The sequence below is a fragment of the Labrus bergylta genome, chromosome 1 (genome assembly GCF_963930695.1).
Source record: "Labrus bergylta chromosome 1, fLabBer1.1, whole genome shotgun sequence".
NCBI classification, from domain to species: domain Eukaryota; kingdom Metazoa; phylum Chordata; class Actinopteri; order Labriformes; family Labridae; genus Labrus; species Labrus bergylta.
In genome coordinates this window covers 7077003-7221181 of record NC_089195.1, presented here as the reverse complement: position 1 = coordinate 7221181, position 144179 = coordinate 7077003, and the positions used below count along the sequence as shown (strand labels likewise).

At 38.8% G+C, this 144179-nt stretch overlaps 3 protein-coding genes and 1 long non-coding RNA gene across 4 annotated transcripts; 3 read left to right on the top strand and 1 right to left on the bottom strand.

Annotated features, from left to right (window-relative positions):
• Positions 1 to 2013: 2013 nt before the first annotated feature.
• Positions 2014 to 20922, top strand: hoga1 (4-hydroxy-2-oxoglutarate aldolase 1). The gene is made up of 7 exons (XM_020652928.3): positions 2014 to 2621; positions 3658 to 3786; positions 5133 to 5260; positions 6142 to 6276; positions 14383 to 14479; positions 18741 to 18874; positions 20116 to 20922. Exons 1-7 carry the CDS (start codon positions 2402 to 2404, stop codon positions 20263 to 20265), a joined length of 993 nt encoding a protein of 330 aa, XP_020508584.2. The 5' UTR covers positions 2014 to 2401; the 3' UTR covers positions 20266 to 20922.
• A 4842-nt stretch (positions 20923 to 25764) lies between these two features.
• LOC136178564 (uncharacterized) lies at positions 25765 to 31305 on the top strand. The gene is made up of 3 exons (XR_010665944.1): positions 25765 to 26449; positions 27093 to 27148; positions 28994 to 31305. It is a non-coding gene; the product is annotated as an uncharacterized lncRNA (long non-coding RNA).
• A 1230-nt stretch (positions 31306 to 32535) lies between these two features.
• On the bottom strand, positions 32536 to 56354 carry LOC109998182 (MORN repeat-containing protein 4). The gene is made up of 5 exons (XM_020652943.3): positions 56222 to 56354; positions 53692 to 53763; positions 45126 to 45240; positions 41806 to 41915; positions 32536 to 39886 (listed from the first exon to the last, which is right to left on the bottom strand). Exons 2-5 carry the CDS (start codon positions 53756 to 53758, stop codon positions 39738 to 39740), a joined length of 441 nt encoding a protein of 146 aa, XP_020508599.1. The 5' UTR covers positions 53759 to 53763; positions 56222 to 56354; the 3' UTR covers positions 32536 to 39737.
• A 3122-nt stretch (positions 56355 to 59476) lies between these two features.
• lcor (ligand dependent nuclear receptor corepressor) lies at positions 59477 to 143781 on the top strand. The gene is made up of 7 exons (XM_065952530.1): positions 59477 to 59708; positions 98710 to 98775; positions 106792 to 106871; positions 109690 to 109822; positions 115183 to 115647; positions 120262 to 120346; positions 129172 to 143781. The coding sequence occupies exons 1-7, from the start codon at positions 59612 to 59614 to the stop codon at positions 130307 to 130309; spliced, it is 2064 nt and encodes a 687-aa protein (XP_065808602.1). The 5' UTR covers positions 59477 to 59611; the 3' UTR covers positions 130310 to 143781.
• The last annotated feature ends 398 nt before the right edge of the window (positions 143782 to 144179 follow it).

Genomic DNA, 144179 nt, shown 5'->3' with positions numbered 1-144179 from the left:
ATTCAACTGTTTTTATTACATTAACACCAATAAAACACCTTGAATTGATTTGATATGGGGTAAGAAAAGGAACAAAAAAAAAAAAGCTTGCTGGCTCACATCCTGGTACTTTTTACATTCAGCATTTTACATCCAGTATTGGGACTTTTTTGTCTTGGCAAACTAAAAGTATGGAAGTCTGAGTATTGAAACACAGCCATGCTGTTCAACCTGGAGACTGGAACTAAACGGTTTTCAGGTTGAACATTCCTCTGTACAAATTCCCAAATCATCCCCAGCTGCTGACCCATCTGTCTCTCATTACATCATCACTCCTCCTGTGTAGAACTGGCTCACCACACCGTTTCCTCTGCCAGTTTATCAACAAGAGCACTCTTGTAGCCATTTTTTTTTTTGCCTGATATCTTCTACCTGTTTTTTTTTTTTTTTTTTTTTGCATGATTGGAATAAGATTACCATTTTTTTGTCAATGAATGCAAGGGAATTTAAAGGTGTCTTTTTTGTCTCCACAGACTATACACTATAATTATACACACTCAACACATGCATTTCATCAGAGGGGTTAGAGCAGATGTTTGTCTGAACTCCATGAATTATATTTATTTATTTATAACATTTGAGTGAAACTTTTTCATCAGGTTGTGTTGCATTGTTTATCTGTTGTGTTTTTGTGTCCACTGCTGCAAATCAAATTTCCCTTCCAGGGACAATAAAGATCTGAACTGAACTGAACTGATCGCATGCACCGTCAGCAGTTATGGGGTTCAATGCTTTGCTCATGTGCACTGGGCCAGAGATGATGAGCTCTATAGAAGTGATGCCAGCCATCCTACTGTGAAGGAACTCTTTAACTATCAGCTTGTTTTGAACCTGTTTTATTTTAACTTGAACTTTTCATTGTGCTGTATTTTATTCTTCTATTTTTCAGCCTTGTTGTCTTCATTTGGGTGCTTAACCCTTTTACATCATAACACACCAATGATGAGCAGTTTACATTCCATTCATTTTGAAGGTGTTGGATGAAGATAAAACGTCCCCGTACCAAACTCCATTATTTACACATCTGATTTTGTGCATGAGGGAAATGTGTTAAAATTTCCACAAAAATGGTCACAAAGCTAGAACTACCCATATCAGTGTTTCACGCTGCATAAGGATTTTCCTGAACAATGAAGACAAGGTTTAATAAAAAAATAATATATATTTTTAAATAATTACAACTTACAATTTATCATATTGTCATCTGTTTTACTTGATTTTACTGTACTGCCTTTTCTCCACATGGTGGCAGTATTGTTTAGGTTATCAGACGCTGGGGATAAACGTCAAATTCAAAATCTGTAACACTCCAAAAAATAATGTCTGGTTTGCATTACTCAAAACAAAACCATGTCACTTTGAATCATTGGTTACACTCCTGATGTGTTAAATTACAATATGATGTTAATGTATGCTCTCTCCTATAACAAATGTGGTCATTGGCCTTTTTCTTCATAATTATCTTATTTTACGTAGGGATTCTAGTATTTGTTTTTCAACAGTTTAAGTCTATTTTCATATTTTTCTTTGTTAAAAATCTTATTATAATAGTTGATGGAGAGACTATGTTCAAATCAGGAGATTGACGTGATAGTGACCTCTTAGGAGCCAAAAAAAAAACACAAAAGAAAAAACATTTGTCTGCTTATCCGAAATCAAAGTTACTCAGATATGTATCCCATATTCAGATATCGTTTTCACAAACTAAGATAAGAGTTTTGTTTTTTTTACCATTTTAAAGGGAACATTGCCTGTACAGTATTATAATTTCCTTTAGTAGAGCTCTAACAAGTCGATATTTCATTCTCAGATTTTTTGTTCTGTTTGAATCATTTTTGGTCTTTTAGCATGAAAGACAACAAACACTTTATCTTGGGTTTCAGCAGAGGTCTTTAGGAGTAAAGACCCACTGAACCTCCTGTCCTCCCTGGGACAAGCTTGTGGGTGATGATCCCTTACTGCTGCTGGGCGGAGCTTCTGATGCCTTCAACGTAGGCAAACAAAATCAACATCGCCTGGTTTTACAAGAAATGTACCGTTTTAAGTTTCCTGACAGTAGAACTAGTGAGTATTGTTTTAAATAACATTCACAGTCATGCAGGTCAATGAGGAGATATGACGAAATGAACCTGTCCGAGTTGAAACACGCTGAACACACGCTACGGATTATAAAGCTGGCCTCTGAACGAGTCACTAAAGTGAACACTTTTGGACACTTTCAAAGTTGCTCGTGTTTCCTAAAATCCGGTGAACATTTACAGGAGAAGGTTAGTGATTAACAGTCGTCCTGTGCTGCAAACAGCTGCACAGAGTCCCAGCTTTAGAGACAGCGAGCACCTCGTCGGTCACTGTCCGCTTCACAATGCTCTGCGTGCGGACATGGAGAGCTCTGAGCCCCCGGTGCAGGAGCGGAGCTCACCTGACTGCAGCATGGAAACAAACCCAGAACTTCTCATCTGCTGCCAGGCTGGACCTGAGCGGGATATACCCGCCCATTGGCACCCCGTTTACCGACAAAGAGGACGTGGACTACCAGAAACTGGAGGAAAACCTGCAGAAATATGCCAAGATACCATTCAAAGGTAAGACATGTTTCACACTTTTAAGTTAAAAAAAAAAAGCAGTGGAGTTTAGGTGTTCCGCAGTCTAAAGTTCTTGGGTCATTTAAAGGGATAAAGATGATCCACGTTAGGGAAAGTAGAGCTAAATAACATGGTTTATTAAAGCAGAGAGGGAGTAAATATGTGTCACTCTGATAGGCTATAAAACTGGAAAACTCTCAAGAAGTTAAATTTAACACGTGAAAAAAGTGGGTAGGCAATTCAGGAACACGTCTAAACTCATATTCTTGCTTAACCTGCTTTTTGTCAGTCAATGATCAGTCTGCAGTACCTGCTCAGTTAGAGACCTAACTCAGAGAGGACAAAGTTCAACACACGGGGGGAAAAAAGGAAAATCCCCTTGTTTTGCAGGTGTTTATCGCCATCTAGTGGTTTCCCATTGCTATTACACCGGATTTTTAAAGTCACTTCATAAAAGACTGTTGACTGCCTACTTGTGATAATAAAAGTTAACATGTTGGCCCTAATCCTTGTGAATAGTTATTATGGCTTACTGGCTGTAATCAGGTGTATAGTGTGAATTTTATTCACACAGTTTGTATTACCTACAGGTACAACTTTGTGCTTCCTCCTTTTTTTTTTTCCTTTTTTTTTTACATTTGCATTCGCTTTACTAATATTCAGGTTGGGTCAATCTTGTTGAGCAGAGGGCAGTAGATTTGAATTTAATTTTTTTATTTCAACAACATGTCCGGTGTGGATTTCTGTGTTGGATTCTGGTGTTGAAGGGGGCAGGATTATTTTGCCAGTCTGTGAATTCATACAGAACATATTGATATCTTCTGAGAAAGAAAAGTTAAAGGAAATGTGGCTTCCCATTGTCACGACAAGCAAAGTGTACGATGATCCACAAAAGCCTGTCTGGACTCTTTTCAGAGGTAGTACTGTCTAAAATGTGCGGCCATCAGGCAGACAAGCACGAGGATATTAACTTGACCTTCTTTAAAGATAAAAGGGGGATTTAAAGGCAAACAAAATACTGTGTGTTGTGTTGCAGGTCTGGTGGTCCAGGGCTCTAACGGAGAGTACCCGTACCTGACAGAAGAAGAGCGGGTGGAGGTAGTGAGGGCTGTCAGGCGATCGCTGCCTGCAGGAAAACTACTGATGGCCGGATCAGGATGTGAATGTAAGTCTCCAGTACACTTTTAGTATTTACATTAAAAAGACCATCAAGTTCAAAGGTCACCTCTCAAAGTCTGGCTCATTTTTCAGTTATTTTTTTCCTTTATTTTATTTTTGATTAAAAAAGACAGATACAATGGATAACAAGAGATTAAAAAAAAAAATGAAACCCAAATAATAAAATAAAAAATACAATATTAAAGACATTAAATTATAGATATTTCATGCCTTTAATAGTTTTTCCCTTTCACAAATGAAAAACTGAACTTGAGAAATGGTAAAATGAAAAAAGCACTTTAAGGATAATGCTGGCAAATTCTTTTGGTTTTTACTATTTCGATGTAAAAAGGGAAACAATCTAGTCCAGACTTTGAAGGAAACCCAGGTTTTACTCTTTATCCTCTCAGGGCTTCGGTGTTATAAAAAATAAACTAAACGAGAACTCACTGATCTTGCAGATTGAATTTTGTAGGTTGAGAAGACTAATTCTCGTAGCAGTTGATTCAGATAATGATTAATAAATTGTCTTCCAGTTTTACAAGAAAGCTTTGGTTTACTTTCTCTTTTCTAACATTTGCATTTTAAAGACTCACTAATTGTTGAGTTTGGCGGACAATTCAGACTCCTGCAGCTGCTTGAAAACACAAAGTGATTCTTCATGCTTTTCTAATCAAGACTTCAGTGACCTTGATTGTAATCTCATCATGATGTCGTTGTGATGTCATTAGTTTTAAGGCCTTATAATTGAAGTCAAATGGAGTCTGTAACAGGCTGTACTGGACATAATGAACAAAGAGAGAGATGTGCATTAACTCGCTCTATAGCTTCTTCCGCTTTTCAGTGATGATAGAAAAACATCCTGCGCCGCTAACTAACAATAATTGCACAAATATTTGCTCAATATATATTAAAGGATCATGAGCATTTTTGCTCGACCTTTATCCCTGAAATAATTCTAATAGAGAAACTCAATTACATTCCTGTCTTCAACGTTTCCATCTCTTCCTATTCTTTACTACATGTTCACCGTGTATAATAGAAGCCAAGGTTGTTGTATTTAGCTTCTTGAGTCGCTGGAAGCAGACATATATATAGTCGATAGGGTATACATGGAGGCCTTGGACATGAGAGCACATGCATTATGTGTACATACAGGAGCTTTAGTATACTATAGAAACACATTGAAGAGAGTGAACAAATAAAAACATATGAATCCTCTTGCAGCACTGAGTTCCTCTGAGATTTATGCCTTTGGATGTTTATCTCACTGAGGGTGAGGAAGAAGCTGCAGAAAAACGTGTGTGTGTTTTCTTACTACAGTTGTTTCTTTCCATATTTCTCCACATTAAGCAACAAGAGACACGGTCAAGCTCACAGAGAAGATGGCTGCAGCCGGGGCGGACGCTGCCCTGGTGGTGACACCCTGTTTCTACAAAGGCAAGATGGACAGCCGTGCTCTGGTCCAGCACTTTACCAAGGTCAGCTGACAGTCAGACACACACACACACACACACACACACACACAGTCTCTAACATGTCTTGGCTTGAATATATCCTTTAACTTACCAACAGCTGCAAGAGGATCTGCAATGGCTGCACTGTAGTCTCTGTGACGGTATACAAACTTTACATACAGTATACAGACTCAAACTTTTATTGAGTCCAAGCTAACCTTTTAAGCATTATAGTCAAACAGATATATATTTAATAAAAGAACCAATCAGGGCAGGGATAGTAACTTCTTTGTTCTGCATGGTAAAATTGCTTTAGTCAATGGAGTTTGGGGGCTTTTAGGATAGTAATTTGTAGTTAGTTGTAGTTATAAAAAAGGATCTTACCTAAAAAGTCTGTTTTTATAGGGATCCTTACCAAAATGCTGTATATTTAGAATAACAATCTGAACATCAAAGAATTAGATTGCAGCTGCTGGCTGAGGCAATCCTCAAACTGTTTGTACCTCTTAGTGCTTTAAAATGTTATGTGAAAATGGGACAGAATTAAATTTGACCTTTTAAACCATAAGCCAATAAAGATTTGCCAAAATGTTGTCACTGTTCTTGATAATAAACTCCTTCATCTCGTCTAATCCAATGCAGCAAAAACAGAGTTCTCTCCAATAGATTGATGAGTTTTTAGTCAAAGTCTGAAGGCTTTTGAAAAATGAAGTCAATCACTACCAGTAAAACTTTTGCAAGACTTGAGAATGAAATGAAAGTTATTGAATTCAGTATTAAAAAAAGACTAGCAGAGATATGAGAGTGTCTAAGGATATATCACATATATATCCTTAGACACGTTGATTATATATATATCTCTATATGTGTCTAAGGATATATTCCTGTGTTTTTATTCTCTGCAGGTGGCCGACTGCAGCTCGGTGCCGGTGGTTCTGTACAGTGTGCCGGCTAACACGGGCCTGGAGCTGCCGCTTGACGCTGTGGTTCAGCTGTCTCAGCATCCAAACATTGTCGGCCTGAAAGACAGCGGAGGAGACGTAAGAAATCCTTCCACAATCTCTTTCAACATAACCTGCAGCTTTCAGCGTGCTGCATGGAAACAGAACGTTATATCTGAGTTTGTGATAATCGACGCTAAGATGAGGCAGGATAGAGACTGACTGCAAATATCCAGATCAAGTATCAGGGCGATTGATTTCCCTGTAAATTGAAGCTTATTTAATATAAACCTGACAAAGCTAAATTGCATCTCATGAGATCAGAAATTGCTGACGGATCGTTTAGCTTAAGCACCCAAATTAGCTGGATTTTAGAAAAAAAATGTCTTGGGTTGAAATAATCAAGCCAGTTCCATCGCTCACAGTGTTTCCCCTAGGTTTACAGCGTTGGGGGGGTGAGGACAAGCCAACATGCCGACACGCCGACACAAACACTCGAAGGAATCTTGGTGTTCATGTGTTACTTTTAATGACAGATGTCCTTTTCTATCGGAAAGGTATCTTTAAATGACTTCTTTCCCTGATTTCCAACTCTATCCTCTATCCTGTCTCTACAATAAAGGCACAAAAAGCCCAAAAATAAATCTTTTAAAAACCTACCAATATAATGGTAGGGGAAACACTGGCTCAAAAGTACATTTATTTATAAATTACCAACCTGCAGCTTTGATAACTTTACATTTGATAGAGATGTTGACGTTGGCTTAATCCCTGGTTTGAAGTCCTGAGCACAGTTTAAAAATAATCGGATCTGGTTGAGGATATCTCATTTAATCAAATCTTGATATTTGGAAGTCAAGTGTGAGGATCTTTCAGTTTGTGAGAACTTTGGTGCTGCCTGAAGACAAAGTAGGTAGAATGACATCACAACTTCTGGGTTATCTGGATTTGGTCATCTTTAAAAGTCAGTGTATCTGGTTGATCCTATCCAGTTAATCTGAAAATCAGGAACAGAAGTTAACTGGATTACCAGATCTTGGATAGAAAAAAAAAAAGATTTCCAAATCCTCACCCAGATTGAATCCTTCATACTACCCTGCCCTGGGATTCTTGACCCGTCTGTTTCCCCCAAATCAATTACCTCTAGACAGCACGATGCAATGTTTTATGGAGTTTTGTTAGAAGTGGGCGGAGCTATATATGGGCAGGGTCTATGAATATAATGTAAAGGAATACTGTAGTGTTTCATAGATACACATTCTAGTTTTTTTTTTCAAGCTCATTATGAAAATGTAACTTTATTACATTCTTCCTGTAGAAATAAAGGTATTAATAATGAAGCCATGTAAATGTAATGTTAGATTGCTCTGTCTCTCATACAGGAGTATAGATAATAAATATCCATCAAATACAACTGTTTAATATTTATTTAGGCATTACACGATCCCCCTCTACCCCAAACTGACCATGTTGCTCATAACTACTTCGGCCACTAGAGGTCGCAGCCTACCTATAGGGAAATATGGATCATAACAAGCTGTTGCAAAGACAACCTAAGTGGTTGAACTGAAAATGATGTTAATGTTTGTACTGTGCAAGCTGTCTGCTGTTTGTGGCTCGATGTTTTTCTTCCACACACAGATTTGAGTTAGTCTCTCCATGTTTTCCAAAATGTGAAATCTAAGGAAATGACAGTCACAACATTTATTCAACTAATTATGTGTAAGAACGTTTAATTTGATAACTAAGGGACACACTAGTCAGTCTGTAATATGTCCAAGAACGTTTTACCCCCAAAGTCCAGTTTGTTTGACTAGTGTGAGTGGTCCGTACCGTCTTCTTCAGTCTCTTAAGAATACATCTATTACCAGCAAATACTTCATGCAGGACCAGTGAGGGAAAGGTGGAGACAGAGACTATTTAGCAAGGCTCATTGTGCATGGATGGAAATAAAAATGTTGTTTTCACATATATTCAAATAACACTAAAAGCCATGCAAGATTTTCTTTTTAAGGATGTAGTTGAAAAGAAAATCTGTGTAAGCATAATGTAATGCTGCACAGTAGCAGAAACAGCACTGCGTTCACGAGTTGATTTGTGCAGCACATATTCTGAAAACTTGCTGCAAAGTAAATGAGGAGGCTAGAACTAAAAAAGTGTGTGTTGAGTGCATGTGTGTGTGTGTGTTTGGTTTTCTCCCGCAGGGGTGAAGACAGGCAGAGTTGTTGAAAAAAAAAATAAAAGGAACATCTCTTGACAAACTCTTAAAACCTTCGCGTCTGTGTGGGAAGTGTCTGCAAGAAGTTGCAAATGGATTTCTGATTTGGGAAATAACATGTTTGTCCACTCGCCGGGAGATGAGAGCGTGGGAGGAGTTCAAGCACGGAGCGGCCCGGCTCAAATGTAGGCGTGAAAAGGCCAAACACAGAAAACAAAGGGTGAAGGGTCAATTTGAGGGAGGCAGACAAGTTGCACAAAGATTATTCAGAAGATGAGTGGAAAACACATCAGCCACATCCTGCTATTTTAGAAATGTCTCCCATTTGAAGCATTGATGGTCTTAGCTGGAATTGAGTCTTGTTTTAAAACTGAAAGGAGATGTGAAAAGGGTTTTCAGGAACTGGAGGACATGTTAGCAGAAAATCAAAAGGTGTTTTTTGGTTGTCCATGTTGAAAGGTTTCTTCATAGTTATTTTCTTTTTTTAAAAACTTTTAACAAACAGTTTTACTGTGGATACGGCAGCAAACAACTCAGACCAGACCACAAAGTGTTTATGCCACCAGAATGTAAATTTCATCAGAGTCTACTGTCCTGTTGATTCATAGCCTGCTGGCATTTTTTCTACATCTGAACCTTTTATTAGTTTTGAACTATACAAAGGTTTCTGAGTTTGTTAACAGTCCAAAGAAGAACTGTGTGTTTGCAAGAATATCTAGCTTGTCTAAGCTTGGCATCTACCCAGGATATCCAAATGGATGAAAACAACACAAACAAAGCTGAGAGCTTAAAGTCACTCAGCTAAACAAACAGCTATAACGCACTCTTCTGTCAGTCAAATCAGCCCCTTATAATGCCTCATTTTGTAAAACTCTTAACGCTTTAATTTATTCAAAACAGCTGATTCAAAAAAACTAGTCCATAGAAGTTGACATTTGAATATTGGACCTAAGGGGGGATCCTTGTCTTTTGCAGTCAGCCTGAAGTGGACACTCGGGGAAATGCAGTTTTTGCACTTCTGTGTTGGCTTTATTTTTAAGTGCCAGAGTTTGGTGCTTTGGCAAAATGAGTGAGAGACTGCAGAGATTTCATTAATATGTCAATGATCCACTTTCATGTCTTTCAAACAATCCAACTGTCAAGTATGAAATCCGAACTGAATGAACTGAATGACCTGAATATCCAGATTTGGATGTGTCTATGTTTCTTTTCTGTCTAAACGTTCTTAAATCAACCAGTACAAATACAATATTATAATCACTTTTTATTTCTTTAAATCGTTAAATCAACATGATATTGTGATGCTGATGAAAGTTTGAATCGTGAGACATTAGTCCACCAAACGTCTTTCCAGCACTTAATCTGATCTCCTTCAAAGATGAAAGTCATAGAGAAATAGATTCAATCGAATGATTTCAGGAATCATTCAAATGTCTTTTCATCTCACCTAATCTTCTTAAATCAGAATCCTCATGCCACACACTCAACTTGGCTGTTTTTACTTTTTGTGCCTTGAGCCTCTGACGCGTCCTTCCCTCCTCGTCACAGTGATTTAATTCAGACTGTATGTTCAATCCAAACAATTAAGGCCTCTTAAGTGAAATAATTAAAACACCCACTACCCAGAGAGCCAGGAACATTTATAGTTACGTCTCAACAGCTAACGCTTGATAGATAGTCACACACTTAACTGTGACATGACGAGACTCAAAGTAACGCTGCCATTTTTTTCCTCAGCTGTCAATAAAACTTAGCCCTGATTAGCAAAAAAAGATTAATGAAGTTTAAGCCTCCATTTTCCCAGCATGCTCTGTCAGACTAATTACCATTCTGTCAACTTTTGAACTGACAGTTTTAATATTAAGTGTATGGAGAAACAGATGCTCTGCATTTTTAATTGAATTAGAACAGAAGAGCCTGTACGACATAAAATATTTGAAATAATCGCTCAGTTGCATATTAAGTTATCATTTTCACACGAGGTAAGTGATAACATAATTCAGTGTCACCCAAATCCACAGCAGCCTTCTGACTGTTTAATGAATAATCTAATGTGTATAATGGTAAGCATCTCAAAAGTACTATAAATTCATTTCACTCAAAATGTTGTCATTTCGGTTTCTGTAAACTCTCCTGATATAGAGTTTGAGTTTACTCGAGCTTTGATATTTTTTATTTAATTAATTAAGAGATTAAAGGAAAGGTCTCTAGAAAGTTGTATGTTTTACACCCAATGTTATTATCATCCACAGGCCATTGTCAAACATGGATAGTTATCATCTCTGCAGACTTTCATGTGGGACTTACTCAGAGTTCATTGCAAACTTGATGACGTGAAGAAAGTGATCGTCCCGCCCCCCATATTTGCACTATGTTCAGATATTCTTGGGGTAATCGTGTTGTCTTTATGGGAAAGGAAGAGAAACAGGAAATGTTGGGAGTGCTCAGACGCGCTTCATAAAACAAATATAAATATAGACGTAATGGCGGCTGATCTTTAGTTACGGTGCTTTTGTGGAAACACAATCTGAAAGGACCATGACCATGAACTACATTGGCAGGTAGATGTTGCTGTGCCATGCCTTCACAATCTTGATTTTTTTATCTAAATGGCTAACTGAGTGATTTTTGATGAAGTTTTCTAATGTTAACAAGGGCATTTTGTCACTCAGATTTTAAAGTCATGTCTTTGAAGTTTATTGATAACAATCCACCCTGATCCTATATTTAGCATTTTAAACCCCTCTATAGCCCCGTTTCCACTTAGTGGTCAGGTTTGGTTCAGTATAGTTTGGTACAGAATACCATATACGTTTGATCTTGCTTGCGTTAGTCAAGCGTACCCTTACACATCACTAAATCACAGTGGCGTGACATAGTGTGGACAGCCAATAAAATGAAGAATGAGATGAAGAATATGACACAGTAAACAAAAATAAATGATGCCCTTATTACCGCTGTCGCACGGTAAGTAAAGATTCTTTTTCACCAATCAGCGGACTTCAGTGTGTCTCGCTCTAACCTTTAGGGTCAGATCAGTATGCTTGGCACCCCAACAGAAGGGTACAAAAAAAGTAGGACAGTACGGATCAGTCATTTTGGTGCCATTCTCAACTTTTGACTGTGGAAACGCCAATTATTTCAGCCTTGCTCAGAACAGGCTGTTTCTACGTCTTTAAATGTAAATGAGCTGTGTTTGACCACGCCCCTTTCTGTAAGGGTCTGTGGCTTGGGCTTTCTCGCACCATGCCCTTTTTGTTTACAGTTGAAAGGAGGTATTAGAGGGCAGAACAAACACCTATCTGTAGGAGTGTCACCCACCTTGGGAAGGGGTTACTTCCCTTTGTGATGTCATGATGGGAAAATCTCTTAACCGACTGTTTGAGCACACATTTTCTGAAAAGTGGAGCAAACATTAAAGGTTTTTATGTGTTATGTGGACGGACTAGGGACACATAATAGAGTTAGAAAAACATGTTTAAGTGTATTTTGCACACTATATGACCTTTAATGGATGCTAAATGAGAATCAACCTGTATACCATATATTTATTCTAAAGGTGTTTTTTAATCATTTCACACCTCTCTAATAAATAGAAGTTGTTGAAGAAAACACGATTTTGTATTAATTTGTAAAGAAGTATGATCTCTGGTTCGCTATATATTTGATGCGTATATATCATTTCACTCCCACACAGTGCGTTTCTTTATCCATTGCCTGTTTTGCTGTTCTGCACCAACTTTAGCCTACTTCTAAAGGCAACAACTTGTTTAGTAATAGAGATGCAGTTCTGATCTGATAATAATGGAGATGCAGTTTTGATCTGAAATGATGACTTTGGTCAGTGCTTCTGCTTTCTTCTTATCCTTCAGGATGATAATGGACATGGGTGCACATGCATGTCATGGTCTGAATGTGTGAAAGGAACCTGATCGAGTGTTTCAGGTCTTCTTTCGGCGACAGTTAAGACAGTGACACTGAAGCAAAAGAACAGAGTTATATAAGCTTCATGTAGGGTTCATCATTTCTTTTAACAGTCATAAAAATGTTAACAAGAATAAACCGTGTTAACATTTATCAAGTAAGCATACTATCTCATAAAGTGTTGAGTGGTCGTTGAATTGGGTAAGAATGATAAGTTCCTACCGATATCCAGCACACACCAAATTGTATTGAATTTGCAAATGTATGCATGTGTCCTGATGACTGTTTTTTGGGCCAATTCTGACAGGTTAGACTGACAGGAAACTTTCAGATGGAAACAATCAGGTAAACCGTGTCCCTGTTGTGATGGTTGCTGGGGGAGAATGTCTCATATTTAACTGACATGTTTTACCGACGAATGAATGTATTTTGTTATTTTGCTACTGCATCAGAGCTCCGTGAAGTCCAAGACAAATTTCCCACTGGGACAATCAAGTTAATCTTACTCTTAATCAACTGAAGAGACCAGAGAAAGTGTAGGCTGTTTCATGACATCAGGTGGAGTAGGCTGAGGAGAGCCTAAGCCATCTGCCACTCTTGGTTGCTTTACGTTTTGAAATATTATAAACTGTAAAATTCCACTTAGTAGTGATTTTAAAAGATTTCAGAATGCATCCCATGAAGTCTGGAAACCTTAACACTGATTGGCTTTTGTGACATAGAATCAAGCAGATTTTGTTCGTAGAGTTGAATTTTTTAAATCTAGAATGGATTGTTAGCTGCACCTGCATGCAGATATACTGTATGTTTATAGAGTTTAATAAATACATGTCAGATTACTGCAGATTGGTGTCAGGATGTCATTATGGCGGATTAAGTTCTGTCTGCTCTTGCTCTCCATACAGACTGTTTTCCATACATACAGTAAAGCCTGCTGATACATGATTGGTCAATAATACTCCAACTACAAACATACTGCAAACAGAAACTAGAGCACTTGTTATAGTGAGAACCCAGACCCCTGCCATGTTGTAGGTTTTCACGTAGAACCTGAAAATACAGATTCATTTTAAACTATAATGCTTTTCATTACCTAATATTTTTCCTTCTGAAGTGAGATATGGCATGGTGTTACCCTGAAGCAACAAAAAGATACCATCCTGTTGGTTGTCAGGACGCTATTTTTAGACTCTACTTTTAGTGGAAGGTTGGGTTTCCACGCTCTCATGCTGAACACTCAAGGCTAATGACAATAATGAGACTTTAAAAAAAGAAAGTAATGAGTGTTTTTCTGTCACGGGGGCAGACAGTACTCTCACTGCGATGTTATTTTCCCACTGGGGAGATTCATCAAAATAGCCAGCCAGAGCTTTCAGAAGACCAGCAGGAGCTCCTGTAACCTGATTGAGTGACTGATCAATTACAGTCCTGCGTGTTTGAAATGACTGATATGAGGAAACTGATTGACACTTGGGCGGTTAAAAATAGACCTTCCCTGGCAGCAGTGATGGAGACAGAAGCCGGAGGCTGCAGGTTCTTTTTTTCCCTGTGGAGTTTTCAGCTTCATGTGCTGAGCAGCTGCAGAGTCGTCTCACGTTCTTCTTTGTACATTTCAGGTTTATTTGGATTTGGCGTTTCTTATCTGGATTGACAAAAGAGATTTAAAAGAGGCAAAACAAAATAGAGAGATTATCAATTATTCATGAGCCTTCCCCATCCTCTGTTTGAAGCTTATTCCCTTTTATTTCTCACATGGGACTTGTCTTTTTCTCTCTCTCTCTCTCTCTCTCTCTGTCTTCTTTCTTCTGTTTGGGATCTTGAACAACCCATCCCCCACCCTCTCCCAAAAAGCATGTGAAGAGTCCATGCTCGTCTCAATCTGAGCGATTTGTTTACCTTGTGAGATGTTGGCTTTGTCGTCTTATTTCTCCTGTGAAAGCCTCTCCTGGGATAAAATAAACGACAGCAGTTATTAATCCTGACAGCAGGGAGGAGTGACGAATATGAAACATTTCTATTTTTTTTTTTACCTACCTCTCTCTCTCTCTCTCTCTGTTCCTCAGATCACACGGATTGGCCTGATTGTTCACAAAACCAAAACGCAGGATTTCCAGGTGCTGGCGGGCTCAGCAGGGTTTCTCATGGCCGCTTATTCTGTTGGTAAGAAGCCATTAAAACACCCAAGGCTGTAATCTTCTGTTTCCTTTTCTCCTTTAAAATAGTTGAGTTTTTGGGGGGGTTTTGGTATTTATGTAATTTATGGTCCTTATTGCATAATTACAAGTGTTAAAAAAAATATCCACATAACTCATGCATTCATTTTTTTGTTTGTTTTGATAACTAGTCAAAAGCTCTCAGAAGCCCCCATCCATTCCTTTGATGTAACCATCGACTGTATATAAAGATGGACAGCTTGTCCTCATTCTCCTTGTTGTATAAATGTGGTCACTGACAATTTGCACACTTTCTAACCAAAGCACACATTTAATTTGCTGATAAAACGGCAAAGATCAATCAGGTCAGTACAGGCTATAGCAGACGGTCATGGAACTTTCCTTGACTGCTGTGTTAGTCTATGTTACGTTTCTTCCCAGCGTTCCTCCTCTACTCTGATAATCTAAAGCACACAGCACCTCATTTGTCAACAAAGCTGTCAATCACCGTGATGTCAAACTCCATTGTATGTCATCCATCTTTTTATACATTCTGTGATTTACACAAAATAGAAAGAGTTCAAATGATCCCGTCAAGTTTGGGAACTAGTACTACTACTACTACGAGTTGTTGGACAAAAATGAAGTATCTCTTAATACCTGATGCTACTTGTGTAACAGCTTTTTTTTTTTAGCAATAACACACTGGAAGTTATGCAGTTATGCTAAATATTAGCACGCTGTGATAATCTCTGGGACTCAGCCTGCTTCTGTCCGAGTCACAGCAATGCTGATATTCAGTACAACATCAATCCCAATTGTCTTAACTTCAGCACAGAGGCTGAAAAATGTACACAAGAGGACATTTCTTGTCCAATGTGAATTGCATGGCCATTTGTATTTCACATTTTTCTGACCTTTTTTTACCTTTTTTGTTCTTTTCTTTTCTGTTTAAAAAGCTTTTCCTCTGATTTAAAAAAAAAAAAAAAGTTTAGACTGTTCTGTCTTTTATTTTGATCTGCTCAAGGTTCAGTAGAGTTTCCTCCTTCCTGCAGGGATACATGTGATCTTACATGTTAAAGCTGCGGTAAAAGAAACTCAGCAGTCTTTTCAGCAGCGTTATGAAAATTATGGCTGATGGCCACGTACAGTGTACAACAAGCCTGGATTAGATAACACATTCATGGATCACTTTCAATATGATGCTATGAAACCTAATGAGTCACACACACACACACACACACACACACACACACACACTGACACAACTCTCTGATCTCTGCTCCTGACATGTTCTCATCTCCATAACTGAAATAGGGGATTAATTGGCTGTGTGTGTGTGTGCGTGTGTGTGTGCGTGCAAGGTAAAGCTGACTGATTGATATGATAATGAGTTCATGCTGGGAGTCTGTGTTCAAGTAGCAATACAGACTGCAGCAGAACGAAGTCATTCGCCCTCGTACTTCCATATTGCATCCGTAACGTCAGAATACTCGTGTCCCAGTGTCAATTCACATCGCTACAAATCACTGTGGCACGCCGAGAGGAGCTCGAGAAGCATGGCGTGTGAGCACATAGCGGGGGCTCCACATACACACATACTCAGGCATGCACACACACACATAGTGCTGTTCTGCCTCGCCAGCTCTGATGTTGCATATTGCCAGCTCGTTCCTTTACACCTCTGGCAGCACCTCCAATGGCCGATCAGCAGTGGAACAACTTTGCCCCCCATTCTGTAACCGTGTGTTACATGCTGCTCCAGGTCTAATAGTCTTATGCCTTCAAATGGCAGTCCGTAACGACCAAATGTCCAAAGTCTTGTTCCCAACAGCTCACTACATTGATGCTGTAATCAAATTTTCACAATTGTTGGCAGGAGTTTACTAGTTATAACTTAGCAGAAGCCAACGCTTTAGAGCGATCATTTAACATTGTATTTTGTAACTCACCATCTAGCAACAAACCGACATGAAATATTCAGATTCTGCTTCCTCCTCTGATTCTTGCTCAGACAACTCAAACAAATGGATGTAGGTTGCGGCACATTGTTGCATTCAACATAGTTGTCAGGGTTCATGGCAGACATCTATCAAATCCTCATTGGCACACATAGACTTAAAAAAAAAAAAAAAAAGATGGACGACATGGCAGCTCCCCAAAAGTTAGCCAAAACATTTGGCGCTCCCTGATATACACAATATCAAAACCCATCGTGTATAGTCTACTAGGAACAGTTGTAAATACGCTGTCAATTCTTTGTCCACAATATCCCGCAGTAACACACATTAATGTGTTGAGTCTCCGTTTAACACTTCACATCACATTCACTCAGGCTGACTTTAGCACTACAATTTTCTTGTGAAATAGTTTGAATTAAGAGGTGTTACATTTGCTGTAGGGGATAAACTGTCAAAATATGTACTATAATGAGCTACTGTATGTCAGTTTGTAAAAAATTGAGTGGTGGAGTCTCCGTGGGATTTTTTCATCCCACAGAGATTGGCTTAAAAAAGGTTCAAAATACTGCTCTAATAAGTAAAATGAGATGATTTTGTATAGTTTTTTTTATAGACATAAAAGCTTAGAAAGATTCATAACTTTAAAATCGTTTGTCCATTTTCGAAAATGTCAAGGCAAAGTTCCTGTAGCTTTAAAGATGTCATTGATAATAAAAACTGTGTTGTTCGAGATATATTCCTCTCGCTTCTGGATCTTAATTCAACCTTAGTTCCTGCCCATTTCTGGACATTTTAAATCATATGCTGTCTCTGCTTCTGAGCGGGCACTCCCAGAGCAGTGAGGAGGTGGAGCCACTTACCTGTCAATCAGCAGTGTTTGGTAAGCTGCTGTCAGCTGTGTGATGTGAGCGACGGTGGCCACAGAAGCATAAATCAGACAGAAAAAATTCCTCCCATCAGCCGCCGCCGGCTCGTCTATCAACACTATCAACAACTCCAAGGCCGCGAACGGAGGCTGCCACTCTCTTCCTCTCCTCCACCAACAGACACCAGACAATGAGGTGTCACACTGAGAGGCCATGATATCTTGTTGCCTGGGAAAATGTATGTGTACCCAGCTCTAAATAAAAAAGAGACATCATGAGAAGCGCTGCTGCCTGCTGAACTGTCAGCAGAGGAAAATAGCAAAATGGAAGGCGGGACTCTAAAAAGGATGACAGTAAATCATTTAGTTCTGCATTTTGACAGCTGAAATGTAAAGCCAGAGCAGTGATGGATGGATTTATGTAATAGAAATATATGTCCAGCTTACCATCAGGAAGAGAATGCACATTAGTCCTTTCTGTTATTTTTTATCCTCGCTTATTTGAACATTGAATCTGTCAGTGTGGAAGCTGGAGGATGAAATGCTCAGACCTCAAACTGGAGTGATCTTGTACTTTCCTGTCCTGCATTTTAATGTATTAGCACACTGTGCATGATTGGTAATAATATTCTAATCGAAACACTCTCAGTGCTGAGTTGAGTGATTGCACACAGTGAACTGCTCTTATGAGACTCTGCAGGCCACCTCTTTACACTTATCAAAGGTATGAATTACAGAGCCAACTGCAAAGAGCTGGACCATGAGTAATTTTTAGTTAATTGTCAAGCTAAATGGTACGATTATAAGGAACCAGGCAAACAGGAGAGGTGTCATATTCATGAATCGTTCATGGTCCTGTGTTTTGACAAACCTCTAAAAAGTTAAGGCAAGAAGAGGGAGAAAAAAAACCCATCTGTTGCAGTGTTACTTTTGGATTTAGGCCTTTTTTTTCCTAATCATTATTTTTTTTTTTTTTACACTCAAAATGTTACTTTTCTTTTTCTTTGTGGTCACGTTAAAGAAAATGTTACAGATTTGATTGGTTTTCATGAAATTCATTGACTAGATGGATACAGCTGTCACTATGGCCAAAGTACAAGAAATGATCAGTGACTACAGTAATAATGACCCCCTCCTTATTAACAAAAATGTATTATTCCAACAAGATTTTGCACTTCATTAACATTATTACTGCCATTTGATTGTAAGTATGTTATTTAGCATTCTAAAATGTGTAGACAGAGATGTCAGTGTTGTTTGCTCTTTTTCTTCTTTAAATAGAAAGTATAGTCAAAGGAGAGGGGTTGATGTTTTAGGAAGTCAAGAACACATTTCATTCTGTAACAGCATCTTATTGTTTCAGGAAAGCACAGAAAAAGAAAAGAAAAGAGAAAGAAAATGAGTGAACTGATCCTTTAACAGTCCTTGTGATCTGTGTGTAGGTGCGGTTGGTGGAGTGTGTGCGCTGGCTAATGTGCTCGGTCGGGAGCTGTGTGAGTTGGAGCGTCTGTGTGTGTCCGGTTGTTGGGAGGAAGCCAGAGCCCTGCAGCAACGCCTCATCGAGCCCAACGCCGGCGTGAGTACCATCTGCTGCGCACTGGACACTTTTATCCACCGCCCAACTCAAACTCATCTGAGACAAACTCACACTCATAGTGACAGACTGGATAAATAATATCAAGTGGTAGCTATGGCCAAAGACACACGAGACAAACCATAATAGTTTTGGGCTAAAAAATGATGTGTACACCATTTGTAAATACCAACCTGGTAAAATGAAATACAACTCCTGACTTAAAACCATTCAGTTTGATTTAAATATTATATTACATTTTATCTATGTCTAATAGGTAAGTAGTAACTACAAAATGAAGTGACAAAATTCAGATTCAACCTCTGAGATCAAATTATACAGGCAACAATGAAGTGCTATAAAACTACAATACCCTGAGTGTCCACTTGAGGCTGGCATCCAAAGTGAGTCAATCCCCATTATGTCCCATATTTAAAGCCCAACTTTACGGCAAAAATAAACACATTTACAGCCTTTACAGAAAACATGTATTTGTTGTGCATAGCTCATTATTTAACTCATTCTTTATTCGTGACAACTGTTCTGCGGGGGGGGGGGTTTACTCTCCATTTAGCCAGTTAATTAAATAGACTGCTGCCACTCACCTGCTCCACCCTCTGGTCCAATAATGACCACATCTGGCTTTAAAAAAATTAACAAGATGGCAATACAATGCCCGACTCTAGGCCCAACAACTGAGGTAACTGTATACAGTCTACAGACAAGCTGTAATACAGTTCAAATTAAATACAGCAACATTAAATAGACAAATTGTTCTAGCTTTTACACAACAGAATCTGAGGTTTAAGAGACAGAAACAAGCAGTCAGAACTGCTTACATGGATATAAAGAGTGTTCATTTTTCAAATTGGAGCTCTGAGTTAACTTCTACCAAGTGAGCAGAGCGCCGGCACTTAGCAACACACCGAGGTTAGAATGTCAGAGCGCTGCCTCTTCTCAGAGCTGCTCGGAGCCTGAGAAAGATGTGTGAGGAGACAGCATTGAACAATTAGCTTCAGGCTACAAATGTGTCTGCTCAGGTGTGTTAAATGTCACTACCCTGACCACTTCCACACTCTAGGCGTACACCTCCACATACTGCAGCATGGAAACACAAGCTCACTGGTATAATGAAGCAAGACACCAACGAGACACAGCAGCCAACTAACAAAACTAATAGATTTGAATGATTTTAAGGATGTTTAGGGGTACATGGAGACTGATTGGGGTCTTTGTGTTTGAAGGTAACAAGGAAGTTGGGAGTCCCTGCCCTCAAGCAGGCGATGGAGTGGTTTGGTTTCCATGGCGGTGCCTGTCGTTCACCTCTGCAGCCGCTCACAGAGGCCGAGACTCAGCAGCTGAGGCGGGACTTTTCCTCAAACGGCTGGCTTTGAGGGGACCCTGAAAGAGTGTGTGAATGTGTGTGTTTGTCTGTGTGTGAGTGTGTTTGGCTTCACCTTATCTGGAAGCTTTTACCTATAGACTAAATCTTATCAGTGATGTGGCAAATAAAAAGAGGACACACTGCAAAAATGAACACGTAAAAAAATATCCAAAAAAAACAAAGTTATTTTTAAAATGTATTTTAGACAAACATGTAAATTCAACGCAAACTTACAACATGTATTGTAATGTAAAAGAGCATTGCAAAGCAGACCTACACATACCATAAAACTTTTCAGTCACAAAAATCTTGAATCAAAACTTTAATACAAATCATGACATTTTCAAAGTTAGTTTTGTTTGAATGATTTTAATTTAGATCCTAAGTTAACATAACAAATGTTAACATTTACAGAGTGATTGATGGGTCAGTCAGTCACAGCAGGTCAGTAAGTTCACTCTGCTGAAGGTCAAAAGAAGTTTGTCTGGTGAGATGTGATTGTTTGGATGGAATTGTTGTAGCAAAGACGTTAGCTAAGCAGCATAGTTCATATAACACATTTAAAGTGTTTGACTGAAATTCTTCCACACTTACAATGCTACATTGTTTTTTTGAACACTTTTTATTTACTGTCTACTTCATTCTAAAATAAATCACTGTCATACCATTGTTTGATTTTCTGTTCAACCCTAGGAGTGCAGTTGTAAAATTGAGTTCACCTACAAAGTTAGAAGAGCACATTTTCTGTTTAAGCACTTGTTTTTCACAATAAAATTAGTTTTTATTGTGAAGTTAATTTTAATTTTAGTTTTTTGTCTTTCATAAAATCTTATGCATACAGATGCTGTTTTGGTTGAGATGTTGTCAGAGTTACATGAAGACATAGGAAGGAAATCTCATTTGCTGTTATTATTTTAATGGAGCTAATGATTGAAATCTTACTTGGCTTATGCTACATCCTTCTGGCAGCTTTCATAAAAAAAACAAAGCCAGGTAATATTTCCCCTTTACAAACACTTAGGAAAACAACTGATCTTTACAAAAAGTACCACAACACACCAGATACCACTGAAGGAGTGATGTTTAACATGGCACTGCCTGGTTGATCCTGTCAGTAGCACAGAAAATAATATATTAATAGAGTAATACACTATGCATTATTATTATTATTACACTTGCTCTTAAGTGTCAGGGAGTCTATTTTTGAATAAAATGCATCATCAGCAGACTTACATAAAGTTCAATAACTATTTAATAAATGATGTGTGGAGTGTACACAACAATTTAGGGAAAGCGTTGTGTACACATAAACTAAGATAAGTGATCGATAATGGAACATTATCTGCGCAGTCTACTCTTTGAAGAAACACAAATCATTACATCTTAGCTGAGCAGATAGAAACTGGTTCACTTAAATGTTTGCATTACATTTCCCGTGTGAATTTGTAGCTTTTTTCGGATCACAAGCGACACAAAAAATGTATTTATTTCTCGATTACTTTACATTTCCTGGAGATGATTTCTCAGACAGAAACTAACTACTGTTTTTTGTTGCAGCTGGGGAGGGCTTGTTGAAAGGTCAAAAATAGATAGATAGATGGATAGTAAGACAGACATGCTAGAATTCCAACTTGTGTTTGGATATTTCAGTGGGAGAAGCTTCACCTTCTGAAACATACATAAACTGAAACCTACATGTTTATGGGAAATTAGATTCACTATTAATTTGTTTTGCCAGTTCAGCAGGTAAATTGTTTTTGGAGCCTGGATTAGAGTCACAAGTAATGTTTTGAACATATCTACACTTGCCTTCAACTAGAGCACAAATCGAGGAAGATCACCACCCACTTTGTATTTATTGTTTGACGACTTCCTCAGCAAAACCTAAATCTTTCCTTTAAAACATGTTTTTTTTTTGTCAACAGGAGAGGTTGGAGGTTTATTGAGTCTACATTTAAACACAGACCTGATCGATGTCTCCTCTGCTAGATTTCAGATCAGACACAGTTCAGCAGGAGGCTGAGCTGCAGGTCACATTCACAGTGTGCAGCAGAATAAACTGCAGGAGCACTCAGATGTGAAAAAAAGTTAAAAGCTGTCATTATAGCTATAATTAAAGCAAAAAGTGGCAGGTAGCCATGGCAATAAGAGCCTTCAGTTTGTTTTTATAGCACTTGCTATGCTTTCATTCAACAATGACTCCAATTTGCTTCAATCTCCTTTTTAAACGAGAGATTTTCAAAAATAAACCCTAGATAAAGAAAGGATGCTCTGTTTTACTGTGTTCTTAATGTTTGACTGGGACAATGTTCAGGAGAATCCTCAAGGACAGATGTCATAATATAGCCTTTATGTTGAAAATACCACTTTGTTCAGTCACAGTTTCAGAATTCTAGCCCTTTATGAACCGAGATTCAAACCTTTTCAAATGATAAACGTTTACAGGCTCGTTCACTTTGGCAGACATTTTGACTTGTCAGATATATTTGCTATATTTAGCCCAGTTAGCGCACAGGATTCTTAACTTGTATCTTCTATATTACTGGGAACGATTTGGTGTTTTCCTATCAATGTTTCATTTTGACAGAGATCTGAATATAAGTTTTACCAAGCAATCATTTTTTTTGGATATGACCAACCTGAGAGCAGTCACCTGAAGCATGAGATCTTCAAGATTCTCTTGTTCAGTGTTAGTGAACTTTGCACCCTGATGAATAGTGATGATGACCCCCATTAACATTAAGATGATCTCATGCTTCAGGTGACTGCTGTCATTGGATCTTTCCCAAAACTTCACCTGATGGCAATAAGTCCCCAAAAAGCCTGTAACAAAGATAATTAATCAAATCAAACATCACGGGCTACGTGAGAATATTGTGTGACAATAGAATATATTGTTTTGGGGGGGGAGAACTGTTGTTTTTATGTTTCAAAAATGCATTCAATATCAACATGTCAACACTAGGCTGGGTAAATCGAAAAAAATTCTCAACTAGACAAACTGACGCAGAGTACTACAACTTCTATCTAGTGAACATGCAAACTATTTGAACTCTGCAACTTTCTTTCTGTTTTCATGGCTGCATGTGTCATTGTGACAGAGCGAGGCTGGCCATAAGTAAGTAAAGTTTATTTATAAAGCACTTTTCCCAGACAAAGGTCACAAAGTGCTTTACATCAACAAAAAACAACATACCTAATAAAAACATGAACAAAAGAAAACTTAACGGACGGCATTATAAAAGCCTGATATAACCAGGAACAATAATTTGCACAGTAAAACTGATCAGTGGGTAGACTGGGTGGACCTTGTTGTAGGCCTGTCTAAACATCAACGTTTTCAACTGTTTTTTTAAAGACTCAACAGAGTCAGAAAGACGAAGTGAGATGGGCAGGGAATTCCAGAGGACCGGTGCCATGGACTCAAACGCACGATAACTTCACAGTCTTCTGTTGACTTTTCTGTGGTCGCTGTTCAGTAACAAATATTGTGTGTCTCTATGATGTTACTCTGTGGACACATCACAAGGGGCTGCACACTGAGCTGCTGCTCGCTCTTTAGTTGTTTAGACAATCTCTTTAGGTTTGGATTCCCTCAGAGTTAATGCTTCGTGAGGCTTTTTACCTTGCTCCAAAACAAATGTACAGTATAGTTATTAAGACCAGTTGACCAGTTCAAATTGGTCTCTTCTTCCCTTTTGCAAGGCTTTGTTGGTTTTGAGCAAAGCTGTGATGTTCTGAACATTTGAATCTTTGAAGATGTTCCAATCACGCGATATTAATTCAAACCTTTTGGTTATATTAATTATTAATTCAAACCTTTTGGACCTTAATTGAAAAAAACAAAGAAAATGAACGAAGTCTGTGCAACAGTGAAAACACCTTCAAACCTTTTAGCTACGTTGAATCAGATGTTCAAGGACTTCTCACACTATGAGCTGGATTCCTTTCAGTCGTTCATTTGTGAAGTCACTCTCAAAGGGCGACCGTGCTGCTTTGAATTTTTTCGCAAAGAGACCAAATCAAAAGGAAAACGTATTGGATATTTTTTATTTAAAAAAAAAATGTCCTTTTCCTTTCCTCTATTTTTTATTTTTTTATTTGTTAATTATAATTGACATTTTTGCTTTCTCACTGTGAAAACTCTTAGACCTCAATGCCTCCTGAAGGTCAATCACAATAATTCTTTAAAGTGAAGATACCATTGCTGGTCATTACTCAAAACTTGAATTCCTTAAATAAAAGAAAAAAAAAGTTAATTTGTTTTCTTCTTCTTTGTCTGAGCTGCAGTTTCATCAAGAAGCCACATGGCGGCGACACGCCCCACCGAGCACTTCTTGCTGTGTGTCAAGGGCATCCCTTTGATCTCAATTAGAGGATCTTGCACCCAAAGGGGGGTTGGGGGTGATGCCAGCACTCTTAGAGGGCACACACACACACACACACACACACACACACACACAGAGGAGGGGGAGAGAGAGTGGGAGGGGGCCATGTTTGTATCTAGCTCCTGCTCCTGGGGCGAACGAGTGGCGAGTCAGCAAAAGCTGCCCTCAGCGCTGCAGTGTCACAGAGAGGAGGGTGACGATGACATGAGGAGGACATCCAGTGAGCACACACACACACACACACACACACACTTCCTCTTCTTGCTCCCTCTGCACCTCATCATCCCTCTACACCTGACAGATCCTCGTCCATCTCCTCCTTCCCTCCATCTCTCTCTCTCTCTCTATATTCTTCTCTCTCCCTTTCTTCTCGTCTCTCTCTCCCCTCTTTCTTTCATTCTCTTTGTACTCTCTCTCCCTCCTTCCTCTCGTGTCATCATCTTTCTATACAGTATCCCTGCCTCTCTCCGTCTTCCTTCCTCTCTCTCTTTCTCCTCCTCCTTCCTCCTTTTTTCTCTCTCTCGTTCCTTCCTCTCTCCCCCTCTCTCAGTCTTTCTCTCTCTTTTTCACCCCTCCCCCGTCTTCTTTGTCTCTCCTCTCTCTGTCTTCCACTCTTTCTTTCTCCTCATTGTCTTTCCCCTCTCTCTTTCTCCCCTCGCCTTTGCCTCCCCTCTCTCTCCCTTTCTCTCTCACACTTTTAGTCGCTCCCTCCTTCCTCTTCCCCCCCTCTCTCTCTCACTTCCTCTTTCTCAACTCCCCTCTCTCCATGGGTTTTCTTTCTCTCTTCCTCTTTAATTTCTAATTATCTATCTCTCTTTCTCTATCACTCTTCTCTTTCCTCTCCATATTTTATTTTGTATACCTTCATCTCTTTCTCCTCTCTTTGTCTCTCTCTCCTCTTTTTCTCTCTCTTTTCTTTACTTGTCTCGTTCCTTTCTCTCCCCCTCATTCCTCACTCTTCCTCTCTCCCTCCAGGCGATGTGGTGACCTCTCTGTTTAGTGTACCATGTAATGCCCGGTCCCTCTCTCCCTCTCTTGTTTTCTCTCCCACTCTGCTCCCCAGTTTAAAAACCCAGCTTTCCCAGATTCCTCCCCCTCCCTCCCTCCCTCCCTGCCTACCTCTTTTTGACTCCTTTTCCTTTTCCTCCTCCTTCACCTCTCATCTCTCCTCTCCTTTGATTAGCTGCTGCCTGCCTCACACCACTCTCCTTCCACCCTTCTCTCTCTCACATCCTGAGACTACATCCAAATCAGTCAGATAAATATGAAAATGTCTCCTTTAACACCTCCAACATCATGTTTCCAGTAAACTTTTTGGTCCCTCCAAGCCACTCCACAAATGTAAAAAATAAAGAAGATCACGTTACATTAAGCACACTTAATGTGACAGTTGAACATTAAACAAGAAGAAGCTCTTTTTCCGGCTTTACAGTATAATCTTCTCCATGGTTGAATATTTTTCAGACAACTAACACTCTAAAATACATCACTTGGAAGTTGTGAGTTTGCTGTTAAAATAGTACCTGTGATCACAGGAAGATGAGGAGAATCTTTTTCTTACATGCATATTTTCACATGCAGTCACATCATCTACGCTGAGGGGAGGAATCCCAAAAGCTGTTATCATGTTGTACTGCTGTGTTTCAGGTTTGCAAGTCGGTGGTTTAAATGTAGAAAATCATACAGGTCTTAATCATTTCACCCCTTTGATCGACTTGATTGACCTGATTGTTGATCAATAGATTGTGGACCATCCAGAGGGAAATAAGGAGAGATTGCATGATTAGGATTTCCAATTTTTCCAAGGTATGACCTTCCTATTATGATTTTGGCCTATTCCCATTTTTTTTGTTTCTTTAAATAACTATAATGGGCAGTAAAAACAAGCATAATTTTCTTCAATGAAAATTCAGTTTTTTCTGCGTTATAAAGTACTGACTGTTAATTTACTGTCTTTTTTTCCTTCTAAAATCTTCAAGTCTGAACCATCATCTCTCAGTCTGACTCAAACAAATCTCAAAATATATAGAGCTGCAAGGAACTGTACATATCTTTCCAAAGAAATACAAGTGAAATACAAAATAATTGTTGTATTTCAATTGCATCAAGGTTTTACTTTCCCTTGAAAAAAACAACACACCAACTTCTTTTAATCACTTTTAAATATTTAAATAACTTGTAACTTGTAATCTTCAAACAAAGAAAAGCACACTGTAGTAGAGAGGTAGTGTAACTGTTACGCTCTGTTCATATTCTATGCCTACACACAATGGTGCGTGTCAACTTTGACCCGGGTCAGAAGTTCCCTATAACAACTGTCTATACCACATTTTGAACTGCACATCTATTTTACATTAATAAAAGATGATGAGTCCTATATTGAATGTCTCAGAGAGCAGAGAGAGTGTAGTTTTTAGGTTTTACACCACCAAATATTATCTGTGTGCAGGTCAAACAACTGAGGATCAGACTGAAGAGTGGAGATGGATGGAACTGATGAAAAAGGTAAAATGGCAACAAAAACAATATATTTTAGGAAACATATTTGATGGACTTCGTGAAGAATTTCTGGGCCCAATAACTGTAGAGATCATCATGAATGAGATTTCAGTCTTGATATAGTCTTGGAGCCGACGGGCTGTTTAATCATAGAGCTGCAGGGAGTGACCAAGTAAGCGACAACCTGATTAACAGCTAGTTAAACTGGGTGTTGTAGATCTAAAATTAAGCCTAACTGAGCAGCTGCTTGACCTACTTCTCCAACAGAAAGGAGACATACCTCAGCAGCGAAATATAAATCAGCACTGATTGTTCAAACGACCTGTATTTTAATGTATCTGACACTAATGAATAATAACTCTCCTCCTTTAAGAGCTAAGGAAGAAGTAGTGAAACATTATAACACGGCAGAGTTGGTCTGTGAGGGGGCTCAGAGAAGTTGTAGGTTACTTTTAATGGAAGATATCCATGAGTCCATGAAATGTACACAGATTCTTCTCAAACTGCACCTCCAGCATGTCAGGAACCGACTTCCCTCGGTACACTCCCTCTGCTAGATTCATCACCACAGAGATAAACACTTCTGCAAGGAGAAACACTGAAAGCGCTCCAAAACTTTGCAGACACATAGTGTTTGTAGTGACTGAAAGGTGAATAGAGGATTGTGTGCAGTCCAAATGAATGCTGTATTAGCAGCTGAATGGCTTGTGTTTGGTCTGTTACTGACAGCCAGGTAGGTTTGATAATCTGTTGATCTGTCTCCCTGGTTTAGACTGATACATCTCAACAACTGTTGGATTTATTACCAGAGATTCATGGTGCCCCAAAGAACAAACCTTATGACTGTAGTGATCTCCAGATTTATCACCCAAGACTACTTTAACATGTCCAAAGTTTGGTTTGTCCAGTACCAATACCTGAGGAACTATTTCAATCAGACCTGACGTTTGACCCGCCCCTTTCTTTGATATTTTGATGTTCAAAGAGTGCACAGTTGAACTAGAAGAACGAAAAGGTGGGAGGTTCATGCAAATGACAAAGAACTACACAAGCTGTTAGTTGTTTGTGGAGAAGTGTGTTAGAGAGTAAAGACACCTGTCTTTATTTTGTAGTTTCATACTCAAAGACATTTACTTTTTCATCAATATTAATTAAATTACCGGTAAACTTTTTCTTGAGTGATTTCTAGGACTAAACTAAATACAAGAAATATGCAGCCATTACTTGATTATGCTAAAAATATAGTAAACTAATTTAATCAAACACTGCAACAAAAAAACAAGTTAGATCAATACTTTGCGAGGCCAAGTGTTTGCCTGTCCATGACCTAAGGCTCTGGACTCAATGTTGAGCTTGTAAGATTAAATTGAAGTCCTGTTCCTGCTAATTATCAACATATTAGCATTTTACAGTGTTTAGCCCCATAAGGCCTCACAGAGCTGCTTTTAGTCTTGTTGAATCTGTTATTGGACAAACATGCCTCATTTATGAGAGTATTCAGATCTGATGGAAAAAGTTTGAGTTGCTCCATTTCTAGCAGTAAATGTGTTCAAATCCTGGTGTTAACAGTTGAAATACATGTAAAGTTCCTGCAATGGTTTATGGAAAATGTGAAAATGAGACAAAGGAGGAAAGGCTTGTTTTTAGAGCTGCAGTAATGTTAAACAAATGTTACAACAAGGATCCACTGCAGAAGATAGAGAGAGGCCTGTGTCTATACCTCCAGTTGTCTCAACTCATTAGAATTCAAACACGCTGGACTTTTCAATTTGAAGGAACAGCTCTCACCTCCTCTTGACCACACACCTTCTTTTGTGCTGACACCAACTTTCTCTCTAACTTTCACTGCAGCATGCTGCTGAACGCTGGAGCTCAACCACCTTTGAGCTGCAGAACAAAAAGTCAGATTGAACATGACTCACAGAGCTGCAGCAGGAATCCGCTGAACTCTGCAGATGGATGAAATGATTCTGAGCATCAAAGTGTTGATTCCTCCCTTGATGGGACTCAAAATGTTGAATATGTAGATCATGTCTTCACATCCCTTGGTACCCTCACCTCCCTCCCCCTCTTCCCTCCCCCACCTCGGGTCTGTTGGATGAGCTCGAGTGTTAGTCCTCTTCTCCAACATTTACACATGCGGCTCCATTCCTCTCGCCCTCCTTCAATCTGCTCTTTTTTTTTTTCTTCTTTTGTGCCTGAAGCAGCTGCAGGGAGAAGGCGGTGGCGTGCTGAAACGTTAAAATAAAACCATAAAATTAATGTGTCCTGGTCTTAAAATCAAGATGTGCTTTGATGACTTCCCTGAGGGGAAACTGAAATATAGACTCAAATTGATGCAAGTAAAAGGAATGTGGGGATTACTCTGACTGTCCTGACATTTTAAGGATTACCTTTTTTATATCATCATATTTTTCAAAACCAATTTAGTCAAAACCCATGTACAGTTATTCTTCAATTTGACATAAATATCCCTGGGATTATTTGATTCTTATTTGCTATTAATGTGCTGAATGAATGTGTCCAAAGTCTGTGTTATACCTTCAAGCTTTCATGTACAAAGCAATGCTCGCACATATGTTGTGGGATAATTGTATAAAAACTCCTTACTATGCCTTATATCATAGGATGACGCTATCACACAACACTATCCTGAAACACAATCTGAGAAACACGATAAAAACTCTATGTTGTTCAAAAAAAGTGAACAGTTACAGTTAAAACATTTGACTTGATAAAACCCTATTTTAGCCTTTGTGGGTGTTCTTTAGGACACACAATATGATTATTTCCCTCCCAATTGAAAATTATATTCAATAAAATATTTTTTATTAGTATATATAAGTTTCTATCAATCCATTTATTTTGTTGACCTTTTTGTTTAAGCTCCTGTGTGGAGCTCTTATTCAGTGTCTATTTTGGCACCCTCTGGGGATTCTTCCTGTACACGTGTTAGTCGTGTTATTTAACAGAAAACTCATCTTGTTTTCGTTTAACAGTCAATTGTATCACTCATCAATAATCTTTGCCATGATAAACGTAAACAAAGGCTTTTTCTGCAGCACGCTGTTAATAACTCGTCTGACAGATTAAAAATGCATTCATAGAAATGATCAATCTCTCTGCTTACAGTCTACTTCATAACAGCAAAAGAAAACCACACAAAGGAGCTTCAAACTTCTCTTTACATTTACTTAACAGCAATCAATAAATCAAAAGCTCTGACAGAAAATGGATCTGTGGGTGAAAGGTCTTCCAATAATTTCATCCAAAAGATCATTTAATTTAAATGTTTGGATGGTGAATCTTTTTGTCTGTTCACAACTTTATCTGCATGCATTTCACTTGCACCCATTGTGCATGAACGCAAGCCCCGTTTCCACCAAGCGGTCCCATTCAGTTTGGTTCGGTTCGTTTCCACCGTCAGAAGTTGGGAATGGCACCAAGATAAGCGATCTGTACCATCCTACTTTTTTGGTAACCTTTTGTTGGGGTGCCAAGGGTACCGATCCAACCCTAAAGAGTCCCTTGTTATCTGTGTCCCTGTTCTTATAGAACATTTAGTTTCATTAATAGCGGGCTACACTGTGTTACGGCTGCTATGATGTCACACTATTACACAGCTGACGTGGCTATATCCATCTGGTTTACACACTGCTTACCAAATAAGGGTACAGTTGGCTGTGGAAGTGCAAGCAAGATCAGGGTTTTCTGCACCAAACAGTACCAAACTGTACTGAACCAAACCTGACTGCTTGGTGGAAACGGGCAAATATTAACTTCAGAGAGAGAACGGTAGGTTTGATAGTTCGCGATGACAAAGATGCTTTGCATTGCTCTCCATATCCCTCTGCCTTGGATTTATCCTGCATACCTTCAAAAGAGCGTATACACATGCTGTTTTTATTTTTCTTCTTAATTTGTCTTTTACCCCACAGTTAAAAGGATTTACAATTTATTGACAAAATACTTTTTTGGGGAGGTTATGACAATTGTAGGCTTCATTCAAATTGTTTTATCACGTAAAAAGAGCGGGGACTTTGCAAATTGGTAAACATCAGCTTTAAGCACTGTATATATGGACCATTTTGGTGAACTAGTATGGGGCTGTGTATATAAAAACAATGGACTTGTGCAATGTTAATTACATATAGGACTGTATCTTTTGTGTGTGTATGATGGGGGGGGGGGGGGGGGGGGGGGGGGGTCATTGATAAATAAACCATCATCAGATAATGAAACTACCAGACTTATTCTTCCCTTTAAGGGAAGAGGCCCTGAAATGTGTCTGAAATATGATTCTTCTTTTTTTTTTAAGAAGTCAGGATGTGTCTGATGTCTCCCATTAACACACCCCCTCCTGTAATCCTCCTAGTGTAAGAGTATAAGTGCTGCTGAAATTTTTATTTAGAAGATTAAAACACATATTATAAACCTCCCCCAACCTACTCATGCATGCATGTTTAGACTCAAAAGCTCGCACCAGCAAACTCCCAAATGTGTGGTTGTGAGGGGAGGGAACCCAGAGCAATTAAAGACATATAAAATGCATGCTGGATGCTGCTTTTTTTTGACGGCTTTTAAATGACAGTTATTCGTTTTGTTGTTGCATGTGCATCGACAGTGTGCGTCCCTGCAGTGCCAGGCCCCTCTTATCAGTATGCTGTGTGCACTTCCTTTCTAAACATGGCCGAAGCTTTTGGGAGCCGTGAAGCTTCACTGATAAGATAACAGACAAAGCCGGCTCTCTTTAAGGAGGGCATGAAATAGAAAAATGGGAGATCCCTCCCTGCGGAATAAGATGGGAATAATAGCGGGAGGACAGCACTGAGCAATCTTGTGTTTGGAGGATGGATTTTAATTAAACAAAACAGAGACAGATATGAAACAAAAGAAAATATGCAAAAACATGCTGCAAAAAGCTGCCACTTCTGGTGAGTTAGGTGAAGATGATCTGCAAAGCATATTTAAATACTTCACCATGGAAACAGGCTCCATGATTAGGGGCAAATAGGCAAAACTGCTGCAGCACTTGAGATTGAGATGATACAAATTAAGGCAACTCTGGACTGTTTCCAAGGAGACGAAATAGGCGGAGGGGTTAAAGTCCAACCTAAACACACCTTAAAGCTATTTCAGTGACAGCAGAGCGGAGAGTAGATGGGGGGAGGGGAGGACGAGGAGGAAGGAGGGGTGTTTCTGACAGCCGAGCTCCACAAATAATCGCTAGACCTGCCAAGATGTGTGATCAGAGTTCAAAATCCCTCTATATATATGTGTGTGTGTGTGTGTACGCCTTTCATTGTTCTGTGGTTTCAGTGTTTCATGTCTCCCAGCGGCCTCTCACACCTCAGCTCGGCAAAAAAAACAACACATACACAAAAGAAGAGAAGGTTTGTAGTTCAGTTCATGCATTTTTTTCTTTATTGTTTCTCCTCTGAGGATTCATTTCCATTTAAAACCCCAACACAGCTTCTTTTTTTTTTTTTACTTTGTGACATCATCATCTTGCAACAAAATTCCTCAGAAACGACAAAAGTGACATTATGGCTGTGACAACGAGGTACATACCTCAGGTTTAAGTTTTCAGATGTTTCTTTTTGGGTGTTCAAAGGTGCCAGAACATGTGAAAACGACTACACGTGTGTGTCAGAGGGTTTGTTCAAATGATCCCACGCTATCTTTATTTTATTTACCAGCGAAAAAAAAACATTCAGATGAGTTACATTTTTACCTCGTCTGCATGTTTAAGTGTCGGAGAAAAATAACGTATTTTCTCTCTTAACCAAAATGTAAATTGTTCCTGACTAAACTCAAAATTTTCAAAACTGACAATGAGGCAATTTGTGTCAACCATAAACTGTAAAAAAAAAAAAAAAAAGATGGACGACACAAAAGTTCCCCGATAGTGACTCCAAAAAGTGTATGTAAGCGCATGTTATTGGGGGATATTTTCACTTATTGTCAACAGGAATGACGTCCATCTTTTTGTACAGTCAGTGGTTTCAACATTGACTTCAATAGGAGCTCTAAAATTCTGCCCACATGTTGGTCGTGTATGACTCCTGAGAAAGCTCCACCGGCTGAGCACTGAGTTAAGTTTGAGAGCTTTGAAAAGTCAAATGAACCGTTTGTATGAGATTGTCTTCATCATACTGGGAACTTAGTTTCACAATTGAAGGTGCTTCATTTAAATGAATCGTAGATACATTTCAGTTTGTATAAAAAAAGATGAATGTAGATGTTGTCATCTAAATGGAGCTATAACAAAGTACTTAAACGTTGACAATGTTATGTTTATTAAAGCTAATTTCATTTGAAGAAATATTTATAAAGTAATCGCTTTTGGCATTGGCTCCAGAAAACATATCATCAGTGGCCTTGGTTCAAAAATGATTAGAGTCTATTCATCAGCAGCTGAACTAGAAAAAACTCCTAGACATGTCCCGCATTAAAAACCACATAGGTCATGTTCTAAACACGACATTTCCTTTTACCTTAAAGATTTACCATTAACATGTTTCATGTTGGAGGATGAATCAAAACTACTGCTCAGTTTAGAAAAAGGTTGTGGTATGGGTTACTGAAAGTGAGCTGGTTATGTTCACTAAAATCATCAAAATTATTTATATTACGCAACTTTAACAGTAACAATGTTCTGATTTGCCAAGGACTCGAACCCCATTCCCCTGGCTTAAGGTCTAGTGTTGACTGGCAACACATCAGTGCAGGACATCCCTGAAAAACGGAACTCATACCCACTGGGTCCTAAAATAAAGGATGAAACAATACTGTCTTCATTTCTATTTTCAAGTCTTCTTTGATACATCATTTGTTCATTTTGTAAACGGTGGCCACAATTAAGAAATAAAGCCTGTTTTTGCTAGCCATAATTAGCTTCCCAATTCACACAACATTCATCGACAATTACAGATGCCCCTTGTTAAAAAAATCTGGTGCTTGAGTAGCTGATTCATTTGCATTTGCTCCCTGTAGCTCCACCCACTTTGACCAAATATGGTCATTTCTGGCTAAAAAGAACCTAGATGGTGACAACCGGACTACAAATGAAAGGCCTTAAAGTTGTAGTACATACACCAATGGCTCATGTCAAAGTGGCTAAGCCTACTTATTATGTACAGTCCAATAAAGATTACATTTATACAACAGGTCTCATCGTCTGAGAGATACTCACTGAATGGAATGAATTAATACTCTTTGTTTACAATTAGCAGAGCCATCGTGTTTCTGTTTTTGAAGAAACCGTGACAAGTAGATAATGAGGGACATGAACCTTTTCCTTTTATTGTCCTTCTGTTGTTGAAAATCTAGTTATTACCTGAATAAGTATAATGCCTTTTAAAGCTTGAATATAATTGTTGTTAAATCATTTTCCAGACATTTGAAATGATTTGTTCTGCCTAAAAAGTGAAAGCAGAAGCTGAGGCCTGCAGTGAGTGAAGGCAGCGTGTCGGTCGAGTCGTTAGTCATCAGGCTATAATCTCAGCAGACATAACTGGTCAGCTAATGTCATCCACCCACACTCTGCCTGTCCAATTTTTCTTCATTACGCAGAGAAAATACAAACAGCTTTTAAAAAAAACAGTGACACTTAAGAAAAAGTTGGTAAAACAGTCAGAAAGTATTTAAAGTATTCAAAGCACAGTAGAAGATTTTTAGTTCAGGCACTTGGCAAACTTCCTCTGTCATTTAGGACTGATTTTTTTTTCTTCTGTTTCAAGTCCTTTCCTTTAATTCTCATCAAAGTGGTGATTATGCTAATGTGTTTCTATATGTGCCGTACAGTGTGTGTGTGTGTGTGTGTGTGTGTGTGTGTGTGTGTGTGTGTGTGTGTGTGTGTGTGTGTGTGTGTGTGTGTGAGAGAGTTAGAGGTGAACACTGTGGAACAAATAAAAATGACATTGATTACATCTCCAGTCTTCAAATGTGTGTGTGTGTGTGTGTGTGTGTGTGTGTGTGTGTGTGTGTGTGTGTGTGTGTTACATTTTTCTGAACACAGACTTTGCCTCTTAATAAATACACAGAGAAAACAAACATTTACATTCAACTTAAACAAACAAACAATCCTTTTGTAAAACAAACACTATATAAACAGTCATAAAGCCTTAAAGAAGCTGAAAATATCAAAGACCACTTCAGAATGTACAAGTCTGAGTAAAACAACACAAACAAAACAAAGTTTTCTCTCATTGTTTGAAATCAATCCCAAAACAGAATATTCAGTTTCATTTGAAATCTATAACCACTTTTATTTTCCTCAACTTCATCTTTCTGTGTTTTTTTAAATCTTTATATTGGATGATCCGCACACGATCATTAGTCTTTGAAATATATATCGACAGGGGCAATTAGACATTTTATTGTAAGACTTTGTTTTATCATTTTGTTCCTCAGTCAGTTAGAGAGATTGATCCAAATTTAAAATAAAACAGGCTTTCGGTCTTGCTTTGCACAAACCCTGGAAACAGGGGGAAACTATAATAGCTTGGCATCAAAATGTATTTAACTGTAGGTATTTTCCCCATGATGAGAACATTTCTAAAATACCTGACAGTTTCATTAAAGGAACAGTACAGCTTTAATGAAAAACAAGTATTCTGGTTTTTTGTCATGGGTGTGGTTTCAAGATCTATGTGCCTTTCATCTGCACAGGAGAGGAGTGGATGACTTTCACATCACGTGAGCGGTGGGTCAGCCTTGTGTAACTTTTTTCTGCTCACCTGTGTGTTTCTCTCCTCTCTTGAGTTGTGATTACCTCCAATAACGTTTAGCACTGATAGAAAGGCAAAAACTGTCATTTTACTCAAAGTCTTTGCCTTGCTGCCTGGCATCTTTAGCGTCTCAGACATCAAGTCCAGCCTCTTGAGAGACCCCCCCCCCCCCCCCCTTGAGAGTTTTACTTTTTAGCGTGAAACAATTCTTGAGTCAATCCAATAATCTGTGATGGTGACATTGTCATCATTCATGGATATTTAAAGTTATAAACCTTCTTTAAATATACAGAGTAGGTTCTGTTTGTAACGTTTTTAAGCGTTTTTGTTGTATGAACGCTCTAACAGCTAAGAAAATCTAAGGATTTTTTTTATTTCTATTTTACACATTTTGAACCATAAATAAATATACCTTTAAAAGAACAGTGTATATGAATTGACAGATTGCACAGAGACATTTTATTGAGGAGTTTTTGTTTTTTTTGTAGTCAGAGTGAGTTTTTAATTGAGTCCCTGAGGTGGAGGGACGTTTCTTTATTCTGTTTTAGGGTGGATTTCAACTACAAACTCGTTTGTCATGAATGGAGACCCTTCACAGTGAAATATTAAATCAGCCATAACAACTACAGACAATGTTTAACACATGACATCTGCTGGAAACCTGTTGTGTTAATATCAAACGGCAACATTTCAAGTTGAGATTTTTAAGGTGCATTTTTTTTTTAAAGGGTTTTGTGATCCCTAAGTGTTGTTTTTAGTGGTAAGGAACATGGGATCATAAGGACATATGTACAACACATAAAAAACAATCACAAAATACAAGGTCACAAGGTTTTTGCATGATAACATGGCGTCCAAAACTGACAGATCATTTCAGATTCCACTTCAGCTAAAGGCAACAGTCAGCACCATTAAACAGTGTCTCTGCTCCGATCCCAGAGCCAATTAAGAGGTGTGAGATTCCTCCGTCAGTCCCACTGTTCTTCACGTCGCTCGCTGTCAAATCGGTCAGTGGGGAACACAACAGGCCCCCGAACCACATCCTAAATGAATCGCACTCTGAGATAATCACATAACCGGCAATTAACTCCCATTTAATACCCCACCTACCTACCCACCCTCTTACGGTACAACTACACATGCACATGTGACACATCTACACACCGATCTCATTACACAGACAGATGCTGATTCCCAGCAGGCACAACGCACTATGAATTATGTGTTAGTTATCACAATTTAAGCTTAACAGTGATGCTTACACTCTTTTTTTTTTCCTTTTTCTTTCGAGGGGAGGGGAACTTTGGTGAGTTACACGCAAACACTGAACGCACACAGTGACATCATTTTCAGGGACGTGAAAAGGAGAGAAAGGAAACCAAAACGGTGAAGAAAAGATTTTCAGTTCAAAAAGATACAAAAGACAATGTGAAGTTATCTTTAGCTTTGTTTGGTTAAGCGTGTTATGGATACCTGATAAAAAATTCTCTTCGGACTCTTCTTGCTTTTTAAGATATTTGAATAAATCACTTGAATATGAGGTCCTTTGCATGCATTTATGGAATGAAACCCTTTCAGTTCAGACCTCTCTCTTCTATTAGATGATGCTTTCTGTGCAGAGAGAGCCACCAGATTCTCCTCTTCTCTGACTCTGAAACCTGAAGTACAGAATATCTTGCTTTCAGGCTGAAAATGGAACATTATCAAATTGCACCTCCAAAACAGAAATTGCACTCATTAATGCAGCCTGTAACACTGCAGACGTTGCACTCCCCTCCACCCTTCCCTTCTGATGTCTAGCCACTGATTCTGGATCAGCTCCAGCCTGTTGGCACTGTGTGTTTGGCACTGAGGGAAGATTTGTCCACTGATCTGAGATCAGATTGGCTGTAACGGCACTGAGTGAAAAAAAAAAAAAAAAAAAAAAAAAAGATACCGCTCACATTTACGTTAGCCAAGATCGACACCCTTCTGACAGTCTGCTGGCTCATAGTAAACCGTAGATTTTTAAATACCAGAGCACCAATGAGGGTTCAGAAGTCAGAACTAATGCACCCTTCAACAGGAAGGCAGGAAGTACAGTTAGCACTGATTTGGTCATTTGAGTGATTCAAAATAAAAAACTCTGATTTTAAAGTTTAAATTTGGCAAAATGTGTTTAAAAGGAGACTTAAATAACATTTAATTTTAAAGCTGTTTAACACTTTTCAATGAAGTCATGGAAATGATGACTTAGTTTCCCATTAAATACAGGGAAACATGGAGATAAAGTTCTGTTACTTTACTTAAAGTCTTAATGTCTATAAGCAAGCAATAAGTAAGCATTACACCTTGTCACTTCAATAGTTCCATCATTAAATTATTACAAACATTTGTGTTTTATTGAAGGCTTTTGGTTTATAAAGTTTTGTACTCATTTTGTCAAAGAGTAGATGACTGTTGCTGTAAAGACTCAGTCAGTCAAGGTTAAGACATTTGTCTAGCACACAGCCCAGAATCTGTATTCATAACTTTGCCTGAAAATGCTTCTACACCCTAAATTCAGATCAGGAATGTTGGCACTAATTGGAATTCATTAATTGAAGGTGAAATCATTCAGTGTGCATCACTAAATTAATTAGTTCTAGATGACATACTTTTTTTTCTGGGAAATGGCCTTGGAAATGACTAATACCATTTTTAAAGATATCATTTCACTTTAACTGGAGGGTTCAAACATCCTAATGACACATCAGGTAGTTTATATCAGCCTTCACTTTCGAACAGTCCGACCGTTTATATGATATCTTAGAACAAATTCAGAGTAACCAATCAAAAAACGTTCCCACTCAACTTTAGCCCTAAATCATAAATCAGTCTCATATCACGGCCTCCCTGTTACATCTTTAACGACTGTTCACGGCAGCATCTGTTTCCATCATGTTTGATTTAAAGTCGGTTTTATTCCTTTCTTACAGTTAGTTAAGGTAACACAGTCTGATAAAAAATACCCGGTTAAAGCACACATTAGTCAGAAACAGTCAGAATTATAACTCAAGATAGATATTTATCACTGGAACCTGAATGATGGCACATTACTACTGTCCATGGGTATAAATACAAATAAAGAGAAAATCCATCAATGCCCTCTGCAGGTTTTCTCATTTGCTGGTTTTAGCTTCAGGTTGTTAACGTTAATAAGGCTTTCTTTAAAAAGTTCTTCCTATTAAGGCTACAATAGATAATTATAGATCCACTTTAATTCTTTGAGTTTAGCTCATTTATTCTTTAAATTACTTGCAGATGTTGGACACTGCACCTAAGTTGAAAGATTGAATAATTGACCAAGGAAACCTGAAATCTTCCAGCTTTCAAGACTCAGCTTTCATAAACCTTAAAATGTTTTGGCCCAAATAAGCAAAGTTTAATCCTTGATGTCTGGACGTTTCTTGTCATAAAGAATAAACAAATCAGTGCTTACTGGAAACACCTAGATGTACTTTTAAATAGAGCTATATAACTGAGCCTGACACAGATTTAGCACCGTCGTTAGAACTGAACACTTAAACTGGGGTTGGCTTGGCTGATCCTGAATCAGTGGCTTTCTCATCAGATGCAAAAATAGAGTGTTACATAGAGTAGATGTGGCCTGCTAGACCCCTTTGATTGGTACTCCAAAGAATACTGCAAGTTAAAGGTCAGAAAAATGAAATAAGACAGAAAACATCTGCCTGGAAATGTACAAATACAGCAAACGTTTAAAAGGAGGTTTGGTGATATGCAGTCACAGAAACTGGATGCAAGAAAGCCAAGAAAAACCTGAAGAAGTCTGATGGGAGGAGGATGGTTCTGGTGGTGGGGCACTGTGGGTAATGTAGTCCTGTTCACATGGCCAGAGCCCGGGCCTTGGCGGCTGCTGCCTGTGCCCTCTGCAAGGCTCCCTGGCTGTTCTCTCTCCTCATCAGCTGGTTGGTCTCAAACAGGCCCTCATGGCTGACGCCGCCGGGGCCTCCGTCAGAAAACGTCAGCACTCCTGGACCAGACAGACTCATTTGAACTTTTTATCCAAGCGAACAGGAGCTGAATGCACTTTTTGAACATGTTAAGAAATGCTGGAGACACAAATGTGGACCTTTGTGTCTTTAAGGTTTGGGCACAGAAAGATTCCCACATATAACCCCACATGAAGTGGATTATTGTCCCTAAAACACATCATGTCTTAATGTTGCCTTTCAACCAAAGTACATAGAATTCTTGACTTTTCAGGGAACTATTAAGTTTCTTCTGCCTGTTGTAAAAAGCTTGAGGTCTAGACCATATCATTGGTCCATCTGATGTATGCTTTCTTGTGATGATCCATTGATACTTGTGATGCTGCAGTTTAAAAAAAAAGTTGTTGCGACAAAATGCTGCAAGTCTTGAACAATCAGAAATGTTCAGTGCGGCAAACCTTAACTCCAAAGTTCCTGTACTTTTGGAGAGACTATTCCCAGTACAAGGACGCTTCAGGGGGACCTTGCTTCCTTAAGTGAAAACACATTGAGTTCCCCCAGTAGATCTGAGTTCCTGGCAAACTTACATGCGGGATAGAAAGGATTTTACTGGTAGCTGTTTCTTTTATTACCTTCGACAGAATGAGGCTAGCTATTCCCCCCTGTTTCTTAGCTTTATGCTAAGCTAAGCTCACTAGCTGCTGTCAACAGCTAAATATTTACTGTACAGAAATAATCATCTAACTCTCACTAAGGAAGCAAATGTATATTTCCACAAAAAAAATAGCAGACTGTGTCTTTAAATTTAGGAAAAGAAAATGCTTTGGTATGAATAAGTCTCAAAACACACAAAACACCTGAAGTATGATTGAACACGTTTGTTCAGTGACCTTAATGAAATCTGAATCCAAGACAGAATCCGGAACTAACTACGCAGTAAACCATACGCTTGTCAAATCAGATAAACAATGGCATCCAGCCCATTCAACAATAAAAAAAGGTTTCTGATTGCGAAGAGCATAGTTTTGTATAAATCTCATTCTGTTTGAATCATTCATGAAAATACTGAGAGTAACTATAAGGAGTCAAGTGAGCAGTAGGTTTTTATTTCTTATCATAGCTTATATTTAACAATATATATCTTTGAGCTGCATATGAAATCATAGTTTCTAACACTTAAAGGAAGGTTTTATAAATCGGACTGCTTTTTGTCTGCTCTGGTCAAACCGCACAACACATGAAACTTTCGTTTGATTAATTCCCTGGATTAAAATATATCTTACTCGAAACTAAGTCTCACAATAATGTTTGTGTTTGAGCCCCTTAATCTATTGTCCTTTCCTTGAGTTCTTGTTCCCTTTAAACACTGGGTTAGAGTTCACTGTTACCTAAACTTTGGTTGATGTTTAACTAAAGACAGGAAACAAAACTTATAGGAACGGCATTCTCTTTTAAAAACACCTCTCCGCTCTGATTTCAGGGAGTTGAATCTCGGTGAAACTGAACGGATCTTTACGTCCCACCTCTATTTTTACAGGCACAAAAATTAGCCTGCTGTCACAGTGACACATTGTTCTGCAGTCTTCAAATAAAAAGGTGTTGATTACCTCCAGAGACTCACGGTGCTGACACACAGGGGACTTCAGAAGAGACAATTATCACTTCTTCACTGTTTAATATAATGAAAAAGTGTTTAAAATGTTTGGAATCACAGCAAAGAGCAGAGGGAGGTAAACCCAGAGAAATGTGAGACAGAAGTCTCAAAGCAAGTGTATTTATAGAGCTCATTTCAGCAACAAGGTTATTCAAAGTGCTTCATCTCAGAACTTAAACATGAACTGTTCCCTTCTGGGGGAAAGACACAAATTTAAGGTATATATATTTAAAAAAATAAGCTGCCAAATGTTTAAAGATTGAGGTTCTCAATGCTAAGGAGAAAGAGTTCATTATGAAGTCTTACCGTATCCATCAACACAGCCGCCTTTAAACTCGCCCTCAAACCTCATCCCATCATAGCGAGTGAAGACGCCAGAACCTTGAAATTTGCCCTGCACAAATTCCCCTTCATACCTGCAAAAAGATCCACATAAAAACAAAAAAAACCTTTTACAAGTAGAAAAATAACTCCCACAATGCTACAGTTTTGATGCATTTAGAATTGAAATACAGTTGCAGGTATGTGAACCCTTTGGAATTTCTTATTTTCTGATTAAATTGGTCATAAAATGTGTTCTGATCTTCATCTAAGTCTCAACAATAGACAAACACAGTCTGCTTAAACTAATACCACACAAAGAATTATATGTTTTAATGTTTTTATTGAACACAACATGTAAACATTCACAGTGCAGGGTGGAAAAAGTATGTGAACCCCTAGGCTAATGACTTCTCCAAGAGCTAATTGGAGTCAGGAGTCAGACAACCTGCAGTCCAATCAATGAGACGAGATTGGAGGTGTTGGTTAAAGCTGCCCTGCCCTATAAAAAACACACTCCAGTTTTGAGTTTGCTACTCTCAAGAAGCATTGCCTGATGTGAACCATGCCTCGCACAAAAGAGCTCTCAGAAGACCTACGATTAAGAATTGTTGACTTGCATAAAGCTGGAAAGGGTTACAAAAGAATCTCTAAAAGCCTCGATGTTCATCAGTCCACGGTAAGACAAATTGTCTATAAATGGAGAAAGTTAAGCCCTGTTGTTACTCTCCCTAGAAGTGGCCGTCCTGTAAAGATGACTGCAAGAGTACAGCGCAGAATGCTCAATGAGTGTCAGCTAAAGACTTACACAAATCTCTGGCACATGCTAACATCTCTGTTGATGAATCTACGATACATAAAACACTAAACAAGAATGGAGTTCATGGTGAGGACACCACGGAGAAAGTCACTGCTGTGCAAGAAAAACATTGCTGCACGGTTGATGTTTGCAGAAGAGGACCTGGATGTTCCACAGCACTACTGGCAAAACATCCTGTGGACAGATGAAACCAAAGGTGAGTTCTTTGGAAGGAACACACAACACCATGTGTGGAGAAAAAAAGGCACAGCACACCAACATCAAAACCTCATCTGACTGTGAAGTATGGTGGAGGGGGCATCGTGGTTTGGGGCTGCTTTGCTGCATCAGGGACAGATCGCTATTATCGACGGAAAAATGAATTCTCAAGTTTATCAAGACATTTTGCAGGAAAACTTAAAGCCATCTGTCCACCAATTGAAGCTCAACAGAAGATGGGTGATGCAACAGGACAACGACCCAAAGCCCAGAAGTAAATCAACAACAGAATGGCTTCAACAGAAGAAAATACGCCTTCTGGAGTGGCCCAGTCAGAGTCCTGACCTCAACCCGATAGAGATGCTGTGGCATGACCTCAAGAGAGCGATTCGCACCAGACATCCCAAGAATATTGCTGAACTGAAAAAGTTTTGTGAAGAGGAATGGTCCAAAATTCCTCCTGACCATTGTGCAGGTCTGATCTGCAACTACAGGAAACATTTGGTTGCGGTTATTGCTGCCAAAGGAGGGTCAACCAGTTATTAAATCCAAGGGTTCACATACTTTTTCCACCCTGCACTGTGAATGTTTACATGTTGTGTTCAACAAAAACATGAAAACATATAATTGTTTGTGTGGTATTAGTTTAAGCAGACTGCGTTTGTCTATTGTTGAGACTTAGATGAAGATCAGAACACATTTTATGACCAATTTAATCAGAAAATTAGAAAATTCCAAAGGGTTCACATACTTTCTCCTGCAACTGTATATAAAGAACGTTGAGCAGAGAAGGTTGAAGGACACCTTTCAAAAGCACGAGAAATGCTTTTATATTTTCAGTAAATTAAGTGTTAATAAGAATTATTTTACATAAACTATTTTGAATTTCTTCAAAAAGCAACGAGCCATAGAAAGGCAGCACTAAATACAGAATTGAGCAAAGAAAGTTTGAACTTCTGTTGGGTAAATGTCTGAAAGATAAAAAACATGGGGGGTGTTGCTCATCTACTGATCTTCAGATTTCATGTACCTGTACAGCCCATCAAGTCTTTCTTTTGGCTACATCTTGTATAGTTTATGCAGGTCACCTCTTATAATAAAAATATTATAATAAGACGTTTCTAAAGTTAAAGCGACCAAATTTGAATTGGGGATTCACTCTTTTCTGTTTCTAAGGGTCAGAGAGTCACATCCTTTAATGAAATTCTTCCATGATCAATACTTTTTTATACTCCAGAAGGAAGGACATTCATGTAAAACTTTTTAAATGTTTGGCTGATTAACTAACTGAGAAGTTAGTTAGATTTTTTTTTTAAGCACACACTATCTGCAGATCTGTGGTTTGTTAAAATGATTCTGTGGGCTTCAGGGCGACGGAGTGAATTTTGTGCTTCAGTCTGCTTAGTTTCTGTTTTATCTGCACTGGTTCCAGTATGTTTTCAGTACTAGGGACTGTAATGTGTGCTTTATCTTATGCAATTATTATTATTTTTACAGCACATTTAAAAACAAAAGTTTACTTAACTCATGTACACATCCCACTAACAGGTGTCACTGATTCTGCGACCATAATCATCTCCGGCAAGTTTCAAAAGTCGAGCAAAAGCACATTCAGCTTTAGATTCAAGACTTGACTTTGGAACGCTAAAAAAAGGAACACCTGAGGACTTGAGGGTGCCGGCTGGCTAAGTGATGAGTCTGTAGCTTTATGCCAGACCCATGCAAGCTCTAAAAGTGATCAGTAAAATCTTAAAATCTATTCTAAAACTAACAGGAAGCCAATACAGGGAGGCTTAAATGGGGGGCGATGTCATCTGTTAACACCAGTAAAAAGCCTAGCAGCTGCATTTTAAACTAGCTGGAGGCGGGAGAGTGATTTGTTGGTAATTCTGGAAAAGAGGGAGTTGCAATAATCCAGTCTGGAGAAAATGAAGGCATGGATGATTTTTCTAGGTCCCACTGAGAAAGCATTATTTAAATTTTGAAGATAATGCATGTTTGATAGAAACATAACTGTGCAACTTTTTTTATGTGTGGTTCCAATTTAGGTCACCAATTATTGTGGCTTAATCATTTGGCCAAGTGGCAGCATTTTATAGAGAATAAAATCGGACCTAAAACTGAACCTTGCGGTACTCCATGCCATATTGTTACCATATTGTCATTATATTGACAGTAACCCATCAGTGGTATTAAACTTCTGTAACTTAAGGTAAAACTCTTGAAAAAAATTTTTAAAAGTGATTTGATTTTAATACAAAGATCAAATGCAGGAAATCCAACAGACCTGGAGCTGTCGGGGAAGACAAGCACCCCACACCCATTGAAGAGTCCATTCTCAAACTGTCCCGTGTAACACATTCCGTCGCTGAAGGTCAGCTGACCCAGGCCGTGACGCAGACCTGCAGCAACATCACACAGAAAGCAAGTTTATGAAAAAAATCAGGGGACAATCCTTACATAAAAAAACAACAATTATGATAAACCAGAAGTGTTAAAGCTCAAACGCCACTCTTGATTTCGGTCCTATAATGTGCACTCTAAGAAAAAATATGAAAGGTGTTGTGCATGCAGATGTTAATGTGTAGTATTCATTTTAAAAAACTTCATCACCAATTGTGCTGCAAATGTCGTTGCAATGGATCTTTTTTTGATCTTTGTATCCTCATACACTAAACCATTGGTTCTCAACTGGTCTAGCTTCAGGACCCACCACCAACTCCTTCATGAAAAATCGCAACCCGAATTCAGATATCTTTCAAGGGCTTCATAGACTTTTTGACACCATATTTTTTCCAGGCACACATTAGCGACCCACTGAAAATGGCTCTGGGATCCACTTTTGGGTCCCGACCCACCAGTTGAGAAACACTGCACTAAACAACATAGCACATGATCTGAGACCACAGTGTTGTCATAAAAGCAATTGTGCATTTTAAAGTATAATTCTGAGGAAATCAAAAAATAATTGATTCGAGAAAAGTATCATAGTGCATGACCCGTGTTTGTCCACGCATCCACAGCCTCAGACCACCTTTTCATTGTTTTTGGTTTGGATTTTATAAAAGCCAAACCTACAGTTAGTTTTTTTATTTCTTTTTGTGAGTTTATTTGTTGTGTAAAACAAATAAACTTAACTAAACCATCCCAGCAAACTTCATCAGCTTCTTTCTAAAGGTTTTTCTGTGGAAATATACTTCAAATGGAATACATTTTGTTAAGATTAATGCAAAGAGAAACAGAAGGCAGGTAAGTTAGTGTCCATACTTTCATACTTATTTCATATTTCTTAACAACATCCATGAGACTTAGTTGGAAAGCCTTCAAATCTTTGAATTGTCCTGCTAAATATAAAAATAGTATAATAATATAAAATCAGTTGTGTGGTAAAATTCACAACTTTCGGCCTTTAACTATATTCTGTATTTTAGTCATCTGTGGTAAATTCATATACTCTCTATTTCATATATAATAACTTTGTTTACTATGTTAATCCACATGCTTTCTGTTAAAGCTGTAATGAAGTTATATTTTACAAAGACAAGCTTTTCCTATGAGCTACTTAAAACAGACTCCAGCACAGAGGCGAAGAATACAGGACACCAAATACAAAAATGAGTCTATTTGTCCTTCCAAGATCCTCCAGCTTGCTAATAAGTGGATACTATAGAAGCAATATAAACCTGAGATATAATACTCATTCTATATAGTGACTACTTCAACAGCAGATGCACATACTTATGTGTGACCTACTCAAACAAAAACAAACCCTTTTACAGGAAACCAGCACAATCGGCTTGCAATGCTCAGAAATCGTGCCTGTATGGATTCTGTCCTTGGAAAAACAACAGATCTGGAGGTTAAGTTTTATTTTTCATGTATTCAACTGGGTCCAATGTGTTTATTTCATCAATGGAATTTTTTAATAAGCAAATTGGTAAGGGGAATACGAGATAGAGAGATTTACTTGAATCTGAAAAAAGTTTGATCCTCCTATAATCAGAGTCTAGACTTCCAGTGAAATGGTTCTCAACAGTAAACGTGACGCTTATCTGTAAAGTGAGTGTAGCGTTCATGACCGAGGCCAGCCATCACTCAAAACTACAGTGCCATGGGTGATCGAAGACAAATTATGATCATCCGAGACAAAGTGGCTCAAAGTACATGAAGTTAACAAACAACTGATGGAGATTTATGAGGCCAATTTAAGATAATGTAATAATCAATACAGCAGAGTCATTAAACAACTGCCAAGTAAGAAATATGTTGTTACAGAGTACAATGTCTGAACAACAAAACCATCTTAAAAAAACTAACAGTTACTGTGGTCCTCAAAGATGAGAGATATCTTTATTGTCACTGTACAAGTACAACGAAATATTGTTGGAGCAAGCCTGTAGATGCCTGAAGTGGGAGAGCTCCGAGCCGCAGCGTCTGTGTGTGCCGCCATCTTGCCCAATACAGCTCCAAAGGAGGCAAAAGGAATGAGAACCAAATCACCTTTGGAATGCATTTCTGGATTTCAGTCCAACAAACAGCTACACTCAGTCAGGCACTCATGGGGTGGGGGGGTTAAGTTTTGTTGTGGTCACCCATGTGAAAGTGAGACATCTACTGGACATCTGCATATATCTTTAGACATGTTTTATATTTAAGATTTGATATTCTGTTGGGTGTGTGTGTGTGTGTGTGTGTGTGTGTGTGTGTGTGTGTGTGTGTGTGTGTGTGTGTGTGTGTGTGTGTGTGTGTGTGTGTGTGTGTGTGTGTGTGTGTGTGTGTGTGACCAAACACTCTTATTACTAATTCTTCCTGCCCATCGTCTGCTATGATTGTTAACTTAAAAGTTGCATATCACCTCGTGAGACTTTGCAAGATTTCCAGTTTTGAGAGTCCAGATTCTGTGTGAATAGAAACTTTCAGTGTTTGGTGTGCTTTTCATGTCATATTGTTACTCTCCACACATTATAGACACTTAACTGTTCAATATTTGTATTTATGCGTGGGGTCTCTCACTTTTGCAACATGCTAGGTTTAAAAATGTATATTTTAATCTGGGCCAGGCTAAAGGTATTCCAGAGATATCAGATTAACAAGGATTAATTGAACAGCATCAACCAATCATCTAGGAGAAAGCATCCAGAAATGGCATACAGTGTTAGTTACAGCAACTTATTGTGGCTTTTGACTTCCACTTCCCTATTTGACAAACCAGGAGTGATGAAGTGGAGTGGTTAATTTTGGCTCATTCGCCCCCGTTGCACAGTTAGTTACACTTCCCCCCTACTGCATGTGTAAACACAACCTCCAAATCATCCTTTAATTTTTCTAACTGACATTACAGCTTGATGTACAAGGTTAGAGTAAATTTGCATAAATAATTCACACATTAAAATATCCAGGCCCAGAAAAAACAGGTTTTATTTCACCATGAATCCTAAATCAAATATTTCCTTACAGTTTTGGGAGAAGTGTGTAAGTAATTTAGGGAAATGAAGAGGTTAATAGCATCATTATTTTAATTAAGAATTCTCAATTAGCAAATCACAGATGGTGCTAAATTTCCTTTTTCATATTCAAAATGTTCCCACAGAGGTGAGACCTAATTTTCCCTTAAATTTAGCAACATTTTCAGAATTAGCAGCATGGCAACAGAAGGCGACAGGGAGGGGAAGCGAAGAGAAGAGAGCATTCCTCCCTTCATGCCAGGCTTTATTACCAGGCCCAGAGGGAATTAGGAGAATAACTGGATGTGAGGCACAGTTGGACAGGGGCTCGAGAAGGTCCTAGGTTCCTTGAAGCAGCTGTAGGCGAGGAATAGGATTTACCGTGAGCTCGCCAAGTAGCATGGATACTGATGGAGGGGAGAGGAGTGAGGAAGCAGAGGATTGGGATTTACAGGAGGGGGAGGAAGAGGGTGAAGCGAGGGTGAGCCCAACGAGTGTTGTCCCTTTGCTCCCAGCTAATGGCAAAGTAAATTAGGCAACCCATCTGTCAGGGCTGCTTAAAGTGCTGCTCTCTGCCTAATCTCAGCAGGGTTTTCACGGGAGATTTGGAGATGAGATTTGGCCCAACAAAATCTGGTTCTCTACATTCCATTTTCAAAGTCTTTTCCTCCCTCCCAAACATCCTGCATCCATATGGGCAGATGTGTAGAAGTGTTTGTGTGTGCACGAGTTTGACTCAATTAAGTCTATATGGCTATGAAAAAAAAGGGCCAACAGGGACTTAAATCCAAACTCTTTAGCCCGTGGGGAGCCCTTTAAAGAGGATGAGAGCCCCTGAGGCGAGAATTTCACGGACGAGCTGCTGAGTGTCAAAGAGGCCGTGGGCATCTGGACGCAATGCCAAAAATGACATCTTCAATCAAACATTAGAGGAGTATTGAAGTAGGAATGGTGTTATTAAAAATAATTTAATTAAGAGGCAGTTTAGATAGACTGGATGTAATTATAAACTGACATTAGTACTATCACTAAGAAGTCCTCCAGTAATTAGAACAATTAAAAATGAACTGGATATAACTATCAGTATAATTACTATAGAAAAAAAATAGACCGCCTGCAGGAGTTTGATTGCACATTTTGGTAACTAAAAACAAATTTCCCAGGTATCCATATCATTTTCTTTTTACTGATTGTGATTTCTGAATTTTTTTAAAGTCTGACCTTCCAATATCAATTTTGGCTTATTTCCATTTCTTTACTGAAATAACTTATTGATGGTAAAAAGAAAAACATTTTGTTTTTGTTTTCTTTTACGTTAATAATAAAATGTTGACTGCTAAGTAACTGTTTATTTATTGTTTTTAATCTTCAAAACTGCACCTGGATCCATGAGAATCTCTAATTCTCAATCAGACAAATCTCCCTAGAAATGCCAAACCCTTATTTCCTGTATTTGTGTACGGTGTTTGTGGCTGCAAATAGTTTTGATCCAGTTTAATATCTGTTAATACTCAATATCATTAATCTATCATATTTATAGTCTCACAGCAGGACAAACCTTTAATCCCAGGCTTACACACTGAGGTTTTATCATTTCAGTGTTCCATCAAAACCACAGACTGTTACAGGAATATTAATTAACAAAATCTTAACATACTGTACTGCCCCAGCCCTGAGTAGTGAAATAGAGATGGTGGGAGCGCATACATATATATATACGGACAGTACAGATGCACTTTGGGCAGGGAGTTACTTTCAGCAATTAGGGGTGAATGGTTGGAAACGATCTGTGTTCGTCCTCCAGTTTGTCAATGCTTTTTCTCCTGTGCTGATGGAAACCTCACATCCTCACTGCTGACAACTTAGCTTGAGTGTGTGTGGCTGGTGGGTTAATGATTGTGTCGCTGTGCATTGTGGCATGAAAGTTGTGGCTCATGTGTCTTAATCGAAACAGAAACAGCTATATTTGTGTGGACCGGCAGGTCACCGATCACAGCCAACAGGCTGAAAATTGGACGATTCCCTTCATCAGCCGGTCAGTCAGTGCATTTAGCGTCGAAGTTTAAAATTCTGGTATTGTGACAACCCTAGAATAAACAGCCAGATATACAGCACAGATGTGGCAAAGTAAAAAAATCTGCCAGATGTCTATAAAATATACACTCTCAAAACACTGAGTAGACTAAATGTGATTACAGAGAATACACACTCAGAATAAATACTGTTACAAGAATACACTATGAGGTAGCACAGTATCAATAGAATACACCATATACTATACACATTACTTTAAAGTGGAGGTACCTACATTAAGACAAACAGTTTACTTGTCAGAGAAGGGACAGATTGTCTGCTGCAGTAAGGGTCAGTGGACTCCTCTCTGTCCCTTCAGATCTGATCCCTCCAGTCTCTAATCTGTCACTCAACTCCTTTGCAACGCCTCTCTCTAAACTCGTGTCGGGTCATGGTCTCCGGCTTATTATGGTTCAGCTGAATTTGTCCTGCTTTCATGGCAATCAATAGCGGTAATGCATAGATGTTAAACGACTGCATGGGCAGAGTACAGTTGTAAATGGCCTCTGCTGTTACAGTTGATGTACCCGCCCGACTTCCTGTAACCTGATAGCCCCCGGTGCCTGTCTTCAACCTAGCGCTCCTCTGAATTATTCATGTGACACCATAGACCTCTGCCCAACACACATCTACATGTTTGTGTGCAAACAGTGGCCTGACACACATGGACACAGAGGCGCAACGCACGACACGCATCAGTCTGTGTTCATGACTACATCTCCTTTCACACACACACACACTGAAACACAAGTATTGATTCTTTAAATCATCTTGTGTTAAAAATGTAACAGAATATGTAATCACACATCATATGAAAATATTTCTGTCATAGAGAAGGGAGTTAAAGAGCTGGAAAATAAATTCCCAGGTGTGCTTCGGCTCTGTTTACACATGGAGTTCTAAAAGGTGGGGAGTGCAACTTAATTAAAAAGAGATTAACGTCAGGTAAAACAAGCTATTTACAAGTAAATGTGGAAAGAGGGAGCCATCTTAAAGGCATTAACATCGAGATATTGTCCAACACATACTTCCCATGAGGGAAACTATCTTGTTTTCAGATTACAAGACATAAGAATTTGTAGGTAAACAGACTAGATGACTGGAAAAGCAACACTTGGATTTTAACCAACTCCCGAGTTAGCTTATTGCTAATGATTAAGAGCTACATGTAAGGGCAACTATGTAACCTGAAATTGATTCGGAGATCTCTCTTTATTTCTAAACTGTTCATTAAACCTAAGAGCAAAAGTCCTTTAAATGCTGATAGACACAAAAAGGTAATGTACACAATGAGGGACTTACTTCCATCTGCCCATTATTGTTGCTTTATTGAATCTATTTTTCTGACTTTTATTGTTTTTGTCATAAATGCCATGACTTCTGTCTCTATGTGGAGCACATAAAGTTTATGTTGCATTTTGTGTCATATACAAATTCATTTTTCTGTTGATAACATCATACGATAACGAGCTCTAGTGCTCTAAAACCTGAACATAACAGAGTTCACCATAGCTAAACCAGTTTTTCACTTCATATGCAGAGACCATATGTTTCTCCCTGCAGACTCACGCTGCTTTAGCGCCATACTTTTGTTCTTTGTTTAACCTTGCCCTAAAAGTCGTCAGTGTGTCTTTGTCAAACTGAAAATACTGGTTTAGGTAGTGTGATATCCTGTCCCAGCGGGCACTTAAGCACCAGATGGTCTGTGTGTGCATGTATGTACATTTTTCTGTAGTGGCTGACTTCACTGACACATTCTTCTGTCTATTAGCTACAATCTGTTCAAGTGCAGGTTCATTTTCAAGACAACTCGTGCTGTGACTCAAAGAGCAAATACTTTTCTTCACAGCATCCGTCCGTCAGGAAAACCCTCTGGTCATTCCTTAAAATCTGCTATAGCTTTCTTTTAACACAATTTATATTTAACAACATTTCTGTGATCCTTTTTGTCAGCTGGGTTTGGTCGCATAGGGCTCCTGAGTGATCTATAAGGCTGAAAGCCCACAATTAAATAGGAATAGTATTTCATAGAAACCTCTGACATTTATATTCAGAACTCATGAAACAGCTTCCTTGCTGTTATCCTGTCTACTTAACCCGTTTCTAAAGCAAATCTTGACTAAAATCGATCTAAAATAATTGGCATATCATAATGTGTTGACAACATTTCATGCCAAACCTTAAAGCTTTAAAAAAGCTTCAGGATAGAAGCTAGATCATTTTGGATTCATATGCCACTCGTGTGAATTTTATAACCTGAAGGTGTGCTTTGGGTTTGTCTTTTTAAAAAACTGAAGTTGGGTTTGCATTCAGAGGAAACACACCAAAACAAACAGTGTGGAGCCTTGAGGTCTAACAAACATGCTGGATGCATTGCCTCCCTCATTAAACATTTACAAATCAAAGTTCTCTTTAAAGTTCAAAACATGCATTGTACCCTGAGGCAAAAGATCTATCCAACCAGAATGTGTCATTCATTTTCACACTACTTGTCAGCACTAAGGTGAACACGTTTGATTTCTACATAGTCAAAGAAAGGTAAATGTGTATCCATGTTACACCGTAAGCCAGAGAGACCAAAGTGCTGATGCATGACACTGATTGGTCAGATTTCTCAAGACAGAGAAGGAGGTTGAGGGTTTGGGACTTTTTCTACAAATTAAGTCGTAGAATTCAAGAAAATTGATGTGTGTCACTCGTTTCAGGCTACTGACAGTACAGTCAGCAGTGAATACAAGGAGCTTTAATATTGTACTATTCAAAAGGGTCCACTGTTAGGACTCTGGGACAACTAACGTTTGAGCATTTATTCTAACTATTGATACTGACTAAAATGTGTTAAAATATTCAGAAAACATACACCAGGGTCTCCAGGTTTGAATTGAACCAATCAGAAACCCTGTAAAATATCCGACCGTACTTAACAACATCATAGATATGAAACTTTATCCCCAATCATGAAAATATAAACGTATAGAAGAACTGACAATCAGCAAGTTCTCAACATGGCCTACAGGGTCAAAAACAACATTTAGTTGTATAAATATTTGGACTGGTGTCTGTAAATGCAAATAGTATCTTCACATACTTCTGTGTATTTCTTACAGGGCTGCCCCTGGCCAAAGAGGGGCGGCTGGGGCCTTGAGCAGAATTTCTCTCTCCATTACCTTGGTAATATTTGTCATATAGACATCAGCCCAATTGGTAGGAAAACAATCTTGCAAAAACATGAATTTCATGCTCTAACATAACCTAACATTTAAAGAGACGCTTCATTTGTGTATGAATGCAGACAGTGATGGAGGATGGACAGGTGAGTGAGCAGGTCAGTCTTACCTTCTTTCCATTCACCATGGTACTCCTCACCGTTGGAGTAGCTGAAGGAACCTCGTGTCAGGGTCATGGGTCCTGATGGCACAAACAACAACACGCAGAAATAAAGACCTAAACACACAAGGTTTCACCTTTTGACATGCCATGGATTATTTGCGACTTCTTGAATACATCTTTGAGCGCAAAGTTTATGCAGCAGCGAGCCACAGAATACCCTCTTTGGTATGACAGACAACAGCATTTTTTCCCTGCAATACATCCCAGGAAAAGCAAGACACTGCACGACCTAAAAGTGTGTGTGGATAACCCAACTTTGAAATGTGCTGACAGTTTTCCATTGTGACATTAAATGTTCTGTATTATGCCTCATTGGTTGATTAACAAACCAGCATGAGTTCATCCTGGGTGCTGGTTTTGGTTTTATCAGACTATAGCTGATCAGCTCTCCTTTTTTTTTCTGTCTACTTTGGGAAAGGTTAGCCTCCACCTGCACTCTTCTCTGCTTGATTTTCTTCTGAATCAGAAGAAAATAATATGCTAATGCACAATCTGCACAGCTGACAGTGCAACATTTAGTGCTGATTATAACGTTTTGTATGCTAAATACTAATAAAAAATGTAGCTGAACTAGTACGGTAGCTTTGCTAGGTATAGATCTGCTGCTTAAAACACTGTATAGTAAACACCAGATAGGTCATAAGTAGCCAAAAGCCCTATTCAGAGTGTCATTTCCAGGTGCAATATTTACATCCCTGTGATGTATTGCCTACAATGTGTACGTCCCAAAGGCGTAATCGGGGGGTGACAAAGTGACCCCCCTCTTCTGTACTGTCTTTGGAGGTAGTAACAGAGGTGTTACAGGGGCAAGACAGGATCAGCTGAGCCAGCAAGGGAGCGCAGCGCTGTGTGTGTGTGTGCATGTCTGAATTTGTGTAGATGTGGAGCTCCTGAAGTATGTGCTTCCGCCACGCAATGTAAATATAAAGACTGAGACACCAATATGACGCCATTTCAGAATCAATGTGCAAGAGTCTGGGAGAGTTTATACACATACAGAGAGACCTGTTGGATATATGCCAACAAGAAACCAACAATAGGCATTTTCCTGACAGCTGTTGAAGGCTCCCTTCTCTTTTTTAGTTGTGAATAAGAACAGGAAACAATCGGCTATCTGTCAGCTAAAGATATCTCATCACACAAAACAGACCAAGTTGCATGCAATTAGACCAAGACATGGTTAAACACCTTCTTTCACGCAATGTCACTATCACAACAAACACACAGTTCCAACCACTACATCACCCATCATGACCTGTTTGTTTATTTTATGTGCCATTATATTGCCAACAGTTTTTAGGGTTTTGTATTGAAATGAATGCAAATGAAAAAAAGTACATCGTCTGATGTGCAAGTTTAGGCTACTTTAAAGCTCATCTGGGGTCCAGCTGATTTGACCAAGAATAAAATGCGTTTGTGTAGTCTTTCTACGATCTTAATATGCTATCAGTGCATCACATAGCAAGTTAACAGGGGACTAGAAATGCTTGTGATAACTTAAAGTTGTATGCTTTTGCTATTAGCTTTATTTTCGGTAACTCTAAACGTGTGCCCTAATGAGGTGGTTGATCTGTGGTAGGCTGGTGACGAAGGAAAGGGTGTTTTATTAGAATAGAATAGAATAGAATAGAATAGATGTTTATTGCCATTTGCACAGGTACAGGACAGTACAGGTACATTGGAATTCTTGTGCGTTTCTCCCTGAGTCAGCTTCTACAAAAAAAAGTTTAAATTATATATAAAATAAAATAACATTATAAGGAAAAGTACAACAAAAGTAAAAGTAAAAATAAATAAGTTGTAGTAACAGCTAAGTGATTTAAAATAAACTGTACAGAAGTTATACACTGTATTAAAGCAAAGATATAATACAAAAAAATAACAAAGGGGAACACTGTACAATGAAATGAAAATATAAATATGTTTTCTTGTCTCTAACTTTCTACATCTCTTATTGCACACATATTTCTCACATGATATAATTGCACTGTTTTTTTGTTTTTAAGGTTAACATTGCACACTTGTATTGCACTGAGAGGTGGTCAGCTGTCCATTTAGTCTATTACTTTAGTTTAGGCCTTTTATTTATTGTAATGATCCATCTGTGCTCGTTGTCACGACCTGATACTGTACAAATCATTTTGGACTCTAGCAGGATATCCTTCTTTGTCAGACGCCTGTGGTCCCAGAGGGATGTGCTCTTCTCCTTCATCTGTCAGACTGCCACCGACAGCAGCATCAAAGAAACATTTAGTCACTAAAGGAGACATCTACGGCCCGTGAATTAGTCTGAATAATTGCTGAAAATGCCATCAGGCTCTGTCAGATTAGAGGAGGAGTGTGTATCCCTCCATCTAATGTTGCCACAGTAACGGCGCTCAAATCTCTTCCATCCTGCCGGCATGAAGCTGTCAGCCTCCCACAACACGTACACATAGCCTACACACAGGCCCGCAGGAATAAAATAAACGTTTACCTTGTTTATTAAAGAGCAACTCAGTCCTTTGTCTCTACATCACTGAACATAGCGGCAGGTGGAGGATTTCTTGCTCCTCTCAGCGACTATTTCGCCTTTTCCGTAGCTTGCTAGTTCCTTGGCAGGAGCTAACTCAGCGCAAGCACAAGGAGCCGTCATCTGATTGGCTGGCTTACATCCGCTTCGTCTTAACGCGAGCTCTTATTGGCTGCTGCTGCCCCAGCTGTCCCGCCCTCCGTGGGAGACATCTTTGTCGAGGGCAACGGGTTCAACGACTTAATTAGCTGGAGTGCTCCACCGTCAAAGCTTTTTGCCCTTTCCTGTTTTATGTGCTGCATACTGTCTCTGCAGGATTGTAAAAACGACAGCGAGGTTCCTGTTAATGATACGGTGTCGTTTCACGTTTCAATTTGGTGATTAGACACGCGTTTTGGCGAGTTTTATGGAACTTGATTTATAGCGCTAAAACAGCTGCACTGAGGTTTTGACAGTTTGTTAAATAACTTATGGATTCAAAGCCTGTAGAAGAATTCGTCCTGTAAAGCAAGGTGACCCAATTGATGCAATACTCTGTCGCCCTAATTTAGTTTTTACATGTAAACTAGGAAATGGATTGAGCAGTAGTCTGTTCAGGTGACTTAAGGGAAATTGCAAGAATTTTTGCGTTTCCATCTTTGGTGAGCTTTCTCATCATGAATTTTTTAAGTAGCAACATTTCTATGAAGTTGTTTTCTATCCATTTTAGGAGAAGGGAAGTTTTACCCTTACCCTTACCCTTTTTCTGTTATTTAATAACAGAATAAAGGGATGATCTTTTCCCCACATTTCTCTGACACAGGCCTGCACACAAAGTAGCCTAACATTAATGGTTTGTATCTAACATCATGTAAAATAGGGTTATTCTGGGAATTAGTAGCCAATAGTTACAATGTTACGTCTATTTCAGTCAAATCAAGCACACATACATTTTATTGTTAAATCAAAGCATTGTTCAATTTGACTGCTTAAAAGCCAAAATGGTACTAAATGAATGGCTGTTGGGAGCCGAAAGTCAGCCCTTATTATTATTGCCGTGCTTAGACAAATGACCCGGATCACTCAAAAGAGCTCAAAGTCCCATCACTACTTGGCATGGCACAAAGTTGAGGTTGGGCTAGGTTACTCCATTAGTGTTAAATGGACAAGCAGAATTTTACCAGGCATTTCTTGGTAGCTTGCAACTTTAGGCAAACATAATCGTCCATGTACATTTTTGTCTTTGGTTCTGCACACATATTGGGAACAACTGATTTGGAGCATATTGAGAATACACAAAGGTTTTCTATTGCAAGGCTGATCATTTTCTATCAAAAGTTGAAGAAATGATGACTAATGCATTGTTTTTTTTTTCATCTGTATCACCTGATATTGTCCCTGTTGATGGACATCGGCCCATCGGAAAATAATGTGGCATGAACCGATGTCAGTAGCCATTGTTCATCTGTTGTGTCATATCAAATCAATGCTGGCACCATAACTACTGATTCAGAGAGACATTTTTTTATTGGGTAGAGGAATCCCCTGTTGGACAAAATTCAGATCTGATTTCATGGTCAGATATGAGAGATAATGATGGCATTGTAGGATTCTTACACCAAAATAAAAAATGAAAAAACATTAAATTACTAAATATTATTATTATTAGATATTAGTATTTTAAACATCAGTATTAGTATCGTCACTGATTTTCACAATCAACCATATTATTCGACCCTGTAGGCTTGCCCCGGCCATAAATTCACATTAGTGAGGTCATGACATTTTCACTTTATCACAGCAATAGGGCTCAAAAAAGGTTTTTGTTTTCATTCATAAGGCGAGAAAAAAATACCTTTTAGTTCTGCTCTTCCATTCAACCTCATGCCCCGATCACCCTGAATTTACCCTGCTTTAAAATGAAGAAATGGACATTAATTAATTAAACTGATTAATCCATGTCTATCAATATCAGTAGTTTACACCGTAAGCTCCTTAATCAAGATTTCAAACATGCAATATTCATTTCAGAACACTGAAGATCTCATCACTGTTGTGTTTTTTACCAAACATGCAATGCAATTATATGTCAAAGATACAGTCTTGGCTCAGGGTTTTATCTGCTGATTCCATATATAAAGAGTCAAAATTATGTTAAATGTGTTCTTTACCAACCCTGGGAACAAATTCCTCTCATATTTCCTTTTTTTTTTATCTTCAATAACAGCTATTTTAGGATGATCATGTGTTCCTTCCTGGCAACTGCTCATATAATGCTTGGTTTCATTGAATTGTTGGGAAAGCACTTTTACAAACAGAGTACAATCCCCTATCTAAACCACATTTTGGAAGTCACATCTTGGAAACAGGCCATAAAAAAGATAATGTAGCTTTGGATATTATCTCCAGTGTCAGTGTTTCCATTACACACTATCTATTGGAACCCCTCTTATAGAAGTGATCATCTGTAATTATTAGTTTATGAGTTGTTTTGTTCAACAAAGTAATAACTAATGGCTATTTAAAATCAAATGAGATTACTTTCAACTAAATTAACACTAATGAATGATGGGGGGGGGGGGGGGGGGGGTCCTGAAGAATTTTGGGGAAAATTATCTTGTAGCCTATATGGCACTCAAGATGGTTGACTGAAACAGCCAAATAGTTAATCTTGGATTTCTTTGTTTAGGAACAGTCAGTAAGGAAAGGTAGGACCTCGCCTATCCATTAAACAGAACCTGGATTAACTATTTAATTGACCAAAGAAGAATATTAAGTCATAGCCTAACTGTATTGACTGTTTCAATTGTAAACATTGTAAGCACATGAGCATCTTTACACTGAAGGCTTTTTAAATTGTTAAATAAAGTGAGCCTATACTTTTTGTATAATTTTTGATAACATGGCCCCTGTGTTTGCATAGCCCCTCTAGCCTACAGTTATACTGCTGCACTGAAACATATATCCGCTAATTGAAACAATGCAGCTTCTTTATGCACATTTTAAATCCGCTGCATACCAGCGCCCTTTGACACACTTAGCTTTGAGCCATGGCAAATTTGGATCACAGGCGCCATGTGCTGTACCCCATACAACATTAAACAGACAAACATCCCGTTAAACCTCCAATGACAGCACATCCTCGAGCAGAGATGCTGGGAGGGGATGAAGGAGGAGGGGGGAGGAGGAGGAGGAGGAGGAGGAGGGGGCGCTTTTGGTGGGTGGGACGAATGAGCGCTATAGAAAGGGGGATGCTGCAGCCCCGTCCCCTTCATATCTCACTCCACCCAGCCCTAGAATAAAAAAGCACCGGTGACGTGCGCGCAGGGAAGCATCCAGCAGTATGTGCGCGCCCACGGGAGGGGCCGATAGAAAATGGCGAGTCTGTGCAAAAGGCAGCAATGCACGATAGAGAGGCGCGGCTTTCGGCAGGAACTTGACTCTTGGAGGCACAAACTCATTCACTGTGTAGGTAAGCTCTCTTGGCATTGTGTGTGTACGCGTGTGAGTCGTGGTCCGGAGCGGCCGGAGCGTGCCGGTCCCTGTGTTTGTGTATGTTTTTGTTTTTTTATCTGTAGGACCAGAGACCTGCGACTGTAATGTCCACTGAAACCTATAGGCTCTCATGAAGCTGTCATTTTTTTTTGCACCGCGCTGCTGTTGCCTGGCGCTGCTTGCCTCCCACCGGACGCAGCCAAAAAGATTCAGCTCTCAAGTTTCTGAACTCCAGCACTGCTTTATCGCCGGGTGCTTTACCTGCCAAAGAGTCTGTATGTGCTGTGTTACTGCTGAGTTTAGTTTTATTCAAAGTATGTGTGCTTTCGAGGACTTTTTTTTTATATACATTATTCCATGGCTGTTTATTTATTGTAAGCAGGGAGTGTCACGTGTGTAGACGGAGCTGCGCCTCAGCCAATCACATCCCCCTCTATAGGCAGGCCCGTGCCCGCTTGCGCGTAACCTGGGTTGAGTTTTTGGTCGAGGGGGGGAGGGCGGTGCGCGCACTCAGTCTCCAAACATGCCTCCCCCCGCCTCCTCTTCCTTTACTTCCCTGGAAATCGGCTTTTGAGAGCGCGCATTGCTGCATTGGGGGAAATGTCAGTGGAAATAATTTTGTATTTTAGGGGGTGGGGGGGGAGGTGTACAGACGAGGAGGGGTCGACAGGGAGAAAAGCCTGTAAACCGGGTTTGGTATAGGCCTACTTGTTGACATGGTCGCTGCTATGGATTTGGAAAAGTCTGCGGGTGGACATTTGTCCGGTGTAGTTTTGCATAAAGACATATTTGTTAGGCCATGTGATGAGATTATTATTACAGTACGTGATCTCTGTGTCACTGCACAATCAAAAGCAGCGCATGTCAGTCTTTGTCCTCCTTGTAAAAGACCACTTTGTTACCTCTCATCGCTTTCCACATTAGTTCATGTCGGCTTTTTATTTTGGATTTTCTTATCTATACATCTAACCCACCATTCAACCACACCCCCCTCCTCCCAATCCTCCATTTCTGGTGTATTTCATTAGCTCACTTTAATCCGGTTACACTGACCTATCCCGATGTTATAGCAAAGATTATCATCCACTCTTCGCCTCTCATCTCCTAACCTCTACGGGTCTCCTCGACTTTCTGCCCGGCTCCTAATCTGGCTTTTATCGGCTGTGTAAAGCGGAGCATCTCAGCGGCAGCAGCAGCAGCAGCAATGGTGGAGCTGGTGGAGATGTTCGGGGCTGTTTTTGGACGCACTTGTTTGTCCAGATGTTGAGCACTGACCTGTCACCTACTTACCCATCCGAGCGTTTTATAATAACTCACATGGCCTGATTCCAGCGCAGGCAAGCGGGGCTTTTTAGAAAGCAAACCTCCTAATGAGGGGATGTAGTGTTGAATTAAAAGGCTGGTAATCTCTGACCTCTGGATGGTGTGATCAGCATTGAGCCATAAGGAATCACAAGCAGAAAATGTAAACAAAAGGCGTCTCCTCCATAATGCACTTCTATTATTGTCGTTTTTTTTTTTTTTTGAGATTATTGCACAGAATGTGTTAACCTATTTTCTAGCTCCATCTATTGAATTCAGCCGGCTTTTTAAAAAAAATGCTTTTAGAGTCTAATTAGTGCTGTTTTAAGGATTTACTGGGTCACTGGGTTGGAGTTAAAAGCAGTCGAGGAGTCCTCATTAGACTCATTTTGGATGGTTGTAGTTTCACCATAATGAAAGCTGAAATAAACACATTAAGGCATAAGTTTAAAATTCTGATATCTGTGACTATAAGTCTCCACGTTATTTCTGTAGTGATACTAAAGTCTATGGAGAAACCATAAGAATATAATCACACTGTAAGCTCACTATGTGCACCTTGAATCCATGCAGTAATACCACAATGATACCACAGGGGATACACAAAGCAGAATAATGAACTCACAGTGGGGTATTCCAGATTTCTTTAGCACTCTGTTTGAGCTGCTGCTGCTGTGTGTGTGTGTGTGTGTGTGTGTGTGTGTTATGGTGTGTGTGTGTGTGTGTGTGTGTGTGTGTGTGTGTGTGTGTGTGTGTGTGTGTGTGTGTGTGTGTGTGTTATGGTGTGTGTGTGTGTGTGTGTGTGTGTGTGTGTGCGACATTTTTCTTTACTTCTGCCTTTCACTCTTCATTGGTTTGCAGTGCGTGATGAGTTTAATGACCAAGCGCAGTAGAAGTTATCAGCACTCAGATTGAAGTCTGACATGTTTATCTGTTTGACGGCTGATCAGATTATGAGACTGTGAGAAACTGGAACATTGAAGGAAGTTGTTTTTATTCTTATTGGCTTAGGGGTTTGTCTCTGAGTTTGTTACCTTTATAAGTTTAAGAGTGTACAGTTTTGCATTTAGTTTTTAGGTCTAATTAAATAAATCTAATCTATTTTATTAGGGCTCTAACTTTCACCAAATCATTATAATCTATGCATCATAATCAAGCAAAGATGTCAAAGAGTTGCTGGTTCCATCTTTCTAAAGTCAGAAGTTGTAGCTTTCTTATTTTGTAAAGGAAAATTATTTTCAAATATTGGACAAAAGAAGCAATTTAAACATCTTGTTGGGCTCAGGGACATGTGATGAGCTTTTATTCACAAGTTCATCACATTTTCTAGACCAAACAATAAGTTGATAAAATGTATAAAAATCAAATAATTAACTGATAATAAAAGATGTGGTCTAACAGTTATGTTAGAGCAGCAACTGTTGCAATGGGCCTTGACAAATTTGTGTAAGGTAGAGCTACAGGCGACAGTTTTTCCATAGCTCAGTTGATCATTCCAAAATGTTATAAAATAATGAAAAACAGTCTAAAACCCAAGTATGTTAAATTAACTTTAAATATCTGATAAAAAAGCAGCACATGCTTACGAAACGGAGAGTTAAACTATTAACAATGGTTTACATTTAAGCTTGAGAATTGATTTACAGATTAATTAAAAATAGATGAATTCATTGATTGTGAGTTTCAGCTGTAGATTTAAGAAAACAAATGTTTGGTCCTTTGGAAAAAAGGAGGAAGACTGAAAATTACTTACGAGAAGTGAGAAACATTAAATTTTGTCTGAGCTTCAGTCCAAAACCCTAACATGTTGATTTTACTTTTTATAACAAAACATAATCAGCAAATCCTTTTAACGACGAGACCCTAACTGTTTATTTCACCTGGAAAATAAATAGGATTCAAGAGTTAAAAAAAACTAAAAATATAGTGAATATTTCGGTTTGCCTAAAATGAACCTAAAGAAAACAAAAAGGTAGGCTTATTATTTAATTGACTTGTTATTTCAATGAACAAATGAAGCTCCAAAAGATCTGCTGGCATGACATATTCGTTTTCCCTTTGTTGTGACTTGTTAGTCACACTTGAACTTACGAGCCTGTCTCGTTATGGAGCACATTTTGATAATTTGGTGTAAGAAGGTCAGGTGACACAGGTAGACATTTCACACTCTCTCTCAGCTCTCGGTGATGTGAGAGGATGCACCTTGTCGCCTCGTCCTCTTGCCCGCTGCTGTTCTGATAATAAAGTCGTCTATATGCCACAGAAAAGGTTAACATTATTAGTTAGTAGCAATTATATCCCAAATGCTGATTTCTTTGGCACATTTTCTGGGTAAGAAGTGCAGACAATTTGATTGCTGAAAGGTTGCAGCAGAGAGAGAGAGAGAGAGAGAGAGAGAGAGAGAGAGATAGAGAGAGAGAGAGAGAGAGAGAGAGAGAGACAGAGGTGTAAATCTGGGGGCAGATTTCTCTTTGTTTCAGTTAATTCATGAATAAAGTGTTTTTTTAAATTAAATACAGCTCTCTCTCTCTCTCTCTCTCTCTCTCTCTATCAGCAGTCTGGTGACTTATTTTGACTGCAGGCTAACATTTTAGTTCCTTGCAGTACTGACATATTTTGGGGGATGCCCTTTCACACATGTACCTCACAACAGGAGATTGTTCATGTTTGCTGGGGCGGTCCAGACCTTTTTTTTTTTTGACTGGTGTGGCCGACCTGGGTCAATTACTTATGCAGGGGTGGCATGAAGGAGAACAATTGACTGTATAAAAGATGGACCACGTGTGAGCTCCCCAAAAGTGAAGCCAAAACATTTGGAGTTCCCCCCTTCTGACTGGCTGAAGTATATGTCATGAGCTCCATTTCATGTGAACTGCTGGGACATGGGTCCAACTATGGAATTAAAATATGATACACTTGATTGTCCCCTTAGGGATATTTGTGTTGGTCTCCAAGTGCTGCACACATTAAGCTGCCTCCACAGTAGAAAAATAACCAAATGAAAGTAAACGACAATCTGCATGTAACAACGAAGCACATGCCAATGAAAAACACAATCATATTACGTACCGAACCCAGAAACATCAACATTTTATGCCAACGTTGTTTCTGTCAATAACTAATTGTTATTTTATACTATAAGAAAGGGCCGCAAAATCACGATTGACAGCTCAGCACTAAATGATTCACCCTCAGATCACTAGAGCTCTGTTAGTTTACAAGTCCCTTTTTATTTGCAGTGCTCGACACTTTTTAGCCACATGTGTTTTCCACATTTCTTTTTATAAATCAATGAATAAGATGGAGATGTGTGTTGCTGGTTTTGCAGGAGGTTTTGACATTTGACAGCACGGCCAGACTCTCTAGAAAATGCCAATATCTCCCAATTAAATCGGCCACGTGCATGATCATCCTTTTGTGGTCAGTGCGTCATTAAGTGAACAGATTTCCCTCTTTCTCTCCATCTATCTCTCTATATCTGTACTCCCTCGATTACACGGTGCACTCAGAGTCAAATCCCTGTCTTATCAAGTCCACAAAATCCCTCCAGCACGCCTCCTCCCCTCAGAGCGGACGTCTTTTATTTCAGTAATGGACAGATGGACGCCCCCAGAGATCTGCCGGCTACTTTCTCATCCTGTTAATTCTTTTCATGGCTTTTTTTTTTTGAAAGGGAAACAAAACATGGCACATTTATCGGGGAGAGTGGCAGCCATCCCACCCATCGACTGGACCCTCTGCCAACACTGTAAATCTCTGCGTACCCTTCTCATCACACACACGCACACACACACTCACTGCTTGGCTTTAGTGTGTGTGTGTGGATCTATCTCAAGGGCTCATCCATGCCAACAAGGAGCCCCGTGGGAGGAGGGCTGCTCTCTTTAGGGTGGGGTGGGGGGTTGGGGGTTTGAGTGCAATCTGTGGAAAAGCAAAATACACCACTGGCACTGAACGAATGCCGACAGAAGGTGTGTGTGCGTGTTAACGTGTGTGTGTGTGTGAACCTCATTTATCCAGGAAATCGTCCACTGAGCTCTGTGCTCTTTTGCAGCAACGTTTTTTACACATTTATCAGAACGTGTGTCATCAGTCTGCTTCTTATAGCCCAAATTTTGAGTCCGTTTTTTCCTACATGGCCTGTGGAAAAAAAGGAAAATCTTTCACAGAATGATCCATTTAGTGTGACGGAATCAACATGGAAAAAATAAATGAAGTTAGGAGTTTTGTTGTTGTTTGTTTTCCGTGTCAGGCAGCAGGATTTGTTGCTCTTAAAGGACTCTATATATATATTCTGAAAGCTGAATTCAACTCAATTTTCTTCTCCTCCTTTTGTTTTCTTCAGCAGGCAAACTGCAAATTAAATAAGCAGATGATGAATAGAAAATTAGTTTCAGCAATTAAATACACAGTCGCATTCTTCTCAGTTTCAAAATTCTATATTTTTGTAATTTTGATATTTTCAATTCAATGTGTTTTGCCCATCATTAACATTCTGTTTCTATTTACATTATGTTTCCCAAATCCTTTTTGGAAACAGGGTTGTAGTGTTAAGTAGTATAAGTGTTGATCCATATGCTCAGGGTTTAAAAAATAACAAAGAGCCAACACCTTGTTATTCCCTCTTTGAACCAGAGACCAAAGTCCTCCATTTCCTTCATCGAAACTTTGTACACAGCGTTCCTGCCCCAACCCAAAATTTATGTAACCTTTCCTGTGTGTGTGTGTGTGTGTGTGTGTGTGTGTGTGTGTGTGTGTGTGTGTGTGTGTGTGTGTGTGTGTGTGTGTGTGTGTGTGTGTGTGTGTGTGTGTGTGTGTGTGTGTGTGTGTGTGTGTGTGTGTGTTTCTTTTGTTATGTGAGCTACCTGACCTCCCTGGTACATATCTGACGCCATGTGGGCTCATGCACTGGAGGAGCTTGTGTTTGGAGTACACACACACACACACACACACACACACACACAAAGTTGTCGTGGCTTTAGAACAGCAGGAATGTTTACTCTGACCCGCCTTCTCTGAATTCTCTCTGAATTCCTCTGTGTTCCTTAATAATGGAAGCTTTTGTGTTGAAGGTCAGATTTGAGACATTTGATTTTTAAAAGTATTTGATCAATAACATTAAGGTGTGTATGTGTGTAAGAGTGGGTTTTTGTGTTTGTAGGACTAGCTTAAGACATTTTTGGAATGTTCTTTCTTTTTTTCTCTTCACTTCTTCAAAGAGCTGTGTGAAGGTCAACTCGAAAAGGGAGTCTCTTAATATTTGAAGAAGGGAAGGAAAGTGTCTGTGTCTTTCCTTGAATTCCGTTAATATTATTAAAGTAAAAGTGTGTGTCATCCAGTCCGTCATTAACAATTCATTTATACTAAGTGGCACCTCAGGACTCCTGAACAAGAGGATTCAGCTAATGAGATAATAATGGCGCTGAACAGTCGGTTAAGCAGAGTTAAGCTGTCATGGTGCACAGTTAAAGGGACAGTCCGCAGGAAACTACCTGATCACTCTCAATTAGCAGAGAAAGGATAAATGTCTTGTTCCCGGCTTCTACAGAATGAAAACTAACTCCTCTGCTGCAGCAGGAAGTGAAGTATAAAATCTGTGTGTGTGTGGGTTTAACCTTTGCCGGTTTGTTTAATAAAAAGACTCACCACCCACTGGGCATTGCAGCGTTGCGAGGCCACTGCTGCTGCTTTGGCCCACAGGTGCACCCTGGGAAATGTAGTAGCTTAAAGAAAGAGAGAGCCAGATGGGGGGGAACAATAGAGAGTGAGGGGAGGGGGGGGGGGATGTATGTTGCTTTTACACGACCAGCCCTGTGAGGACACACGGCGGACAAGTTTTGCACAACAAATGACTTGTAAACAATGAGCGATTATTTGCAATTCAAAGATTGAATGGCTGGTCATAATTGTTTGGACAAGAGAGTGCAGATAAACACAGGTAAACCACCTGCTGCTGCTTCAAAACATCAACTCTGTAATACAATAAAAAATCACAGCACTTATTCTCCATATTTGCTGAAGACATTTATTAGTAGTGAAATTGAGGAAAAAAGTTTATAGAAGTAATTGAAACTCTGTTAACACAAATGCAGCCATACTTATACTTAAACACATAAATCAATACTATTGCTAATGGAATAAATAAAAATACCAGGCCAAAACTGAACCAAACCAATATCTTTTTTTTCTAAACATGTTTTTCTTTTTCTAAAAAGTAATACAACTTTAGTTGTTTTTACTTTTTTTTTGATGCCATAAAATCTATCTCCTCTGTGCTTCCAGTAAAAAGTTTCATACCAGTAAGTTGTCTAGATCTGCTGTCAGAAAATCAGAATGGATCTTTGGTAATGTTTTGTTAACAACGCCCCGAAGTCATCACCCCTCGATGAACAGTAATGGCGTGCTCTGTCATAACATAACAATGAATTGATTAAACAGTATGAAAAGTCTCTGGAGTAACTTTAACTGGTCGGAGGAGAACAAAAAAGGAGGACTTCAAAAATGTGAAGATCTGGACTTTGTAACTTAAGAAACCAATAACTAACCACAAATGAAAAACTGCATTTTGAGAGGAGAGGTCCTTTGTTTGAAGATCATATTGGGTCTTTTAATTATTAGTTTAGGCTGTAAATTGTACTTTTATTAGTCTCAGTGAAACAATACCGATAGGGATAATTATTAACAACAGAGGTAATGGGAGATCATTTTCTGAAATCACATGGTAAGCCTTTAAAGTTTAAGACATCTCAATATATTATGAAAAGTAAAAGAATAATGTCTTAAAGCTATCAGGAGTGTTTACACAAATCTGTAGTAAAGGGATCTTTTGGTTCAGTCTGTTCGCTACAATTGTGTTTCACTTAATGAGTTAAACGCTTCATGTTTAATGAGCATTTTAAAAATGGCAATAAAAAAAGACCTTGGTATAGATATGAAATGTCACTTTTTTCTTTCTTTCTTTTTTCTTCTTGTCCCACCTGGATAAACATGCCAAAATTCACATTCACAATGTGAAAAAGGACACACTTATTTGAGAGTGGGAGTGGGTGGAAAAATGCAGGAATTAACATTTTCATTTGTAGATTTTCAAAAAAATGTGTGCAAGGTTTTCTGAAATGCTTCGTTTTCTTTTTCTCTTTTCACTCAATATCTTAGCAAGTATAGACGTTGTGAGCTTCACGCTGCAAACCATCATCTTCGCTATGTCAGAATGAGCTCAATTTCAGAGCTGTCTCCATTGCGGCCACATTCAACAACACAACAACCATAGCCGGTGTCATGGCGATGTCAGCGTGGTGCAGGCACACAGGCGTCTTTGTGTGAAGGGCAGAACAGAGGAGGTTCTCCTGTGATGTTTTCTGAAGCTCCGGGCGTGTTGGGGTCTGACTCACAGCGCTCGAGGAAGACTGACCTCGCTGTCGTTCTTCCACATATAAAAACAGTCAAGAAGCTCCTCATACAGGCTGACTTAGGGGAATAGATTCTGCTTTCTACAAGTACAAAGTAGACAAACCTGATACAAGATAGCTGCTCAGATTAAGATCGGAACATCAGTTGGACATTTGGTCTGAGAAGTGAGTGACTCCATGAGATTTGATTTTAATGGATGGTAAGGGACAATTACAGGTTTACAGAAAAAACTGACATTTTTCCCAAAGTGCTACCACCAGTACCGAAATGTGCCTCTGATCACAGTTCATCAATTGAAAGCCACATACTGTAGAGAGCTAAATAACAGATTTATATTACGTTTGTAGTAGATTTCATGATCCACAAAGGATAAATCCGTATGTTTTTGTAGACTTCCCCTAATTCTCCTCTAATGCTTCCATATAAAGCTTTACCAATACTGGATTTATGAGAGAATAATAATGATATTTCAGAGAGGTTGTGTATTTTATGGCTTCATGCTAAATTCTCAAACAATCTGAATAAGGATATTTTTTCCTTTTTTTAAGTTAAACAAAATAAATAATTTTAAATTTGAATAACTAACGTCACAGGCTATATGACCACGTCATTTTCTACATTTTATTTCTTGTTAAAGCTCACTATGTAAAAAAAAAAAACAGATTCAGTGTTATTGAAGAAGTCTTTGATTCAGCCACACCACACCAGGAAAACAAAATCGAATGAGCAAAATGAGAACTCATTTACTGGTTTCGTAAGTTTTAACACTTATCAAACCATTTCAATCTGGTTCTACACTGTTACAAACTCAAAAGACACTCTTAGTCCCGATAAGATTCTTGAAAGGGATGATCATTTTTTTCCATCCTGATCTTTATTTCCCCTGTCAAAACCTTATATGTCACAAGGTTGTCATTTGGTTTGGTCTGTGCTGAACAAACACCACATGCTCTACAGTATTCCATAATAATAATGTTTACCTCATATTTTACATGATATAAAAACAATCTCAGCCAAACCTTTAAGTATTTTGTTAGTTTGGTGTGAAGACTGTTGTGTACTTAACTTTTTTTAATGATAGTTATTGCTATTAATAAGTGAAAAAGGCTCACATCAAGCAGTGCTGCATTTGAATTTAAAGCTGACAGTTGGGTTAACAGGGTCGCACATTAATGTCCGCTTGGGGGCAAAAAGCCTCTTAAAAATTCATAACACGACATCATTAAAACAAATGGACAAAAAAAGTCTGTTGTTTTTTCACCTTGTACTTATTGAAGCTGTGTTGTTGACACACTGCAGGGCCGCGTTTATCTCCTTTGGTACACAGAGCAGGCAGCTGGTAATGAGGGTTTGATTATTTCTTCGGTGATTTGTGTAAAAATAAAAAACAGTTGCAGTCGGGGCTTTTGTTGAAATGTTCTATACATTTATTGAGGAGATTCAGAGGTCAGCGTGGCAGATTTTCTCTCAGATAAGAGCAGTTTCTTCAGCACTGCCTCCAGCCCAGCCTGGCTCCCACCATACGAGCCATTTCTGTTTCTTTGTCTCCAAACCTTCAGCCTGTCATTCACCCAGTTTTTTTCTCGCTTTTTCTGCAGACTGCCCGCTGCTTTGACAGTTGCTCTAACGTGTAGGTGTGAACAGTCAAATGCATTTCTTGTCCTGTTTGTGAGTCACTTGTTGTATTACCTTTATTTTATATATATCTTTATTAACTGTTAAAAAAAGATGCTGGAAAATCAAATTGGGTTTGGTGAAGTTGTGGAGAACTTTTGGAGGAAAACTAAGCTTTGATTCTCTTGACCATCACCTTCTTTTGCATTCTCATAAGTCTTATGAGACTGTTGTTGTTGGCCTGCACGCTGCAGCAGTGTACATCAGAGAGTGACTGTTCTATTCACCATGTTTATGGAGCTGCCATTTTCCTCCGCCCTAACGCTAGTTTTATGGCTTCACTGTGTTGTTTAAGTTGTATAAAGCGTTATCTTTCAAGTTGCTGATCGATCTAGAAGCGGTGAAAGGAAATGTTGTCAGTGTTAATACAGCTAACAATATAGACAGTAGAATGGAAATATAACAGCTTTTGAGCTTTCAACCTTGAGCATAACGTCAAAGGAGAACATCTGATGTTCTAATGGTTAATGCAGCCAGAAGCAAAAAAAATTGAGGATTTCTTTTTTTTTTTTTTTGCAGCTCAAGCCGCAAGGGCTGATTTATTGCGCTTATTAATCAGCAGTATTGAACCACAAACCTGGCAACCCCTGCTGATAATTTATGGTCACATATCCCAGTTGGACTGTAAAATTATTTAATGCACCCTAATGCTCACAGACCCCATGCATCTGGCTTTAACATAGCCTTAAATGGACACACACACACACACACACACACACACACACACACACACACACACACACACACACACACACACTACTGTACATGCAGAATGGAGCTGGGCAGGATAAGTAGAGATGACAGGGCCAGCTGTGCTATGTGAGGGGCCAGGCTGGCTGGCAGAGCTGGGGGCTCTCAGCTCTTCTTTGTGTGTGACCATGTCACCCTCAGTTAGGTGTCAAGCCCACCAGGTTGCTACACACTAACACACACAAATACAAACACACACACACTGAAATAAAAGTGAAGGTCAAGCAACAAACGCTGTTCTGCTGCTGCCGTCACTCCCGTCACCAGGAGAAAATGTCACTTGTATTTTTATCTCCTCCATCCCTCCTCTTCATAGTCCTCTCTTCCCTTCTTCTCTTCCTTCTTATTCGTTATAATTCTCCTTTCCCCTGTCCTCTCCTTTCTTCTCTTTTTACTTCACTTTTAAAAAATGAAATTCGTAATCTACTCATCCATTTTCCTTTGTTTCTTTTTGTTAATCCTCTCATCATGTTCTCCTTTCTTCTTCAGTGACTTTCCCCGTTTGCTTTTATCTACTCTCCTTTTCTTCCTCACATTCTTTACTTTCTCTTCATAAGGTTGTTATTAATCGTACTAGTCTCTTTTGTAAATTTTATAAAAATTATATCTTTCAGTGTCACTGCAGGTCCTTCATCGTCTAATGTATGGAGAATAAGAATTCATCAGCTCTCGTCCCTTTCCCATGTCCCTGAAGGATCTCTCGAAACGTTTCCATTTCTTTCCTGCCAAGAGGCACTTATATTCAGAAACTTATTATTGGTCCATTTTCTAACACCACCCCTTCAAATAAGTGTGTGCATGTGTCGAACACACACATACAGAGAGTGCAAATAGCTGGGGACATTTTTGTCTCAGACTTAATTGAGGCGTAGGCAGGTTGTTATATTTCTCTGCATATTTTCTTTTGTGTTCATTTTTATGCTTTACATACTTTCCTTCTACTAAGTAATATTATTTCTTCTAACATGCACGTACAGAATTCATGCCACTGAGGTAGGATGATGTAAAGGTCCGGATCTCTGTTATAAATGTGCATATAAGCTTTGGATGGATTGTGCTGATTACATGTGCACACAGTTTAGCCGCACAATATATACAAAAGGTATATATATGTACAAAAGTGACGTTTCTGTGGGCTCAATATTCTAATTGGGATATAAAATATGATGCATGTGGTGCAAGCTTGTAAAATAATTGCTAATTTAGTGCTAAAAGAGGTTTAATGATTTTAGAGCTTGAAGCATGCAAAAGAAATGAGAGTCCCCCCCCCAATGTGACACTAGTTTGCAGCCTTTTGGTATGCTTTGCTCAAAAAGCTGCATGAAACACTTTTCTCTCTGCTTCATTAACATGGAAGCTCATACAGTTTGGAGATTTCAGCCGCCTGTGTTGCAGTTTTGACAATGAAACAATGAAAGCTCTGTGCCGCACGCTGAGGAGCTGAGAGCCGTAGTAATGAATGTAAGGGTCAAAACCAGAAGGACAAATTCCTTTGAAACATCACCTAAGAAAGAAAAGGAAGGGCTGGAGGGGCATCAGTGCTGGGCAGTGAAGTGGGCCGGTTATATTCGGGTGGAGGTAAATGTCAGTGAGGGATGACCGACCTCGAGAGAAAATCCAAAAACTGTATGGATGTAGCGATCTCTTTGTTAGAAACTATGCTTGGTTATTAAAATCTTTACGTCGGTTGGGATAGGAACCTGAGGGAAGAAATCAACTACGACTCCCAAGAAGCATTGCGGTGAGAAAACTCTTACTGAGCTTCAAATTCAGTAGATGTGCAGCTGAATGCAGAACCCTTAAGGTCGACCATTGTAGAATTTGTTAGATAAATTTAGCAATTTTCCGCTAGAACTCAGATTCACGCGGTTAGCTTTAAATGTCTCTATTGCAGCATTTGAGGATGGTGCTATGGATGCTGGTCTTCAAACATAAATGAACAGAATAGAAATGAAGTTTCAGACACAACGTTGTCTGTTGTATTGTTACATTTTGCAGGAGAATCCTTTAATTTTAGTGTGGGATGAAGTACAGAAAAACCTTAAAGGGACATTTTATAGTGGAAATAAACAGATCACATGGCTGAAATCACGAGGATTCTTTAAGATTTGTACACGTTTCTTTAAGAAATGTACAGTAGTGCAGTTGGTCGTGTTTAAAAAAAATCGACTTGAATTTCCATTAAGGAGAAGATGTTAAAAAAGTTTGTTTTTGTGTCAATTAAAGTTCTCTAAAGAAGAATCGGAATGGGTAGGTTAGATCTTGAATGTTCAGAAATCGAAATTGCAATCAAAGCATATCTTGAGTGGGCTCTCTTAGTGTGGGATGAAGTGAAGAAACTTCTTAAAGGGACTTAACAAGAAGCAGCAAAGCTGATAGATAGGACACATGTAGGGTATTCCACCAAGAGATACTGTCACTGATGAATGTCAAGAGTTGTCATGTGGATCCTGGCTTACTGATAGAACACAGATTCAGTATGTTACATTCAAAGTCTGAAGGAAGGAAAAGTCTTGTTAACAGCCTACTAGCTAGTAATGCTAACCCAGCTGATGTTACATCCTCAATCACTGGAGTTTAAAAAACAACAACTTGCATGCACGGGCAGCCGAGGTCAAAGGTTGCTTCATGTTTCTGCCTCATCGTTTACTTTTATGATGGGATATAGTCTGAACTAAAATCTAATTGTAGTCTTGTAAATAGTGGCCTTGCAAGATACTGAGTCTTTGCAAAATCTTGTAATTTACGACTCATGGGCCTTTAGATACCAGAGAGTCAGACTTTAGTCTTTTAAGGGTCGTCTAGAAAGTCTTTCAGGGCATAAGGACAATAAAAAAAAGAAGCATGTCCAGGCATTTGTGGCCATATTGTGCATTGTTGAGAAGAAAAAATGGTGTTTTGACGTGTAAAGAAAAACTATTGCCGGTTTAGATTAGAACTGTGTGAATGATGTGAACGGTTTCTTCTCCCTCTAACTTGTAGTTATTTGGTCTCCTTACTTAAAAAGCGGCAGTAAAGTCATTCTCTCTGGCTTATTATCACTGCAGGCTTGTACGATTTGAGACTTTATCTATCAGTGATGCAGTTGAAGCACTACAATAAGATCACTGTGGTGCACATGAAGGAGCTGAATCCTGTACAAATGAGATGGAAGAGATCAGATCCACAAGGACAAACTCATGTGAATCAAATCAAAAAGAACATGTAAAAAAAAGAAGTATTACATTACAAGGGGTCGTAAACAGCCAGAACATTTTTTCTCTTTAAAAAAAAAGTGGAATGGATATATAAGCCACAGCCGCAGAAAACACTGCTCTACCACATATCTGATGGAGGTTAAATCACTTCAGGACAAATCAAACATAGCCTTTTTCAAAAGATTAATCACAGTTTTGAAGTATTTACTGAAATATACATTACAAGAAGGATTCAGGAGTAGCGTGTGCTATAACAGGAAATCTTTGAGACAGTTTTCAGGGTATATTTTTGGCTTCTGCAGAAAGAAAATGGTTTCTAAGATACACAGTGGAGTGTTGGGTGTCTTTATCTGAGTCACATTGTCGTGCAGTGTGTGCGTTTTGGATGTTTGGTTAATAAGTCTTGAACATTTTGTGAACTAAGGTGTGTTTGGGCCTATCAGCAGCTCTTTGGACCGTCCACCTTTGGACTGCTGAGACAAATTAGGCAGGAATGCAGTTTAGGGAACAGTTCAAGGATAGACACGGTTGTAAACCACTTCCTCTGTGTGTGTGTGTGTGTGTGTGTGTGTGTGTGTGTGTGTGTGTGTGTGTGTGTGCGCACAAAGAGTTAACCAAGAGCATATTCCTCCATATCAGTGATAATATCATCTAATATTAATGTGAGGAGGCTCTGCTGCCTCTTTGTCAATATTGAACTCTCTGCTCTCTCTCTCTCTCTCTCTCTCTCTCTCTCTCTCTCTCTCTCTCTCTCTCTCTCTCTCTCTCTCGCTCTCTCTCTCTCACCTTTGATTGGCAAAAAGGTGAATATTTATTACCAGTGTAAGGCTCTCTTGGGTACAGTGCTATCTAAGTATGGTCGTATATCAATGACAAAAGATTTAAGAGAGCACAAAACAAATGTAAAGATTTATGTGCCTGTTAGTCAACAGATAAAGACTCAAAGGATCACAATCAGATATAAAAGCACTGCACACCAGTTTCAGGACTGGCTGTTTGTTGCAATGTGAGCTACAGCTGTAGCAATTATTCAATTAAAGGATTGATATTTCCAAAATGAATTATTAACACCTCAAAATGTCAGTATTTGCAGACCTAAATGTAACGTCTGTTGGTTTAAAATAGTTAGTTTTACAAAGACAGTTGAAGACGTCTTTGTGGACTGTTTTTTGGTGTATTATTTGAAAACATTTTGTCATCATTATGCATACAATATGTGTTTGTATGTGTCTATGGTGTCTATGTGTGTGTGCAGACCTACAGTGATGTATAAACATTTTCATTTTGTGTGTTTGCTGTTGTGAGTGTGAAGTAAGGTGTGTGTGTGTGTGTGTGTGTGTGTGTGTGTGTGTGTGTGTGTGTGTGTGTGTGTGTGTGTGTGTGTGTGTGTGTGTGTGTGTGTGTGTGTGTGTCACATGGTTGGCCCCTATTAAATTGACTGCAGCACTTAGCTCCAAAATGGCTTCAGATCTCAGGCGCTCAACATGGGGTGTACCTTTTAATGCCAGTGTGTGTGTGTGTGTGTGTGTGTGTGTGCGTGCATGCGTGGGTGGGTGGGTGGGTGTGTGTGTGTGTGACCAAGTGCAGGTGGATAAATAATGTTTATTCTTCTCTTCTTGGTTTCTTTTTTTTCTTCTTGATAAAATGATTCCTCTGCTTTTGTTTTAATGTCGGCTTAGTTACATCTACAGGACGTGTTTTTTTTTTCTTCTGCTTTCTGAAACTGAATCCCCCCGGAAACAAAACTCCTTCCTTTTTAAAAGATCAATGCGTAACTTCTCAGTGACTCTTCAGTCCTGTGGCTCTGCTCCTGGAGTCATGTTAGAGCATTTAAATTACAGCCCAAATAAATGCAAAATTGTTTTAACAGTCAAATTTGGTCTTGTTGCGACTCGCTGGTCTACATGCCTTCAGCAGGAGCGGCTTTGCCATTCAGTAAAGAGTTTCTAAATAAACGTTATTAAAATATGAACCAGCTTTAGAAAGAAACGGAGAATAAAAATGATACTGCTTCATCCGATGTTCAAGTGGTTTTAATAGTTGATGTAGTCTGTTTTGGAGATGAGGAGACCTCTGAAAGTATTTTGGCTTTCAGTAAATGAGAACAACAACAACAAAAAAACAACTGATTTTTCCAACCCGAAAATGCTCTTTACAGTTTTTATTACTGGTGTTAATCACTGGGTCCTTCTGTTTTAAAGAGAAGAACTTTAATGTTAATCTGGATTCACTTGAAAAACCTCTTGAATGGCTTTTCAGTCCTTTTAGTGGTTTTAAAAACAAAGTCTGTTTGTTTCAGATTCGTAAAGTAAACATTTGTTGGGCATTTGGCTCCAGGTACAAAACCTCATGAAACAGGGACACCACACTGATTAGTGCTTTGAGATTTGTTCATAAGTGTTATATCGTCTCGTGCCAAATTTGACTGACTAGATGTGTAATCATTTAGATTTTGCCTTTAAGCTTACTAAAGTTCATATATACTGAAAAAAAAAAAAAAAAAAAAAATATATATATATATATATATATATATATATATATATATAGAAGGAGAGAAAATTCAAGACGTTTTATATTTGGAACTTGGAACAGCCATTTTCCATTTTTCTGAACTAAAAAGTAGTCACTTACCAGCAGACAATCATCCTGTGTGTGTGTGTGTGTGTGTGTGTGTGTGTGTGTGTGTGTTTTTAGGGGAATTTCACTTACTCAATGCATACATCCTTCCCCTGATGTGCCACGCTGTATCTGAATCCCTGCCTTTGTCCTTCACCCTGTAAGCAGCACAAACTTCATGTGAAAATCATATGATAACAAGCTGCAAACACAGTAAATTCATTGAGCACAAAATCCCCCCCAACCACACACACACACACACACACACACACACACACACACACACAAATGCACACACACTGAAGTCCAAAAATATGTCTTTGTCTGAGCAGCTCAGGGCCTCCTGACCTTGTTAGCTCACCCAGATTTCCACCAATCCTCACATCTGGCTGATGCTGCTCGGCCTAAAAGATGTTTAATGAATGTGAACACACGCACACACACACACACACGCACATGTGTTGATAAGTTGTTTCCTACTGATCTCTTCATGATAAATAGACAAATGTAAATGTTGTCATGATTCTTCTGTTGTAAATATATCAAGGCAAAAAGACTCCCAAGCCCCAACTTATCATGAAAGTGAAGTGGATGTGAAAAATTAGATTCTGTTTATTTCAAAAGTTGATTTGAAATGTTAGATATGAATTTTTATTTCCAAATCTCTGTTTCTAAGAAGCATCAGTGCAAAAATGTTTTTTTTAATTTAATTTTCATTATTGTATAACAAAGAAACAAAGAAACAAACCTGTATCTCCTTTAAATATATTTGTTTTTCATTCCTAAATAGATCTAAATATTATTTGAAAAGTATCAAAGATGTAATAAAAATGGACCTGAGTCTCCATGTTGTTACCAAAAACAGTCTTTGTCTCTTTTCTCTGACAAAAACATTTTTCTTTTAAACTTTTACCTAAAAACAAAATAATTGATCATTCAAATTTTTTAGTAATTTCAAACACCAGCAGCCGTTTAAGAAACTAATGACAGAACAAAATATGATTCATTTGACTGAAATGAGTCAAACTGTCCAATCAAAGTTTTCACATCAAGTTTTTAGTGTTTGACTTTTGTCTCATGCTGAGATGTTATTTTTCAGAAATGTTTGGCTGAAATGCAAAGAAAGCATTCAATAAAGGCCGAGTTAAAAAATAGTGAAAAATCAACACACTTTTAATTTGTCTTTGGTATAGGCCGTGGTTGGTTGATGACACTTTTGTGACATAAAGAGAAAATAATTTGTGCTGTAATTTTCATTGTTTTTAATAGTTTATATTGTCTCTTTTATGTCGACACAGATTTTATTTTGTTATTTTTGCCAGTTATTTAGAAAAAAAAAAGATCTAACGAAACTTTTACACGTGGTTTTTGTGTGTGTGTGTGTGTGTGTGTGTGTGTATGTATATGTGTGTTGGAGTAGTGTGTTTGACAGTTTTCCTCTGTATGTGTGTGTGTCAGGCTGCTCTTCAAGTTTTCTCACCATTATCTCTTGTGCGGTGTTCTCATATCTTACACAACACACACACACACACACACACACACACACACACACACACACACACACACACACACACACACAAACATACATAAATATAGAGTTCGTCCATCAGTCAGCCAGCATGAGGCCTCAGTAAAAGCCTGCATGTGTTTATGGAGAGAGGGGGAGGAGAGGGGCACAGCGGGGCAGTTCCCTCTCTCTCCATCAGTTCCTTTGTCTCTTATTCAAGGAGGGAGATGCCTACTTCTTCTTCTTCTACACCTGATATAATGTAGCTGTGAATGTAGTCTGTAGTTTGACAAAGTGAGTCATGAGATTTTGAAATGATGAAAATATCTGTGAGGAGCAGAAATCAGTGAATGTGTCACAATATGAGTTTTAAATGTCAATTATATCACTAATAGTTCAGCAGCACAATTCTCTGAATGACATCATGTTCAACTTGTCTTTGCTTATTAATCAACAGAAACACTCAGCTTCAGTAATGATGGGATTATTACAAGAATGTTGAAAGTGGTGTGGTTCCAGTTTTATCGCAAAGTTTGCAATTCTAAGTATAACCTGCATTTTTCTCTTGCTTTAATTAACACAACTATTGATTCAACATGTTCATGCATTCACCTCGATTTTCTGTCACACAGATATCATAGAGAACAAAAAGTGAAAATTGATTGTGATGAGAATTTTTTCCTCTGACTTAATATTGTGAAAATATATATTTTTTAACATTGTTAAATTTACTCCAAAAAAGATAATGTATATTTCCAGAGCTGAAGTAATTAATTATTGCTAACTTATAATTACATTTATAAGGGGAAAAAAACAATTGTTACTTACATGTTTACCAATCAAAAATTACAACAATAACCATCTTTATTTAAAGTTAATTTTTATATTTTTATAGTATTTTTATAACCTAAAAATAAATATAAAAAGCCCATGCTGATGAAATAATAAATGAAAAGCACTGAGAGACTAAATGGCCTTAAGTGGATAAGAATAACGGATATAAACAGCATGAGAAATATTCCTACATTAATGCAGATAATCAAACATGAATTTAGTTTGATTGTTAGAAACATTCTGACGGACCCATCCCAAAACAATCTTTATATTTTTTTTAATTTCGTTTTTTTTTTTTAATATTGCGCATATTTCCCAGAATTGAAATTAATTTTTGCTCCATTGTCATTACAAAACAAACGGATATTTTAGAAATTTAAACAACAAATTCATTTGACAATAACAAACCTTTATGTTACAATATAAATACAGTCAAACAACAGGGAACAGCTTCTGTAAATGTGACAAATATATACAAAAAACAAGAAGGAGAAGAGACCGAAAACCATGGAGCAAAATTTTATATTTTATATTGAACTGAAACTTATAGTTTTTATAACCATGAAAAAAAGGCCCTATCACATTTCTATTGACATAATACAAACATGTACACATAGCCACGGTTAAATGTTTTTAAATAAAATGTATTGTTCCTAAATGAAATGGAAAACTCTCATTGGTTGAAACAGAATCTCTGAAGGATAAACGTAGCAGAGTGACTAAATAGCATAAGATGGACTAATATGAGGGTCTTGTACTTTTCTGCTCATTTAAATGGTGAATTGACAATCTTGAAGTTCAGTCTGTAGGTTGGAAAAAAAAGCTTTTTAAAGGGTCAATGACGGGCTTGAATTCACTTTTAGAGCAAAACATTCATTGAATTGCTTCAGGAAATTAAAGGTAAGAGTAAGAGAGGAAAAGAAACGGAAGAGGTCTACAAGGATCAAAATGAAGGGATGTCATTGAATTAAACAAATGAATAAAAAGGATATAAAGGGGGAATGTAAAGGGTATTACTGTGAAGAAGGATGTGGAGATGAAAAAGTAGGAAAAGGTATAAACAAAGTTTCTATACTGTGTCTATGAAGGTCGCCTTAAGAGCCATCCTCGCTCAGCGTGCAGCGCTCTCTTTAACCCCCACACACAGTAAATATAGCTCCACAATCATCACATAAAGCCACCGTGTGTGTGTGTGTGTGTGTGCCAACCCCTCCTTCTCTCTTTTGTCTCATCCAACATTTAAATCTTATAAGGAATTTACCCACGTGCCCCGGCGGGTCAAGAGGAGAGGAGAGGAGAGAGAGGGGGCCAGCTAAAGAGGTTTGACTTTCTGTCAAGGTTTAAATCCAAACTCAGGGGGGAAAAAACATACCCCAAGAAATAATTTTAAATGTTTAAAAATAATAATATTGAGAGGATGTCAGCAGCTTGCCGTGCGATTAGATAACAGAAAGTCAAAGATACGACATTATAAACATGCAGACGACAGAATCAGGAGGGCATCCTGGTGGCTCAGTGGGCTAACAGCAGACACACACTGCAGTCAATAGGAGATGTAGCGCTGGCTTTGCTGGCAGGCATGGTGTGTGTCGCTGAACAATGAGAAGGGGGTGGGTTTCACACATGAAGATTCAGCTCCCAGTTTTGTTGTGCGGGATGGAGACACCCTGCTGTGTCACCAAAACAAACCACAGGGCTCATTTTCTTATGATTTGTTCGTTCTGCATCTATTTCTGCGAGTTTTCTAAACAAAAAAGGCTAAAGAGTTGTGTATAAGTTTGCACAATGAGAGGCATGGTCAAGTTGCCTGACATGTGGGCATAGTGTAGCTGTTTGCCTCCTGAGCTCCACCACTTTGCCTCTTTCTACGCTGATCGAAAGTTAGCTTGAGATAGCATTTCCAATATGGCGACTGCTATCGCTTCATAATGCCTCTTCAGTACCCAATGGGTGATGGCACCGAGACGGTTTCCATGTTTTATAAAGTCACAACATTGCTAAAGTTTTAAATTTGATTGTATTTCAATATGAAGCAGCTGTGGGAATAGTGATGTTAATATAAACATCATATAAACATTACAAGAAACGCTTGTGTCTTGTGCAAATCCCTGAGTAAATTCTTGCCCCTTTGTCACTTCATCACAGAAATTAATGCATTCATAAATGTTTGTGTAACTTCCTGGAAAGGCACAGAAAAAAAAAACTCGTGAACAAACAAGAGAAATAAAAAGAAGAGAAATGATTTAACATGCAGGCGATATAAGCTCTTTGTTCTGTAAAGAGACCTATGTAAATAATAGTCTATTTAATGAGCTGGATCATTCTCCACTGTATTATCAAACTGTGTACAGTGCTAAGATGTTTTATTTTCAACGCTCTCACAGATCCTTTGAGTCCTGTTTACAGCATAAGCCATGACTGTGGCCACGCTCCGAGTCTCTCTTTAGTGGAGATTTTTGTGTTTCATCTCACCAAACAACAGAGGCACAAAAAACCCTCTAAAGTCATGTGGTGCGTTCAGGTGCAAAATCAAAATCGACTTTTGATTTAACAAACTTTTGTTTCTTTCTTCCCTTGTTGTCAGAGGTTTGATGAAGCCAAAGTTTAACACCAAAAATTATTCAAAAATGTTTGAACAGTCAGGATATGAAGCATCCAGTGGAGATTAAACTTATTCACAGCAGTTGCTCCAGACGCTGGAAGCTTCACATCTGTCCACTCAGCGCTGCTCTGCTGTGTAAAAAAAAAAAGGAAAAAAAAAAAAGGATCCGACGCTTAGTGGAGAACCTCGAACCTCTCCTCCGGCTTTAATCACTGGCATTAAAAGCTTAAAAAAAGAAAAAAAACGGCCCACCCAGCCTGCTTCTGTGTTTGGATTGGGTAGGGGGTGGGTGGGGCTGGATTGTGGGGTGTGGAGGTGGTGCGTTAGGTGGCCGCGGTCCTGCTTGCACAAATTGGATTTTCTGCTCTCCAGCAGCTCAGCTGTTCACGAAACATGATGTCACTCTAGATCTTTCTCTTTCTCCTCGTCTGTCTCATGCTCCTCCTTACCCCCCCCCCTTCTCTCTCTCTCTCTCTCTCTCTCTCTCTCTCTCTCTGGTCTGAGCAAGTTTTAATTCAAGTGAAATCTGGGTCAAGTGGGGAACAGATGAGATTGTTTAGCACAATATCTCTGCCTGATGCTCAAGAACAAAACAAGTCGTGTGTGTTTTTTTTTTTATTCAGCATGTGTGTGTTTGTGTGTGTGGTAAAGCGGCGGTGCATCTTTGCTCAGTGGTGTGTGTGATGGTACAAGGAGTCACTGAATCTCATTAGTGTGTGTTTGTCTGTGTAACAGTTACAGCTCAGAGTCCTTCAGGCTGAGATGTGCCAAATGACTCAAACAGAATCAACTCTGAAGCAAAAATACTCTTCCAAAAACCAATAAGCTACGAAAAGTGTTTCTGTAGGAGGCTTACCCTCATCACTTTGATCAAATGGGACATTTTTTATTAAATTTAGATCATTTTCTTTGTTGTGATATTAAAGCCCTATGCTATCATTTTCTTTTTTTTAAGCATTATTAAGCTTTACCTCTGGTATTTATTTTGCAGTTTTTTTTTTTACTTTCTTGGACAATTGATATTATTTTTTGATTTCATCTTATTATTTTCAGTCTTGAAAAGCTCTTTTAAAAAGTATTTTAAAATTGAATCTTTTCTATCCATTTTATTCTTTTATTTTCACATCTTTGTGAAGCACTTTCAGCTGTGTGTATGTATGAAAGTGCTATAAATATAAAGTCAAGCCAAGTTTAGTGTTATAATAAAACTGAGCCCTAGCTGCCTTTAGTCATATTTCTTTTCCAGGAATGTTAATGGCATATATTTTAGGGCCTTATTTGGGTAGAACTTGATGATGACTAACAAGGAATGGAAATACAGGAAGCTCTAGATAAAGTTAAGTGTAGCTCAGTGCAGCCAAACAAACAAATAAATTAAGGTGAACAAGTTCACTTTTTGGACAGTGGATATGAGCGTGAACGAGTTCATTTGAATATGTGTAAACTGATCTATGAGCAAGCACAACAGTGGAGAAATATGTGGAAAGTAATGTTTAATGTGTGCCATAGGAAAAAGGTCTGATCATTGAGCAGCATTTTGTTTCTGTTCTCTTTATCCAAGTAGATATATGTTAGGCTGTTCTTAACAACGAAAGACTTTGTTGACTACAAATCTTTCAGAAGTCTTTTCCTGCTTTGGGAATATTAAAGAAAGAAGTGTGAAATCAGTCTGAACTGTTCAACTCTTTTTATTTCCCACAAAACACCCTGGTTTTATTATCCAGTGAAAATATATTTTCTTTGCTTTGGTTTCTGGATAATTGATTGAGTTTTGGTTCATATCCCAATAATTTGATTCTGTTTGATTCTGGAACTTAAAATAAAGCTTGACTCTGTCTGGGAATCTTCTTCGCTGTGCGTTGCTGTTCAGTTCAGCTCGTACATGTGAGACACATCAACATGAGGATTTCAAGCCTCATAATTTTTGGAGACAGACTTGTGACCATAACATCGCTGATTTTAATCTCTGAGAAAAATCTGAAGTGTGGAAAGACAAAAGTTAAAAGTTCTTCCCTTCATCATGAACTTGATGAACTTCATGATGGAGAAGGAAATAGTTTTTTTCCATATCAAAATGACAAGGGACGTTAAAGTAGATCTTTTCTTGAGAATGAAAAATAAAGCAACTTAGTCATCATGGAAATCAAATGATGGACAGGAATGTGCTCAGACAAAGTCATGGGAGTGTGATCAGAAGGATTCTGGCGAATAAAACACTTTGGCTTTTAGGCAGCGCGAGAGGAGAGTTTGTGAAGCATGGAAATGGAAGTGTTTTCTCTCAGGAAAATTGAACACCATTCTGTCTTTTCAGACGTTTGAAATATCTTGTGTGCAGTTGAGAATTTGGACTGTCCAAGAAGCAAGATGATCAATTGTGACAATACGGTCATGGCTACAAAACAATGGTCTTTTTTCGCACTGAGAGAGGATCAAAGATGACCCATCTCAATGTTTGGTGACCAAAGATAGCCTGCAAATGTCTGATGATGAAGATGAACCACATAAAGCTGGCATCTTCACCAGACTCTAGGTTGATTAACTTCCAGACATTTCTTGAAAAGGTCAAATTTCGCAGGTTGTGTTTTACCCACAATGCTACGCATCTGTTAATCTGTAGTGCGATCCTGAAGGCTAGATGAGCTTTCCCTTTACATTCAAATAAAGACAAAAACAAAAAAGATTACATAAACCAGAAATGTGACGATGAAGAAGACGGTTAACAGAAAATGTCCGAACCATCTCACTCTCGTTGTCTGCCTCCTGCCACACAACTGAACAGATAAAAATAATCCAACCACACCGAGGTGCACATTACAAAAATATACACAGTCATAATGCGCTCCCATAGTCACATAACTCTGACCAAACACCATACCATCTGTTGTTGTTAACCTCTCCAATGTGATGTAGCTCTTCATACTGACAGAGTCCAAACTAAAGGTTAGGGCTGAAATGAGGGAGTGTTAAAAAAAAACCCAGAGCTGCTGATCAGACCTATAATGATGTTGAAGTTGCGAATGCTGCGGAAAAAAACCCAGAAACACACACCGCCAAGTCAGCTCAACTAACAAGATGAGATGCCAGCCTTGTTTGCTTTCCATTCTTGTTTCTCATTTGATAGTCCAACGCCTCATTTGTGCCATGGATGTTTTTTATTATTATTATTTTGTAACACAGTGGAGCCATTATGTTATCTTTTCTTGAAGAAAAAAAAAGGTTATTAAGATAGTAAAATTCCCCCACCTCCCTTTGCAGAGAGCTTGATAGTAATTACCAGTGGAAGATTGAGCAGGGAAGGCTCGGTGTTAGCAGATAATGAAGCAGACACAGACTTCGGTTTCACAGCTCTTTGATGCTAACAAGGAGATCCAGCAAGCGACTGTTTACTTGTGTGCCATCACCACAGAACTTTCCAACAGTCGTACATACGTTCATTGACTTCAAACTTTCAAATACGTTCAAACTTTGAAGAATCAATACGACCAACCTTAGACTGAAACATGCTCGCTTGCTTGACAAAAGCTTATAGTTCTGGTTTTATTTGGTCCAACCCCAATATATCCCCCAAATAAGACATATTCAGTCTGATAGTTAGGGAAGGATCCTGCAGTCTTCTTTTCTATACCGACAGACTCAAATTGTTATTTCAAGTGTCTGGAAAAATGGACAAAGAGATCCCTAGATATAAACTATTCATTTATGTAAGATCTTTTTTTTTTTTTTAATTCAGAAACATTCACTACCTTGTTCTCATCAAAGCCAACACTTTTTAACAAAACGTTTTTTATTTCTCTAGGGATCATTTCTGTGGAGATAATGGACACAATAATAACAACCTGAGAATCTCGGGGGGACAGAACGAACCCTTTTGGAGAACATGTTTTTATTGAGCACATCAAGAATGACTTTGCCGCTATTTTTGGATCTATTGGTCATTTAAACTCCACAATACACAAAAAAATTCCTATGGCTTAAATATATCGAGTAACATTTGAAGGTATGAATGATGACACTTAATTCACTTCCACAAAACAAGTACAGAAATGTCTCTAGATGGCTGGATTTGTACACTCTTGGCCGCAGATGATGAGCAGGTGGAACGAGCATACATTTGCAGCTGAGCTGGGGAATGTGTGTTTGGGGTCAACTTTAGTGGAATCTCTTAGCAGGGGCAACGATGTCAGCCAAAATCATGAAAGAGGAGATAAATTCAAGGACAGAGGGAGGGCCGTGTGTTGCCCTCTTCAATCTGAAAGGTTTCTGTTTCCAGTGGATTGCAAATTGCTGCCCTTTAGAAATGATAAAAATCTCGAGTGTTTGTTGGAGGACCTCGGTGCAGAGAAGCAAGGTTGTCTTTAAAAGGCAAGGTCTCTGTCTCAGTAATAGTTTAAACCTTCTTTTAATGTCTTCCCTCTGAGCTGCAAGCTGACTTTTTAGATTCTTTTCATGAATTTAAATAGATGTTAATGAGCAAGAAAATACGTTGAAGGCATCAAAAAAGGGGGCTATAATTCATTTCATTTCTTGTTTTGTTAACTCTGTATGACATTAATTTTCAATGTTTTTTCCATCGTTCACTCGACCTTGCACATGTATGTGGAGAGAAACCTGTACTGGCAATAGAATGAAAAAAACTCTTCTCCTTTTCATGAGGAAGGAGAGAATTATGCCTATTTAAAATGTAGGGATCAAAGGTCTTAGAAGTAGGCTACTTGAAAAAATAAAATAAGTTTCTTTAGAGGAAGCTGAATGAAAGCTCTGTTGTATTGCATGTTATCATCATTATTTGATCTTTTGGTAGTGTCGCTACAGTTCATGTGTCAATGTGCTGGAGTACTGAAGGCCACTGCCAACAAAAACCCAGACATTGACCCATTCAACACCCCCTGTCTCGTCAAGTCAGTCACTTTGAATTATTTAGTGCTTTGAATTTATTTTCTTCAAAAAAGCACTTCTTATATAAAGGACATGAAGTCACTTTAATAAGAAAGAGCGGTGATGATTTAAGACTATACCTTGTATTCATATATAAAGAAATACAGGTCTATCTGATGCTGATGAGCAGACATACAGCATTCACGTGTGTTCAAACCAAAAGGGAAGTTTTGTTTTTGTGCATTGTGATTATACAAAATGTTAATGCAAAGATGCAAATTTGCAAGGTGGGTTCAATTTGCATCAGTTGAATTTCAACTCAGAAGTTGTATGACACTATGTTTTCATTCCTGATCTTATAACTGAGTTTGTTTTTTACACGTAAAAAATTCCAAATGTTTTCAAAACAGCAACTTGATGTATTTATTGCGACATCATTCTGGACAGTTTATTCTTAATAAATCAAATAGCAAAATCTGTTCATTTTGGGTTCTTACCACAACAGAAATCCAGATTTCAGTGAATGTGTGACAGTTCGTGAAAGTGAATGGTGGTAGTTGGTGTCCATTTAAAAAATCCTTGTACCAATATCAGCTAACAAGTCATCAAATCGGTCACTGGTCAACATCAAACACCTAGCATATGTTGCAAACAAGAGGTTCTCCATTGTTGTAATAAATGATGGGTATAAGAAAACAAATCTAGAGGAAAGTGGAGACAAGTATGAAGGATGTTTGACTGAATAGATCAGATCTGCTTCTGGAAAAAGCAGTGCTTTTGCCAATAGACTCATTCTTGGCATTAAGGGCATGTTGGCAGGTAAAGCATGTTAGTTAATTTGGAAACCCTTCCAGTACACTCTCGGGCTCAGAGGCAGATGGTTGAGAACCGCTTGTGCAGATGGTGCCAGTGCACCCGGACTGACTGCAAGCACCAACCCTTAGAAAAGCTTAACCAACACAACCGGCTAACTTTCCACGTTCTTCTCCTATTTGTCGTTATTAGTCGAACCTCCTAAGATCCCACTTCTCGTCTATTCTTTTTTTTGGGTGAGAGGTGCATTCATACTTACAGACGTTAGCCTTCTTTAGCCTCAAACTGACCATGTGCAGGGGAATCCAGGCTTGTAAACAAAAGTCACATGACTTGTTCATATCCACTTTGGACAGATGTTTAGTCACCTGTCATGTTGCCAAGTTTAGAGATTTTTGCTGTTAGAGTTGAGTCAAAATAAATCCGATTTGAGGTCCCTTTATCTTTAAATAAGCGTGGTGGATTTCTCAGAGCTCCACACACTTAAGAATGCTTAACTGAGCTTAATTTGTGCAGATCAGAGTCAGATTGGGATTTCCCTCGATTTGTTGTGTCATGTTTGATTTTTCCAGCTATTAACTTAGCATGTTATGCCTAGTTTTTTATGCTCTATTTCAATTAGTAATTTTTTTACACAAAGAAAATCCAACCAATAATGAAAAAAGATTGGTTTAAAAGATGGATTCAAAATGGTCTGTAGTGGCTGAAATGTAATCCTTGGTGGTAAATCTCCCCAAATTGAAGTGCGTTTACTAAAAGTTCTTCTTTTTTTTTGTCAGTGAGAGGGTCCGATTGTTATTCTTTTTGTCTGACAACATTACAGAGAGGTTCCATTTAACTTAAAATAAAAAGCAAAAAGTTGAAAAACGATTTTAGATTCACCAGAATGAACCCTTACATTGCTCTCTTCAAAGCTATCAGATTACACAGAAAACACTGCCCTGATCAGTTGTTTTTTTTCTGTATTTGTTGTTTGTTACACTATGAATGTGTTATATCCACACAAACAATTTGAAATACCAGAGTCATACAATATAAAAGTAAACAAACAGGTGAAGGCATAACCAGAAACTACCTTGTTCTGCAAGGTCAGGTTATTGTTTTTGTTAATGAAGTCTGGATCTATTGGGTCTATTTCTTTGGGCTATTTAGACCCCAAACACAGTATATGTTAAAATGGCTGCAGGTTTTAGAATGCTGGTTTTAAATTACATACATGTCATTGTTAAGCAACAGAATTTCTACTCCAAAACCCTCAAGAACTGAAATAAAAAGCAGATTGTGAACACTTAATCAGTTCATCCCAGTAGTGTCAGTCCAGTCTGTATTCCTGCAGTCTGTTCTCTCAGGTCTTTTACTCCATCATTTAACTATTGTTTACCACTTAGGCTGATTAGTTTAATTGGCACCCAATATAAGAACACACCAATTACCACTCTCATTCTCTTCAGTGCTTTTCACCCCTCTACTCCCCCCCAAACTCATTCATTTGAACAAACACAAAAACTCCCCCATCACTCCTGTAATTGTTTCCAATTTGTTTCTTGTTAGCATTTGCATATACCTGCACCTCCTTCTTTTCTCTCTTGTCCTCCTTCCAACTGGGTGTAGAAGGAGAAAAACATGCAAATCAAACACTTAATTGCATATTTAATTCAGAGTATGGAGAAATGAGGCAGTCAAATATGCACAGGCAGATCAGAATCAAAAGCAGGAGGCCAATGCAGAGAGATAATATTTCCAGGTGTCGTCACCCGGAGCACAGAGGACAAAAGGAAACACAAAGACCATCTTCATCCTCCTTCCTGCTCTCAGGCACATAATTGAAATAATTAGATAATTAGACAAGTAATTGGACAGATTTTTTTTCCCTTTCCTTTCGCTGTGACGTCTGTTAGGCTGCAGCAAAGCAAACTCAAAGGAAAACCGAGCACCATTTCATAGCAGCACCACACCCCATCTGAGTGCCCCAATGCATTATGGGGGAAACAGGTAGCCAAATTTGCCTTGACCATTTTTAAAATCACTCTTGCATACATATATTTTTCTGTGTGTGTGCGTTGAAGAGGAGCGTGATCTGCTGAACACACATACAGTCATCCGATGTGCTGCTCTTTGATGTTAGGGGCTGATTCGTCAACCAATCAGGGAGCATGACCTATTTAATTTTCTCCCTCCACTCCCCTCCCCTCACTGAGCCATGACCATGTTCAAATGTAACAAGTCTGACTGTTACAATACCATGGCAGCAAAACTTCAAAATCCACTGTTTCATGTGTGCATTCTGGTCATGATTCACCTTCTTTTGAGGCACAGCCCAATTACGATTACTCAAACATTGTTTTTCTTCTTAACGTGTGTTTGTGTGTGTGTGTGTGTGTGTGTGTGTGTGTGTGTGTGTGTGTGTGTGTGTGTGTGTGTGTGTGATGGTGGTGTGTTAGTCACAGAAATAGCTGCCAGCGCACATCAGCCTCCTTTGAGCTCATCACCGGATACTTCAGAGGGAGAGAGAGATGAGATGAGATTAGGGATTTGGTTTGCTGAGAAGCCGTCAGATTGAATCGACACACTCTGTTTAGGGGGTGTGTCTCTTTCCTTTTCGTGTGTGTGTGAGTCAATGTGTGTGCTAGTGTGTGTTTCCTGCAGTTTGTTTGAGTTTCTGTGTACTTTCACACCAATCATGCACATATTTGCTTATTAATTTTCCCCCTCATTCCCCAACACAGACACACGCACACGCACACACACACACTTACAAATATATATGCAATCATTCTGTAAATGCACAACCACACTGCTCAAACTTTGCCAGAGGTGGTTGTGACTGTGTAAACAAGCTTTTGTTGTTTGGCAAAAAATGATTTACTGAAGTTTGGCCCTGAAGAGAAAAAAAGGATTTGGTGAATTGTGAATTGGCCTTGGTTAAATGACTCTTTATTTTGCAAGATTTTGGTAATGGTTAAAAATGCACTGCAAATAGCCAAAGGAAAAACTATGTTTCTTAATTCTACAGTTGCCTTTTTTTAAACCTCTTCTCCTAAAGATTAAAATCCATGTCCTAATCATAATTTATATATAATGTGCATTTTAGTACATTAGCAGAAGCTAGCACTGAGGCTCAGGCTCCTTTGTGTGTGATGTTAAAATGGAGGCTGACCATGCAAAGAAACATACTTAGACATGAAAAAGATTAACCCTAAGATTAACTGTACATTTCATTCTGCAGTCCAATGCCCAATGTACCCCATTAGACATACTGTGTAGTATATCACTGTTAGGAGAATCCAAAACACATTAAATATGGAACGTGTGGAAAAAATGCATTAGTCTGCCAGTAAATTTCTGTTTTAGCGTTTCTGGTTGCTGACTTGTCATGTGATGCCCCCGTGTCATTCCAAATCCTGACTCCTTTGCCGTGTCCCTCACTGTTACCAGAGTGGATAAGCCTGTGATGTTGCTTTATAGAGATTATACACAGGGTCAAAGAGCAAAGGATACAGGGTTTCTGTTGTTTTTACCTAAGAAGAAAAATGTCTCAGTCTCTAATTGGAGCTAATTTGGAGAGCGGAGATTATAAAAATCTGCTGCTGGCTTCCAACAATTTGGGATAAGAACACTCACACCCATTCTTTTACCAAGAAAATCAATGTCCGAACAAAGCAACAACACTTACCAAAAATGTTCATCTGAGTTTTCCTTTGCAGCTAATTTGACATGTTGGGAATGCAGCAAAATGATGCTACATTCCTAACCTGGATCCCTTGAGCACCAAGATTGTTTTGTCTTTGCATGAAAGGAAAAGATTTGAACTTAGGGTTGTACCGCGTGTACAGTTTTAATAGTGCTTTACTGTAGAGAGACTGTACAGAAAACTTGGGAATGTAGCCCTTAGGGTTTCACATGGGAATGTATATAATATATTGGTAACAGAAAGCCCCCATGGCTACAGTATTTCACGTGTTTTTTATTTTCCCTTAAAAATCAAAGGCTTGTTTTAACATCTTCAGAGAGCTTTCAGCACATTAGCAGACCGAGACAAGGCCTCAGCGCTGTAGCTGTGCTTGAACCAGCTGACCAAGCATCAACTGTTTAATTCATGCTTTTTCATTAGCATCTCCAACATCCACTGATTGGGCGAGATCACCAGTATCATCAGATCCTTTTCATACGGCTGTACTGATTTTGTCATGCCAGACTGCTACAGCTCCTTCCTTACAAACTTTTCCTCATGTTTTAAGCTAGGCTTTGGTTAAGATATTATCTAAATGTACGAGTGGAGCTCTAGTGCTTTCAGACAGTAACATTGAAGAGAAAGGCAGACCTATTCGTGTTTCTTTGCCACGAGCGAGTTTCAGCTGCTGGCCAATGGTCGTTCAACCATGAGCAGTTTTGACCATAGTTATTCTTGTAGTGTCTTGCGTCCTTGGCCTCAGTCTTTGGTAAGTCATCCTGGTCCTGTAAGATTCTTCTGCGAGACAGATTGTGTGTGAGTGCAACTTCTTTGCTAACACACAGTCCACATCACGCAATGGAACAAACGCGACATCAATGACCTGGTGGCTTTTGTCGCCACTAGGTCTTTGATATTGGTTTTAGATGAACATGGGATGAAAATGCGACCACCACAAACTGTAACTCTGTCATGTTCAAGGGGGACTGACACGCTTTTATTCTGCTTATAATGGTAGAGAGGAATAATGTTTGGGTGAAGTCCAGCTGTGGAGGTAGTAACAAAGGCCTAACAGAGGGGAAATGTAAGTGTTTACAAGTCACACCTCTTGTGCTTCAACAACGCAGGAACCCTGTGTAAAATCCCACACTGGGAATCCAATATGACTGTGTTGTTTGGTCGTATGTAAAAGCACAAAGATGGAGCAAGGTGTCGCTTTGTTATTGCGCTCTTTGGTAAATTTCGGTATGAAAAAGGTGTCAGGTCTAAGGTGTTAAGCTAACTTGCCTTGTCGATCCTCCCTACCCTTCTCCTCCATGTTGTTTCACTTCCTCTTCCCTAAAGGCCAGATCCCCGTTAGGGTTAATTAGATATTGATTTGATCATGTCCAAGCATGGGGGCCCTGTTCTGTGGACCTGGGTCATGCTAAATTATGAATGCGCATGCAGTACTATATATAGTTTATGTCAAATGGTGACAAGAAAGCCAAACATTGGGTCCCCGTTCCTCTGCAGGCCTTGTTTTCCTTCCCTCTGCATTCCCTGTTCATTCTCACATTGACTGCTTCCTCCGGTGTTTGGCGTCTCTCCACAGCTGTTGTAAATGGGAAAGATGATGTTTCTTCCCATGTTTGTATGTGTGTATGTGCATTGATTTGACAAGCATAGCCTGAATACATTTTTGAATAGCTCAGTTGCTCTCAACAGACAGCGAAGCAGTGCTCCAACATCACTCCGGATGTCCCCCCCCCCCTTACATGTTTTGATGCAGTCCTAAATGGATTTTTCTGTTGTCATGTCCACACTGAGGCAAATTGATTAAACATTTCCTCGTCATTTGGCAAAGTTCTTTCCAAAACAAAACGTGTAATGGTTTCTTCTCTGACACAGTCCACGTTTACTCTGTTTTTGTCTCTGCGGGAGCCTAACTGATAGATAGGTCAGGTCAGTGTTTACTAACAACAGATTTATCATATCGATGAAACTCAGCCACCATTGTCACACCACAGTTTAACAGCACACTTCAAAACAGCCGATCCAGGCTGTTTTCAGATTACCCCCCCCCCCCCCCATACCCTCAGGTCTCTTGCTCCAGTGTTCCTCTATCTCTCCATTTGATTATCTCAATCTACATGCTTTAGCCAATTAAATTACTAGATTTGGCATCTGGTGGTCCTCCACATTTCATAGAACAGACGTAACGTGCAACTCCTGTACACCTATACTGGTTGCTAATGGCTACCATCTCACTTGCATTGTCTGCATTGTTCATTTTCCCACAACCATTGGTTAACGGGGGGAGGGGACGAATAATCTTGCCTTGTAATTTTGAATAATATAAGAATCCCAGGCACTATAGTGGAGCTTCAAACAAAATAGATCAGAAATCAGAATCTTTTGTTGATGTTATTAACTGACTCTACTCATGAATAAGGCAAAACGTGGATTAAGGTTTGAGTTGCTCCTTACTCACCAAATGAAAGGGGCTTCTACTCAAAGTGATTGGTTTTAGTGCATTGTTATGTTAAAAAAAGAACTGGCATATTTACTGCTACTTTGAAAATGTTGCTATAGGTGGTGCCTTTTAATATCCTGTTTCACTTCACCACAAGTGTATATTTGCGACAAAATTTGTTTTTACTTCTGTACATTTCAGTTTCATTTTCGGACAATTCAATGAGTATAAGGGACTGGTTTGATCATTTACCTGTTAAAATCAATAACAAGGTGCAGATTAATTTTAGCACTAAATGATGTTTGCAAGTCATATTAAACCCTATATACCTTTTATTAAACGTCAGCTATATGTATCAATAACAGCATGGTTTATTGAGATTCTTGTATCAATAGATTATACTTCAAACTCATTGTCTGCAGGAGGCTTTAGTGGGAAAATCAAATCAGTGACTTCCTTTGCTTGCAGACAGTGGATGTTAACATGCCTGCATCTAGGTTTATCGGGGTTCTGCTGATCCTCCTCCAGGCATCTAAGTTTGTTCTGAAACTAAAAGAGATTATGGTTCATTTTTTTGGTATTTTCAATCTTGGACACATGAGAAAATATCCTCAATCTTTTAATTTCAATATACAGTTCATGTGGTCAAATTTGTTCAGAATCTTGCATTATGAGTTTTCTTTTGTTTCTTCTGGTGTGTCTTGTGATTCTCTCCATGCATGTGTGTGTTTTAATGTGTGTTGTAGTGCATGTGTGAGTCCCTAAGTTTGTGTCACACTGCTCTGGGCTGTGCTGCCGGACGCTGAAGTGAAACGATGTGACACAGTGGACGTTTCAGAGATTGGGTACAGCTCTGTGTGTGTGTATGTGTGTATATGTGTGCATTTTTGCATAACACACTGACAGAATCCCAGGCCCCATGATGCTCGATGTATAGATGTGTATGTGCATTCTCTCCCTCAACCATGTCATGTGTGAATGCTTTTGGGCCCACAGTGCGTTCACTAACTGACCTACATTTCTGGAGCTTTTTGCCTGTGGCTCGGGAGACTCTGTGGCTGTAATCCCATCTAGCCAATCACATCCCCTAAACTCGTTTGTCCAATAACATCCTAGAACTCATCTGTCCAATGGCAGCCTCTGCCTTGAGGGGGGTCATCTTCTACTTTACGCTGGCCACTGCTGGGGGTGCACATGTGACCGACTGTCAATTTAAATATGGAAACACTCTGCATCTTATGGCCCAAATAGTGCAGAGGCCTGTGTAACTTGGAGTCTCAGAGCTCATTTCTCACAATGCAGCGATGCAGCCCTAATTATTTCCCCTTGACTTGAAAGCATAGCTGTGTTCCTGTGAATATTGGCAGCTGGAGCCAAGGAAAAACATTTGAAGCTTTTGAAAATTCTTTGAAGCTTCCGAATTTTTGTTATCAAAGCTGCCTTTGTAGGCCGCATGAATTTTGCATGTGCAGGTTTAAGAGAACTTTGTGGTGTGTGTGTGTGTGTGTGTGTGTGTGTGTGTGTGTGTGTGTGTGTGTGTGTGTGTGTGTGTGTGTGTGTGTGTGTGTGTGTGTGTGTGTGTGTGTGTGTGTTTCTACTTATGCAGTGCTGAATTACTTTAAGAAAGCAAGATAAGAGGAGAGGTGTTGTATCCTTGCCAGTGACATTTTCATGTGGCTGATTTGAATGACCAAAATAAGAATTTAAATTTCATGCAAAGTTGTAATGCTGTCCCTGACACAGGATTATGTCACTCTAATCTTAAATCACTAAAAAGTATTTTTTTTAGGCTCTGTGTTTTTAATGACAGTTAAAAAACAAACAATAAGGATTCAGCGGACACAACAAGGGCTGAATTGAGGATTCTCTTCTGCTTATACTAGTTTTGGAACATCAAAGTAAATGTTTTGTATAATTTGGTCACTGGCTTTGATGGTCAATCTTTCCTACATATCTAGAAAAGGAAAAAAAATGATTTTCAGATGGTGTTGTGTTTTGTTAATTTTCTGCCTCATGTTGCCTCAGTTTCTTGGTGGTGCCCCCACTCTCAAGCCTCCTCCTGCTTAGTATGTGAAAGGTGATGTGCCTAGCATACCATCACCAAATGATAGGTCTTGCTGGAATCTAAAGAATAACAAAACTGAATTTGTTCCTGGTGCTGGGCCAGCATAAACTGAAAGAAACAAAGTATTAATGAGGGATTTGGCTCCACAAACACACACACATCAGATTAATGCGACTAAATGCAACATACTGGCATTTCTGCAAGTATAAACCCATAATCAACAATGGCCTCATTGATTTAAAACGAGCACATTAAAGTTGATTTTTTGGTATTTTACTTCAATTAGCTGAAACAATTGAAAAGACGAGTTGAAACAATTTGAAGCAATTGGTATTTCACCCCTGTGGTTCAATATGACAGTAAGTGTTTGTTGGTGTTCTTAATGTTTATTAGTCATTTTGCAAGGTAAACTTTTGGTTTAAAGTTTCATGCATTGGCCTATCAGAACAAAAATGACAGGTGTATTTTTATATTTTGTTGGCAGGTATGGCCCAAAAAACTGCCTCGTCTATTCGTCTTCTTAAGTGTTAGCTTTAATATTGTCCTTCTGAGATGTGATCACATGATTTAATTCCTGAAGCTTGTGGTTAACCCAGAAATAAACTCAATCATTGTGCGACACAGTCCATAAAAGTCTCTATTGTTTGTGTTGATTTTTCCCCCTTTTAAGAAGTGTAATGAACATGTCAATGAGCTGTTACATTTGTGTACTTCCCCCTCACAGTGTTGCCATGCTGCTTAAATGACAGCACAAATTCCAAATAGTAAAAAAAAAAAAAAGCCAGTTTGCCCAATAGAAAATCCAAGAAATTAAGAATTCAGGCTGTTGCAGCAGTTTGGGGTGACTCTGTCCATGGTGCTGAATTGGCAGAAGAAAGCACCAATCCCAAAATACAGTATGCTTTAAAGTCTCTCTATTTTCACATGCACCCACACATGAATGTTTGTACTTCTATACTTGTAGGAACTCTTGTAGACATACAGTCATACATTCTCTAGCATCTTACACTATACATCTTAAGAGGTGTCTGAGCATTGTAACATTTTTTGAAGGGGGATGTTGACAAAAGATTTTTCCAGGGATTTGAAAAAATGGGCTTTTGTTGTTATGGAATATTATTAGGACTATTTTAATTTTTAGAATATGGGCTGCTGAAACACTGGGCAGTTCCCGTTAGGGTAACAAATATTGAATTGTTTGGCATTAAACTCCAGCCCATTGGGATTGTATAATGGTGGAGCAAGTAATAATTCGTAGAGTTCATAGTTCAATCCAAAGCTGCCGTGTGTGTGTGTGTGTGTGTGTGTGTGTGTGTGTGTGTGTGTGTGTGTGTGTGTGTGTGTGTGTGTGTGTGTGTGTGTGTGTGTGTGTGTGTGTGTGTGTGTGTGTGTGTGTGTGTGTGTGTGTGTGTGTGTGTGTGGGAAAGATTAAATGTGCCTTCAAAAAAACAGCATATAAACAAATGCAGGGTAATCAGATAAAGTTCTGTAGTGTAGGAGTGTAGAGGTTGATTTTCAGCTTTAGTTTAAGGATGTTTACTTTCAACATTAATTATGAAGAGCTCCAATCAGAATTTTACAACATAAAAAATATCAAATTCATTACAATGCAAATTGAAATACAGGGAAATGTTTTGTTTACAATACCATGTCTAATTACTCCATTTCCTTTTGATAGGGTTTCATAAAAAAGGCAAATATTCCCATAATACTGTTCAACTATGTATGAAAACACCCTCAATGAATCCATTATTTGGTACTGTAAACAGACCAGACTAAAAGAATATGGTTTGCCTTATTCCTTACAGACTAGTCTGCAGTATATTACTCAAACATTACATCCTGAAGCAGGACACACAAAGGAGAGAAAGAGGATTAATAACTGACCACATATTTTCTATCACAAGTTATTGAGCACAGACCTATAAAACTCCTCCACAGACCTTGACTCTTTGACACGTTGCTGTCTGTTGCTTGTAACGTCGCTGTAGGAGCTAATGTTTTGCTGCTGTGAGGTCTACTGTAATGATTTTATAAAAGATAAATAAATATCCATACAGACTGTGCTTCATGCTGATAGTTTTTGTCCTGCAATGTAAAGTATGTGGCCTGACAAGTGGCTACACTTGAACTGCGTGCATTTGTGTGTGTGTCTGTGTGTACGAGAGAGAGACTGTATGTGCTCCGTTAACCTTTCAATTCCACGGAATAAATGCACACACACGCATTTATACACACACACACACCTACATGTTTCTTTGTCTCTGTTTCTCTCTGTCTGCCTCTGTTTCCATTTAATGGAGGATGGGGTGGGGGAGGGGAGTGGGTCAGGTTGAAAATTGCAATATGTATTTATGTTTCTCTTCTGTATGAGGTTGCCAAGCAACAGCCGAACGAGGGTATTTACAGTTAATAAAAAAGTGAGTGACATTAGCCTGGTGTATTAGGTAAAGCACTAATTCGCTTTTAAGAGCTGGAAAGCAAGACGAGGGTGTGTGCTTGTGTGTAGGTCTTTTGTACATTTGACTAATAAATGCTTCGACACTATGTGTGTTTAGGCGCACATGTGGGTGTGTGTCTATTGTGTGTATATATGAATAATAAGCATCACACGGCCTTCTTTGTAGCTATGTAGGTGTGTTTGTGTTTTATGTTTGACGAAGAAAAGTCTTTGTTCTTTGTTTTATGTGCCTTCTAATCATTCTTCACTCATTCTGTATTTTCATTTCATGTGTTTTTAATGTGGACGTCGGTACACACAACATACATATGTTAAAAAATATTGTTCTGGTCAGTATTCATCTAATTGATCAGAAAATACATCTGAATTCAGAGCATGATTTAATAATACAAACTGCTTTATGCTGCTATTATTGGTTTTTGGTTTTGGTTGCTGCTGGGTGCACTGGAGGCTGTGCATCAGCGAAATATGTCCTACGGGAAAAACGTCATAATTTAAGTACCCCCCCATCCCCCCTTCAAAAGAAGAAGAATAATGCTTCAAATATCTTTCAAATGATTTATTGAGTTCTTGCTATATATATATATATATATATATATATAAAAAACATTTATGAAGTCATTGCATCCTGTGTGACAGTAATTATTTTTTATTTGCTACAATCAGTATCTAAGCAGCAGTCTTCTGTTGTTTTGATGATAAACATGTCAGCTTGAATTAATGTCACGTTTCTCCACTTTTTCTCAGGTTTTGAAAGCATCTTGGAAGGCTTGTTTGGGCCGGGACTAGTCAAAGATATCACCCTTTTCCAAGGTAAACATGCTCACATACACAAACTTACTGCACAAATTCACACATCTTAGAGAGAACATAGAGAATAGAGATCAGTCTTAGTGGGTTACAAACTATAATGTCAAATTAAACAATATGTATTCGTATGCACAAATACATACACAGCTATAAGAAAATAAATTGTTGAAAGGTTTCTGCCAATAGTGATTTAGTTTTTGATTTTCTATTGGTGGCCTTTGACATTTCGTATGCACTTTGCAAAAAAAATCATTTTTCTGCATGCAGGCTTTAATTTGTTTTGCAGAAGCTCCGCTACAGTCTTGCTCAAGCTTGTGGGAGAATGTGTTTGATGTGTGTTCAATGTAAATACCAAAGTGAAAGTGTGTAGCAGCGTCTCTCCATCTATCTATTAATCTATTATAAAGACATTGTTTATTTTACAGCTTAGAAAACATAACAGTATAATTCATTTATAAAACAGACATGTTTAATTAATGCCAAACCCGATATGTCACTGAAAAGAGCAGAAGAGAGGAAGAGGAAAATATGGCATGAACATTTATTAAGGTATTGTGATGGTGTTTTCACTGATTTAAACTTGGCAGATTACATTCTCATCGTCAACATGTGTGCGTCAGCTATTAATGTAGTTAATGACCAAATGCACAAACAAAAGCAGCTCTCCTAATCACACTGGAAGACTGTACTCTTGCATAACGCTCTGTCTGCCCCATCTTTACTTTATTTTTGCTGATCAGCTTTTTTAAGACAGGATTTTATATTCAGTTTAAACAGTTTCCTCTAGTTCCTTTGGATGACTTTCAGTTTCTGTTTTGACGGCTTTACACAGTGAGATAAGAGGCAGCTAGAGGATCATTACAGGAGACTCAGACAGATGGATCCAGTAAGAAACACTTCCTGCTGCTTGACACATAGATGAAAAAACAAAACAAGTGTGTTGCCATGTTGGGATGTAACACTCATGTTTTTTTTTCAGATTTTCTTTTTTATTTCTGGGAAGAGACCTGATATTGGAAGTTGATTGAGCCTCCAGGGGGCTCATTTATCAACAGTGCATAAGCACAGTTCTGTGCGTAAGAACATTCCCACACAAATAGTAGGATTTATCAACTTGTACTTTTACTTAGAAATGTGTGTAAATATAAGCACAGCTCTGAGCATGCTTACGCACAGAATCTAGCGGTAGAACATTGAAACTACAAATAAAAAGCACTACGAGTGTCACAGCACGCCTGAATCAAGTCTCACCGTAGATGCATGTTCCAAGTTTTCTTTAATTAAAAACCCCAAATAAATTATTTGTCATGTTTGGAACAGACGTGTTGCCTAAATTAGTTCCAAAACCTTAAAAAAGACGCTGTAAATGTACCCTTCTTGGGTAAAATTGTGGATTATTCTGTTATGCTCCAGCTGCAAATGCCTCTCGCGTTTGTGCCGCGATGCGTTTTATTTTTTGCACTGAGCTTAATCTCAAACTTCATCTTCGTCTTTTCTCCTCTGACCTGTCACCTTCTCTCATGCAGCATTTGTTCTTGTGTCACTTAGCGCGAGAGTTACTAACCTTATTTTATCTATTTATCTATTTATTTATGTATTACCATTTTTTATTCAACCTCATCCACTTCCATTTCTGTTATAAAGCTCCTTTTCTTTGCTCTCGTATTATTCCGCCGAGGTAAATATGTTCACGTGGTTTTTAAAGAGGTGTGTTGTTACCATAAATGGTTTAGTGGAGGCGTTTCTGAATGCAGATGTCCCCGAACATGCACGAGCCTGCTGGTTAAGAACATGTACGATTTATCAACACTGATTACCTACCGATGTGCGTTACCGATGTCGCCTTAACCCTGCATCCTTTCTAAAGGCCAGCAGGGGGAGATGTTTTTGGTTCCAGAAAGAAGCACGTGAAAAAAGGCGAAAAAAGGCCTTCTTATCACTTGATTTATCCTCTCAGTGAACATTTCCTTAATGTGTTAATGCTCTCATTCACTAGTTTAACATCTCCATCAAAATGGCATCATGCTAGTCTTGTAAATTGCGGTCCCATGTACAGTTATATAATAAAGCAGGAGATACGTAAGGCCCTCTTGCTGGGCGTTTGCTGTAAATACACCATTCATGGTTGGATGTTCTTTGTTCCAGTTGAAACCTTTGTTATACCTGTTTTTACAAAAAATTAAGTAAACAATAACCACACACAATCACAATAATCTTAAATTATTGATGCAGCTAGCTGTAAAAGTTAGCGCTAGCTTGACCTGACCGCTAACCCCTCACTCTCTTCCAGCTCCACCAACCTTCTAAATATGGTCGCTCTAAAATAACAAAGATGAAGAAACCTAAATGCCAAACCTGAGGCTTTAACACAGTCCACTAGAAACCATTGGGGGAAGTCACGGTGGTTATGTTCACTTTCTTATCAGCAAACAAACATAAGACATTGTCTTACTTCATTTTGATGAGAATAAAATTATAAAAACTCAAACTGAAATAGTCAGTGTGAAGAAGTGGAAATCACAAAGCCTTAGCGATGTACAAAAAAAACCTGGATTTAGGATGCTGTTAGAGCTGTTCTGTGTATGCAGTCATGTATGCTATTATTTATTTATCTCTAGGTCAATGCACAGTCCTTAAATAACAGTATGCATGTATGCATGTCATTTAAGCAACAGAGAGCCTTAGAGCCACAAGGGAAGTAAGGCACGTAATCATTGACAAAAATGAAGGTATACAACTGATCTTATTGATAGGTTTTCTGCTCAGAGTGACACAAATCGAACATGAGAATAAAGCCAGCAGAGCCCAACCTCACCAAAACCTCCAGCTCTCTCTCTCTCTCTCTCTCTCTCTCTCTCTCTGTCTCGCTCTCTCTCTCTTATTCTCTCTGAGAAACGAGGTCAATATGTCGTGTTGGAATCATGTGACTCCTCCCCCAACATCTTAAGGCATTTTTAGAATATTTCTGACTCGACAACGTCATTTTCACTCATGCATCACACTGCCACACAAACACATATAATACACTCTGTATTTGGTTATTTAACGAGTACTAGATAAAGAAAACACAGACACACACCTTCAACATTCAGTAAACCTGCAACAGTACAGTTTGATGTTGTAGCATTGAAACCTTCACACACTTGAAGACAAAAAAAAAGCTGTTTCCAATAAGTTTTCCCTCAAAGGGCTTTTATCATGTTTCACGTCAGTAATTTGTAATTTCCCAGAATTCCCCATGGCAATCTGCTTTACGAGGGGTACTTTCTGGTTGCTTTTTCTGCTGTCAGTCAGTCCTCATCAAGTTCTTAAATGTAAAAAATAATGATCATGTTGTATTGATATATTAGCAGGAAACCGTATGCATTATTAGTTGGCAATGTTCACAAGGGACAAGGCAGAAAACCAATATTGGATGTGTGTGATCCTCGAAATCTAAAGGGGATGAAAAAAACGAGACGATTCTGTCATGGACATCCCTGCATGGGCTCAGGAATACTTCCAGAAGCCTCGCTCTGTGAGTACAGCTCATCGCTGCGTTCGCAAATACAAGCTGAAACTCTACCATACAAAGAGGAAATACTATTTAAAATAGATTCAGAAACCCTGCCGTCCTTTATGTGCCCTGGCTGATTTAAAAAGGACTGAGGCAAAGTGAGACCTGCACTGTGGTCTCACTAGTCCAAATCTGAAATCTTGTTTGGAAGTCATCATAATCACAGTTCATAAGCCACCATGCATGATGGTATGGGGGGGAGATGAGCCTGAATCCAAGTCTGCATTCAGAAAGGCATGGATAATGACATGGATAAAGACATTGTTTATATCCTAAAATGCTAGTTATTATCCATAATTAAAAATAAGTCAATAAGTTTTTATGCAATGCGCTTCAATGAAGCAGCATGCGCCGCCTGAGGCTATGCAGCTCCAGTCATCTTCGTCTGCTCTGTCTGCATTCATTCAATGAGGCTGTGGCTTAATTTCAGTCAAACCTCAGCAACCTACAGCAAAAAAAAGAGAAGAAACTGTTGTTTTACAGCATGCGTTCATTTCTTCCATTTCATAAAGCCCCAGTCGAAGGTCGTTTCATGTTAAATGGATCTGAGCTTGTATAACGCTTTTCTCTTCTGACTACTCAAAGTGCTTTCACACTGCAGGTCACACCTACCCATTCACACCCAATCACACATCGATGGCTGCTATGCAAAGTTGCCATCAGTTAGCTAATCCCATTCATACACATTTGCAGTATATGCTGCCATTGAAGCAGTGGGAGGAAATTGGGCTTAAGTGTCTCTCTAACCCCCAATAGACACATTGGACCTGAGGAGTTTGGTATTGAACCCCTAAGTTTCCAGTTGACACAACCGACTCTTCCACTGATCCACAGCATTCAGTCCACATAACATCAGTTATTCCCTAGATATTGTGGAACCCGTCTCTCTACTCGCAGGCAGCGGGCTGCACACTGGCGTTGTGGCCATCTCTCATCATCTCATATTGGGGGAAACTGGCTTGAAATAGAGCAAGTAGTTTCTTACTTCAATCAATAAATCTGAAATAGTGCTACATGTTGAACAGCTGAAATCCCTCAGCACTAAGCAAGTATGGTAAAACAATCCACTTTCAGAACTACACAAACTGGTCTCCTTAGTACCCAAACACTTACAGAGTGTTGTTAAAAGAGAAAGGGATACAACAGAGAGGTAAACATGACCCTTTGTGAAATGTGTTAGATCATATGTGAAATGGGCATAACATTTTTTAAAAGTAGTCAAATGTCTCAGTTTCAGCATTCAATATGTTGTCTTTGTGCCCTTTTTTAATTAAACGTGGGTGTTTCCAGCTATTTAAAGGTGGGTTTGTAATAGGAGGAAGACATAAAAATGCTACAAATCTGCTGTGTGGTGGGATTCACATTTTTGGGAAAGCAAAAGGGATTAATTATCCACTCATCATTGAATATTATCCAGTGATTATCAAGTCATATTTTGCATGCATTTCCCATCCCTAGCATATAACTTGTTAAGCCAGCTGCAGGTGTTTTATCAGCTTTTTTGTACCTTGGTTGCAAATCATGCACCTTCCCATTGGGCGTGTTTTACTCAATTTTAGAAAGAAGTCTTTGCTTTGAGATTTTGAGTTTTTATCACTAAAATCTGGTGATTAGAAATGACATTCACTTACCAACATTTTATAGAATCTTTGGTCTACGGCCGGCTTTTAAACTATAATGGTGGTGACACTCATGTAACTAAAGAAAAATTAGTCCTGCAGGTTTTCATATTAACGTAAACACCATCACCATCTTTAAGCTTATACTCACACAGGCGCAGAGAAACTTGACCACAGTAAGAGGTTGCAGGGTCACATTATCAGAGGGACTGGAGCTAATTTGTGTCTTCGTAGGGATGTTGTAAGCAGCACAACCGCAGGGTTCAAAGGCAGCCCTTGACCTTTTAACCTTTTTCAATACAGCAAGTGGCAGAGCAAAAATGAAAAAGAGATAAATAAAATGTCCATGCTATATGTGTCAAAGGAAAAAGCAGACTGTGATTAGAAAATCCAAAAGTGTTATCTTCTGGATAATAAGGGACAAATAATGTATGAACTTCAGCTTGTGTACCAACACACAAACACAGATTGAAGAGATGAAACAGGGAGTTCAGGTAGAAACCAGTGACAGGCTCACACTAAAGATGGAGGCGCATGTCATATATGTCCAGTTTTGTCCGAGCAGTAGTCTTGCTGTTCACGCTAGAAGCACATTCCACCTCCCTGTAGACAAACTGCTGCTCTGCTCTTTTCTCATCACATGTACGACTGATCTGTGTCATCATTTCTGTCTGCTCAGTTTGCTCTAGAGGGTGTTCGTCTACCCGTTTCTCATATCTGCTTTACTGACATATTCTGTGCAATTTGTCAGTGTGAAGGAAGGCATATAAGATTTTATATATCACTTTAAATGAACCCTTTTAAGTCAAAGCTTTCTTATTGTAATGCGAGGTGAAGGACCATGATGACATAGAAAGGATGAAACATGTGAAACTGATTTTTTACTGTTAAAAAGGTCACATTTTGGAGAAAGGAGGTTGTGATGTGACATAAACTATATGTTCCCAGTATACTGTGACCATATTGATTTGCTCTTGTGTTTCTGAGCTCTCTCTCTCTCTCTCTCTCTCTCTCTCTCTCTCTCTCTCTCTCTCTCTCTCTCTCTCTCTCTCTCTCTCTCTCTCTCTCCCCCTCTCTCTCTCTCTCTGGAGCTGACCCAACCTTCTGTTTTTTCTCTCAGCAACACACTCCTTTTACTTCTCTCCTTCCTCTCCTTTATGGTGTAACTCTCGCTCTCTCTCTGTATATGTCTCTTTTATTCAGTGTTTTTTCTGGCTGAACTATAGGTTTTTAAAAGGCAGTATAGCACCATGGCAACAGCTCAGCTGTAACCAAGTCAACTGCGTTCTCCTCTCTGTTTCTCTCTTTTTTTTTTGTTAAGTTCTGAAGCTTCTCTACTGGTTAAAATACACTTACAATTTGACTTAAATGTACAAAAACCTGCATAAATACACAATTCTGAACTCAAACTAATCTAAACCTGAACTGACAGTACACATCACCTGAATCAATCATAAACCCACAAGGACAGGATTAATATTGATAAAAATCATCAATGACTGACGGTTCATTGCTGAGATAGTTTAAATTCTGTATGAATAAGTATCTGAAATAATTTCAAATACTCTGATTAGGGGGGCGCGCTGGTGGCGCAATGGTTAGGGCGTGCGTCCCATGTATTGAGACTCTCGTCTCGAGTGGTAGGCCCGGGTTCGCCTCTACCCGTGGCCCCCCTCCGCATGTCATTCCCCGCTCTCTCTCCCTGGTTTCCAACTCTATCCACTGTCCTCTCTCTGCATTAAAGGCACAAAAAGCCCAAAATAAATCTTTAAAAAAAAAAAAAGACTCTGATTAGCACATTCCTTTTTATTGTGGGTATGAAATCTGTTTTTTTTTTTGTAATAAAAAATGAAATGTTTTTTTATTTTATTTTTGTCTTACAAATGAATTGCAGATCCTTATTCATTCATAACGTTGTTCAAATTGTAAATGTTAAGAGTTCTCTCTCCATTCAATCAACACGCTGTAACTCTTAACACAAATTGTAGTTAATCTTTTCATTTATGCACAGATTTTGACTTTTGGTGTTAAGAAATGACTGCAGGATAGTTGTTTGTGGTTGGATTATTTAAAAAATCTGATCTTTTTAAGAAATCTTGATCAGGTATAGACCTGTGCTTGTTTTAAATCTAACCTTTTTCAACCTGTTTTTTGATATCATTGCACACCCAATACAGATGTATAATACAAAAGTCTCATGTATAAAATAAAAAAATAAAAATCTTTGTATAAGATAAATACATAGAAAGGAGTGCTTCCTGGACTCAAAACAAGAGTTAGCGTTTGGATTGAGATATATGCAGTCAAAAACCAAGGACATAAGTAAGGCACCCTCTTTTAAAGATCCATAATGTCTTTATTCTGATGGCACGGTCATGTCTCCTATGTGTAGGCATAAAGCCGTCATCGGGAACTGTTTGTATTTTCTTTTACTGTTGGGTAAGAAGAAGTTTAAACTAGAAGCCTGGAAACTGAGCAACCAAAAGAGAGCAGCGAATTTCATCATCTCACCAAACCTGATGTACAGAACGCAGTCTTGAAATCGGATAATTACTTCCTCTATAATACAGCTTTAGGACATGAATACTTCACAAAAAAATAGTAATATTTACTTACATATACACACTGAACACACACACACTCAATATATATCAACTTCAATTAAAATGAGGATATTTTGACAGAAATCAAAGATTTTCTTTGCAGTTCTTGTTATTCTTATTCTAAATTTTAATTCATGAACTGCATACATGTGTGATTTGGGATAAAGCCTACTGTATATTTGAGATTGTAGATGAAGCTTGAAATAAATTTATGCTAAATCTGTTTTCCTCTCTCAACCAGACTGCGAGCCAGAAGAAGTGTCAGACTGGTCCTTTGATGAAAGCTGTCTCTTCTGCTGCTTAAGACGTGAGAGAGTCAAGGTACGAGTCAAGATTTTAAGTTAGAGCTTTTATGTCCTAACTGTTCGATACTGCTGGACATGGTTGGTTTCATCTCTTCTCCCCCCGTTACGTTTACTGGAGTTTTCCTAAGCTTCATAAATGCATGTTAAAGTGTAGCACTCTTTGCATTGCTTCTGGCTTTTCAGTTTTCCATTAACTACATTTTTTAAAAACTTTTACTCATCTCAACACATTTAGCATCTGAATTGTCTAAACATAAGGAATATCAGGGTTTTAAGTGTTCACTTTTGCAGTCACTTAATCAATGAATAAATTTGGAAAATATATGATTAAATTAAATGGCCTTTAATAAAACTTAACAAGAACACAGCATGTTTGACAAAGACAGGGAAAGATTGTTTCTTTTCCTGATGTTAAACTCATTTAAAAAACACATTTCTGACTTGGTCACGGGTATGAAATAGTTTCCTTTCTCCGTCCATTTTGTGTCTTTTTGTGTGCCGCCATTTTTGAAGCTTTCTGTTGGACGCTACACGGCTTTGTCTCTCGTCGTCCTCCTCCTCCTCTTGCATACTTGTTATTTGTCTTGTTCAACCATCATGGTCCTGACCCCAATTTAGCTTATGAAAGGAAAGAGAGACATAATGATTTGAAGGTTCTTGTGTTCTATGTATATGTGTGTGTACTTGTAAGTAGCGGGAGGAGGAAGATGGTGACATGGGTGTAAATTAGTGAGACTGTGCCGCCACCTCTTAAGAGTTTCTCATTGGCTAAAAAGTGATGAGAGCAGAATAATAATGGGTTTAGGGGACCTAATACTACTTAATACACACAGCATAGATAGAAGTGCATACATGGGCCTTGTTGTTGCTGTTTCTGCATCTTCTGCTGCAGACAAAGCCTCCATTTGGTGTAACCATTCACCATGACAGGCATCCACTCCAGCACCAAATACAAAATGAGGAACAATTGGTGTTCTGTGGGTTATCTGCGAGAAAAGATACAAATGCCAAGTTAAGCAGTATTTAAGATGGATTCCTTTTCCAATCATCCGAGTATTTTGAGGTCCTTTCTGTTCATGCTTTCCATCTCCTTTTTTATTTTTGGGATGTGATTGAACAAGAAAAATGAGAAGGGGAAGGATTTAGGAGGGGCGTCCTGCCCCTCAGCCGTTGCTTGTTTTTCAACTTGACCTAGGTCCAACCTCTGAGGTCAGCCATCTGGTTCCTAAAAACATCCTTGCAACACCACCACCACCCCCCTCACTCAACCCCCATCTGTCTCTGTTCATGGTTATAAAACCATGCCAACACTCGTACAAAAGCACAATAAAGTTCTTGTGTTTCATGCTATAATTGCAGATAGGATTTGAACAGAATAGGAAAAATCAAAATCAATCAGCAGAGCAAAATCAATTAAACAAAGCCCAGGAGACTGCAGGATATCTTTTCAGCAGTATTTTCTGACTGGTCAATAATTATGTTAGCCACTCTTAGCGTGCAAATTATAATAAGACTAAATTTGCAGCAGGCTTAATTACATTCCTCTTCTCCCTCAACACATTTTTTTTAATCTTTTATTCATCCTTTAGGGCTTGAAAGCTCTCTCCGTCTCCCTGTTATTACCCTCTGCTTGTTTGTGAAATGCCAGAGGAGCTTCAGTGGGCGGGAACCATTGATTCATTGATCTGAAGCCATGCAAACTGCCAGCAGATAGAGAGAGCTGAGGGGGGGTAAAATAAAGAGAGCGAGAGGAATAGTGAAAGCCTTAAAAAAACGTTCTCATCTCTGTCTCTGTTCTTTAATGCCAACAGACACACACACACACACACACACACACACACACACCAACAACGAGATCCCTGTTTAGTGTTGTAAATACAGTGGCAGCACACTCATTACAACTAACAATGACAGTGGTGTTAAGCCCCTTTTACCATTCAGTCTGACTTCATGTTCAAACTTAGCAGTATTTATTTTCTTTTAGAATGATCTCTAAATGGCAGACCTGTTCCTTCATCAGGTTCAACAGCTTTGATATTTAAAAGAAGACATTTGATTGGCTGTCAGCTTAAAAAAGGCCCACTACCAACACCTGAGCACCAAATTGAGCCACCTCTTGTCTTCTCCCTGTTTTTTATCAGTGATTTGTGAGCTCATGTTGTATGTTCCTTCTACTTCTTTTTAACTTTACACTGTTGCTAGAGCTCATTAAATATCATCAGTATTATGCAGAATTGTTGTCCTTAATATGGAAGTATTTTTCTGTCATTTTTCAAAAGCAATGTCTTGCAATTTGGAGCGTTATTTTCTATTATTTCTGTACTGAAGTAGTTGCTGTGTGCACTTGGAATAACTCTGCTTGTGCTTGCATGTAAAGACTTCTATCCAGATCCTCAAACCATATATGTCTTTAGTACGCTAGGGAAAATGTCTGGTACCAATAATCCTAAGGGTAGTACAAACAAGTCAAAGTGCACAGGTGAGTGCAGGGTTGTGAGAGAAAGCGTTAAAAATCTAAATGTATAAAAACACGGTCATGCATTATGACATCAAACAGAAACCTCTTGCCATAATTGCCCTGCTAGTACTTCGTCTTCGCATTTGTGAACCATTTGCAATCAATGTGTCTGAGTGCAAGCATACAGTCCAAGTACAAGCAAAGCAAATCCAAGCACAATACAGTAGTTCAGTGTGAGGAAGCCATTACAAAATCTCAATGTTCAATCATAATTGTATGCTGTCAAATTGTCTAGACTGACTCTGGGGTGGGGTTTTTTTTCTATTTTTTTTTTAAATCGGGTATTTACTCACTGACTTTCTGTGTTCAAATGTAGGATCACGGCATAGACAACGGTGGAGGCAGCCAGGTGCTGTCGGAGTGTGAAGACTTCAAACAGGAGCAGTCTCGGATCAGCCGGCTGGAGAGACAGGCCCAAGACTTCCTCAATGCTGTGTTCCACAAAAAAGGTCCAACACCATCAGCCATTATTTTTCACATTTTTGGATTACATTGTGCAAATACATATATATATATATTAGGGAGGTATATTTTAGAAAAGTTAAGTCAGACAATACGGTTAAGGGTATCCAGTGAATATAAGGGAATTAAATTAGTATTTGTTTATTATGATCACTGTTTATTATGGTTTAAGAATTTATTTTTTTAGACTTGAAAGCAGTCCAAATTACTAAAAGACATAATTTTGGTCCACAATTTTAAGGTAATCAAAGTATTTTAGTTTAACCTGCATTGAGTTTGGGAAAACTAAGCTTAGGATCATGCTACTCATACTAATGAAGGACATAAGTCCCTAGCCTGACGTGTGAACTTGTGTGTCTTCAACAAAATTTTGACATTTTTCATGCAGTTTAAATTGAAAGGGGACCAGGGATTGATCCCTGAGGGACACCACATGGAACTTTCTCCGAGTTTTTCAATTGGAACAAAGACATGTATACCCTCCAGGTAGACCCTAAATTGGTTAAAATCTGGGCCAGAGCCAGACCCATTTTTCCGACCTGTGCCATCATTACTTTGAGAGGCCATGTGGGAAACTCTGTACAAGGTCGTTTCACTTGCTGGCTTAAAATTGAGCTAAGGTTTAAAAAAGAAACTAGTGCGGATTGTGGGGGGAACTTTAAAAATAGAAGAACTTGTATAAGCTTTAAGTGAGACGTATTAGTACATTTTTCACATCATGGCACAAATACAACTAAACACTATTTGCATATGTGTGCAGATAAGAATTCAAATTTGCATGTCCATTTTAACTCCAAAACCATTCTCACATTTCAAGTTCCAAGTGGGAACTGCAAACAATGAGCAGTTCACAAAACAGGAAGTCCTGGCCTGTATATCAAATAACAGTTATTGAGGAATGGCCTGGCTACAATTGAAGCCTCAGAAATAATAGCTGGCAAACAAGAGCCAATGGATTCCAAGATTGGGAAAATAACTACAGTAATTGTTCATCATCGTCATTTACGATAGAAACAACTAATTTAATCTCAGTTATTTTATTTATTATTATCTCAAGGAAATTAGGGTCCAGCTTTCACATTCAGAAATATCAGATGACCAATAATATTGCCTCTACTTTAGTTCAGGTGCAGGTATCTACGTACATGCACCGTCAGCTTTGGTGCATGGCTTAAATCAGCACCCATTTAAAGTCAGAATATTTGCTGAGTTACTGTAACTCCCTCAAAACTGTGAGTGTATCGTGTTCTGTCCTGAGACAGGTTGATATTTAGTGACATAAGCGAGCTGAGCTTAGTACATGATTTCAGGTGTTGTATTTTTTCCGAGATGGTGGAAGGGAGGCAGGGTTTTTTTCTGGCTGAAATTAGGCTGAGGTGCACACATGTGCATGTATACCCTGCTGACAGGCTTTACTAAACACCTAAACACTTTCTACCATCAATGTATTTCAGGAATTCTGATTATTGTGAAATTTAAGAAAGGATAATTCTCTCTTTTTCTAAAAATATAAATATTCCCTGTTCAAAATTAAATTCAAAACAACATAAAAGCTAATGTATTGGTTTACTTAAAATCACTGGCAGGAACAACTCATTGCCAGCTGGATATTGGTAAAGACATTCCCCTAATATCTCTACTCAAGTATATGTTCTGTAGCAAAAAAAAACCCACCTCTATCCACAGAATTATTTTCACTTCTCTTTTCCCCTTTGTTCCACTTTTGGAAGTTTCGGCAGCACATTTTCTTACAGTATATACTTGACTGATTACAATTAGTGCCTTAAATGACAAATTCAAGTGCTGTCTTCTTCTTAATGAAAACACATATCAGGGGTGCCGGATAGCATGGTTATGTCACATGTCTCTTCTAAGGAGTCTGTAGGCTAATGGCCCTTTGTTGTCTTCAGCTTAAAAAAACCCCCAAAACATCAGACTTTGACGAGGACCGGGGCAGGAGGAAACTAGGCAGAGGCTGCCACCTCGTAGTTTTGTATACAAGACGAACCCTGGGAGAAAGCAAATGTCTGCCCAATCCATGCTCAGCCCCAATCAATCTGGCTTCGCTTGCACAGTTCAAGATGCCTGTGGAGATGCAATATATACAATGAAAAAAGGTCACACAGTCATAGGCATGATGGGACACAAACCCACACTAACACAGGTTTTAATACAGTAACACACCTGTCAGAACAAAGTCAGAACAGTTAAAAAAAACAAATTGTATCAACATATTCAAATTAAGCTCAGGGTTATGCTATTATGCAACATCTCTGAACTGCTGTACACGCCGCACTACACTGGGTATGGTTAAGACAAATCCATCATGAACTTCCTGTTTTTACCACGGGTCATGTTCATTCTGTAGAGGGAAAGAAGACAGCTGCATTCACTGTTGTATTTTTCAAACCAAGCGTATCTGACAGAGCTGTTATCGTTTAAAAAAAATATATATCTAGTTTGTTTATAACCACTATCTTTCTTACCGCAACATGATATTGATTCAAAAGGCCCAGACAACACACAGTGGCTCAGCAACACATTCACGACAAAATGTGAGCTATAGCCAAACTTCCTCTCTCAGGATGGAAGAAGGAATTCCTCAAAAAAATGCAGCTGCCAAATCACTTTGTTGGCTCTGTGATAGGAAAGGGAGACCCCATATGAGGCTTTGTTGTAGCAGAGCAAGACCTGCTGTATCACTTTGCACAAGCCTGTGGTGTAATACACAACAGCCATACCAAGCAAGCAAAGGACTCCCAAACACCTCACAGATTTAAGAGGTGGCTTTTTTAAAACCCTGCTCCTTTCAAAGTGGTGCTGCAACATTTGGACACATTTCCAGCAAACTCAACCCACTTCCTATGTTTTCTTCACATTTCAGGTTTGTTTGGTTGTGGCGGAGCAGGAAAAGGCCACACAATGCTTCTGCCTACTAGAAAAAAATAACCCTAGTAGATCTATGAACTGGTCTTTGACAGGACACAGATTTTCAGCACAGTTTAATCTCTTTTATTGCTATGTCAACAACATAATTTCAGTGGCAGGGATTACAATTTGAGATGCTTAGGTGGAGCAAAGATGTCAAATAACATTAACAAAGGATTAAGCAATCTATCACAAACAACAAATGGCAACAACACCTGCACACACACACAGCGGCACGGCCTAATAGCAGCCTGGGGTCGACACAAAGTCACAGGTTGATTATGGAGACTGCATATTATTAAAGCTATAACACCATTAAAATAAAGTGTGTATGTATCAAATACAGGAATAGTGTACTCATTGGGTTGCTCAGTACATAGGGTTTATTGTTTATGGTGTACTGTTAACGTCATTGTAACTGACTGCATACATCCTATATACGAGGGATCTAATCTTCCTAAAAGATTTCTAAGTATGCATTGTGAATGTACTCTTTTATTTTTTATTGATAATTACCCTTGATTGTCTGAGATTTTGTGTTGAAGGACTTTTTTCGATCCATCCATTCAAAGGAGTTTATGACTGTTCTTTAAAACATTTCCAGGATCAAACATTATTATTTTTAGCTGTATTTGAGTGTTTTTTTTAATTCATGTCTGACATTTCAATGGTTCAACGCAATGGTACTTTAAATCATCTGAAAGACCATTTGTTTTGTCTTGTTCATTGTGTTTTTGACGTTCTTATTGAAATTATTAGAATTGGTAAGCTAAAAAGCAAACGTGAACATAAAAAGATTGTCTAAGTGCAGGCTTGTCTTTTTTGAGTGTGGGTTGTTCTAAAGTTCACTGTAAGCTCATAAAAGCAAACGATTTTTTGAATCACTTTTCACACTAATGCTACATGTTTGACACATGTTCAGACAGATGTGATCAAAAGCTGTTTCTGCTCCACATTTCCTTTTTCTTGTGTAAATCCCAGCCAGGCGCAAAATGGAAATGATATCAACAGGCAGCTCGCTGGAGTCTTTTCAACAGTGACACCCAGTCTTTACAAAATCTTAAAAGTCAACAATGACAGTGTCTTTAGTTGTGAGAGCTTAAGTGTAGTTTAGGGTAGTATCACATTTTTGAAAAAAGTAAATAAATGAACAGATTAGGGATACACTTGTGGAATAAGTAGAAAAAAAACACACAACTTTAAAAAAACAAGAATCATGAAAAGTCACATTAAGTCTTAATGGGAAACAACAGTGGCATGCACCTGCGGTACACTCACACTATGCTATGCAGGATTAAGTGCTGTATATACAGAGCAGTATATACATGTGTTTTTTGGATTATTTCAGCATAGCTGCAGGATTAGATTTTAGGGCTGATGTATTGTTTTGAGGATTTAAGGTTTGACTTGTAGGCATGCATGAATGAGTCTAAATGATATAGCTGCTGGTTATGAAGAGATAAGTGCAGTTGATTTATCTGGGACAATGCCAGATTAATGCATTATTAACAAATATGTCATCATTGTCGCTGTTTTGCTCAGGATGAATTAACCATTGAGATCAGTAACCAGTGTTTGATTTGAGTTTTTTTTATCACAGCGGGAGATAATGGAAAGTTTGGTTTAACATCTGTGATTATTTCCCAGGCTCATGGTGGTGTTCTGGTACTTGTTGCACTTTGAAATAGTCATTTCAATACATTTATTATGGATTTTACTGCACAAACCTCTATGAGACCTATTGAGGCCTTATCGAGTCTGGATGCTTGAACCTTTTCATATTGTCATTTTTAGAAATACTCACTCTAACTGTTGGCATTGTAAATTGTTGAAGCAGCACTTATCTGGTTGGATTTTTGTGTTTGTCGGTTATGTGTTCTGTATACACTGGTGCATTTAATACAAATGAAGTTCTTACCAGTTAAATAAAGTTATATAAATTAAAATCAATTGTGCTGGTTAAAAATAAAACAAGGAATGTAAATTGATGTTTTACAAAATGATTTGATCAAATTTGACATGATATTAAACAAAATAATATGATCCAATAGTCTAATCCTACAGTTCACTATAACACTGTATGCCTGAGAACAAATAATCATTACAAAAAAAATCTGAAATAAACTACAATAACCCACTGCTTACTTAAAAAGGAGAAAGGTAAATCATCAAAAAGAGAAGCAGTATGCAGAGGCAATGATCTGCTGTAAACACTGATATCATGGTTGATGCCATCAGGGTCAAACAGAGGGATTAGATTACGCTCCTGGATGATTTTTGGATTATTTCAGTAGAGCATCAGGATTACATATTCAGGATGATATGAGATAAAATAACTGGCAAACATTTCGATGAGTGTAGAAATTCCTAGAGAACATGCTGCTGACATATGTCCCTCTGTTTTCTTGTTTCTCTGCAGACCTCCCAAGTTTCTCAGAACCTCACATTCCTCTAGTGGCTCGTGAGATCATGCAGCGAATGATCCGCCAGTTCGCTGCCGAATATACCTCAAAAACTACTCAGGACGACTCGCCCCTGCCCAACGGCATCATGAAGGACCAAAGCCTGCCGAGAGCTGCGTCTCTGGCCCAGGCACCCGGCTCCCCGCCTGGGCCCCTGCTCGCCCCAAGTTCCCCTCAATCGTCTGCCTCCTCCTCTCCATCCCCCATCCCAGGCCTCAGCCCCACCTCCGCCGCTGCTGCCGCCTCAGCATCCGCCTGCAGCAACGGTACAGGAGTCACTAACGGGGGTGGAGCGGGAGGAACGGTTGTTGCCTCTGCACAGAATCCTGTCCTCAGCAAGCTTCTCATGGCCGACCAGGATGGCCCGCTGGACCTCTCCGTCAAAAAGAACGACCAGGACGACCAGGAGCCCAGCCAGCAGGGTGAGAGCAACAGACCGGTTGTTATTTTAGCCCTGACCCTAACCCTAAAATACTTATATCAGTCAAATCTAGAGGGTTTAAGGTAGTGTAAAACCTTGATTTATACAAGATAAAATGATTGTTTTTAAAACCAGAAACATCACTTTCTCCAAAGCCACAAGACTCCATTGTCAAAAACAACAAATGTCCCTGGGAGAAGTCTTTCTTTTTCTACCACTGTCTTTATCAGTGAGTTTTTTTGTGTCATTGTTTAAGAAGAAACATCTAAATCTTTGCCAAAGTAGATTAAGAATCAGACAAATACCGTATTTTCCGCACTATAAGGCGCACCGGATTATAAGGCGCACCTTCAATGAATGGCCTATTTTAGAACTGTTTTCATATATAGGGCGCACCGGATTATAAGGCGCATAGAATAGAACGTGTTTACAACTGAACAAGGCTGGGAGATATTGTGAATATATAAATATAAATACGTATAAAACTACGTTTTATACGTAGTGCATTCACAATAACTCAACGTTGTTCAAACGTTAATGTGCATATTCACAATATCTCCCAGCCTTGTTCAGTTGTAAACACGTAAAAGAAACACAGTCTGATACCGCTAATTCAAACGTTAGTGCATAACTCAACATTGTTCAGTTACGTATAACACGTAAAGCTCACTTTTTCAGTTCATTCCCCGTCCACGAATCCCTCGAATTCTTCTTCTTCAGTGTCCGAATTGAACAGTTGGGCGAGTACGGCATCCAACATGCCCGGCTCCCTCTCGTCATTATCCGAGTCAGTGTCGCTGAGCGCCGTGTACAACCAGTATGGATCAACCAATTAACCAATTGATCCATATATAAGGCGCTCCGGATTATAAGGCGCACTGTCGTTTTTTGAGAAAATTAAAGGCTTTTAAGTGCGCCTTATAGTGCGGAAAATACGGTATGTCCAAAAATTAAGTTACCTTTTCAAACCGCAAAATTGTAAAAACTTGTAGTGAGTAAGATATAGAAGATGATGTAATAAAAATGTTTCCATCACCTTGACGTTGTAAAAGGACAGACTGCCTGCACAGGTTCATTTTCCACTTGCAGAAACACATTGATCACATACTGATTCGTCTCATGAACAGATCGCTGAAAAGCCATCATCTTTTGGATTGAGCCTTTGCAGCGGCGTACTGATCTCTGAAATGTAGCCCAGGGCTCAATCTGCCTTTAATCAATGTAAACCAGCAGGGAGTCTGTGTTTCCATCAACCAAGCCGAAGTCCCCTTTTTTTAACCTCCACCGCAGAGTGACCGGTCACACACTCTAATACCAGCTTTTTGGAATCTGCTTACAGTAAGCCTCCTTAATTTTGACAAAAAAGATTTAGGCATTTACATCTACCTCAGCCTCACACATTATCTCTCTCACACACACACACACACACACACACACACACACACACACACACACACACTCATGAATGGGATCACCATTTAGACAAAATGTTTCACAGATAATCCTCAAAGCTGGATCAGATATGCACATATAGTTTCAGGGAAAAAAAAAACACTGAGTCTAATCGATATATCTTCATGAACAATAAATGAAATGACTACATGTTATGTAAAATAGTGCAGTAATGAGCATACAGGGCCCTATAGCTCTACTGATTTTTAATCCTCTTTTGGCTCTCAGTTTTGGTGCGTTGGGTACGTTAACTGTGTGGTTAAGCCTCAGCTATACTGACTGTATATGCCCATACAAAAAAGCAGCAGGTACTTTTTTCTGCAAATAAATAAGCGATCTTACCATTTTGGCTTGTGTAGGAGTTAAGGTTGAACTGAACTGTAAGAGGGAGACAAATAGCTGAGACATTATTCTAAACTGACAAATCAGATTCTACCAACTAAATTCTGAGTCGGGTACAGCCCCTAAAATTAGCTCTGAAGAACCTGCCAGGCCAGCTCTTTACAGCTGTCAGACAAAGTTAGCAATAAGCTTTTCAACATGGTGGAACATTTAGCTGCTTACGAGTTAGCAAACAACTAGCAGGAGAGAGAATCAGGGCAAGTTCATCAGGTTAACACAAACTCAACTACAGGGAGGTCTTTGTATTGCTCTCTGTCCACTGTATCCAGGGTATCTGTTTCCTGATGCATGGATTTATCTTGCAAGGTGATAGTAGGTCAATAGTAAGTGAGGACGGTTGACAGCTGTACAGTAAGCTTCAATAAGTAAGGATAATGATTAGCAATAGTGTATTCTACGATATAGAAAGTTATAACTCGCTTGTTTTTTAATCCAAAAAGATACCATCCACCCTCCGCCGCTGATGTATTCCAGGAGGTGTCGCTGATCCAGCATCAGACCTGAAATTACAAATTAAGACTGGCTGTTTGCGCTGCTACTATCAAGCAATTATTTGTATCTTTATAGCTTCAAAAAACAACAAAGGTGATCTAGTCACAATGTTCATACAGGGCGCAAGTGACAGCACCAGCTCCAATACTCTTTTGAATATCATTTTCTACTTCAGAACAACATATTTGGTCAGGGCATTTTCCAAAAATCTGGGAATACATTACTCACCAAGAAATTTCTTCACCCATGTGTTCGTAAAGGTTTCTTTATTATAAATATGAAAAGATTTAAATTCAACTTCTGTAGTCGGGGATGCCTTCCGTAACCAAATAAAATGTCATAAAACATCATGGTGTCTATTTTATTTGTTACAGTTAGAAAATTAGGAAACATCTGGTCCAAATAAGAAATACCTTCAAAGTCATTTGAAGAACTGTGATGGCATTATTGAGTTCTCATATTGGTACTCAGTATCGCTGAATAGCTAAATCTCAGTACTTGTACTTGACCTGAAAAAAAAGAGTGGTATCTGGCTGCATTTCATGATGTGATTAGCATTTTGATGTGATCACCAATTTGCATAAATCTGCAAATTTACTAAAACAAGAAACAGTATTTTGACTCTAACCTTTTTTAGAACCAAAATAAGGACAAAAACATAGCTGCTTAAGTACATTTTTATGAGCTCAGTAAAGACATCATTTGTTTTACTTTTTGTGATGATGTTTTAGATGTAAACCCTGCACATTTTGTGACTAATGTTCACTTTGGTTACGCTTCATTTCAGATTGCAACTTCATTTCTCGTTCTAGACTATATCGGGGATGCTAAGATTAAAATGAATTTTATTGTCGATATTCAATCGCTCCGGTCTTTACCATGACTGTTTTTCATCTTAATATCACCTCGTGTTTTATTTTCGGTGCGATTAAACAACGAAAAGCTCCTAAAGATTAACAAATCCTTTGCCCATATTGGACTGTGTGGGTTAGAGGGGTCAGAAGGTCAGCTGCACTCTAGGGATTACAGCCGCAAAACCCACAGAGAGACATTGAGTTCGTTCATCATCATTTACAGTTTTGTATTTGTGTGTGTTAGCTGATTTTTATAGACTTCAAAAAAGCAATAAATACATGTCAAATCTAGTTTTCAAAAACGCTCTTTGAAAAGCTTTGACCAATTTTTTGAAAATAATCATTAATAAAATGTCTATGTCCAGGCTTCCTCTGTCATAAGAACCTAAGATTATTTAATGCAGGTCTCGAGTCAGGACAAAAAAAGTCTAAACCTATAACACAAATTAAATCACTTACAGTCAGAGTTAAAGTTTTTTTGATATATATTAATATATTTCTTTAGTGTGTGTGTGTGCGTGTGTTTCTGTGTGTGTATTTGTTATTAAAATTGATCTGACAGCTTCTCAAATAAACTGAGATTTCACACACAGCATGTTGCCAGCATATTCCCCAGACTTCACCGCTTAAGTGTCCAACAGAGTCCACCTGTTCTGAACCATGCAGGATATCTCAAGTCTCAAAAAGAAGTCATATTGAATGCAAACACACATAAATATTGACTTGCAGATGCTGTTTACATAGCATTAGAGGATGATTGATTTCATCGATAAACAGATTGTGATCTGTGATCCCCCCCATGGAAGCTAAATGGTGTAGTTTCCTCGAACAGAAGTCTTTTTTTGCAAAGCTAAAGATGGATTGCAATTCTTCGCTGCAAATCACATTCAATCTAGGACTGATGTCATAGAAATGATAAAAATGCAACGTTGATTTAATAATCAAATCAGTGCATTAGCCCTGTCAAAATGAAATATAGGCTTAAATTGCAGGGGATCAAAAGGGTTTGAAATTGACTTCTTTATTGTTAATGTAATCATTTGTCTTGTCTTTCCGTTTTCATTGACATATGTGATGATTGTTAACTGGTTATGTGTTTTTAAGTGTCCCCTTTGGGTTGTTTTGCTCAGTCCAGCAGCTGAAATCATTTTTAGGTTGCAAACAAATAAAAGGAATTACCCCTTATCCCCCTAAAACAATCAGTATCTCTTACATATACAGTGTACTACACTGTTCAATATCCAGCAGAATGATGAACCTTCAGGGAATATATAGTTTATCACAAGAATGTAAGTTTGTGATTGACCCTGTCTTTTGATGTGTTTTTTAAAATCTTCAAAGCAGTAGTGTTTGGCAAAGGATTTGGAATCAGTTGTGTTGAATCTTTTCTTCTGTGTGTGATTCTTTCTTCTCAGACGGCGTCCTGGACCTCTCCACCAAGAAGACCGAAAGCGCAGGCAGCCACAAAACCGGCTTCCCCCCTGCGCCTGGGGTCAAAGGGTAAGACACCAGGACTAGTTCAACTGGCCTCTGTTAGCAGAGCAGTGCAGTCATGTGCCCAAAACAACAATGGAGAGGTTAAAACAGTCACTGCTATTGTGTTTCTGCAGCAACCAGAAATCTCTCATCAGTTGAACAATATGTTGTGTAGACGATCAGACTGAGGTGATGATGCTTTGGTCTGATTCTTGTTTAGTATGTTTTCTCGATGCAAAACCACAATCCAGTTTTTCTTCTTTGCCAACAAAATTGATTTCACAAACAAATGACCATCATCTTAGGCAGATTTCAATCTTATATGCCTTTTTCTTGTGCAACACAGGATTTGTTCTACCATTTAAACTAAACTAAACTAAATCTCCTAAAAGTAGATAAATGAAAGTGACTGAGATAGCTCCATGCTACCAAAACAAAGGTACCGTACAACCTAAAGTCCTCTTGGCAGATTACACAAATTGCAAAGATGATATAAGCAAACAAAGAATCTCACTCGTGAACAATAAAATCACACGCTTACAACAAAATCGTGTTCAGATAATGAATATTTGGATAAGATTGTGACTATAACACTTAACTTTGTCAGACATTTATCATGCAGAATCAAAAGAATTTCTCAGAAAGCAGTCCCTTCATGTCTTGCTCACAGCATGTAGGCAAAGCCCAACGTTGCCGATGTATTGTTTTTAAGTATCTAAAATACGTTATGGAATCATTTTTAGCACAGTGGATGAGCAACATCAAATTCTTGTTAGCTTCAGCGAAGAACAAGATATATATTTCCTAAATTTATTTATTTCCTTCTCTGTGCCTATTATTGTGCCACTATTCTGTTTTAGCACTAAACTGTAAATAAGGAATATCTGACTATTTTAATCTTACTTCTCTGGTCCCTGAATCATGTCTCCCTACACCATGTTGCTGCAGTGAATGGCTTCTTCTGCTTTGTTAGGATGAGCGGCGCATGAAATGATGTCTCTGTTGCTGCGTTGCCTTCTTCGTCAGCTCATCCATCTTTTCAGTTTGTAGCATTCAGAACACAGGCAAAACTTGCCATGGACTTGAATGTGACACTCCATGTCGGGTCTTTTGTCAAAAGTTTGGAACTGTGAAGGACCATGTCAATCAAATATTTTCCGCTTTAAGTGGAGAGCTGTTAACACTTTAAAGGTCAACAGGTTGTGCTGTGACTTGACCATGTTGACTTTTAGAGCTCGGGCTGAGTGAACTCTTACTTCTAAATAGCTGCAGGGTCCATTATTTCTTGATAATGGACACCTACTGGGTAGTTCCAGTGAAGCAATCACTGGAACTACACCAGTGCAGATGCCTTTCTTTTATTTTATTTTTTCAAAATAATGTATTGGTCAGGCTAGATACTATAGCTACTATCTTTCTTCATTTAAGGTCAATCATATCTTATGTGAACATTACCGTTGGAGAACACCATGTAAGGGAAATAATATTTTCAAGTATTCAACTCCATTCATTCCTAAAAAAGGGACAATTGCCTGAGTATGATCCATTATGTATTCTCTTATGTAACTAAAAATAACTACTTACTGTATGTAGCAGTCATCACCATAAGCAAGCACAATGTCAATGTGAAGAGTGAGTGAGTGAGAACTGGAACATCTGATTATGGATGCAAGATGGTGCAACTCCTATTTACCTGTGTGCATGCTGTTTTTGCTCTTAATTGGAACACCAACAACTGAACCATAGGCTGCGCTCACACTGCTGGCAAAAGTGACCTAGATCAGATTCTTTTGCTCTCATGTGATTCAGATCTGATATTCGTATGACTATGTGATCATCACAAGTCACATAAAATCTGATCTTTTTGAATCAGATCTGGGCTCTTTTCAGTTGTGGAGCCAAATCAGATACACGTTCAATCTTTTCAAACATGAACCTCAGTCCGAACGGTGAGGTCAGAATGCATGACACTTTGACGTCACTTGCTGGCAGCACTGGAGGGGAGAGGGGGGCTTTCATGACAAACAAGATAATTCAACAGTCCCAGGCTTTCATGATCATGGACATGTCTGCTGTCAACAGATCATCATATCGTACAAACCCAGAGCAAACTGTAAAATGAAAAAAAAAAAAAAGATGTTAAACACATAATCCAAAATTAAAAACACAACTGCAGCCATGAATGAAGAAAGAACTGGGAGAAAACTGTGAATGCAGAACAGGCTCTGAATGCACAAATTAAGGCTAAAAATAAATCACTTATTGCACAATACATACTGAATATAATATTCTCCACTTCTCTCTTTAGCATATGGCATCTCTGAATGTTAAAGATGTAATATCGACGGTACACAAGGCGGAATGTGGCTTATAAAAATGAATATGAAAACATACTTGAAAGTAGCAGGTATGCTTAATTGGATATCTTGTACATACAAAAAAGTAAAAACAACTTCAGTGCTTTTTTCATTCTATGTTGTGGGATGAAACTGCATTATTAAGTTATTTCACCATCATATATTTCAAATGAAAAAACAATAAGAGGAAACACAGCTCCCCTCTAACAATCAGCTCACAGCGCTCCATTAGCAGCGCTGATTGGACAGCCAACGGAGTTTCATACAGTTTGGTTTCTTCTTTTTAACATTATAGCTTCTCCCGAACATTACCTGCTGCAGAGCAGGTTATATGTTAAGCATAAGTAACCATGGTGATCTACTCAGGTAAGAAGTGAACCGACTGGATAGTAGGATTCTGAGAGAACAGAGTTAACCCTGAAGTTACCTCAATAACTGTAAAGGATGTCACTTTGTTCATCTGCAGGGGATCGTAGATCGCCAGTTCTGCCTGTTTTGAAATATTCTCTCTTCACACCAGGCCGAGTGTGAAGTCTTGAAAGTTATTGTTCATATGTGTCTGTTCAGGAACATAACCAGTCCATACAGGATCTGATACAGGGCACATTTTCAAAAGTAATGAAAACAGCCAAACTAAAATATCAGATCTTAGTAAAAAAAAAAAGAAAAACAAGTGAGCGGCTTGCAGTGTGAACCAAGTCTTGGATTGTTCAACTAGTTGTTGCTGTAGCTCCTCAAAAAATATATACAAGATGAAAGATGATGAAATAAAAATTAAAAATGACAAAACCTGTGTAATATCAGTTTTGTTGTTTGTTGATGAAATAAGGTATCGAGACTCAGAAATCTCAGATTCCCACAGTGCATGAATGCATCACAGCACCAACAACTAACAATCAATTCTCAGTACACACCGCTTGTCAGCTCACACGAGACTTTAAGTCAGATATGGTTAGTGGACAAGAGCATGCCGAAGCACCAGAAACATTTTCATAAAAGATGCATGAAGCAAAGAAAGTGAACAGTGAATCTGTTGCTTTGCAGCACCACAGGGCCCCTTTAACCACCAAACAGAAGGACAATTTGAGAGCATGGGGTCAACTTCTGCTCAGGCATTATTGAACAAGCAATATGTGTCTCCAATTCAGAGTGTAGTTTGATGCTGAAATGACACAAGAACCATCACATACAGTATATTCTTGTTTTTTAAGCTCACAGCCCAGCCTTTCATAAAACATATACACTTTAAATATAACTGTTGTAACAGGGATTAAAGCAGAAAATCAAAATGGACTGAAACTTATCAACATATAAATTCCCTCTTTATTGTAGAAGGTCAGATTGCTTTAGTATAGTAGCATAGAAGCTAGCTAACTATTTAGAAAGAAACGGTTTGACACCACAGTGCAGAAAGCAGGGTGTAAAGAACACACTAGTATGATTTAGTGCCTTAGTGCCATTAAGGCTAAAGAAAGAGAAAAGGATGTACTTTTTCCCCACTAGCATACACAATGGTGACGGGAAGAGGTGGGGAGAGACGGCAGGATGGGCCGCTACTCCCACCAATTAGGACCGACATGATTGACATGACACTGATGTCCACAACAGTACCATGTCCAAAAAGGTGTAGTGTACAGTGTAGTGCAACAGAAATGAACTTACTGGTGCTGATTTTAACATAAGGGTGGCTTCAATCAAGTGTATTGTATTAAGCCTTTTGGAGAGTTTTGAGATAAGATTTTTAGGTGTAAAAAATACCTTGTTTTGATGAACAAATAAATAAGTAACAGTGGAAGAAATAGACCCTAAAAGCAGCCTAATGGTTTTATGGTATATGGTATGTGTGTATGTGGAATCTTTTTTGCTCCTTGTTTTGTCCTTTCACAATCAAATCTCTGTTAAAAGTAAAAGGAATGTCCCCACAACAAGCAGGTATTATATTAGTCAACGTGATATTTGGCATTCTATTTATTGGGGGGGATTTAAAGGTTGTTATGTTGAGGAGAAATCTGAGTACAAGAGTGTCAAGAACAGCTTAGGCCGAGCAAATCCAAGAACAAGCAGGGACCTTTTGATTGCAAGCACAGGGTTTTGTGGGAAAGCTTTACAAAAAGTGAAATCAGGAAGTAATGCTTTTAAACTTAATATATCCTATAAGATAAAGATTGGAAAAAATACTGTATGAGTATTATATTTGAATATTCTCTATTTTCATATTCAGTTGCATGGATTTCTATCACTCCAGCAGAATGCTTATCACTAGTTGCAGCAAGGTCAGAAAAGCCTGCTGGCGTTGACTTGAGTAAAATCGACTTTGTGGGAGCAGCGAAGCTAAGCTCCACAGGTCTTGAAAGAGCGATGCACTTAATGTCTCCATACATTTTGGGGGCACACACTTCGATCCTCTCCAATGCCGTTTGCAAGAAAGTCCTGCCAACGCCTCCCACCTTGCCTTCACACTTACTAGTCCAATCCAATCGATCAATTCTTGAGCTCCAATGCATCCTGTGGCATGCGGCAAATACTTGTGTACAGGTATTTTTAATTTAGACCCTCCTAAGTTCAACCCCACCAATCCCATTCTTTAACTGTTTTTCTCTATTCCTTCTGCTTATCAGTGCATTTATTGACAATCCTGTGTTGCATCCCGATCATTTATTGATGAACATGTACTCTGCCTTGAAGTCATGTTTCAATCAGTACACATCATACTTGGCTCTTCCATCAAGAGGGATACCAATCGACGCTAATCGTGGTTGCCTTTTTCAGAAAGACTTTTGACCTGTTGGTCACAAATGGATTTACAAAGGCTCAATACACCTAGAAGCCCCAAATGCAGGATTGCGGCGAGGCTGCGTTTGTGGGAGATGTGGGCATAGAAACCTGCTACTACCATGTAGGAAGGATTGCTTTGAACCGACAGTGAAAACATCTTCAAATTCTTGCTGAAATGAGATTTGAGGAACGTTTCATTGACATTGCAGTTATGATTTTAAACAGCCTCCACATGAGAAGATCTTCCTGGTGAAAGCTACTGTTGCCTACATACAAAGCTACCAAACAAAGCCAGATTTATAACATTATTTATGGAATGAAACAATCTTCGATCTTCCTGGTTCAATTTTATTCTGCTGAACTTGCCACATTTATTAGCACACACATTTCAGGTAGGCTGCCATGAGGGATTATTGTCCAAGGGAAAAGGGTTGGGAACCAATATATTTTATATTTGAGGAAAGCCTCGAGAGAATATTTTCAATGACAAGCTCAAATGTTAACTATGACTAAAGGATAAACTGATTGGATTTTTGTGTGCAAAGGCCATGGTCAAGATCTATCTTTGTCTTGTGTATATATCTCAGCTTGGCTCAAGGGAATACTGTTAAATCTAGCGTTATTTTTGTATCTGTCCAAAAGATGTAAAGCATGTGCAATCAATTAGTGGACAATCTCCCCTCACTCTACCATTAGCATCCTTGTTGGTTCTGCTGTAGTGGTAATTTCTACTGAAAATTGCATTATCTGCTTGGAAACCCAGAAAGAGAGAGAAATATGTTCTCTGGTAGTATCTTGTGCCAACTTCCCCTTTTACTGTTGACCTCCTTTTTTTAAGGTTTATTCATACATCCAAAAGAGTCCTGCTAACTACATTCATGCAAACAGACTCAACTGGCTGGCAGAGAAATACAACCCCAAGACATAAAATCAAGTTGGACTTGCCTGCTGACACCCTCACCAAGCGAACACCAAGCTGATAAAACTAAGCATGTTGAAGCCTTTTCTGTGATAGGGCTAAAAGAAAAATGAGATGCAGCACCTTAAGCCCCTAAGGATGAGACTGTGTCTCGCCATTATTTTAAAACTATTTTCAGTCCATGCTTCTTCAAAAAACCTCAGGGAAAAAAACTTGTATTAAGTTAGTGGGTTACCAGGTATAAATTTAGATGGACAAATTCATTTTTCAGAGTAGCTGAATACAGTTCTGTATTGAAATTACGTAGGGCTTTTAATGACTGCTTAAAATGAATTTGTTCAACTCAGTGTTTGCTGCAGGTTTAAAACTGCCCACCTTCATAAACTATTCTAGCCTCTAGAGCACACAAATGTTTATGGCTCACAGATCATACACCTAGATGCTGAATTAATCTGCAATTCTGTATTTATTTTCTCCTTTTATTCTCATAAATGTGTTCTCACATTGAATCATCAGATCTACAGTTACTGTCTGGTGCAGGATCCCTGATGACTGGATGCTTATTGTAACAGAACGCTCTATTAGTGTAGACTCCAAAGCCTCTCATTAACCCTGTATTGTTTGCAACAAGCCCTAGACCGCCCACTGCGGTAATCTGTCTTTAAGCCCCTGCTGAGAACTCCCCACATCGCACAGCTAGTCGCACAGTATCTCACTAGACTATGCCTTTCACTGGAGAGATACAGCAATTCCTTCAATTTTCTTCTACCCCATGCCATCCGATGTCTTGACAAGCTAGTTCCTGTTTTTATGAGCCTAAGGGAGCCGTTTTTAAAGAGCTTTTCTACTGTTGCAATAGTAACGTAGTAGTAGGAACATTAGCTGTAGATGTTAGAGTGGAGGCGCTTTGCATATAACGGTATGTCTACACAGCAGATGGTTTTCATAAATTTGAACCACCGAAATGTGAAGGGCTTGCAGTAAAGACATGCTATATGTTCTAATGAAAACTGAGGTAATTTATTTTTGGAAAATCTTTGAAAACAAGACACAAATTTTAGAGTGTGGCATTGTCTGCTTTCAAGCCATCCTGAGAGGTTCTTTGTACTTTGATATTCTTAGATGTGAACATTTAAATCCAGAAGTAATCTTTTTTTTTTCCGTTATCTTTATATTCAAAGGCAGGCTGCACAGGGATGGGGTGGTAACCACTGTCACACAGCACGAAGGTACCTGGTTCAAATCCCGTCAGACAGGGCCTTTCTGTGTAGTTTGCATGTTTATCCCTCCGGGCACTCCGGCTTCCCCTCACAGTCCAAAGACATGCTCTTTAGGCTAAGTGGTGATTCTTAATTGTCTGTAGGTGTAGGTGTGGATGTGAATGTGAATCTGAGTCGATGTGTTTTTCTGTATGTCAGCCCTGTGTTTGACTGGGGATCAGTCCAGGGTGTACCCTGCCTCTCGCCCAATGGGATCAGCTGAGATCGAGTCAAGCTCCCTGTGAACCCGAGCGGAATAAGCAGTATAGATAATGGATGGCTGGATGCATATTCAAAGGCCTTATGAAAGGTCGAATGATCTAGTATCCCGAAATAAAAATGCCAATATTAAACAAATAATCATTCTTTTCAAACATAAACAGTTAGGCATCTGAAACAACATACAAACTGTAAGTCACAACACATTAAAAATGTCCTGTTAGAGCTATATTTTTTTAATGATAGACGGATTTCTTGTATTTACCATTTTTTTAATTAATTATTTACACTATTAATTTAATCAAGAATATTTTTTTCATGTATGCATTTTATAATATGGAATTTTGGAGATTAATGTTCTCGAAATAGTTGTTTAGAGTGTATTCTGAAATGCCTCAAATTTCACATATTGCATACAAATGCAGTGGATGGTTTTGTTTTATTCCTAAAGCTTAAATCTTTAGAACCTAAAGCTCCGGCTTGGTCTTGGGTCAACCAAACGTTTTGTGTGGTAACACTTCAATGAAATATGTTTGTCCTTTAAAGCTTCTCCTCCAACGTATTACTCTGTTATTTAGCAGACACAGCTGCTACACCTCCTACATTACTTTGCTTTAATTTGTATAATCTGTATGCCTACTATACCTTGCATCGTCACAATGTCAAATACTCAACAATGGATAAGGTTGAAGACAAGTTTGTCCATGATGTGTTGTCCGCATGTGTTTGTTTGAATTGTAAGTCTGCAACAGTTTCAATAGCATTAAAGGAATTTTGGATACAGATGACATTTCCGAATTTTCCAGGGTTTACCTAGCAGATCTATAAGAGCATCTATATATTTTTTTTTTGTGAATTCATGAGAAAACATTGTTTTAATCAAGTCACACAATACTCTAGTATTACATTTACCTAAGGGTATTTTTTGCAGATGGTTTTTATTGGTTTAGCAATGACATTACTACCACCCCTGTTTAAACACCAGATCATTTTTTTTTAACTTTATTTAAAAAGAATGAACTAGCAACAGGTCTTTTCAAAAAGTACCCCAGTTTCTATAGATATATTCTACTAATTCACTTTCAAATGCATTAATTCATGTAATGCAACCCATTTTAGGTAATAATAATTTTGTTGCTTTTTCCATAATATGTCAGATGGTATTGGTATAGAGACCCTATGAAACAAGTTACATTTTCAGCAACACATTTGAGACTATTATCATAAGTAACAAAATGTAGTTTGCATCACACCCTATTCCAAAGAATCAATTTGAGATCTGTGACACTGGTCCTAATTTTGCTCTTTTTTTCCATCCAGACGTTCTCTCAAAGTGGAACATACACTACCAGAGGTGGATGAGGAGGATGGTGTGCTGCAGAGAAGCTTTCAGGATGGACGGAGGGCCAACTACATCAACTCTAACTCCTTCAAGCCCCCATTGGCCCGCTCCCTGCGTATCAAGGAAGAGCTCCTTAGCCAGAAGCACCGCCTACTGAGCCAGCCTGCTGCTCTTTCATTGGCTAATCTAGAGTCTGCTGGCTTGCTCAATCATGTGCAGTCCCAGTCCTTGCTTGGCCAGAAGGGTTCTTCCTCTTTCTGGGGAAGCAAGGCCCACCTTGAAAGTCTGTTGAAACTGAAGCAAGCCAGTGGAGCTCTAAGCGGGGCACTCAGTGACCTCAAAGACCTGCCTACATTCCTGGAGAATCACCACCACGGAGCCTTCTCTTACAAGAGTTCCCTCCATCATCATCTTCACAATCAGGTCTCCAAGGCCCATCACCACCACAATGACGGGAAGAGAGACCAGGGCCACTCACCTCCTGTTGACCTAAAGATCCCCCAAGTTCGAGGCATGGATCTCTCCTGGGACTCCCATGCCTCCGAGTTGTATGGCTATGGTGCCATTGGGGTTGGGGGTGGTTGCCATGGGGAGAACACCCTGAGCCGGAAGCTGAGAGCCATCCTGCCAAAGCAAAACCGCCGGGGAGGAAGCCTTGGAAGCCTGTTGGATGGGGCTGACTACTGGAGCACTGATTTGGACCACTCTGGTTCTGGGCCAGCATATTCCACCTCTGATGTTGAAGGCGACCCAAACTCCAAGCAACCAAGGAAGAAAAGGGGCCGCTATCGCCAGTACAACAGCGAGATCCTGGAGGAGGCCATAGCAGTTGTGATGGGTGGAAAGATGAGTGTGTCCAAGGCTCAGAACATGTATGGGATCCCACACAGCACCCTGGAATATAAGGTCAAGGAGCGCATGGGAACCCTGAAGAACCCCCCAAAGAAGAAGCTCAAGCTGATGATGAAAATGGAAGCAGGAGCCCAGGATTATCCTGCTGAGTCAGAGAACACACTCACCGCAACCCTAGGAGACGACAGCCAGCCACTGGCAGCTGCTGAGCTCAAGGACAATGTAAAAGAAGAAATTGATGACAATTTCAACCCAATCGACTAAACGACTTACACATGAAAAACCTCAGTCTAATGACTAAAGTAATTTGAAAAACGGATGTGGCTTTATTTGTGCCAATTTCCTTTGCAGTATCTGGGTGAGCACAAATGCAGGGATAATATAAGGAGGAATCTTAAAACAAACTGGAGATAACAAAAAAGGATGATTTTTAACAAGTGTTGCTCTAGCAACAATGTATAAGCATTTGCTTAGCCTTTGTGTCCAGGGGCTTAACAAAAACAGCTACAGACATAAGTAAATGACAATTGATTAAATTTCCATTAGCATGCTGATAATCCCCTGCCCAAATACAATCCCCATCTTTTGTGAACTCGATACACTGAACCATTGCTGCTTATAAATGCAGTATGTGCTTTGGACCATTCCAATTCGGGGAAAATGAGGGGAGGTTTAAGATTAAGTCCTTGAAAAAAATGACAAATTTTTCCCTTTACTTCTCCCTTCTCCTATGGAGCACTAGCTGAAAATTGGTAAGTGAATTGTCTATTACATTTGACTCCAATTGTAAGGCTTAATCATACTATTGATATTTCTTACCAGGGTTGTGAATCAAAACCCATACTCTTATTGCCAGGTAGCCATGACGCATTAACTGCAAACCTTTTTTCCCTCCTTAAAATGTTCTGCTTATCTCTGTGCGGACGAAACAACATTAACCTGTCCTTTTTGAATGAGAAAAGACACACAAAAGTCATTCAGGGATGCATGTTTGTGAGTTTCGTGGACACTACTGACTTCTATAATCAACAACTTCTCCTCAATCTTTTAATTTGATTTATTTTGCTTTCTTTTGCACTACACTCTGGGTCTGGCGCTTACAGACCAGGTTACCTCGGCATTGTTGCCCTTGCATCATGCACTTATTATGGTCTGTCTCTGAAGCCCAGTCGCATCCTCGCAATGGGTTAGAGGATGCACATCGCCTGCATACGTTGATCCATAATCACGTCCCGCAGAGCTCCAAAACCCTCTTTTTTCCAAGGGAGAAGTTAAGGGGAAATCTGATTGTGGATCAGCTGTATAGCGAAATGCTACCTCATGGACCTACATCAGTCGCTCACTGCTGATCCTGGAATGCTGGAGCTGCCTTCGGTTCCACAACAAATGGCGACTGAAGTGAACTCATCCCCTCATGGAGATCTTATTGGATGGAGGCTTTCTAGGATCAGATTGTGAAACTCAGCTGCTATCCAGTTGATCATCAAGCTACTATACAAAGCTTTAGCTAGCCTTAGCTAAAACGTTTTAGCTAGTCTTAGCTTACAGCAACATATTTCTGATGTTTTTTTTTTCTTCTTTTCTAATCAAACTAAGCAGAAGCGGCTTCACTAATGAATTTTTAAAGAAAGTCTTTTCCCTCAAACTTTACAGTTTTAAAGGCAGTTTATTAAAACAATGTGCATTTATACGTTATATATTAACGGGTGTTCATTTTGGGATGGTGGGTGGGCAATATGCAGTGGGAAGGGGTAGTTGATTAAGGTGAGGGAAAGGCAGATTTAATATATTATAAATTATTGTGACTGATGACGTTAAAGCTAATCTGTGATTCTGGATGACTTCTTTCTCCCCATTTTAAACTCAGGGTAACTGAGACAGATGATGTGGGTTTCAAATATGTTCATTTTCTGTTGGACCTATAGACAGACAGGATGACCCTCCCTAATGCTATGTCTGCAAGAGCAGTCATGTGAGCAAATATAGCAGCACCATCGCAGACAGACCTGTTGATGAATCATGAAAGAGAACAGAAAATGCTGATGTTGGGTTAGGAGCTAGAGCTTGTGGCGCTAAACTTCGAAAATAGCACTTTCAAAAATGTGAGAAAAAAACGAGAGAAAGAAGGCTGTTTGAGGTTATGCATGTCGTGTAGCTTTTCTCTGGGGGGTAATGGAGCAGGGCAGAGAGATGGAAGAAAAAAAGCTTTAGTATGAAGACTTCCGGAAAGCTGCATCTCGGTCCCATATCCCCCCCCCCCCCTTGACTACCAGAATAGAAAAAAGATTGACAGCTGGAACAACTAAAGTTTAGTTTAGCATTGTCTCATTGTTTCCCCTACCATCGCCAAAGTACCAGGGATAGAAAAACAAACATCATGTTTTACCTAGAATCCCTGGGAGGACCACATGTGGAAAGAAAAGAAATTGCTCTTTTGGTATTTTCCATCAGGAAAAATTGGTTGTCATGTCTTTGTTTCTTTTATTGCTCCGTGGTAAATGTTGCTTCTCGCTCCTGACACTGCCTGGTGCTCACCCAGTCTTTGAGATTTCTAAGATGAGAACTGTACTTCTGTTCAAATGAAATTATGAATATCCACTCCTTTTGAATTGTATTGTAAATGTATTTATTTGTTTTTTTTCTTTGATTATTCTCTTAAAATGGCATGCACCACTTTTTTTGGCTGATTTTGGGGGTCAGGCCATTGAATAGGCTATTCTATGTTGAGAGGATTTAACACAATTCCTCCTGAGCCTGAGATTTTCAAACTAATACAAAGTTATGGATGAATCATGATCTAATTATAATTAGAACAATGTACTACCTGTGGCATACAATCTTGTTTTTTCCATATTTGGTTATTGATTATCCCCTTAAGCTTTGTAGCTTCTTAAGCAGATAAGCATGTCCAATTAAAAAAAGAAGCTTTAGGAAAGACCTCTGGATCATCAGTATCTCTGAGGCTCATCATGCATGAAATGCGTCCAACACTTTGACAATGCCGAGCATTTGAAGTGTCTAAAAGGATGTGGTGCACCTCAAGTTGGACCCAGCGAAGGACAATGCACTGATCTGATAGTTAAAACAGGATCATAGTATTAATGGCAAAGCACTTCTTGTAACCATGCTTTTGATAAATGGCATGATAGCTACTTAGTTAGCCAGCAATGAATAAAGTCTGAAAAATGTAACTGTGTGCCCCTCCCCCCCCCCCCAAAAAAAAGAACTCAACAAAGTCCTGGCCCTCTGCCTGTTTAATGTAAAGCATGAATTTGTGATTCGAACAATTTAGATTTGGCATAGAAATAGAATAATTGGCACTTAATGCAAAAGTTTGCATGAACTCCAACAGCACTTAAGATTGAATTCCCCTAAGAGGGGTGATTCTTTGAGGCCAAATTCTCTGTCTAAATTTATACTAATCTATACGTAATTTCTTACCCTTCAAGAAATTATTGACTCTCATAGTACATTTATTGATTGTTTAAACTTGCCATTGCTTTTCAAAACCACTAATGTAACATTATAAAAGATTCCCATTTTCAGCCTGGTCTTATCTACTGAGGTGCATGCCATTTAAGGTATATTTATTTCATTTCATTTGATATTTCTTGGGTTTTTTGATTGTTTATAGTCATGTGGTTAACGGTTCCCCCTGTCCAAAAAAGTCCTCCTTCTTGCAACTGAGTCTCACTGCTGTTTTAAAGAAACCTCATACTATATTATATACTTTAGAGAACAGTATATCTATTCTCTATTTATCTATTTATATACATATATATTAACAGATACTCACATCATGAATGTAGTGAACTGACATGAATATCTCAAACTTACATAACCATTACAGTGATCCTCCAAAAGAGGGCATTGTCAGTTTCTTTATGACAGACTGTTGTTCTTATTCTTTAGCTTTCAGTTTTGACTTTACGCTGCTTGCATTGAAAATAGCCGTTTTCTGACGCGGGCGTGCGACAGTAGCCTTCAGTACTGTAAATGTCTCAGGATCGAGCCAACGGGATGGGCAGCAATATTTGTCAGTCGGAAAATGGCACAGACTTAACTACCTGTACTAGATGTACTTATATATACAGAATATAAACTATATGTCAACTTGGTCAGCCGGGACCAAGTTCTATACCTCAATCTCAGAATAATGACTCCTTTCCGTGCCTCGTACTTTTATGTAGACCTTACCTGGGAGCCTGGCGAAGGGATAACTGATACTCTGGGAAATATAGTGTGCTCCGCTGTATCTTTTATTATCTGTTCATATTTTTCTTTGTTAAACCTCCCTTTTGTGAAGGGCGGAGGGAGACGCTTCAAGTGTCTGACTGACCAATATTTGCAACCCTACCTCTTTTCAGGTATTTTTGCGCAACAACAAAACCTTATAGAAGTGTATATGAGCAACAGATTGAGAAAAAGAAAGACCTGCAGGGATTATACAGCTATTCCTGTACTTAGCACTGAAAGAGGTTGGTGTGGGAGGGCTACCAACCTCTCATTTCTTTCTCTAAAAGTCAAAACATTTTTGGATTCACTCGTCTGGTTTCACCCTGGAGGCGATCAGTCAGGTCAGTCACACCCTGGTCTGAGAACAAGGTATTTTTTGTTCACTGAGGTGTGTACAATTGTGTGTTTTAAGGTGCAACAAAACTCCAGGTTGAAACCTGACGGGGGGATTTTTTTTTTTTTTTTTTCCTGCCTTGTTTATTTCTCAAACTTAGAGGAATCAGAGACCTAGAGGGGAGATTGGGGGACAGGTGGACAAGTTAACCTTTCTTTATCTGCTGTCTTGTAAAAGAAAAATATCCTATCCAAAATCTTTTACATTGCATTCCAAAAAACACCCCACACACAGGAAAATGTACCTTTATATGATGAAATTGAAAAATTTATATACTTATGATATATATGTATTTATTTTACTGTTTTTGCATCTTCAGGTAAACCAATCTATTTCTCGTTTGCTTTTTAGGTTGGTATCTTATTTATTTTTTATTTCTTCTGAGTGACAGACTGTCAAAAAACATTGTAAAAATGATGAAAAAAATGTCTAACAGCAACTACTGTAACCTCACTGAGTAGGCGCCACATGATGTGCCATTTACTTTCATGATGGTGTGATGCTATGGGCTACCAGGCAAGAACGACCCAACAATGTATATGATTGCCATGCTCCTCTCTGCGCAGAGGCTTCTTCTGTTTCTTTCTGTGTCACGCTGCGTATCTGGTTGTCATTTTTACCTCAGGTCTGACCACTTCAAAGCAGCTGATTGTACACTAGAAACACAGACACACACACACACATACACACACAAACACACAAGGAAGAATCAGGATTTTTAGTACAGCTCGTTTGCAGTTTTTAAATGTAACCGACGGAAGCAGTTTTTGAATAATTGTTGTTTCTTGTTCTTGTTGTTGTTCGTACTGTTGTTATTCTGATGACACCTTCTTTCCCTTTCTTTGTTTTCTTATAAAGGAAAAGAGAAATTCTTAAAATGCCAGAAGCCAAGTTCATATGAATACAAAGCTGTATTATCTCTAGCACATACAGCCGTGGAAGAGCAGAACGCACACGTACACATAAATAGAGACATGACGCACCTACAGCAACAAACTCTCTCTCTCTCTCTCTCTCTCTCTCTCGCTCTCTCCTCATCAGGTAGCCACACTTTGTGTGGGCGGGTTATATGTATAATTATGAAGCTGGGAGTCTGTAGCTTCTCTTTTAGAAGCAGGTGGGTGTGTTTTGTCCACAGCCTGCAGAACATCAGCCCCACTGGCTGATTTTGATCTGGCACACTGGGACTCTGCAGGCAATGCCTCTGTGAAAATCACTTTGTCTTGTTTCTTGCTTTCAACAAAGACCGTTTTTCTTCCTCTTTTTTTTATATCGGCCTAACAATTGTTTTGTTAAAGGACAAATCCTCCCCTCAGTTGTTCTGTGATGTTCTTAGCATTCCAGCGGTTGTTTTTTTTTTTCATCTTCCTCTCTAGTTGCCTGGTCTATCATAAATTGGATTTTAAAAACAAAACAAAACTACAAGCTAAGGAAAGAAATGATGGAACACAGATTTGCTGTTTCTATAGTCAGGATGCTAAATCCATGTCTGAGAAACAACCTGGTGTGTTTTGGATGGATTTCTCTTTTAACGTGTTACAATTGTACTTGTGTGTTGTAAGCCTTGCCATGATGTCTTATTTGTTTTTCTTTATATCTTTCAGACATTTGTCAAAGAGACGCTAACAGATCTGTTGAAATGTGCATCTCCTCTGTTATGGAGTGTGATGCCCGGAGTTGTAAATGTCAAGGTATCTGAGAAGACATGTCAAGCTCAGTGGCTTAGTAGCAGTCTGGCTTCGAAAGCAAAGTTGAATACTGGTCTTAAAGGCCAGACACACCTCTGGAACAATGCTGATCTGCTGACACAACAGGCACTGAAACTGCTTTTGGTTATAATTACCCTAAAGAGAAATTTGGCTGGGGTTTTAACTTAATCCTTGCTCTGTACATAGCTGACACTCCATCCAGAGCACTGGTCAGTCTCAACTTGCTGTAAGTGAAAGACTAGCTTATCTAGACAACATAACATCTTTTTAAAACATGGCATGCTTGTATTGGGAAATCACCACACGTAATTACAGCCCTGTTGAGACATTTTTCATAGCTTTTGATTTTCAAGCTATGATTAGGGCTCTTAAATCTACAACAAGAACCATGCTTAACCTGTTTACTCACATTCAATCTGACTTGCCACCAAGAATAATTGATTATATATTTGTTATTCTTCAATCAGTGGAATCAAGAGTGCCTTTGAAGACTCTAATCACGTTCTCAAATCTAATCGTTCAGGGTTGGTTTCTTAATCGCATATAACCGCCTGAGTGTAATCACAGAGCGGCTACTTCAAGAACAACATACTTGTGTCAAAGCAAAATGTCATGTGAGATTCAGGTCAAATTTGTCGGCTTAAATTCCCAGCCCCCCGTGATTATGTTTCACTGCGAAAAAAGAATCACAGGCAGACATTTTCTCACATTGTTTGCTCTTGCCTCTGATGAGACCATGTTGTTGGCGTACGTCACACCCTCCGCCTCGTCAGAAAACATTTTGCAGATGGTAGAAAGACAGATCGTCAGTCAGACATTGCCATCTGAGGAGGTGGATGGGAGAGCGAGGATTAAATCTAAGTGAAGCACAGAATAATAAAGACTGCTGAAGGTCAGCATCCCCATCCCCACTGCACAGTTAAACAACAGGCTTTTAATGGAATGATGCTGAAATTCACCTTGCAAACGAACACTACCTCGGCACATAGCTTTTATGATTTAAACGTACTGTGGTTGATCTGAAACTCCACTTAGAGAAAGAAAAAGGGATTATTAGCGACATAATTTCAGACCTGATGTTGAAGGTTGAAAATACATTTTCAGAAAATAAAAGCATGAGCTCTGTAAAGTAAATCTTGTGCATTTCATCAGGTGCCCTTGTGTGTTGCCATGACAATCTTGCAGCATTGTTCCCATGTGGTGTTTTGTCTGGCCCTTTAAAGCCACCTCCATGGACCAGATGGTCTCTGATGCTCTGAAGCCAGATCTAGCTCAGCTAACACTGCTTGTTCTCCTGCTTATGCACACAATAATATGGATTTTGGTTCAAAACCAGAAAATTTAGCTGATTGCATCTCATTGCAAAAAAAAATCCACTCGTAGACTCCAGATGCCGCCTTGAGTGTCAATTCCTCAGGCTTTGTTGTGAGCATTTTCAAAGGAATTATGTTCAAAAGCAGGCAATTTTCCAATGTCTTTGTCCAACACTGGCAAACAAATATCTACCACAAAATGTCTCTTATTCTCTTCTCATATTATTTCCCTTCTTTTTACTTCCAGCTGATGTAAAGTGTTTATCCTTTTCTTTGCTTGTTTCTGAGATTCTCTCTGCTGCTTCTGCTACCTCATTCTGCCACAAGGATTTGACAGTTTCAAAAAGTTGTTGGGAAAACTAAAGCATTATTGGGCCTTATAAGTTCTGAATGGTTCTAATGGAAGTTTAATGAAGTGAAGAGAACCCATTGATTGTCTGCCGACCATTTCGGTTTCCCGTTTTGTGCTTCTCTCTCAGAAATGTGTCAGATCTTGATTGTTCTGTCACTCAAAAGTGTGAAGTTTCTGGAGATGCATCGTGATTGCTGATGCACTGCTTAAAGTGGCCGGGTGGGGCCACAAATCATCTTCCACACATCTGTAAACACTGTTGGATTTTATTGTCACTTTCTTTGATGAAAAGTCGTAAACCCCTTTCCTTCACTTTCGCCCCCTAACTATTTGTCATCCTCACAGCATCCATGGGTACTGGGGCGTGAACGCTGTGGGGCTGACAGGCCCTTGTTTATCTCAGGAGAGATGGGGTGTTCTGCGGCAGACCCAGGTCTTTCACCTCTCATTAGACCTCCCTGCCATCTCTTGGGATTGTATACTTGACCCAAAGGCACCTGAACACGGTCTTCCCTCCAACTTTCCCCTTTTTTCTTTTATCTTTTCACAGAGGATTTGCCATGCTCTCCCCTGATGAGGAGCTTATAGATTTACATTTCTTAATACATGGCTTCAGGTTTTTCAGGGTGGTCATTATCCTCTTCAATACTGAGAACTGTTTCTAGAAAAAAACATAAACATATATGAAAATTTCATGAACCCGCTCCACAAGAGCTTCAATATTTCAAAGGTTTGGCCGTTAATGTTGTATGATGTCTCCGATCTCTTGTTTTGATGTTTTGAGGTAACTGGCTCGGACTTGAGTTTTATTTTCTGTGTAGAAAAGTGGAAAATATCAAGAAAAAAAAAAAAGGCTAATGACTGAGTTTGTGTTTTGTCATAATTTCTATCGCATTGCTGTGATCCTCTTGTAGCTTCTTTTTGCAGTCTTTCAGGTTTTGACATTTGAGCTTTTGAACTTAGGTGTCTTTGAAGACCAAGTACCTTTCTCTGTTACCTATCAGTTGTGAAGTCTACACTACATGCAGTTAACCACAAGAGCTGGAGTTGTTGTAGTCGAGGAGCAACACTGGCTAATGAGCAACGATTGATAGTCAAGTCAGACTGACCTATACTTGGTGAGCGGATATGGGAGTTCAGGCCTCAGAAAGCAGGCTTGGCAGTATAGAAGATTAAGTGTCATGTAGATTATTCCCTCTTCTAAAAGAGAAACTACTCAAACCTTTTTGAGGAACACCTTGGATTCATCTGGCTGAAGTTGACACTTGAAAGCCAGAACATCATCACTTAAAAGGATCTTAGAAAAGCCTTTTTGTTATTTTTAACTGAACTGTACATTGTTTTCAGCCAAATGCTTTTTCAGTGCTTTATAAACAGCAAGGATTGTAAATACTAATAACTCTTTTTGGAGGAGGCTCATGCAGAGCTTACTTTACTTTCCACCTTGTGGATCCTCTACAGATCTAAATAATAAGACTTGGACTGTTGCCTTCCTGGAAGTGCAAATTAAGGGAAACAGAGTGCTTTGACCTTAATCTGCTTTTAGGAAAGTAACGCTGAGTGTTTGTTCTTTCCGTCAGTCTTTGATAATGTTTTCCATCTTGGTGTTTCTTGGTGGCAAAAATGTAAAGAAGATGAAAAAAAAAAAACCTTACAACACAGAATACCTCAGAAAAGATATCCATGTAACCTTGACAACCTCCACATTATAGTCAGATCCTGTCCATGAAGACTCATCTCCTGGGCACTTTCATCTATTGTCCTTTGTATTTGTTTTTCCTTCTGCATTTTTTGCCATTTAGAGTGTAGTGCCCAGTGGAGGTTCCATAACTCTTTACACACGTTTGGTTTCACATCCTCATTTGTGTTCTGTCTTTTGACTGATCCCTCTTGGCCTGGAACCTTTCGCAGCCCACTTGGTGTTCTTCAGTTAAAGGCTCAAAGAAGGTGGTATCATACGTTAAGTTGACACGATATGCTGATTCATGGAACAGAGCGCCATAGAATAAACTGTCAGAACCAGTGCAAAAAGATGGGCTGTTCATTTTTAAAAGTGGGTTTGCTGAAAGGATGAAGGACAACATGTGGAACACTGGAAGCCACACATTTCCTGCGGTGTTCCTTTTTCATACGTCTTTAACTACTTATCTACTCTTTATCATTGTTAAAAACTGAATGTAAAAAAATAACGCAAACAACTAACCTCTAATTTAACTATACATATTTAAGAATAAGAAATATTCTATATGTGCACATAGATATACCTATACAAGGCCAACACAGACACAAACACAAATGCATATGTATATACAAATCTCTAATGTCATATACTTTTATCTTGAAAAGGAAGAGGATGAGCCTTTTCCATTAATGATTCAGGGAAACAGTACAGAAGTCAAGTGCAGTATGTAAGGTAAAATCACTCTCACTCTGTTGCTTTTGGTGTTCCATATTCTTACTCCGTTCTTGCTTGTTTTTTTCCTCATGATGTAGCATAGGGCAAAGCGGGCACGGACTTGAGCTTTTTGATAACAAGGAGTAATGGAACTAGGATTTAATGTAGTTGTAGTCTTTTCAAGTCGGATGCTGTGAGAAGAGGAAGGGGTGGGTGGGGAGGTTTTTTTTCTGAAGCGAACACTGTAAGGACAGTATATTTATGAAGATGACTCTAAAGTGAGAGTCACACTTTGGGGGGTCGGAAGTGTTTGCGGGGGGTGGGGATGTCTTCAAGACAGTTGTGTATATAGAACTGCTTTACCCATCAACCCTTACCTGTCTTTTTCACAGGCAAGATGGATCTGTATATTGAAGGCACTGCGAAGGAACTGTTTGTGTTTTTATGTCTCGAAGAGTAAAGACTGTTTTAAATGAAGGACATGGATTGGGGGGCTGAGGAACACAACAGACAGTGAAGTCGTAAGAAAACGCATCTTCCTCAAGCTTTTCTGAGCGCGACAGACGGTTTTGTGAACGTTGACCCTCAATATTTTTGCATGCTGATGTACATACCCATTTATCAGTCCTTTTGTTTGAAGAGGCTGGTTAATCCAAGTTTATTATTTTGGGGGGGATTTTGTCCACAGGACAAATTCTGATGTTTTTAAATATTAAATATTGCCCCTAAGAAAAAAATCCCTTTCCCCAACAGAAGCACCTAAGGTGTTTGTCACTGCAACAGCTTTCGTAGTGGTTTTTGGCTAAAGCTCTTTTGCAATCATTTTCCTTTTTTCCTTGTGTAAATTATCAAAAAGTGTGTATGAGTGTGAATCTGTGTGGACGTGTAAGAAACAATGTGTAAAGCTCTTTTTGATTTTCCTTTGATTTTTTCCTCAAGCAGTTTTTAACCTCAGAGCTGTTGGTAGGACCATTTCTGTCCTCTTACGGTAACCCAATGGAACACTGATCACAGTTGAAGAACTATCTTTGATCGTACACTGGCTGCCTGTAGGAAAAGATGCCAATCTCTGGGCACCTTACAGAGCCGAATTATATTACCCAGAAACCCTCAGGGACCTTCAGCTACACTGCTCTCATTCTTATTCAGGTACTTGATCTTCACTGAGGCCGAGCAGTGATCAACTATCGTTTATTCTCACAGGCCTGTTCCTATGAAGACTGAAAATTACCGCCAAAATCCTAAAATTTCAGAAGCAGTTTTCTTTAACTCCCAAAGTTGAGTTTTTCTGTGTTCTACTCATTGGATTACTTCTCTTTTTCTACCCTTTAGCTTTTTCTTGTATCTGTTATTTTCATCTATGGAGTTTTTTTTTAATATCTTATGAATGTCAATCTTCTTCTCAGTTAAGGACTGCTGTGTCTTTTTTTGCACTCTGTCCTCTCTATGACTTGCGTCTGGTGCAGTGGCTCCACCTCTGAGCCAAGCTGACGACGCAGCCATCTGGTATTGTGTGGCTACATAGCACCAACGTAACAATGACTTACACCAAGCTAACCTCTTAAAAACATTTCATACAAGTGCACAAAAGTGGACTGGCTTTTAGACAGTCGTTAAGCCTCCACAATTCGTATGTAGGTTTATAAAAACAAAGAAAGAATGCTGCAGTTTCAGTACGCATGTTCAGGTATCTGTCTAGTTTAAGTGCTAACTTGAGTTCTCTTCAGCTTAAGTTTATTCTTTTCGGGGGGTACACACAAAAGACGAATGTGACAGTTCTGCCTTCAGTTCTTCTTTAGCTTCAGGGAAAACTTAGTAAGCCTCACTCACCACAAGTGAAAAAAAAAAGAAAATGACCTCACTCTGTCTGATGTTGATGATCAAACCTCCAGATCTGTGGAGCTGTGAGGGACAAAGGCAAACAAACTGATGCAGAAAGTTACGTGTTTTTTGGTGAAATTGTTCTCATTTGCTCTTTGACCTTTTTAGACAGTTTCTCTTCTCTGGGTGAAACCTCTGCTGTATGTTGCTATGTCTTTGTATTGCTGCACACAGCTTGGTCAATGCCATGGGTTTTTGGGAGTCTCCTGCTGACTTCAGAAAGAACTAGTCATGCAAAAGCAGTTACTTGATGGCCTGGTCTGGATGACAGGAGTGTATTTTGAATTTAGCCTAAATTTTGTACCTCTTACAACAATCAAATCAGTGGTGTTTGGTGAGAACTATGTAAAGACTCTTAGAGGATAAGTTGTATTTCATGTTGTAAGAGCTCTTAAGATTACTTTCTACATTCCTGATGTTGCTTTGAGTAGAATTTCATTTTCTCGCGATAGAGATAGCTCTAATTGGTTTGGAAACGGCTTGTGATATTTGAGTAGACGCAGGAAGTGTTGTCCAGGGGTTTGGACTCTAACCTCCTCTTTTCTTTGGTCTTGATATTTGTCCTGCTGAGGTTTGTTAAGTTTGGTAATCTCACCTCGGTTCTTAACGGGTGGCTAGACGCCCCACTGCAGGGCCTGCTGGGCTTTTTTACGCGGAGTTTTGTTTTTGGGTTTGACGATATACCTCATTCCTCTAGTCCAGTGGGCCCTAAGGGGGCTCTGTGCCGATGCTCAGGACACCCAAGCCCCCTTTCACAATTTTGGTCCCACATGGACTGTACCTCTTGCAGACACACACATATGTACCTACACACAACACACAGGTTCTCCAAATACCCCAATGGACCTCATTTTTTCAATATCTACTGTTTACAGTTTGACAAAAAATTGTATAATTTAAAAAAATATTTTTCTCACATTGTAGTTTTATTTATGTACAATAATTTTTTTTGTTTTTCGTTCTTATTTTGTACCTTGTGAGTTGGACTTTTATTCTTCTAGGCTTATATTATCGATGTCCGTTTAAATGAGCACTTAACGATCACGATAATTGGTTTTAGTTTGATTGACTGCACTATTTTATTTTTCTCTTTCTCTCTCCCCGTTTTGAATGACAAATCTAATTTTCTGATCGGGCTAATGAAAAATAAATCGTCTCATAATGTCTGTGATTTTTGGGACAAAAAAAGATGAAAGATAATGATTTGATTTCCTACTGTTTGTTTTATAAAACTTCATTTTGCATTGAACGTCAGGCAACGCTGATTAGATCTGTCTTTGTGCATGTGTAAAATATTTTACTGGTTATGTTATATTCAATTTGGTAAAAAAGAAAAATTGCCATTTTTGCCACACATTTCAGCTGTAATGTTGTGTAAGGTAGTATTCACTGGATGCTAGAACCTTCTTTTCAAAACCACTATTCTTCTAATAAATTTTGTTGTGAAAAAAAAAAACCAGACTCTGTCCCAGTTGTGTTGATTCGTTTGCATGTGTTGATGTTGACGTAGAAGTTACAGTTGTGTAAACTTAGTCAAGCAAAAATAATTGTAGTCCTCCTTTGCTGACTGAATTTAGTATCGGCCAGGGCAAACAGTTGATCTCTGTCCCCGCTCCTCTCCAAGGTTGACAGCCTGGATAATCAAAGAACCTCAAAGGTTCAAAACCTTCCCTCTGAGGGAGAAACCAAGAAGTGAACAAAGAATCACTCATACTCACAGTTCCACTCATTACTAAAATCATCCACACCAAAACAGTAAACAAGTGGCTGTCCTGCACAGCTGGACAATATCGGGAAAAAAACTTGACATTAGGATATGTTTTATTTATATATATCATCATTATACCAGATCAT

Excerpts from the sequence above, each read along its gene's own strand:
- hoga1 (XM_020652928.3), top strand. The coding sequence starts at position 2,402 with ATGCTCTGCGTGCGGACATGGAGAGCTCTGAGCCCCCGGTGCAGGAGC. Across the intron at positions 2,622-3,657 it reads TGCCAAGATACCATTCAAAG|GTCTGGTGGTCCAGGGCTCT; the intron begins GTAAGACATGTT and ends GTTGTGTTGCAG. Across the intron at positions 6,277-14,382 it reads TGAAAGACAGCGGAGGAGAC|ATCACACGGATTGGCCTGAT; the intron begins GTAAGAAATCCT and ends TCTGTTCCTCAG.
- lcor (XM_065952530.1), top strand. The coding sequence starts at position 59,612 with ATGGCGAGTCTGTGCAAAAGGCAGCAATGCACGATAGAGAGGCGCGGC. Across the intron at positions 98,776-106,791 it reads AGATATCACCCTTTTCCAAG|ACTGCGAGCCAGAAGAAGTG; the intron begins GTAAACATGCTC and ends TCTCTCAACCAG. Across the intron at positions 115,648-120,261 it reads CCAGGAGCCCAGCCAGCAGG|ACGGCGTCCTGGACCTCTCC; the intron begins GTGAGAGCAACA and ends CTTTCTTCTCAG.
- LOC109998182 (XM_020652943.3), bottom strand. The coding sequence starts at position 53,758 with ATGACCCTGACACGAGGTTCCTTCAGCTACTCCAACGGTGAGGAGTAC. Across the intron at positions 41,916-45,125 it reads GTCTTCCCCGACAGCTCCAG|GTATGAAGGGGAATTTGTGC; the intron begins GTCTGTTGGATT and ends ATCTTTTTGCAG. Across the intron at positions 39,887-41,805 it reads CGGCTGTGTTGATGGATACG|GAGTGCTGACGTTTTCTGAC; the intron begins GTAAGACTTCAT and ends TGTCTGGTCCAG.